The sequence below is a fragment of the Haliotis asinina genome, chromosome 8 (genome assembly GCF_037392515.1).
Source record: "Haliotis asinina isolate JCU_RB_2024 chromosome 8, JCU_Hal_asi_v2, whole genome shotgun sequence".
Taxonomy (NCBI): Eukaryota; Metazoa; Mollusca; class Gastropoda; order Lepetellida; family Haliotidae; genus Haliotis; species Haliotis asinina.
In genome coordinates, this window is record NC_090287.1 from 61,823,966 (window position 1) to 61,968,144 (window position 144,179).

General features: G+C 39.1%; 5 protein-coding genes across 10 annotated transcripts; 2 read left to right on the top strand and 3 right to left on the bottom strand.

The window, feature by feature from the left end:
• Positions 1–9,499: 9,499 nt before the first annotated feature.
• Positions 9,500–36,026, bottom strand: LOC137293783 (uncharacterized). Its single transcript, XM_067824518.1, has 13 exons — positions 35,899–36,026; positions 27,320–27,507; positions 26,921–27,011; positions 26,496–26,575; positions 26,200–26,279; positions 25,633–25,819; positions 24,885–25,109; positions 24,544–24,615; positions 23,532–23,709; positions 21,897–22,100; positions 15,049–15,150; positions 12,730–13,559; positions 9,500–11,575 (listed from the first exon to the last, which is right to left on the bottom strand). The coding sequence occupies exons 2-13, from the start codon at positions 27,413–27,415 to the stop codon at positions 10,931–10,933; spliced, it is 2,790 nt and encodes a 929-aa protein (XP_067680619.1). The 5' UTR covers positions 27,416–27,507; positions 35,899–36,026; the 3' UTR covers positions 9,500–10,930.
• A 308-nt stretch (positions 36,027–36,334) lies between these two features.
• On the top strand, positions 36,335–75,563 carry LOC137294681 (tRNA (32-2'-O)-methyltransferase regulator THADA-like). The gene is made up of 34 exons (XM_067825752.1): positions 36,335–36,383; positions 37,240–37,293; positions 38,045–38,207; positions 38,711–38,810; positions 40,338–40,489; positions 40,906–41,043; positions 41,619–42,359; positions 42,795–42,901; positions 43,451–43,537; positions 44,300–44,501; positions 50,633–50,723; positions 51,056–51,226; positions 52,715–52,882; positions 53,454–53,563; positions 58,183–58,364; positions 60,943–61,121; positions 61,327–61,476; positions 61,689–61,819; positions 62,680–62,814; positions 62,937–63,041; positions 63,946–64,056; positions 64,594–64,837; positions 65,434–65,665; positions 66,303–66,744; positions 67,210–67,407; positions 67,964–68,211; positions 69,888–70,052; positions 71,292–71,397; positions 71,799–71,831; positions 72,258–72,382; positions 72,751–72,835; positions 73,107–73,221; positions 73,659–73,801; positions 74,950–75,563. Exons 2-34 carry the CDS (start codon positions 37,241–37,243, stop codon positions 75,013–75,015), a joined length of 5,478 nt encoding a protein of 1,825 aa, XP_067681853.1. The 5' UTR covers positions 36,335–36,383; position 37,240; the 3' UTR covers positions 75,016–75,563.
• A 9,678-nt stretch (positions 75,564–85,241) lies between these two features.
• LOC137294331 (uncharacterized) lies at positions 85,242–87,450 on the bottom strand. The gene has a single exon (XM_067825330.1). The coding sequence runs from the start codon at positions 87,356–87,358 to the stop codon at positions 85,304–85,306; it is 2,055 nt and encodes a 684-aa protein (XP_067681431.1). The 5' UTR covers positions 87,359–87,450; the 3' UTR covers positions 85,242–85,303.
• A 97-nt stretch (positions 87,451–87,547) lies between these two features.
• On the top strand, positions 87,548–101,235 carry LOC137293657 (mitochondrial ribonuclease P catalytic subunit-like). The gene is made up of 7 exons (XM_067824338.1): positions 87,548–87,645; positions 94,739–95,706; positions 96,613–96,660; positions 97,875–98,109; positions 98,786–98,925; positions 99,201–99,378; positions 99,890–101,235. The coding sequence occupies exons 1-7, from the start codon at positions 87,601–87,603 to the stop codon at positions 100,049–100,051; spliced, it is 1,776 nt and encodes a 591-aa protein (XP_067680439.1). The 5' UTR covers positions 87,548–87,600; the 3' UTR covers positions 100,052–101,235.
• A 2,777-nt stretch (positions 101,236–104,012) lies between these two features.
• LOC137293658 (adenosine 3'-phospho 5'-phosphosulfate transporter 1-like) lies at positions 104,013–136,447 on the bottom strand. 6 transcript variants are annotated; one of them, XM_067824341.1, is made up of 4 exons: positions 136,403–136,447; positions 136,268–136,304; positions 109,329–109,558; positions 104,016–107,959 (listed from the first exon to the last, which is right to left on the bottom strand). In XM_067824341.1, exons 2-4 carry the CDS (start codon positions 136,300–136,302, stop codon positions 106,842–106,844), a joined length of 1,383 nt encoding a protein of 460 aa, XP_067680442.1. In that variant the 5' UTR covers positions 136,303–136,304; positions 136,403–136,447; the 3' UTR covers positions 104,016–106,841. The 6 variants fall into 6 exon arrangements, with proteins under 6 accessions (XP_067680440.1, XP_067680442.1, XP_067680443.1 ...); XM_067824342.1 differs by having other exon boundaries at positions 136,268–136,318; positions 136,403–136,428; XM_067824339.1 differs by lacking the exons at positions 136,268–136,304; positions 136,403–136,447 and adding an exon at positions 115,243–115,377 and having other exon boundaries at positions 104,013–107,959.
• Between the last annotated feature and the right edge of the window lie 7,732 nt (positions 136,448–144,179).

Consider the following 144,179-nt stretch of genomic DNA (forward strand, 5'->3'; position numbering starts at 1 on the left):
ATTCGCCCAAAATGCCAAAAGTTTTGCAGCAGGTGTCAAATTGCTACGTTTAGGCGACATGATTCAGTCTATAATTTACCTACAAACATGTTTCTTTAAAATTTGGGAAATTGTAACCTTTCGTACACTTTTTTGCCGCTCAGTTTATATACCAATGGCGTCTTCTTTTCGCAATGACGTCAACAGCTTCTGATTGTTTGAGCGTTTGTTTTCTTGTCCTCGGAATCGAGAATCTCTACCTCCCTGTCAAAGCTGTTCCACACAATACGTGAATCAGGTAAATTATCAGGTGTTGATAGGGAGGCATGCACATATTCCAGATACGGTTTTATTCCACTGGATGGTCACGGATAGACAGACATTCGAGAATGGTGTCATGCAGCTAAAGTGGAATGATGGAGACACCCTTCAACAGTTAGTAGACACTTAGAAGATACTCTTGCCGAATTCGATGGAAGTGATGATGATGATGATGATGAGATTTGATGACAACCCCTCCATAAAGAATACATGTGTAGCGAGGAGAGTGACAGATCCGATGACGAATGACTTTGACCATGTGAATTAAGGGAAGCATGTTTTAGGGACTGAGACTTTTGACATATACATTTGTCACATGCAATAGAAGCGAAACTTTTTACAGAATCATCAAACAACAGCCCTTTCGTTTTGTTACAACAACATCATAGTTCACTTCTTGGGGTGTTACCATGATAAAATTCCCCATGTGGCACCAGGATATTGACATAAAGGGGCATCAGTCAGATTTTGTGCAGCTGCTAAATTCTTGGACCTCTGGTGACCTACTAGTCTACCGGATTTGTGAAAATACTCTGTGAAAGAGAATGTAAATCAACATTCTGAGTGGTCGTTGGTTGCGGTGGATCTGCGGGGTAAGAAGATATTGCCACATTTGCCAGTCTTAGAATTTCCTCAGAAACATACATCGTAAATGTGCATGCTATTCTACCTGTAAGTAATCAACAGGGATCATCACGTACCCAGTCATCAAAGTAACTGTCACAATCCACTGTTGCAGAAACGACTTCCACAATAGATAGGACAGATTCGTCGAAAGACAAAGAGGGGGAAGTTTACTGGAAGATGATACTCTGATACCTATGGTCGCTGATTTCTCTTCCCACATGAGAAAATAGACTCGGAACTATTGAAGGCTACTGAAACGCGTCATTGAAGACATCTGAGTCCACTCACCTGTATCCTGAAAGATATCAAATCATACCAAATTCCCATGTTAAAATCACTTATCAATCGTCTTGTCAGCATTACTGAAACCCCCGTATGAACCTTTCCACAATGCAACACTACTAATGGTTTCTGGAAAGCACAGTTTTCCTCCCTTCTTTTGCAAAGGTGTTAGTGAACGCACCAGACTGGAGCACACTCTGTTTCCGGCTGTTGACGGAATTCTTTTCGCAAATGAGGCATCGACATTACGGTCATGGGACTGGAAACATTGGCTCGGGTAGAAGAAATATCACTAGGGCAGGCGTCTACGTCCCAGCACAGTTACGAAAAACAACAGAGCCATCCTCTGAGTTTGACATGACTTGCTACTCTGCTTGGATGGATCAAACGCCGGCGTTGCAGAGAGGTATCGCCGTGTGCAAATCTCAACACCAACGTGATGCTGAAGAACTCTTGATATCACCTGCAAACACTGGAAACAAACATGAAAGAGGTATTTAAGGCACGTGAGGTGTCTACACCACAGAAATAGACCTATATTTAACACCATCATTAACGAGCATGACATAATCTAAATCCATTATTTAATGGAGTTCAAGTTAATATCGAGCAGTGTGTCATGAACGGGAGGTCTAGAAAGTGCCAGTAAAAGGTATTCAAAGTGCCGGTACATTTCACATTGCTCTTTGGTGCAAAGACGAAGAGACATGCAGTCATCAGCTAATGATGTCGACGTATTCTAGGTGGTAGTTGAGGATATAAATGTGGAACACTGGTTGCACACAAACCTCTAAAATATTTTTGGCTTATATTACAAGGGGATAAGCGCGGTAGTTGGAACAGTGAAACAAATGCATGTGCGGCACGTGGTGATCGTTAACTTAGACCAAAACTTCTTGCTCACGGCGTTTCAGTTAACAGTAGTACAAGCCAAAAATAACGATTTGATTCAAATATCGTTTGTCAAACAACTTTTATTTTAAGTTCAATAAAATTCTGAGATTTACATGTTCAGTTGCCAAGATAAAATCATGAGGATTCGAATCAATCAATCAATTTATGCTGTGGTTTAAAGTGAAATTCATCGGTTCGTTTTCACTGCAAACATGGTATAGCTTGGCCCTTGCCTGACGGAATCTGCATCCTTCAGAATGTTTCCCCATGTTTGGTCGTAGTGGCGAGTAGCTCTTTGAACCTCGAGCAGGGAGGTGTTGTCCTGAATGGCCTCCAAATATTCTGGCTACTGCATGACCTTCAAGTGGATCCCGGGTAGGCGTTGTATTGAATGTTGGTATAGTCATAAATTGATGTCCACGAGGCAGTCAACGTTGATGAATTTTTCATGGATATAGGTTAACTTTAGGTCAGTTTGGCGAGGCCCCTCTCTGCCCTCCATCCCGTTGTATTACGGGCTGCTTGTTCTTGGGATTTGCAAAAATGTCTTCCTCATGACTGAGGAACGAAAGGAATCATGCCCCGATAAAAACGGAGCTTCTCTTAGGGGGATCTGGCAAACAGCGAGTGGATTCTCGATGACATGTTGATAGAAGACTCAGAGGAACTGTGGTGCATTGCACCCTTCAATCCAATTCACTTCACTTTAAGACCTATGCTCCTTAACAGTTCTGCCAGCAGACTCCTCTCCGGGAGAAAACCATTTATTGCACGAGTACTTAGTGTGTGAATACAATAGCAACATGAAGTTTCAGGATTGGGGATTGGGGATTCGAATCCCGAATCTGAATATATTTTGTTCAGAGTCGGGATTCCAATCCGGAATCTGAATTTTTTCTTCACATTGTGGACTCAAATCCTGAATTAGAATTTCTGTTCACATTCCAGATTTTTCTTTTCTAGATTCAGCATTGCATTCTGCCTGCCTGTCTCTATCCATCCCTCCCTCTCTCTCTCTCTCTCTCTGTGTGTGTGTGAGAGAGAGAGAGAGAGAGAGAGAGAGTGAGTGAGTGAATGGATGGATAGTACCTTAGAAGGGGTGAGATAATGTATATTGACACTGTTGGTCATAATTCCGAATCTGAACAAAATATTCAGATTCTGGATTCAAAAGCCGAAACCCGAATATGAAGAAAAGTCTAACTTGAGGCTGAAATATGGAAAAATGTAGGTTTTGGTGTTCATGTTTTACAACACCCAGGTTTACTAGCGGCCCCTAGTACCTTAGAAGAGATGAGATAATGTATATTGACACTGTTTGTCACAACTCCGACTCCATAACTTCGAATCCCGAATCTGAAAAAAATATTCAGATTCGGGATTCAAAAGCCGAAAGCCGAATATGAAGAAAAGTAAAACCTGAGGCTGAAATATGGAAAAATGTAGGTTTGGGTGTTCATGTTTTTAAGATTAGAATCCCGAAACTGAAAAAAAATATTCATTGATACATAGAGACATACATAGATACTAGTACACAGATACAATTATACAATCATACATACATACATACATACATACATACATACGTACGTACGATTAAGATTCGGGATTGGAATCCCCAATCCGTTTCTAACTTCATGTTCCCGAATACAATCTGGAGCATGCCATTTTGATCTGGCTCTCTACAGGTAGACTGGTTAATCGGTGGGATAATGTGTTCCTCGACTTGGGATGTACGTAATTAAGGTTCACGTGTACAACGTATACTGTTTACATCTGGACATAAAGGAAAGTCGTGGTTTGTTAAGCTTTTTCCATTCTGTTCCCCCTACCCAAAACCCACCATCAAAGAAATACAAAATGCAGCTTTATAACGAAATATAACTCTTTATTACAAATTCATATATCTATATATAATGATAAATGGACAATTTCAATATGGAATATCATAAACAATATTTGATATCTGGCTATTTCAGTAACCAATGTTGTCTGCAGAGCCACACAGAGAATGCTAACACACAAACATCCCGGCTGGCTAGTCCTGTATCATTGGCAGCGGCAGGGCTGGCACTGTCTCCAGCTACACTCACTGACTGACTTACTGACGCTTTGAGCCACATATGCGGAATGAGTATAATGTACATACAAATGGCGGCCGTTGCTGTCAGCATCAACAGAGTAGAAACTACATGTGGCAACAATAGTAGGAAAGGTAACATCGTTGGCCTTACAGGTAAAGACATTTTCTTATAAGATCCTTGGAAGGCATGTTGGTCACAACATTTAGCTTATGGATGTCAACACCATGTGGTACAGTGCAACCGATGTAACGAGTTGGGTTGGAACTGAAACATTGTGCTGTATACATTTGGAGGTCTATACCTATACAAACTGTGTAACTATTAGTTGAAAAAAATGTTTCCAGAAAATGTAGAATTTCAAACAAAAGTTGTTGTACAGCTAACAGAAACTGCTCTGCTATAAGAAGCTACAGTCTGCTTGAGAGACCATGAGTTCATTTAATTAGAGATGGCGGAGTGAATGAGAAAAACTTAGAATTTTCTAAATGAATTTATGACAGTGACCATATCCACATTACTATTTGTATGGAGCAGAGAAGTCTTAAGTGAGTAGACATAAACAAATAGAAGAACAGCAGTCTGATATGTTAAATATACAACTGCAGGGAAGAGGCTACTGCAAGGCAACACACTTCACGGAAAACACCAACATATTTCTTCAACACTTGTTTCCTTTACCAGTTTGATTTCTGTAGCAGTTTATTCAGTAAATCTGTCATCATAATATAAGTCAGATGAATGGGCCACTTTGTAAGCATTCCCTTTGAGGGCCATCCAATTCCATTTAAGTCCTCTTTGAGAATATACGTCTCCTCAATAAGGGATCACATACATATCACCCATGCCCTTACTGAGGATAGATCTTCTGTAACACAGCAAACATCCACAGTTTGGGATGAACTAAAGGCATGTTAGTTCTCATTGAGGATTCTTAATGAGGACCTAAACATTGAAGCCTGGTCCTGTGTTCAGCTACTGTCAGCATCAGTATGACACTTGCATTTTTGCATCACAACCTTTATGGGTTACATAACTAGGACTATCAAAACATTCCAAGGGGAAATAACTCTCAGTCTCAACCCCACCTGTGGAAGCTCCAATGCTTGACAAAGGTGTGATCTAGGTGAGTACACAAATAATAAATGCAAATTTATATGATTTATATCCAATTGTCAGTCAGGAGCCCACTCAACTAATTTTCTTGGAAAACATTAAAAATGATTATGCCTGGAAAAACTTATCTGAAAATCTCTCACAAAATACTTGAACATATCTTACGAAGTGAATGCACAAGCTTTCAGAAAATGTGAACATCATAGAGAGGCAACACTTCCATTCAGACAGTAACCACTGACATACACAGTAAGTGTGACCCCTACAGTCCAGCTGTATTGAGTAAAGTGAAACCTTCTTAATCCAGACAATACTGTTATCTTTGAAATGATTCAGACGAATACATTTCTGGATATACAAGTTACATGTATGGACTAACATCATCTGTACATATGAAGATGTTCTCAAATGCTTAATGAGTCTAGATTAACAGGGTTTGATGTTCCTAGTTCAGCTATGGTTCCTCTGGCAATAAAGGTGGGAATAAAACAAGCATGACTTCTTTACTACTTCTTGGGTTATCCTAAACGACTGAGAATCGTGACGACAAAAGAAGTGGTGGAAGTACTGAAATGCCATGTTTCCATATCAACATTGATGAACACAAAGACGACACAAAGTGATACAGCTCGACTTCAGATCTACATTATATAAAAGTAACAAGGACTGTAGAAATATAACACTGAATATGAATGAGCACTTTCCATGTTCACTAAAGGCTAACATTTGTAAGTAAATAGGGCATTTAAGTGTCAAGTTACAGCTGTTGAATGTCAAAACCATTAACATAATGACACCTAAATGGTCGACAACAGTAACGAGAATGGAAGTACCTGGAAATTTAAAAAAGTAGTATTATTTTAGACATGAAACACATTTACAATTGAATTTTTTATACCATGTATGTACTCTAAAATACATACAATATCCTTTACAAGTCTGGCCAAAGTTTCATATCCATATCAAGCACTTCACGGTCTTGTATATAATTTGGTAAGGTATTGATAGTCTGTACGCACAAATACATATGTATTAACTACATATTACACATGTCGAAAATGTAAACACGATATAAACTGTAAGTTTTCCATGGTCTAAAATTCATATTAGTAACATAAATACAAATATGCAACAATTTATCAGAAAATTTGTCAAGTTTACAGTTAGTCAGTGCTACTGGGCTAAAAGAGCTGATTGGATCCTGTTATCCTTTCTGTTTTGGGGGTGAATTTTCTTTTAACTTGATGACAACATAGTCATTTCTTTTTTAAAGTTGATGCTAACAAGGTCAGTGTTGGAGAAATACCACTGTGATGCAAGACTTGCTTCAAATGTCTCTGCAATACAAAATGTTGGTAGTAAAAAACAATATCCAGAAGCAAGTAATTCTTTTTTTGTTGCTCTGAGATGAGTACAGATAGTATTTGTGTGTAAAGGTACAGTTGTTCTGGAATACAATTCCTTTAGATTCAATAATATTATGAAAAAACATACAAACATGACATGAGCATAACAAATGTATAAGATGGGCCATACAGCTGGGAGAATATCAAGGAGAATGTGTATATATAGCATTTACAAATGTAAGTGTAAACTTGAATTAGTAATTAAACCTGCATATCCCAAAATCTCAGTAAATAAAAGTAGTATCACAAGTTTTGATTTTTTGTACATAGCATCTCATGATGCCCCTACAAGCTACTGGCCTTGCTACCTAGGCTGCAAGTAACTAAAAGCTCAGATGTGGTTAATTTCAACATCATTAGACACCATCATCTACAAAAGTACGAGTAATTCTTTGATTATTAAAATACTTACATTTACATATATTACTGGTCTTGGTTTACAACTGCATATTTGTAAAATAAATATTGTGCAGCTATTAAGCAACATATCAGCATTATCAGAAGTCGTTGGAAGACTTGTATTCAAACATTGGGAACAGTCTCAATGGACACTGAAACACTCACTGAATGCTGGCATTGAGATAAATCTCACACTATACTGAAAACTTGTTACAAATCTGTAGGCTTTAATAAACAAGTGAGCTAGTACAGTTCTATTCAGCTTATAGCGATGTTCCTGCAATATCATGACAGGGAAGAAGAAAAGAGTCTTCACATATCATACCCATCTTTGGAGATTTGAACCCAGGTCTTTGGCATGCCAAGTAAACGTTTTACCCACCATGCTAACCTCATGTCACGTTCATAAGGATGGATGACTTGAACATCATAACCACAGCAGCAAGCACATGTATAAAGAAGTGAAGATCCTTACATTTAAAACTAAAATCTACGTGCAGTGTTACATGAAATTATGAAGTGAGCCTCACACATTGTGCCCATGTGGGGAAATCCATCCAGGGTCTTCAGCGTGATGAGCCGTCACATTAACCATTAGCCTACACCCCCATCCCACATGCCCATGTTATTAGAAGCATTAGAAACACCTGCCTGAGCAACCAATTTTCAACACGGACTGCCAGATTCACAAATCTACCTTCCCAAAGGTCAGTTAAAATTTTGCCATGTATATGAAGATATTCATATTTCTGGACAATAAACCATTATTAATTCAGTCGTGATAACTAATGTGAATATACAAATTAGAATTTTTTGTGGGAAAGTAAGTTTTGGTCAGGGCTGAGAAGTTTTCTAACTTACCCTGGGGTTTGGCTGAAGTTCTTTTGTTAGTTCTCAAACATTCATCATCCAAAATCAGAGTTTTCTATCAGTAATGTACATGTCCCCACTTGCATATTGATTGCTTTTATACTGCACATGAAAGATTGGAACCGCTTACCGTAGAACATTTCATCCCAATATCCTCTTTGAAAACTTTAATCAGACCATTTATCTTTCAATAACTTCCATTATCTAGCGCCTATAGCTTCTATTCTGCAACAAATAATAATAATAAATACAGACTCCAACCTGAGAAAATCTCATGAAATGCAAATATCAATTAGTTCGAAGTTCCGTTGTCAAAGCTTAAGGATATACATATTGCACTAGACTAAACATTCTACACATAAAACATATTAGATATGTAAGGGCAACAGGCACATGCATAGTTAGGATATTACAGTATACATTAGCAAGTTCACATCGGCACACATTATTATTATTATGGTACACAGACATAAATAAACTACTGGGATAACATCTTGCATAATCACTACATCATCAGAACAAACTATACACATCTAGTACAATTATTCTGTGCTTATAATATGCTTTAGATATTGAAAGAAAGTCAACTCCTGACAAAGAAATAACAGCAGAACTTGCCATCAGACTATCAATAAAATGATCCCAGTACAAAACTGAATAACCAATGACGACCTCAAGGCTCAAATCTATGAAACTATCACAATGTTTCGCTTCTGAATGAACTCTGAAGGCAAGTTCACTTGAAACTAATATTAACAACAGGAATTATTATGAACTATTCATCACAATGCATATGCATTATATCAGACTATGCATCAGTCCCTTTGAGGGGAAATTAAGAATTTACTTAAAAACAATAAACTAGTCCTGCTTTTCTAGAACTTTTCAAACTCAGAATCACAAGGCACTCAACAGAGAATATCGTACAATCATTTACTCAACCTAATCTCATTTCGAACGAAGAACTTGTGTAATAAATAGTCTTCACTATAAAACAAAAATATCACATGATAAGATTATAAAGCCTTCAGTTGCTGAATACCTTCCTTCACAAATACAGATAATACAGTGTTTCCCCAACACTGTGTAATCTTTAATTGATAATAATGTGCTGTTTTAATTCACTGCCAATGACTATTGTAGTCACTTCACCAGAAAAACTGCATGTAAAGATACGACTGGCACTTCCCTCTGGTAGGCAAGGGAACAAAAGGAGGTAATTTTAGCAGCCAACAGCCAGAGATATGTACACAGCTTTATAGATGGACTGCTCAAACTTTAAAACACCCTCATTTTTCTGCTGGGCAGACAACTTGAACAAGATTCCTGTTTGTCTTTCACTACATATAATTTCGGGTAACAAACTATTATGTTATATTCCAACTCCTTTCCCATAAAGGGTACCATTTATTGTCGAGAATCGGACACCAAATCCACTATCGATTATTGGAGGATTTGCGGTGAATGATTAACATTTATAATAGAAATATATACATTTTTAATGTCCAATTATAAGGATTTTTTGATAGAATTTTTCTAACTAATGTTTCTTATAACTAATCCTGTCATACAATGAAATGCATGCATGCAAGAAAGACACTGGAATTGTTATTAAGCAATGAAAGTGTTTAAAAGTTTACACTGCGCATAGCATTAGGCTGTTGAGAGCGTGTTGTTTGTGAATATTCATCAAATTTAGTTTACATCATTCAAGTGTTCAAGAAAAATTTGAAAATATGCTTACTACAATTGGGAATTATTTTAAATCCTCCTTTTGACTGACCTTTGATTATTTTCTATCATCGGAACACCATGTAACCCATACATAGGTTCAAACAAAACAGTCATACCAGGTCTCTGTTTCCAGGACTGCAGCAACAGGCAATGACTGAGACAGGAAATCAGAAGGAAGTGCTATTAGCATCAAAACTGCAATCATATATTGCACATTCAGCATATTTCATGTTGAAAAGATTTTCTCTGCACTGTGCCAGTAAGGTTAATGCCTTCGGCTGTTATGTCTCAGTGATCTGTATCAGTTTGAGAAAACTTAATGTGACATCACACCACAGGTGTGTTGCATTTATAAAATATACTGAAAGGCCACAAACTGCCCTCAAACACATTCATTTTCACGTCAGTATTACTGCTGAGAGAAAATCTCTTTAACAGTCCATGAACTGCATATACCCTGTATTACTAGGCTGCAACCATAACATCAAATGACTTCCTGGTCACACTGCAACCTTATAAGAGCAGTTTGATCAAACGGCTTGTGAATATGATATACTCAACAACTACAATGGTGAATGTGGAGACAAAGGAATGAGGACTGAATATGACAGCTATCAAGATGACGGGGATGTTTCTTACACTGTTGACGAGAGAATATAGAAAATTGTTGTTATATGAAATAGTTTTAACAGAAATCGTTTTATGTTAAGGACCAAAAAAGTCATCTGTAGTTAAATGTGTGGCCCTTGCAAATGTTGAACAGTATGTGTAACTTCTTCAACTACTTAAACAAATAGTTCCTCCACTCTTGTCATATGTGGAAATGCATATTATGAAAAAAAAAATAATAAATAAAAAAAAAAACTTCGAAATTCGGCTGATAAAATGATTCCTTAAAACATTATGACAATAGACAATTGCCCAACAGAAAAAAATAACACAGGGAAGTATATAGATTTCCCCGATGTTCACAGAAATATGCAAGGTTACTTCATATGCATGCATATTAATTAAAATACTGCAAATCTGAAATATTGCTATAAAATGGAATGAATATCTACAATGATCCTGAATATGAATAAACAACAATGACAACGCTGACCTTCTTGCGAACAACACAATGACTGACTTCTGTTATAAGGGGAGATAACTGGTGACAATGCTGCTAGCTCACAATACTTGAGATTGAAATCTCCACTTCTTAGTTTTGAAATAAAATGGCTATGCAATACCAATGTTTTCCTTTAATGCTTTGTGACTCAAGTTGCCATCAGTCTTACTATGGCCCCCGCTAGACAACCGAGGGGGTATCATGTGATTTTGAGCAATCAGCTCTGGTGAGTAACGATCAAGCGAGCCTGCATACGGCATATTGTATGCTATGGCATGAGTCCACGATGAGGTAGGGTTACTGGGAGAGCACAGGTCTTGAGGCACACTACGGTGATTGTCCAATAGGGGTTGGTGCTGGAAAGCAGGGCCATGGGTGAGACTGAGCTGAGTGTCTAGATCGAAATGTTCACTATGCCAGCTATATGGCCGACCGCCTGTTGGCACAGATATCATAGTAGAAGCTGCGCTGGGGTAGCTGGTTGACCAGCGCCGCGAATCGGTGTCGTGGGATATCCTGGAGTGGCGCGAATCAGTGGACCTCAGCGTTGATGTGTCATATGACCCACAGGAACCACTGCCGCTGTTGGTGTGCATGAGGGTCTGGTCGTTACATAATGCTGTGATCAGAGGAAGGGACAGGGCGTGGGACTGGCCGCAGATTTCCGCCAATTCCGGATGAAGGGTTTCACGATGGTTCTTTACAGATATCTGTATGTTGTTCTTTGGTTTCGTTGGATCCTCATCCCCTGAGTCCTAAAAAGTATTACATTTCAGTATTATTTCAAAAGATCACATTCATTAACAAAACCTAAGTAAAATCCAAGATGACCTGTTTAGTCTGATACTCATATACAATATATGCCTCAAAATAGAACACATGATCTCAAGAAACAATTCCCTAATTTACTGAATGAGAAGTAATTTTGGTAAAATCTAAGTATTTTAAATATTTACATGCTTACCTCTTATCATCATTATATGCATACTTGCTCTTCAAACACAGTCGAGATTGAAAGTTTGCTAACCTAACCTTTGATAAGGTGGTTCAATTGAAGACATCCAGGTGACCGGAAAAGTCACTGTAGTCTTGCACTTGACCACGTGGAAAGGTCATTTCTTTCTTCTTTGTAAGACAATTATGCATATAATAATAAGAGGTAAGCAAAAAATATTAATTGTTCCAGCAAAGGTCTTATTTCAAAATCTGATATTAAACAACAAAATGTTCATACTCCAGTTTAGGGATATCTCAGATTCTACTATACATTCTACATGTAAGTTTCTCAGTTACAGCAGTCACAAGGCGTGTTAGATTTCATGTGTTGTGCATTTTTGCCAAAATTCAAAGGAGTAGGTTGGGAGGAAACAACGCATACATTGTCATGATTATACTTTCCAAAACAAATTACATTTCAATTACCACGACGTCAGCAATTGGACCAGGTGGTCAGGTTCTGTCAATGTGTGTCTTCATATCCCAACAACCTGTATCCATTAGCACAAGATCAATGACTGGATTGTCTAGTCCAGACTCCATTACTTACAGTGTGTGAGCGAGTTTAATTTTATGCCACACTTAGCAGCATTCCAGCTATATGGCAACAGCTTACTTTTAGACTGACTGCATAAAGCTGTAATATCACTAGAAAGTGAGTAAGTGAGTTAAGTTTATTGCCGCTTTTGGCAATATTCAAGCAATATCACAGCGGGGGAACACCATAAATGGGCTTCAAACATTGAACCCATGTGGGGAATGGAACCCAGATTTTCAGCTAGACAAGCAAATGCTACAACCCCAAGGCCAGGAATACTACTGAGTACAGTATTACACAAAGCTTGACAACAGCATGAAAACTTTAATATCAGATACTGATATGTTCACAAGAAGGAAGGAACCATTCACTCACCTGTCCGCCTGTAGCTGTTTCTCCTCCTGCAGCTTCAGCAGTGACAACCACAGCTTCTGCCATACCTGTTGTCACGGTGCTGTATCCAGGCCCTGCCACCACAGAACTGGACACTGTGTCTCCCAGCACTTTCATGCTCTGTAAAGAGTCTACTGGCAGTTCACTGATAGCACCACCTTCCACAAATGATTGAGGAGGCACATACTCTTCCTGAGCCTCCCTCAGTTCCAGGTCAGGACACTCAGTCATCATGAGGGTGGTGAGGCCTGCACTACTGCTAGGCGAAGGGGTCTTGTCAGTCAACATTGGGGGGGTCACTGAGGCTTGGGGGAAGGGGGCTGGGGGTGGTGCATACTGGGAATTGTTCAAACTTGCTTGTATGTTTGCATAGGCTGAAGATTCTAAAGGACTTATTTTGAGTTCATGAGAGTTCTGGCAACTATGTTCAGCACTTGCACATATCTTTCCTTCCTCAGATGGACTCACATTATCTGGATGAACCTGAAGCTGGGTTTGCATTGCCTTGAAACTATCTCCATGACTCGTGCTTCGACTCACAGGCTGGGAAGTCTTGTCCTCTGCTGAGGAGGAGGACAAATGACGAGGATATCCTGGCACACGCGAAGGGAACAATGTCTGCTGCTGTTGCTGTAGCTTGGCTCTGTAACTGCCATTGCTGCTGACAGGAGAGAGTTCTGGCACGGCTATGCTGCCTCCAGTTGGGCTGTGGCCACTGCTGGTCCTGGAGGCTGGAGGCTTGTACAGTTCTAGAGAGTGCGGCGGCAACACTGGGCTGCGATTCACAGACGTCATTCCTGACTGTTTGTAGCCTGTGAAAAAAGAAACTTAATGTACTTTTATAATAATACCTACAAATAGGCAAAATGTGTTCAATCTTTTCAACTTAAAAATTCCACAAATTCAGACTAGAAACTTACTGTAGATAGCTCTTCACTCTAAGGATACTTCTTCCGTGTGTATTACCCTAATCGTAAATAATGTATAAGAATGAAGATTTTTATGGATATCAACTTCTTTATGAGAGAACACAACGTTTCGGAGTTAATGCTTACTCCTTCATCAGGTGATTGAGAAAGGGATACAGAGGTGTATTTATATGTACAGGTAAAACAATAACAAAGTAACAAGTGGAATGAGTTAACGAAAGCTAGTATAAACAAGCACTGATAGGAAGCCGATAGTTAAGATAACAATGATGGAAGCCAATGGTAATGCATTACAGTTGATTGGATATGTTTACATAACATGATTGGGGATAAGGATGGAAGCCAATGGTGATACATTACGCATGATAGGATGATGTACATAACACACGACAGGGGGTGAGCATGTTTACATGAGGGTTGGTGATGTACAAACACAAGTATGTACTCGGGTAGATAGGCTATACATGAATTACATAGATAGAATGTACACAGGTAGATGAGATTAATTTATCAATAAGTCCCAGGCACTTGGTAGGTACACTCCTTGGTCGCGGTTGATGGCTGGTTTCTGTCTCCGGATCTCGATGGCCTCTTGCAGTTTCCTTTGGCGCCAGTTGTTGTTGTTGGTAGATAGTATCCTAGTGTCCTCCCATCGAATTGAGTGTTCAGGGTTCTTGAGAATGTGTTCAGAGATGGCCGATTTCTGGTCGAGTTTCCTGACTGAGGTCTGATGTTCCTTCATTCTGGTGTTGATTGGTCTCAGCGTTTCTCCAATGTATAGGTCGCCACAGTTGCAAGGGATCTGGTAGATGCATCCTCTCGGGTTAGGGTGTTCACAGCTGGGTCCTTTACCGTTGGCTTTTAGGTAGGTCTTGATGGTCTTGCCACTGGAGAAGGTGACATCGATGCTGGCTTTGGTCTTGATGAGGCGTGATATTTGATGACTGATGGGGCCAAGGTAGGGTATGGTTACTCTGATGGGTGATGGAGAAGGTTTGGGGCGGGGTTCTCGGTCCTTAAGGGTCTTGTTGATGGTGGCTGTGACGAGCTGGGGAGGGTAACCGTTGAGTGTGGTGAATGTCTTTCTGAGGTGGTCCAGTTCATTGTTTAGGGCATCGGGGTGGCAGAGGGCTTTGGCACGTCTGGTAAGGGTGGCGATGATAGCTTGCTTGATCTGAGGGTGGTGGCAGGAGTTGTAGTGGATATCAGCGTTTCTCCAATGTATAGGTCGCCACAGTTGCAAGGGATCTGGTAGATGCATCCTCTCGGGTTAGGGTGTAGCTATGTTCTGGAAAGAGGTTTCTAACATGCACCACATCCTTCATGGGAATAATAAGTTAAAAGTTAAAAGCAGCATTAAATAATAACTCACTGGGGAATCCACCAGCAGTCAGCTGTCCGAACTTTGACCGTCCCTGCCCAGGGGTGCCATGTATTCGAGGTGGGCAGTCAATCATGATCTCTTTACCATGGTCTGTAACAGGCATCAGGCATTCAGACAAATATTGCTCACTAGAGCACATGAATACCAACAAACACATATACAGTGAAACCTGCCAACACTATCGCCTGTCTAATCCAGAACAAATCGGCATGAAATTTTGGTCCACCATTTAACAACTACATTATGATCACTAAAACACTGAGTAATCCAGCACCTAGTACCTGTCTAGTCTGTATTCCGGCATAACTTTCTCATCGCAACAAATAATTTTACCTGTAGGTAATTAACTTGTGTCTAAACAGGCCTGGGTACGAGCCATCCGATCAAAAACCTATTATTCAATACACTAACTAATGCTCTTGGCATGCTTGATATTCAGGGAGTAGTGATTGCGTGTTGAATCAAGGTCCCTTAATCTAATACACCCCTCTCACTTTTCTAGTTAATGCGTAGGTGGTGATTGTGCTGTGAATCAAATGCTCATAGTATCACCGCAGTTAAGCTTTATAAACACTGGAGGATTACATTAATTGTTTTAAAGTGAGTAACAGGATAATTACAGCTGTGTTGGAAAATGATCATTATAGTTTAATCTGGCACCCTGTCTAAACCTGGCATTTTATTTCAGGCCTGTGGGGTGCCAGTTCATTCATAACTATTTGTGTCATTCCAGGAAGCTGGATGGCGTCTTGTACCCCTCTTGTTGCCATGTTTCGACTGGGTCCTGTCTAACCGCAATGGGCATGGAGATAAAAAGTCTAGTACTATTATCAAGGAAAGATAACTCTGAATTTCCAAACATGGCTCGAAGAATACCCTATATCCCGTGGGCAAAACATCAATACGGTCATTCCCTTTGCAAACATGTTTCAGTGTTGAATGTTGTTCATCCTTTATATCAAAGTTCATGTTAAATTGTGCTTTGCATACTTTAGCAAAGTTTCAAAGTTCCTCAATTCCACCATTTTCATGTTTTGAAATGCGTTCTACTACACGCGATTTGATAGGTTTGCCACAATACTTGGCAATAATTGTGTACTAAAGGTGTACAAGTCTTCATGTAGGTCATGGAAAAAGACGAGTAGTTACGAATGGGTGCCAGTTTAGACAGGTTTCACTGTATTATTATGTCCTTGTCACAACCAAGCTTAATAGAAATCAGAGTTTAGGCGCTAATGAGCAAACGGGTGTGTATGAGCATGGACTTGTGAGCGGGAAAGGTGTGCAGCATGTGCGCAGGTCGTACATAAGTTGACACGACAATGATTTGGGTGCACAGCGAGTTCAGAAAGCAGTGGTAGGGGACGTTTGCTGTGTGTTTTCTGATTGCATTTGGTCATTTGGACGTGAGTATTGATATTTTATTATTGTCAGAATTAATATTGCTGTTGATTATATACTGGTGAAATAGTATGGCCACGTGGGCGCAATATTAGCAGTAGTGGTATCATGGTTTTCACAGGTGGTTAGAGTGTTTGTGTCATTCTGTTGCAGTGAATATGAGTCTGATATTTGTGAACGTTTTTATGCGGATGTAGAATATACCTGGTGGAGACAATCAATTTGATTATTAATGGAAACTGTTTGGATGTGCATTGAGACGCAATTTTAAGGGCAGAGTTATATAATCCTTTGTGTTATAAGTTATTTTTTTTATGTTTTGCGAAATTGGTTGTAATCAACAAGTAGGTAATTCAACCATATATATGTCAAAGGCACACATGTATATGTATTGGTACGTTTGGGAGCGTTAACACTATGATGTTTTAAGGTGGTGAAAGGTAGTGCAGTATATTTATTGTTCACTCCTAATGTTACAGCAAAAAGCCTTGTGACGGGCATGTTTGCGAGACGCTGGGATGAGTGTCAGTAGCTAGCTGATATAGCCAATGATGGGTGTGTGACGGTGACTTGGGAAGAAGGATTCAGGACGGCGTGGAGACAGGAGTCCATGGGAATTTTTACCGTGGCCAGGTCATGTGTGGGTATAGTTAACCTTGGACTGCTCGAGGATGTTGCCGCCCAAGTTGTGTACCCAGATTTACATGGTACAAGGGTGTATCAGAACTGGAAAGTATCCAGGAGCCAGAGCCTAAATGATGACGCATCTTACTCGGGTGTGACTGTCATGTGTACGACATGACTGGACAATGTTAATACCACCGGAAACTGAGTATTGTAATCAGTTAGCTGTTCATTTAGCGACACAGATAAATACAAACTTGGGGGCAGCCATGTTTGTTTACAAACTCGCCCACGCAATGGAAAACCCTCGAAAACTCCCGACGACGTCATCATTCAACGTCTACGTTGTTGGATTCCCATGACTTTGTATGGAGTTTTGTAAATTAAAAAGTAATTCTTGTTTTTTACCGAATTTGCACATTTATCAGATTTGGATACAAAGTTTATAAGATGGGTTTATTCCATCGATAACACTCCATTATATGATAAAGCAGTTTATGTTAATTGTTTAGTTTAGTATACAAGATAACCAGTTAGTTCAGTGTGAAAGAAAGTTGGTTAGTTGGGCATAAAAAGTGCATGGTGTTGATAGTTAAAGGTCACATGCAACGTAAAACACAACTTTGCAGATTCTGGTACCTTTCGGTGTGCACTTACCGAAACAAATCATAAAAAATGCCAATTCAACCTATAAAGTTGAAAAAAAACGCGATGAAAAAAAAGCCCGCGAAATCGGAGATCAAACGTTTCACTAAATTCCCCCCAGCGCTGGGGGGAAAACTGGTTTCAACAGCTGTGCTGCGCTGCGTCCATAACACAATGCGCAGTGAATAGTTTCGCGGAGCTTGGAACAGTATGCATGCCCAGGGTCTATCGTCGTGAGCAGTAGTCTAATCTTGGTTGTGTACACAAACAAGTAAATAATCTACTCGTTACGCAAAACAGCTTGTTGATTGTGGTAAGCAGTCTCTGTCACAGAGAAAGCTCAGTGTCTGGTTTATTTACACCTATATGTCTATCTGCCTGTCTGCTAAAGACAACATGCAATACACAGCTTCAATCATTGACCACGTGCAATTTGAACTTAACACCTATCAGACTATACGACATAAAGAAAATGAGTTGATTTATGACTTGTGCACCCGAGTCCCGTGTCTGCCACATTATGTAATTAGGCACGTGTGATACACATGACAGGTTTTTATGTCTGTGGGTTGCAAACAAACTACATGTACATTCATTTTTTTTGGATGACTGGATCTGACGGAAACTGGTGCAAACTCTTGTCAGTTTCAAGTCCTGCTTTGTACTTGACGAATGACAGATTCCAGCCATGCAGTAGTTTACCATTTCTACTGACATGTTTTTTTATTGGATCGAGCGCAAATTCAGAGAACATGTATTTTCCAAACCCAACATCTCTATATACATTCTTCATGGATAACGACTTCTTTTCGTGTATGTGATTTTGTTTGACAACTGTATATGAATCCATACTGAAACGACACATCAAGTACACAAAAAGAAGTTGTTATCTGCAAAGGTTCTTACTTTCTTGTGACTGGCTATACTTCTAAAATGCCCATCAAACAGATCATCTTTCTGTACACACAATGAACCCTCAGCATATCAGCAAATGAACCAGCCAATCGGAAGCCGTCGTTACACTTGAGTGCATATCCACCCGCTATGACTGGGTTCGGTCTCCCGAGGGCTTCGTTTCGGGGGAAGTAAGCCCAAGTACAAAATATTGCACTTTTGAATCGCGATTGTACGCTTATAATTTTGTTTATTTGTTTTTTTAAAAGCAGCAATGTATATTATATGTCATAAATAAGTGATAATTGTGTTTTAATTATGTTTGATTTTTTGGTTGCATGTGACCTTTAACAAGTGGGATTAAGCAAAGTAGTTAGTATGCGGGATGAATGATGGGAGAGTACGTTTATATGAGTCGGGGGAATGTGTGAGTGAGTTGGGTTCATTGTAGGAAGCTTGCAGAGAGTGTACAGTGAGTGTGATGAGGAATGTTTTCATGTTTATAGGGATGTGTATGGTTATTGAATATTGTTTGAATAAAAGTATTTGGTGCAATGTCATAGAAGGTGTGGTGTTGTTGGTGATGACACTTTGGAGTTTTTCCATGACAGTCCTATAATACTATTTTTCTCCAATATTTGTGATATATAACATATCTGGATCGAATGAACCTGAGTATGTGTAACTGTATACAGATATTCCCAATGGTTATGACAAGGGCAGCTTCAGACTGTACTGCTGTCTTGTGATCTGTACTGAGAAATGCAGTTTCACAATTCGTTATCATATCCTTGGCAAGTATTGGCAAAGAGTACTTGAAAAAGCAAGTTCTCTATTATACATACAAAATGAAAGGGCAAGAAATAATCCTTAAATATGTATGCAAAATAGACAGTGTTCATATTCCTTATCATGGATACATTACACCAATAAATGCCCATACAGATTCGCCTATCTTTGTCTCAGAATGGCAGTGAACACAGTGTCTTCACTAAAAAACGTATCTAAAGTATGTAATTTTCTGAATAAAATTGATATTTTACACTTATCCTGACTCATGGTTACTTGCATATCTTGTTCGTCTTATGTAAAGAGAGTGGAACCCTTGAAATCCCTTGAAGTTCCCTTATTTTGAAGCAGACATTCAGTCACATGATTCACGTACAGGAAGCATCCCTGTTTCCTGCCACATCGGTCATATGACCAGCCCTGTTCGTCATTCTCTCCATAATACCATAAGCCCAACATGAGAATTGCAGAGAATCCAACGTGTTTGAGTAGGGCTTGACATCAAGAGTCAGGATAAGCGTAAAATACCAAAAATTACACATTTTCCCTTATTCTGACTCTTGCTTATTTGATGGAATCGGTGGTGGGTCAGCTCACAATGGATTCTGTTGGCTGCCATATAAATACGCCCAGTACTCCCCCCGCAACCCTCTTCAGGAGCTGTAACAGCGGTAGTTCAGTCCCGACCTTCCAATATTCATTTGTCAAACGAGGATTATCACATTCAGTCGAATTTCTCCTCTTGTATGTCAAGATTCCTATCAAGACGAGCTGCGATCCTTCACTTGCACAAGTATCTTCATTACAAGTTCTGGGGGAATTACATCCAGTCGAACTTCTGTTCTCGTGAAGCAATTGCTGACTGGAGCGTGAGGATATACAGATCAGATAGCATCCTGCTAGTGTCTAATGCAACTGTATGCCAAGATTACTATCAAGGCAAGTTGTGACCCTTCACATGTACAAGTATCTTCATTATGAGTACCAGGTCATAATTACTCTGGATAGTCTGTTCAAGACATGTGCAAGGACTCTCAACCATTAAACTCTGCAGAGTGTCTTGGTCTCAACAAGTCACGAAATAAAGAGTGAGAGTTTAGATATACTAGTTTCTTCCTCCAAAAAGCTATCTATAGCAACTCTTTCTTCATGATGAGTTGAGACCCTTCTTCATGTACAAGTAACTCCTTTACATTACAAGTACAGGGTCATCATCACTATTGAAAAAAGGGGGTGAGTGAAACTCAGCGCCTTTGTGAAAACTTTAATTTGTTGTGTTACAACAAGTGGCCCAAACTGGTGAATGCCAGTGACATCCTCAGTGGTGATGTCTCATAGGTAGATCTATGGATGATCTCCAAAAGCAGCCCTCCATTATTGTTGTAAGTGAGCTATTTCCATGTACAGCGGGTGCCGAAACTCTTAAGACATGTGGATTGGAGGCTCACAGAGGTTCAAGGCCTGCTGCTTTGTCTGCCCTAAGTATAATGGGTCTCACTCATACTGAGATAGTGTTGCGGGATACTTCCGTAGGTGTTTCAGTTGAGAGAGGGATGCATAGGCACTTGAACTTAAGTCTCCTTGACTAAGTTCACTGAAGATGTATTTGCAATGCTCTGACAGGGCATAATGATAAATCCTGTGTATCATGTAGACCAAGGACTGTCAATAATGCCTGGATATGGAATTGTCGTACCAGTTTTCCAGGCACTTGATTTTGGGCAATAAAATCCCATTGCAGACCTTGGTGCGCACTCTCACTATGATCTGTGTCGGATTGTGTATGATTGAGGTCCTGACCATGTATTTCTGACATCTGTGCTATGGCAAGTAGAAACAGCATTGTCTGTGTCAACAGTTCAAAGGAAGTTCCATCTAGAGGCTCTGGTGTCACTGGTGAGATGATGAAGTGCAACATTCAAGTTCCCAGACCCCAGATCTGGTGATTAAGAGCTAAATGGTGCTATGTAGATTGATAGACTAGAACCTTTAAGTCCACTAGTATGCCAAAATATATAAGGATATTATACACCACATAGGGACTCAAGTTGACTCCAACTGTCTTGTCTGGCGATGGAGGAGAGAGTGACAAACAGGGCTGGTCATGTGACTGATGTGGGGGAAACGAAGAGGCGTCCTGTGAGAGAATGTGATTGTAAGTCTGTTTAAAAAAAAGGGAACTTCAAGGGATTTCAAGTGTACCACTATCTTCGCATAGAAGGAGGAGATAAGCAAATAAGCTTGAGTCAGGATAAGGAAAAATAATAATTGAGTAAGGTTTTATGCCGCTTTTAGCAATATTCCATCAACATCAAGGCGGTGGAAACCAGAAACGGCCTTCACACATTGTACCCCTGTGACTGTGAGCAATCAGACCCGGATCTTCAGAGTTGTGAGTGGACGATTTTATCATTATGACAATGAAATGAGAATAATGATTTAATGACAATAAAAAAGACTGATCAATTTGTTGAATGACATACCATCACTATCATCAAAACTGATGGTCATCTTGTCGCTGACAATGCCTGACGTGGTGGCTGAACTGGCATCACTGATGACGGAATATCTCTGATTTCCACCAGACTTTTTAGGCGACATACTGGCACGATACTGGACTATACCTCCGTTAGTGACCATGTCACGGGGATCAGAATAGATGTAGGACTCTCTGTAACGCCTCTGATCTGTCAACATATATCACAAAATTTTTCATCTGGTTAAGAAAATACTAAGGCCTCACATATAGTACTAAAACCTTAAGTAAGTAAAAACAACATTACAGTTCAAAACAAGCGTTTGCAACTAACATGGCAATGTCCCCGCTGCTAAAGAAGACTGTAATATTTATAACATATTCACTACTTTTCACCTTTAGGTCACACACAAGATGCGAGAAATAACTGGTATCAGCATAAAAATGTAGACAGTTGACAAAATTGAAAACATTGCAATGTTTTATGAGATATTGTGTTAACATAAGTTTGAGTGAGTGAGTGAGTGAGTTTAGTTTTACGCCGCACTCAGCAATATTACAGCTATATGGCGGCGGTCTGTAAATAATCGAGTCTGGACCAGACAATCCAGTGATCAACAACATGAGCATCGATCTGCGCAATTGGGAACCGATGACATGTGTCAACCAAGTCAGCGAGCCTGACCACCCGATCCCGTTAGTTGCCTCTTACGACAAGCTGAGTCGCCGTTTATGGCAAGCATGGGTTGCTGAAGGCCTATTATACCCCGGGACCTTCACGGGTCCATATGTTTGAAAAGTGTTGTGGTCACATTAAAGATATGATCAAGGTCACCAAATTCAACAGATGTCTGTGTAAGCCCCCATTGTTGGCTGTTGTAAAATTTGAAGACATTGGGAACAACAATGCATGGGATACCTGGCTAACATGAGCTTGAAAAGTGGTCAAAGAGTTGGGCTGACCTTGAAGATAAGGTCAAGATCACCCAAACTGATTGGTGTTTACCTAATGCCCCAGTGTAGGCTGTCACCAAATTTGAAGACATTGAGGACAACAATTTATGAGACACAGCATTAACAAGGGTCAAAATAAGGTCAGTCACCCAAATAAACTGCTGTTTGCATAATCCCCCACTGCAGGCTGTCACCAAATTTGAAGACATTGGGTACAACAATGCATGAGCATAGTCGTGGTGACCTTGAAAATTAGGTCAAGGACGATTGAATCGACTGGTGTAATCCCCAAATGTAGTCTGTCACCACAATTGGTACTACAGTTCATGAGATATCACGTCAACAAGAATCGGGACCTATGGACGGACAGATGCTGCTGAATACATAGTCCCGTGTTCTACGTTGCAGTGGGAGACAAACAATTTGAGTTGACCTGCCTGAAAATGGCTCTTAAAATACATTTTGGTATTATTGAAGCAAACTAGATCAATCTGAATGTTACTAGACTCAGACTCCACACTGGTGTGAAGAAGTGGCAGACTGTCATAATACGATTTCACATAAATCTTAGCTTCTTTTCTCAACTGCTCAAATCTTCTTACATGACAAAGTGATCAACTGCACTTTCTCTGATGGTGACCATGCTACAAAGCAGTATTCTGCATACCTAGATGTAACTGATACATACCCTCAGCATCGAGGTGTCGGATCTCCATGAGTTTGGGCTGGATCGCCAGCTGGAACATATGTGTGGTCCGGCAGATGCTAAGCAAGTATTTGGACTTTCCATCAACCTCTGTGTAGTAGGTGAACTTACGACTTGTGTTCTCATTTCCCCCTGTTGTTCGAATCTCAAACTTCTTTTTCTGTAATCAAGTACACAAAACAATATGTTGAAGAAGACCTTTCAATCCATGCCAACTGCACTTCAAGAGTCAAGTTCTTATTCTAAGCAGTTTGATTGAATTTGCCATTTTGTTGTAGAGAAAGTGAATTTAGATTTTCTTTTAGAGACACATGCAAACATCACCAGAGAAATGTTTGGGGTGTTTCCATGGTAACTTTAATAAAACCCTGCTGCTAAAAAAGAATGAAATATTTATCATGTTTACTGCCTTATGTTGCACAGAAGATGCCTGAAATGACTGGTGTCAGCATATCACCCAAACTGTCAAAGTGATGACATTGGGTACAATGTTTTACGAGGTAAGTGCGTGTGGGGGCAAAGTGTTGCGGTGACCTTGAAAATAAGGTCAAGGTCACCTAAATAGACCGATTTGTCTGCATAATGCTCCAATGTAGGCTGTCACCAAATTTGAAGGCACTGGGTACAACAGTGCATGAGATATCACCTTCACAAGAGTTTGAAAAGAGGTCAGTGTATCATGGTGACCTTGAAAATAAGGTAAAGGTCACCTAAATCAAACAGTGCCTGCATAATGCCCCAATTGCCGGCTGTCACTAAAATTTGATGAAATTTGGTACAGCAGTTCATGAGATATCGCGTAAACATGAACCAGAACGTACTGTCGGACTTACATGCGTACATACAGACACAGCTATATACATAGTCCTGAATTCTGCATTGCGGCATGGGATAACAATGAAACTTATACCTGATATGTGGTATTCAAAATGTATGGGCACATATGAGAATAAAGCAAATTAAAGGTCAAAATTCAATAAACACATGTACTTACATCAAAGTACAATTTCCCTATATCGGGCCAGAGAAATGTTGAAATCCAATTCTTAAATCCCCCTTCCAGTTCCTGTAACACAACACAAACAAAGTAAATACAACACCTCTTGACTGAAAATTAAACTGACATTCATTTTTCCCTACATTTTTGACTGTTTGATGGCTGCTTTTAGCAACACTCCACCAATAATGCAGTATTGCTGCAAACATGAAACAGGCTATACACCGAACCCTTGTGGGGACTACACCACGATTCTATGACAAATTGACACTGTATAAAACATGATTATCAACCAGTCTTCAGGAAATGTGATTAGATATAAACAATTCTTCACACACCTCATAGACCTCAACTCCTTTGGCACAGACTGCCAACCATGTATTCCACACTTTGTCCGTTTTCTTCTTCTTTGCCTTATAGAAATGGACATTGTGAGCAGCCGGAGCTATGGATGTCTCTCGGATAAAGCGCAGCTCTGCATCACTCTTGGTCGTGTGTCGGATGTCCTTGTGTACTGATGGTGCATGCTTTGTCAGGTAAGCTATACCCAGCTTCTCAACAATCTGAAACAACAGGAATCAGTTTAGTACAAACAAGCAATAGAAACCAACATCTTCATAATACAAGTGTTAGTGTACTACGTTCAACCTGACAAACAAAACTTATCAGGTTTTGTTGGATTTGGGTCACTGTGACCTGTGCAAGATGCTGAAGAATGTTTGTAATCTCGGTCAAGAATGTCAAAGTTTTGTGACGCTGCATTATTCAAGAAATCTCAAAATGATTTACACAGAAATGTAACATTTCATCAATGTACACTTTTGATGCAGTGTTTAGAGTTAAGAATTTGAAAAGTCAATCATCTGATTATTTAGTTGTCTTTATCAAGTTTGTACATGATAAAATATTGTTTAGCACAACTCTTAAAATTTTAAGTTCAAAATTGATGACCCCCACCCCCATCCAGTAAGTACATATGCAAAAACATTATGAACCCCTTTCCCCCGAATAAAATGGGTGGGACAGTCGTGATGTCTACACTTGCCATGACACATACATGTTAGCAAAGTGAAACAAAGTGCCTACCCATGCAGGGAAGTACTTCCTTGGGTTAAAATAGCCATCTTGATGTTTGTCGGGTATATAGTTGCCATAGTCAGCTTGCAGCGCATAGCCAACCAGCTCAAAACACTTCTCTTCACTGAACAGATGGACATACTTGAGAAAGTTCTCCTTCAGCTGCAGGAAGTACAAGTGACGTGTCACCTTCTCTCTGTGACAACAAACACATTACATTAGTTTGACAAATCTGCACCAATATCCAATATCTTTTGAGTCTACTTACCCAAACTTAATTTTTTTCAATAGTTTTATTTTTACATTCTAGTGCTGTCACATGGTGAGTGAGTATAGTTCTATACCACCTTTAGCAGTATTCCAGCAAGATCACATTAACATGATTAAGGGATACCTTCTGTCAAGAAATTGCTGAAAAACAGTTCTACCTGGCCTCTTCATGTGGGGGAAAACGTACAGTACAATGGCATTCAATTTGATTCAAAGACAAACCAACATGACATACCTGCGAGGTGTATGAACAGATTACACCACACAAGTTTCAGGTACGGCACTGACGATATAATATTGACTAACCGTAACAGAACAACTTGATCCACGTAAAATTGCACTCTGAACCAGACAGTGAGCATGGGCTTGCCATGGGAATCATAACCCTGGAAAAAGGACAAAAGTGTAAGACATACATGAACAGTTCTACAATATTGCAAAAACAATTCAACTACATGCGTATAGCTATTACTGAACAAGGCCATACAGCAATGTTGACATTTTTTTAAATATCATCAAATAACATATGTGTCCATTCATCAAAACATTACTAAGCAGAAAGGAAAATCCTGAGGCATGAAGAAATGGAGGGGATGAGTTACCTCCCCTGGTGCAGTCTTCCAGCGTTTGCCAGCTTGTTTGTGAATCTTTTCTTCCAGGACCAGGAAGTTGTACTCATCATCTGTAACAAGATGGAGACAGTTAACAGACCAGGTTCAGTCTGTGCCTTGGTGGACCTGGTGTAAACTGACGAGCTCGTTCAATGTTTTCACTTGTGATTGCAAGCTTACCTTTTCCTTTGACATAAAATGAACATGAGAGTGAAAAGTTGTGCAAGCTTTGCACTTTATGAAAATACACAACATTACAAGCACTGATGTTTGGAAAATGGATGCAAACATAATACCAAGTTTTGGAGCTGACAAATTTCAAGTTCAGAACTAATGAACCATTAACATTGAGTCTTTAGCAAAGTCAAAAAGAATATTATGGTAATCTGTCCAGGATTGAAAACGCTTCACTTTACCTTTCTTGAAAGCCAGGCCAAAGTACTCGGTCTCTCGTAAGCTGAGGTGGGATGCTACTTGATTGAAGACTTCTTGAAATTTTGACTTGACCTAAATGGATGAGTTCCAAAATAAGACCAATAACAAAATACATGTATCTAAATCAAGCTAATGTTTAGCAGAAATCATATTCTTCAGTTTCATATATAATTTTATTATGGTCATTGTTCAGTCTATTATTTTCAAACATTTTTTTTCAGCTCAGTAGAAATACTGTGAACAAGAGAAATTGACTGAAAATACTGAAGCTACCAAAGTATATAGAATCATACTGGAAACAAGGATACATGCAATTTCAAAGCGTTTTGAAGGATTTCTTTAGCTATGTTAAGTTACCAGATTTCATACCATCTACTTACATCGACAGTGACAACGTATTCCTCTCCACTGAGAAGGACAACATTGACGACCTTGCGTTTCTTGCCTGAGGAGTGTGATGCAGTGGCTGCAGACATGTTCCCCTGCCCGGGGCCCTGGCCTAGCTCACCGGCAACAGGGGCTACTTGCCACCATCCACCTCCTCCCTACCTCACAGCTACTGGTGCTGCTGTAAGGTAACAGTGACATTCAGTCATGTTTCTGGCTGTTTTGGGACAATGATCATAAGAGTTTGTTAGGTGTTTGGGAAGAGTGAGTGAGTTCAGTTCAAAGCCACAGTCAGCAACATTCCAGTTATATCATATATGGTGGCGGTCTGTAAATAATCAAGTTTGGACAGGACGATCCAGTGATAAACAGCATAAATATCTATCTACGCACTTGAGATACAAAAACATGTGAGCCATTCAGTGATCCTGACAACCTGATCCACTTACTCGCTTCTTACAAACAAGCCTGGGTTACTGAAGATCAATTCTAACCCAGATCTTCATGGGTCTGCTGGCTAAGGAAAGACCACTTTACACCATGAATGACACTGAAGTAGAGTGAGAGAGAGTAGGTTAAGATAAACCTTGCTTTAAGCAGTATTTTGGTTATGTCACTGTGTACTTTTGTTGAAAGAAGACTGGAATAATGCAGGACCCAACCCACAACACATATAATGCCTACAAATATAGAAAGAACGATCAGGACTAGTTTGGATTCAAACCTAAAATCATAAGTTACAGTTTGCATTAGGGACACAATCCTGCAGTGCAAATTGTAGCCCATAAAATGACTTAGCCACCTGCACAGCAGACAAACATATCTGAGTGACTTAAACATATCTGAAAGGACTGATCAGATTATTTGATTATCGCATGTACCATGTTATATTTGGGATTAGATTTTCTTAGTAACGTACAAATTCTTGTACTTTTTATTAAGTTGATTTTCATCCCGGATTTGAACCCACACCCTCAGAGTCAGGAACCTAATCGCCAGCACACAAAGTCAGCTGCAACTTCCACAAAAAACGGAAGTCAGACAACTGGTAGACTAGAGACTAGACTGCAGAGTTTGTGTACCCCTCTGATAAGTGTTGATTAGCACAACTCCCACAGCCGAAAGCTATGATTACATTTTTGTTGAAGTCATGGTGGCTGAGCAGGTTAAGCGTCTGTGTGCTGGCGGTAAGGTGCCTGATGCTGAGGGTCTGGGTTAGAATCCCAGATTGGACTGAACTCAACTAAAGTCCTAGAAATTGTACATTGCTAAGAAAGAACAATCCCAAATATTACTTATGTTACATAATACATTTGCACATTTTCTAAAATGGCATTGTGTAATCATGATTATCACATATATCATGTAGGTCCAGTTTGATTTATCAAGGGCATAAAAAATGCATCTAAACATGTGATTCACTGACATAGGTCATGTTGTCCTATTGGCTGTTAGAAAAGTTGACTCTATAATATGATAATATATCCAAATATATACAAGCAAACATAAACTAATCACAATCCAGAGAAACTTTACATCAACCCTGACCTCAAATGATTACTTTAAAGATCCAACTTTATGGCCATGTCCCAAATTTCAGACACCTATTTCGAAAATACATGAATACACTCTTGACACTGTTGGTCTTGACTATGTTGACAGTGAAAGCTGTCATCTTTATATACTATAAGTAAGTCAATCAATTCAGATAAGTCATAAAGTAATAAAGATCCAAAGGCTCACATGACTAATGCACCAAAATGACATGTTACGCATTGAAAGTAGGTCACAGTAGCCTGGTAACCTACTAATAGATCAATTATGCCATAATCACTGAACTATGACTTTAAAAAAATGAATAAAATCATAGAGGCTCTACTAGTAGAGACATTACGAGTAGCCAACATCCCAGACCTGACACTGAATTTCCATAATAATTTTGAATTAATATTTGAATTGGGAATTGGTAAAATTTTATGAGTTATGAATTTAAAATCATAAACATATAATCTTTAGTTACTTTAGCCTTTAAACCAAGCCAGTTGAAGCTATAGCTGAGCTAAAAATGTCCACAAAATCACCCCAGAGTCTACAGTAAATGATGCTCAGAGCCAAAAATTGAGGCATTAACAGTTTATGAAATAAGCAAAAATCCCAGACAGACATCAGGGCTGGTAACATTTTGAAGTTACCAGCTCCAGATGGATTTAACCATGTATGGCATGTCATGTCTAAAATTTTAGCAGACCTTTGGGTTAACTAGCTGTAAATTTAGACCATCCATCAGAATCTAGCCCATCACAAGTTGGCGAACTAGCCTTATTTCATACACTCACAATATAGTCTCAAAATTATTTGGTACAAGACTGAAGGATGTGCTGGCTGATTAAAAAGAGTGAAAATTATGAAAGCATATGAATGTTTCAAAACTTATTTTGTGCTGTACGAAACAATCAGACAATTATGTCATCATATGATCCACGAGAAGGGCATAAATCCTTCAGGCATAATAATCATCATTTCTTATCATATTTGCAGCAGTTGTGTAAGTTGCACAGCCTAAATGGATGGTACACCTTTAAGAAGTTGTATAGCTAGCTATATGAGTGTGTGTGTACCCAATGCTAGAGTCAGGCCATCAATGTAAACACCACGACCAAGTGTAGCTATGCGGTATGTTGATGAGGTTAGCATATGGAGCTCCACAGGATCAGGTGTCCGATGCTATGCCGTACACTAAGGTTGAGTAGAATGGTTGGTACATACACTTACTCCAACTTGAAAATAGTGACAAAGAATCAACTGTCAAACCATTCCCACCAACTTACTTAACATATATGTAAAAAATAACATACCTTAATCCCAAAACAGAGATATTTCAGTTGTGAAGTACTTGTTTAGCAAATGATAGTGTTGTCAATACACAGAATTAGACAATTACTCTTTCATACTTTATGCATCATGTATAATAAAAGAAATTTAAAAGAATACTTGATTCTTTCATCTCACCACATCTAACTTGTCACAAGTGTCACTCTTTCAGAGCAACATGAAAGAATATGGTGTCCTTTAACTTCTGTTGAGTAGTATATATTGACACATGACCTCATTCTCTCTTCCATATCAGGGCAAGATATTTGAACTATTTCACCTGATACTAGTTCCTGGTTTCGTTGTCATATAGCAGTCTGCCATTTTGGATGTCACTGTGCACCATGATATTGATGTATTCTTAAATTGTTTATTTTGATACTAGGTTGATACAAATTCAAAAATAAAGTTTTAAAAAAACTCACTCTCAACGAAATGTACATATTTGTAAGATTACCATGGTTACGATACAATGATAAGGCAGAAAATTCAGTTGTAAACAGTTACAACATCAGTTCACATTAAACATTAAGTCAGTGATTGGGAAAGGTAGAAGCCATGTGCCGTTTTGCATATTTTGAGTAAAAAAATGACCCTTTTAAATTTTTTTTGAAGTCTACCACTGATACAAGGGCAGCAGCCCATTCTTAATTCAGAAAATGGCTACAAATCTTAAAAACGGCCCATTGTCAAATTTCTCTATCAATGATTATCAATCCAAATATATTGACATACTTGAGTCAATATACTGATAAAAAAATTCCCGGTCAATGAATTCTGTTTTGCTATTTAACTTGTTTAATATGCTAACATAATAATAACATTCAGGGAAACAGTCTTGACAAAAGTTCAAACAAACCTACCACTTATAATTATCAGTAAGTGCGCGAGTTTAATTTTACACCACACTCAGCAATATTCCAGCTATAAGGCGACAGTCTCCTAATACCCAAGTCTGGACTAGAAAATTGAGTGATCAACAGCATGAGCATCAATCTGCACAATTGGGAACCAATGACAAGTGGCAACCAAGTCAGCGAGACTGACCACCCGATCCCATTAGTAACCTCTTACGACAAGCATAGTCACCTGTTATGGCAAGCATGGGTTGCTGTATTCTACCCCAGATCTTCAAGGATCTAATTTAGTAATTATCAGCTAGTTTAATAACGAAACAACAAAAAGTACTCTAAACTTGATATCATGGCTACTTTCAAAAGCAACAAAATTAAAACAAGAAATATCATCATTTACCACAATGTTCAAGCCGTGTTCTTGAAAAGTCTTCCATTCATCTAAACCCACATAAGATATGTATACTTTTCAAGCTTATGGTTTAAACACTTAACAAACTTAATCACAAATCTGAAAGCTTCAAAATTCTGTTACCTGGCTGATTAACTGCAGTACATATTCCCACGACCTCTTCTGGTAATTAGATCAGTGGCCCTAAAAATATCCCAACAGTGTTCCAAATATTGTCTTTATGCAAGATGCTTTTGCTTACAGATGTGTGTGGGTGTAAGTAGATGTAAGGAGATGCTCCTAGCAGCACTCCTATCCCTCTCCTCCTATCTGTCTGAGTACAGTTCCACCAGCAGACAGCAGGTGCCAGCTGACAGCACCACCACTGCGGAGAGCTCAGCTACATCACACATCCTCCTACACACATACCTGTCTCATACCGTCACCTCCTTTACAGTGCTATCAACAAATCACCACATATCCTCCTCTGCTTCCTTGTATTACTTCCATAGCAGTTTGCTTGTTTAGAGGTACATGCACTTCCCCCTGTATCACCTTTCATCAACAACTTGACCTTGGATATTTTTCTAACCAAGTAACTTTTAGTCCTAATCGCATCTCATGCTGTTGATGCTTCCTATCTTTATCCGCAAACACAACATTCTTGTTTGTTCTTAGTGATCAATTTATGATACACAAGCTAGTGTTCTGGCCAGGCAAGCTGTAGAAAATCATGACATTTTCACAGTCCCTTTTTTCATAAATTTATGCACATTATCATGAATGAAGCATTAAATCCATTTTTTTTTGTTTATTTGTCAATCTAGCAATGGAGATACAACACATTCAAAGCTTAATATTATATGATAAATAAAATAAACATAATATGAAAACATGTCAATAATTATCATGGTACACCTGGGATCCAAACCTATAATCACAGGATGTGCGCATAGTAAAGGGCCACAACTCTGCACAGTAAATAGTGTTTATGTTGACGCAGGAACCTGCATTTTGCACACAGGAACCTGCATTTTGCACACACAAAAATTAATAAAACCACACCAAAAGTATTTTGCGTGCATGTTTTGGATGCATAAATTCTGATCTACGTAATTTTAAAAAGTACCTTCAAACTGCAACATAAAGTAACTCCTGGGTTAATAAACTTTTCCCAATAAATCTTTCACCTGGTCTAATAACCATGATAACAATGCACACATATGTAAAACATGAACTGTGAATGAATAATAATACAGATCTAAAACTTTTATGATCAATAAAACTTCAGTCAGCAGATATATCATATTTCTTTACAATTTTTAAACTGGAATATGTTAAACTAAAGTAAAAAAAATATTTGCCAACAGTAAAGACTGTCCATATTCCTATCTTTGCAACATCCCAATACCCTAACCAGTGTTTAATGTCATTCATTTGACAATATAGGATGTCGCCATTAACTCAAACTATCCTTTGATCTCATCTAGCAGTCACAAGACTTGAGGTTCAAGAACACAGGAAATCATTACTATATTTAAATGTCCTCTACCTCATTGCAACTTCCTCATGGCTGACCCAGCCATACTGCAACCAGTCCATTTCATCATGAAACTATCATAGGAAATTACAACAAATAACAATATCATGCACTGACCATCAGATAGTGATACTGTTCTAAAATATCAAAAATAGGAATTCAACTTGACCCTCATATCACGAATATAGTCAACAAATAAGGAGGTCTTCACTGAATGTCTTTCCCTATGACACAAATATGAAACCTACACTACAGGATGTAAAGATAAATAAGTGTCAAAATACGAGTAACTCGTTCCAACTACCAGTACCAAGATTACCACATCATACCAACTGGCATAATATAATGTGTGCATTTCCTATTAGTGAAGATGTTACTTGCGACAAAAACTCACAGTTAGCATTGGTTAGTGAGCAGCGCTGAAACAGTATACTGTGGAATCTTGTTTTAGTTTGGTACTCTGAAATTCAATTTGAAAATATGGTAGTTTCACTTTTCCCACCAAAAATATCATCTTACTCATCTAAAGATACATATCGGACCATGGCATGGCGTTCCACTGCACTCTACTTGTGAGTTATTTTACCCATGTGTAGTATCAAACCCAGACCTTCAACAAACTCCTTAACCACAAAGTTATCCCACTGCTCCTTAACTACAATATAACCTCAAGATGAGACTGTGTAATGTTACACAAAACAGAATATATAAAACATACTTTCAAAACAAGCTTTGAGATTCCCGTTTCATGTTCATCTTCCGTCATTATTCATGCTTGTCTTGTGTACAATAAATTGATATACTTCAGGATAAGCTACTTTCACACAATTGGTTCTAAATAACACATGATATTTTGTCCCTCCTGTTTCATTAATATTTGGAAACTGAATAAAAGACGAAGAGAATATGGTTGTTAAAAAAAAGTCTTATTACTAGTGCAAATGTCATTAACTGGTACACAATGGAGTGTCAGACTCCCTACACCTCAAAATTAGAATAATCAAGCATTAACCATGGGATATGAAAATCTTCACCTATCAAGCCTCTATGACATCTATTTTGGGGATTCACCCTGACTCTCAAAACTAGCTTTAAAAGTCGAAGTCAGATGTCTGGGCGTCATGTTACGTTGCTTTAAACATTTCAAATTGTTAATCCGTTTAACTGCATACATAAAACCTGATTGTTTAAATATTGTCATATGCAGCTATTTAATTGCAAATTCAAGAAATTTGAATAGAGGCTGAACAATAATAAGACTCTCAGAACATGTCTGAAGTTTCACTAGCCTTGACATTGCCTTTCGAATGTTCATGTGTGGTTAACAGGGATAGTAATTTGAGCACTTCCTCATCTTGGGCTTGAATTAGTAATTCAAGAATTAGTAAAAATGGTACTCGTCATGCCCATCAACATGTATGAAGACCCTGAAGCAAATATACACAAGAAACCCCACACAAGTCAAGAATATGTGGCAAGTCTAGATTTTCACAGCTGCATGGCTGAAAATGAGGAAGTCTCATGTCACCTATTCATATTATTTTTTTTTTTTAATATGGACTTTTTTTTAGCAAAATATGTTCATTTAAAAGACAAGTTGTTGGTCCAGCGTGTAGCCATGCACTGCATAAAGTACAACAGCCTTCACATCTAATTAACTTTAGTCACTGATGTCATCGTCAGCATTATCACGATTGTTTAAATTCATTGACATCATAATTTTTCTTAAATCTTTTTGTGACTGGAAACAGTTCCCACCCTGACTGTTTACTGTTTCCAGAGACATCATCACAAGTGTGCCCTAAGTAGATTATGAATGTTTATTTAATTTCACGGACCTTCTTGTAGCAATTGGCTGATTGGCCACACTATCTGAATTATGATGTCTTTATCTATATTCAGCCAGAATGGAATTCCCTAATCAATAATAACAAACTTTACCTTACACAATGTTTAATTACAATAACTACAAAACGATTTGTCAAACGAACGATTTTAACACCTGAACAGTCGATAAGTATATATATTTCTGAAATCTGAGCAATTACTTGCATCATCTATGCTGTAGGATTAGCATGTCAGTCTGAACTTTAGGATATTAATATCACATTTATTGTAACCACCGATTTGAAATAACTACAAAACAAATAAATAACAGACAAATAATGCTATCATAAAATATCAGACATTTCATGACAACCAAATGGTTAGGGATTTTCCCATTGGTAGCAACCTCCTGATTAAACCTAATGGCTAAAGTAGTGGATTTACATATAGGGCTTAAATATGCCTGGATGCTAATGTCATGTGTTATGTACAATAATCCAAATCTCCTACGAGTCCGTTTTGCTTGTTGTGACAGTTGATACCAGAATATGATTCCATTTGCAGTAACATACAAAATTACTGACATTAATCTCTTTCAAACAGTAGTTTACATTTATAAAAACACATCAATAAACAATAAATCATTTTGACAATAACAACATTCTAAACATTTAAAGACATACAGAGCTGTGTTCTGGGTGTTTTACTACATAGCTTATCCAGGTTATTTGTTTTCAATACCTACAATGTGGAGAGATAGGAAGATGCAGGCCTAAACATTGTCCACCTGAATTCGGCATACTTGGGAGAACTTTTGTACAATGGTATTCAATAGCGTATTTTGACATGTTTTACCATCTTTAACAATAACATGACACCATATGTATTTGCTTCGTGTGAAAGTGAAAAGTAATATGACATAAGCGTACACTACAACACTTGCAAAACGTTAATATGTCAAGATTTAGCAGAACTTGTACGCTCTGACGCGCATCAAAGATTTCATTACTGCCCTTCCCATCCCAGAGACGCGAACCTCCAAGCAAAACTGCTGTCGAAAGAAGAAACAATGCGAAACTCGTCACTTACCTATTATACATTTCATCATGAGTGCTTTATCTTCCATACTGTACTCTCCATTTTTAAAAACAAACCTTGGTTTAGCGAATATAAGGGCGAATACCTTACATTCCAAAGTTCTTTTGTAGATTTCTTGCTTTCATGAACCAAAGTAATACCCTCGCACCTAGATTGTTTTCAAACTTGATTGACAGTTGTTATATATCTATTTGCATCATGCATAGTCGTATATTTGTGTGTTTTCTATTTTCAGTAGTTCAGAATTTAAAGAAGGCGTAATTCAAACTTACATTATTTTATTTTAACGGGTAACATTTCGGTTTTGAGAGTATCCTATAGAGGGCGCTGTGTTCGTGACCCGGTTGAGGTCAACATGTGCGTGTCATAGAAAGTTGTTGTGTGCACGTTATTATTCTGCGTTGAAAACATGCGCTAAGGGTGGTTTCAAGACGCTAACAACCGATGTGAGCAAAAGCCAGCTATTTGTGGACATCGTAAGATAATGTCTGCTGTCAGTTGATGTCACATTAATTTCTGACATAAGGCACGAGGGTGTGAAATAAGTCCCATCTTCATGATCTTGCATCTTGTCTGAGTGTGTTTACCCCAATGAAAACAAATATTTTCATTACTATTGAAAACCGATCAGGCTGCAGGCGAAGCAGCCATTGCGGCTCGATGCCTCCGAAAAATAAGTGACTTCTGGTCAATCAATATGCAATAACCGGTATCGGTCAGTCAGGAAGACAAATACATGCACATAGATATGATAGAAAATGCAGAGTGATTCAGACAACTATAATTACCGAATACATTTCGTTGAAATTATATTCAAAATACAGTCCTTTGGGTCATTGGAAAATGTAAAGTTCCCAAACAATGTCCTGTGTAACATGACTGTTTCATGTATAAAGCCTCAGCACTGTGTCTGTAACAGTCTAAGTAAACTTAAGTCTCGGTGTATTCCCTTGCACTCCACCACTGAGTCAAACCACAGGCAAACTGTAGCGCAAGTGGAGTTGCACAGCGTAGAGAAAATGACCAGTCTTCATATATGCGAGCAAAGGGAGCAAAGGTTGGCAACACACTTGTTGTAAACCTTCACTCACTCACTCACTCACTCACTCACTCACTCACTCACTCATGCCAAGAATTTATGTAGAAGTTTGTTACCTGGATTATTAGCTCATGACACAATGTTAAACAGCAAGAAAAATAACAGGAGTTGCTGTACCTGTATTTTAACCTATTGATCCATTTTCACATCTGGATTGAGTTTTTTTAAGCCACTAAAGCTAGAAGATGTCTTCATACACAAAAGGCCTAGACAATTTTTAATTCACTTTTCAGAATGTTCAATGACAAGATGCACGGATCTCTGCTTAAGGACTTGTGTTTTTTTAGGTAAGTTCAACATGAACTGTTTTATTAACACATACCATGTTTATATATGAACATATATGTGGTGACAATATTTAATAATCATTGTTTATTTAACTAATACACAATACTACATGTGTTATTTAACTGAAAGTACTAACAGAATGTTTCGTCATTGACCCCAGCCAGAGATAAGAGGCAACAGATCATGAAATCAGACAAGCTGACTTTATTGGCGCTTGTCATTGAAGCCCTTTACTTGAGCTCTGTGTTCATGAAACCAGTCACTGGATTGTCTGGTTCAGGCATATTTACAGTTCAAAATCATTATGCTGGAACTTAGTATTTATTTTCTGCCCACTGGAAATTCATTATTTACAAACTCAGGAAAACGATATAATCAGATAACTCTGGAAAACGATATAGTCAGATAGTGTATTAGTCAAGTTTTGTTCATTGGTTAACTCCGAAATCAACAATTAACGGCATTATGACAACAGTCTATAAACAATAGGGGGGTGACGAGATAATCCAGTTACTGACATCATGAGCACTGTGCTGTGGTCATGTGATACAATGACATGCATCAACCAAGACAACAAGCCGAACTGTCAAATCCCTTTAGTCACCTCTTACGATAAGCAGTCATGGGTTACTCAAGGAACAGTAATGGTATTGCTTTTGTAAATGTTAAAACTGATCCTAAGCATTACATCTTTGTTTTGAGAAGTATAACTTGGTTTGATAATGTGACTGCAACATTCTGTCTGTACAGTGAACATGGGCATGGCCATCTCCCTACACTGGTGTCCAGGTTGGAGGACCTGGGAGCCAGCCTGCACCAGCCTGGTTCTGATGGGGATAAACTGGTCACAGATCTTGTGGACACCTTCTTCAAATGTCTGGGATGCTCCAAAATGTCTAGACAGATTGAAAAGGCATGACTTATCAGTTATTTCCTATATGTCACATTTATCTTTTACATATTTATACTGTTGAACTTGGAGTTTGATTGCATTTCCATTTTGTCAGAAAATGTGGATATTATGTCATCTTGTATTATTGCTAGTCCTGAAGTAATTTAGAAAACAGAATTATTTGTTTAAGTTGTTTATTGGATGAGTTATTGTTGACTGCCCAATTATGTTGACATCAACAAGTAGAACGCACAAGTTGATAGTGTTGGAACATTTTCCAGAGTTATTTCCCTTTATAGTGATGATCAACTGATGGTTGAATTTGACTTCGACATGGCTGATAATGATCCCCATTTTGTCAACAAAGTGCCAGAGCTTACAGTAGATGCTTTCAATCTGGTTCAGTGTAATTTCTGCCAGCACTAAGCCGAGCCAGTCATACACTGGTAATGTAGTAAGGGTAGACCAACTCCCTTACCCATGAGACAGCAGTTAGAACAGTGGTATGTTTTTGTTCACAACAGGTCCTGGTCAGTGTTCCGTCTTCAATGGCACAAATTGTCGAATCACAGATGACTGTCAAAGTTCAGGAATTGCTCACAGGCAGGGATTTACTACACAAAGGTATGCTTCTTTTTATTGTATATTATTTTGTTGCTTTAATTATTCCAAATTGGGTTGGATATGCCATTATACCATGGACAAGGATGCTGTCAACATGTTAGGCGTCTGAGATAAAGAGGTGCTTTTTCACCTGCACAACCTGTTTTTTGTAACAGATATAATGATGAGAGCTTTCATCAGTTGAAACTGTACCTATTCTAACTTAGAATACTCTCACTATCATAATAACCAACTGATAAGGATTAGACAAACTAGTCAGATGCCACAGATTGTTGTTAATGCTATCAACAACACCTGAAACAATAACAATGTCACAAAACATTCAACAGTCAAATATCAATGACTGCAGTCCTCAAGATTTAAGTTACCTTCTGGCAAATCAGTGTTTTCCTTCTGTCTTTGAATTCTACAAACTTATCATGATGACTTTGTGATGTTAACTTAATCATGACATTCTCAGTTTTCTTGATGACTCCAGTGATTTTCCTCAGAGAGGATGTGCTAGTTGAGTTCTTCTTTCACTCTGCGGAGTTGTGTCCCTTTGTACACTAGAAACTGAATATTGGTTAAAGTTTCACATTTGGCCAGATATTGTATCAAGGTTTGTTAGTACCATTCTTCTGCTAGTATTGATGATGGTTACATTAATCTTTAAATCCCTGCCCTTATCTGACCTCAAGGGTGATTCCAAGGGATACTTTCTCGTTATACATAATACAGGTATGGCTGCTTACAGGATTATTACACAGCTGGCTGACCGTGTGACTCTCATGTGTATTTGTGTGATGTAACACCCCCTCAGTGGAGAGAGATTTACACAACTTTCTGTCACCAACTTTTCTGCTTAATACACAAACATACTTTGCTTACAGACATTGTTGACAACTGAACATGTTTATTGAATGTAAACACTACACACTGTCTTTGTTGAAGTGTTCATAAAGACACTATTAATTGTAGTAATGTTTCGGTCAGGGCAGCTATGCTTTTGTTTTGAAAAAGAGCTGACAGAATGGGGATTAGGATGTTTTTAGCAACAGGAATGATTTTTCTGTGCTGCAGTTTCAGCCAAGGGATCAGATGAGAATTGGTTGTCCAGTACATAAATTTTCTCTCGTGTTGTAATCTCCCCTGTGTCCTTGACATAAAATGGCAGTAACTGGCCTTGTAATATAATGTAAATTTCAGCATGTAGCTGATAGTGGGACAGCAGAGGTAGCCTTGTGGTGAAAGCATTCGCTCATTACACTGAAGACCCTGGTTTGATTCTCTAATTTGGGTACAATGTGTGAAGCCCATTTCTGAAGTCAAAGCCATGACAGTGCTGGAATGCCGCTAAAACTATACTCACCCACAATGCAGCAAATAAGATCTGCATGAACAATCTGTGTCAGTCATTATAGTATTTCAGTATAATTGCAACAGAATATCTGTGCAACTGCTCAGCCCTAATACATAGTGTTGTAATATTTTAATCAATTAAGAAATAAACATGGTTTTGATTTTCCATAATGCTGCCTGTTTCAGTTAGCTGTGTTATGGAGCAGAGTAAGATGGCAAGGGAGATAATTCACAGACATCTCCCTGACTTGTGCTGTTGCTTGCATACATCCATAGACCATATTCTCCATGAAGAGTCTCAGCCACAAGGAGATGCTACAGTGTACACTGTTGTCAAGGTAACTGTGGATGGGCATTATATTATACAGTGAAGTAATTTTGGTAGAAGGCTTATAGCAGGGGATCCCCTTACTTGTGGGGTCGCACTATACATTGTGGTATATGGTATACACACGTAGATGTGTTAACATTAAGCCACAACCCAACTGTGATCCAGCAGATAGAAAAATAATCAGGTCAGGTCCAACGATGGTCAGGATTTCAATCCCAGGCTTAGAGTCGTTGTCCTCTTGGAGTTGGATACTTATGTTAAACTTTGACATGGTGTTTGAGAACACACTATAAAATCAACATCTGTCCAGACTATTGTAAGCAGATGTACACAAACATGTACATACAGTTTGTTACTATCTCCCACCACCCCAAGTCCCCACCTGTTTGTACAAAAGGACACACCTGTTTTCTGTTGATACAGATCAGCCTGCAGGTGTTACAACACTACACTGAGGATCTGCGCCGTGCCGTATGGCTGGATCATGACGTCACTGCAGAACATCTCACTGAACATGTCTCACTCCTTTTTCAGGACCTCGTAACAGTTCTGACTTGCAGTGTAAGTTTGTCTGGCTAAGAAGCCATTATTACTGTGTGATCTAATATATTACTGAAATTGCCACTAAGGAACATTAATAATTGAAGGCTAGGTGGGTTGGTGGTTTTTATGTACAATGAAAATGCCTCATCAGCCCGTGCATGTCATGTACAAAATCAATGCCCCCCTACTTCCGCTTCCCATTATTTCTAAGCATGTATTATTCCGTATCCTGACTCCTGCTTATTATGCTAATCTCCTCCCACGATGTGAAGATAGTGGAACTCTTGAAATCCCATGAAGTTGCCTTCTAACTGAAGATGACATACAATACACTCATTCACCGGAAGCCTCCCTTTTCCACCAATACGATCACATGACCAGCCTTGCTTGCCACTCTCTCTATTGCCAGATGAAGTTGGTTGGAGCCCTGATACGGCGATAAGATTTTGCTTAAATTTCAGTCCAACAATCTAAATTGTTCTGTATTCGGTTTTTGGATTGTAATTATTATCGTCATCATATGAGATTATTGTTGAAATTTGCAAATTTTCATGTGTTTTGGACACATTTTCTTCAACTTAAACTTGTTGCAGGGCTTTACCCCAGACATCTATCTGTTTGCTGGGACAACTGTGGCCATGTTGTTGAACCAGGCACCAGATCCACATGCCAGTGTTGAAAGCCTGAGGCAGCTGTTCCAGGTCATCACTGAAGGTTGTGGATACTGTCACCTTGGTCACCTCAAGATGAATATTCTGAAAAGGGATGGAGAGGATTGCAACAGATTTTCTGAGTTGGCACTCATCAAAGCTGTTATCACGTGTTGTCGTCCAGAAGTCCTGACACTCAGTTCAAACATCCTTCCTGGTTTGCTTGACAGGGGAGATAGCTCAAGTGAAGTACCACTCAGGGACAAGCAACTCTTGTTGACACTGTTTCCAAGAGTATTGAGTTTTTGTGGTGATCAGACTTCCAGCCAGTATCATGCCTTTCAAATTCTGTCCGTCTGGTTCAAGAGCTTGCACAAGTGCCTGCCAACAATACACTCAGACTATGAAACAGGAAGTATTACATCCAGAGATTCATTCTATCTTGAAGAAACACTGAAGCTTATCTTTCTTAACTGGGACAGTCCTGTAGATGGTGTGGCAACCTTTGTGTGTGAGATATTCCAGGTGGTGTTGTCTGTGTGGAGCTGGGAGCGGACGAACAGACATACAGACAATGAGATACTGAGTGAGGAGCTGCTGTCTCGGCTTCTGGACATCCCATGGTATGCGAAGGGGAAGTACAAGCTTCTGGGGCTGATCTTGCCCTATACAGACATTAACAAGGTAATCACTGACGTGTCTATCTGTTTGGGCTATTTTGATTCATTTGGCAGATTCTTTTCATTCTAAGTGCTGGTGGGGGCAGTGGGGTAGCCTTGTGGATTAACCATTTAATCATCACCTGAAGACCCGGGTTCAATTTACCTCATGGGCACAATGTGTAAAGCACATTTTGCACCAACATGATATTGCTGGAATGTTTCTTAAAGCATTGTACAACCAAACTCACTTAAGTGCTGGGGTATAATGACTGCAAGCTGTTACATCCTTTCCATTACTTCATTGAAACAAACTGAATGTTAACTTTACCTAGTGTCATTATTTTATTCCGCTTTTGGTTTATTAAGATTTATAAACTTTGCCAACATGTGACTCACTAATGGTGTGAAATGTTGGGTATTAGCTGTAGTCTCTCTGATGATCTGTTTCACCATCCAGCTGTTCGCCAATGTCTGCCTGAAAGGACATCTCCTTCAGTGTATGTCAACCAATGACCTTTCACCCCCTGCTTCGGATGTTTACAAGAGCAGTTTGCAGCAAATAAGGTACTTCTGAAAAAAGTGGATTGGTTTTCAGACTTGTACAGACTAGTTTACTTCTGTGTCTTCTCAGAAGGTCCCACATTTAATTGATAGAAAATATGGGCTAAGAATCAAGTTGAAAATATTATGGATTTTAAGAATATCTTATAACTCAAGTTATTAGCAAATGAATGAATATTACATAATTGGAACAGATGTGGCATAAGTAAATACCTGTACACAAAACCTTACCTGAGGAAATGTTCAAATTGGAATTGATCATTGTACCATACTATTGTGTCATGGATTCTGCCCCCTTTGAACCAAGACTGATTGGGGGAAATGGCCCAGTTACAGCAGTCCTGATGAATATCAAGCAGACGCTTAGCATGTTCACATGATAGACCGATGACCTATTTCATTTGATGTCAAATAAGGCAAAGGCAGTACAACTGCTTCTAACATCAACACAGCAATATAAGAATTGACAGACTAATAATTTGCCATGTTTTACTGTCTCTAAGAGAGGACAGTCATTCATTCATCATGTTTACATTCGTCTGATGGTTACAGGAATGTCTGTAAGGAGGAGAATCAGTTGATGGTGTGGCGGGAAGCATGGCTGGAGGTTCTAATGGCGGGACTCTTCAGTGATGAACCGTAAGTCTCCTTGGTATGATTTACATGATAAAAATTCATACTATGGACATGTAATAAGGATGCTTACTGCAACATGGAGTATCCTGTTTATCCTGGTCACTGCTAGTCTCAATACAGTATATATCAGTCCTTTGTTCTGATAGCGTGCATCTTGGTGTGACAATAGGACACCTCTATAGCTTTGTGGCGAAACTTTCCGAGTCAGGTGGCACTGAAATGAAAGTTGAACTGGTGCAGAGAATGTGTTTACAGGAAGTATGTGGTGCATGGCAATGAGCAAACCCATGTGGTATGTGAATGGTAGAGCAGATGGAAGCTAGTGCATGTACAGTGCATGATGATGAAACTGATTCTGAGCATAGCTGCAGACTCCTTGCTCATAAGACTCTTGCATGGTCAGTGTAACACTTGACCGCGGATAACCTGGGGCCCTTTCACTCACAATGGCAAGCAAAAGTGGGCGGCAGTCATACATGCTAATATGGGTTAACTGTTAGGTCGCTGCTCAACTTATCCTTGTTTGCCAGTAAGAACCCATGTGGTTTAGTTTTGGTGGTTATATTTTCTGCCAGAAAATAGAAAAATTGATTTTATGACAGCTTCATAATACAATTTTCAATTTTATACAACACTGTTCTGACGAAGACAAATGGAGTTCTCTAACACTTCAGATGCATTCATTCCATTTTATTTGTTGCCTATATACTTGTTGCCTATATATATTTCCTATATATATGTCCTTTTTTTTAAATTTTCACTCAGACTGCTGTTCAGGAAGATGTGTGACTATTGGCTTCCGCTGACGCTAAAATTACTGCCGGTGTCTGCAGCATTCCTGCTGCACCATCTGTGTGAGCTGCGACGTGAGAGTCTGTGTGAGGCTCGCAGGAGGCGGGCCCTGTATGTCTGGCTGGTCCTTCTTCGTAGTATCAGGAACAATGTAGGACTCCAGGAACAGGATTTTGTGAGTTCTGAATCTCTACAGTTTACAACATTTACACGAATGTCAGAATGTGTTACCTAGAACCTGATGCCGGTCACAAAGGCTAGATGGTATCATGATAGGTGTGATTTAACTGATTGTGATTCCCACTGACCAGTGTTCATGAAACCATCTCTCATTAGTTTGCATAACCAGAGGGCGGTGGGGTAGCCTAGTGGTTAAAGTGGTTGCTGACCACTTAGAAGAGCCTGATTTGATTCCTAAATGGACAGACAGACAGACAGACAGACAGAGAGAGAGACAGGCAGACAGACAGACAGACAGACAGAGACACAGACACACACACACACACACACAGTCTCATTTTTTTATATATGAAAGTGGAGTTCATTTACTTTTATGTGAAAGGACTAATTTTTAACTTACCTTACCATAGGTCTTGTTCATATTACCTCAAGCTTCGTTAGAAGAGATCACAGTCGTTCATTCGCCATTCCCTAGATGGCTGCCTCATGTAATCCATGAATGTAGTCACGGAAGTGACGTGATCTCCCCAATCACGCAAGTGCAAACAAACCAAAAAATCACTTTAACTTCTAGCGGTTCGCTTAAGTTTACCTACTTTGTGGTTCAATAAAGTTGTTTCATGACGGGTAGGTATGGTTTGTATCCCTTAGGTGTCTGTGTCAAGTTAAAGTATTATTTAACTGCACTTACCTTGCTAAGTTGTCTTTTTCTCTCACTTCGGGGTGGGTTCGCCCGTGTTGTGTGTGAGTGTGGCATGATGTCAGTGAGGGCATTATAACTTGCTGGTTTTTTCTTCCTCCATGTGCGTTTCCATGTCATTTGGTGTTTTTGGCCATGCTTCACTGTTTTTATGGTGTTTTTGTGCAACATTGCGATGTAGCGCAGACGGCCATTTTGGTTGTTTGCCCTTTGCTGTCACAAGCTCATGGGCGTGCCTACTTTATAGTGGTTATGCGTTTGTGCTGCATTTCTGGTATAGGGGTGTTTTTTCTCCTCCTAGCATTGTTTTCATCGTTTATTATGTGGATGTTTTGTCAGTTGCAGTTAACTGTGTATGACTCGCCAGTTTTGCACTGCAAGGGGCAGAAGTCAGCCAAAGATCCTCACACGTGGTGTCCGGATTGTGCATCGAAAGCCTGCTCCATTGACGATTGTTGCCGGTATTGTGAAGTCTTATCAGTGGCAGACTTTAAGACTTTCTGGCTGTTAGGATGAAGCGTTTTACTCAACGGAGAAGAAGAATGTCATCTCCAGCCTCGTCTTTAGGTTCATTACCAGGCGACCCTGAAATGCCACCGCTTTCAGCGCCTGTACAGACGCTGGGATTGGGGCGCTCATCCGTGACTCCCGCTCGTTCATCCCCTGAAGTACAGTGCTCGGACTCCTTCGTGGACTTGTCCCACGCTGACACCTTGTCCCATCCGGAGGTTCAGAGACTCTTGCGCTCTCACTTGACGCCCTGCGCTGCTTCAAGATCAGCGCCTACCCCGTCATCTACACCAGCGCCTTTACCTATGACAGCGCCTATCCTGACGCTTGGACTTCTGTCTACACCAGCGCCGATGCCTGTACCAGCGCCGATGTCTACGCCAGCGCTCATACCTACGCCAGCCCTGTTGCCTACGCTAGCGCCTATCCCGACACCAGCGCCAATCCTGATACCAGCGCCTATTCCGACGCCTGTTCCTATCCCGACACCGGACCCTGGACCAGCGCAGGCACCTTATCGTATCCCTAGAGTATCTCACACTTTATCCAGAGAGATCTTACAGCGTCTGTTAGATGAGGAGCGCGCACAGCGCCGGGAGGCTGAACGGTTGCGGCGCAGGTCACGTTCTAGATCACCTAGGAATCGGCGCTCCAGTACTCTGCACTGTAGTCAGCATCGGCATTCTCGCTCGATTTCACGACACCTTTTGGAGGAGGATTCTCGTTCTGATAATAGGGGTAGGCGTCGACGACGTTTTCGGTCCAGATCACCTCGGCGCTCATCTAGCACTCGGCACTCGCGGTCGCCTGAGCCATCTCGGGTCTCATCTAAGGAGTCGGTTGCTCGTCTACTCAGCGGCTTGAGTCAACGTCTGTGTCCTGGGAAGACTTAGAAGAGCGGTTCTTTTGCCCAGATTATGAGGAGGAGGTAGGGGATGCTGGCGATGAGGTTGGGACTTATTTACCCTTATCAGCAGTCTTTGAGTGGATCACTGACAGGCTACCAGACTGCCCCTCTCCTTCGGCAGACTCTAGCAACCCAGCGACTAGTCACTTGTCCCCAGTGCTGCTCATCCCACTGCATCCTATGGTGGCGGACGCCGTGGCCCTTTTAGATGAGGATTTTTCTAAGCGATCCTTAAACCTGACTCTTAAGGCATCTAAATCCAGGAGGTCTGATTATAAAATTCACAGCTTGGATTTCGCAGACAGTGGGGCTATCCAGGATGAATCCCCTAAACATTTATCGGGCTCCTCCCAGTCTTCCTAGGACAAGACTCCAAGTTGGTCGCCATCGATACTGAACTTAAGCGCATACTTAAGCCAATTCCTCGCTCTGGCTTCTGCGACATTGGCGGCGGCAATGGACTTATCCAAGGATATCGCCTCAAGGATTGACCACCTGACTACGATCTTTGCTTGGCAGGGTAAGGTGCTCCATGATCTTCCGGGACATCTGCGGGCGGCTTTGGCCAGGACAGCGTCGGAGTTCAAGCTGCAGTTACTTCATGCGCCTTTCACCTCTAAGTTCCTATTTGATGACAGAATCCCCGCAGTATATAAACAACATGCCTCTGTTAACTAACACAGAGGTGGCCTTATCAACTTTTGAGGCTTTGGGATCAGCCTTTCGTGGCAGAGCCAGAGGCAGTGGAAAGAAGAGGTACATCCCAAGGGGGGAGTCCATTCATTCCTTCTTTGGAAGGGAGCGCGATCGTGTCAAGGATGCTGACACCCAGCGCAAGCCCCAGGTACACGGCCGAGATACTTCCGCAGCACCCGGACAAGGTAGGGGCAAGCGCCCATACTCTGGACGTTGAAATCAGGGACTTCTATGACTGGGATCCCCATTTCCATTCATACCGATCCATCCGACTCAAGTAGGTGGGAGACTAGGCGTCTTCTGGGCCAACTGGTCATTCCTGGGGGACCCATACATGAGCAAGATCCTAAAGTCCGGGTACAAACTGCCATTGGTCGGGACTCCACCGCTGACTTCCCCTCCCCAGTCGCGTGTGTATTTGCAAGATCAACAAGCTCTCCTAGCATCGAACATCGACATTCTGTTGACGAAGAGAGCCATAGAGACAATGCTGGAACCTCATCTCTCCGCGGGGTTCTACTCACCCATCTTCCTAGTACCAACAAAAGATTCCAACAAATGGCTTTTCACTCGGATCACACTGTCTGTTACCCGCTTTCTCCATCTCGGGAGTAGATTTCAGACGACTGTCTTCTCAACCAGTACAATCCTCAGTTGCTATGCAAACAATTGGACAATTGGACAACTGGGGTGGATTGTCAACAATGAGAAGTCGCATCTGGAGCCAACGCAAGAACTGACATTCATCGGAGGGCTGTTTCTGACCCGGGTCAATCTTGTCAGAGTTCCTCCTGATCGGTAGCACTTTCCCGATTCGAGGCCTATCTCAACCCCTAACCCTCAGAGAGAGGCAGTCTCTGTTTGGTCTCTTGACGTCGGTGCAAGATCTAACTGTCAGAGGACGTCTTATGGTATGGCCATTGCAGAGTTTCCTGGTGCCGTTTATCCAGGAGAACGACCTCAAGTCAGCGTTCCTTCTGCCTCCACACCTGCATCGGTACGTCTAGTGGTGAATGGTAGAGTCGAATGTCCAAACTCCTGGTAGCGTCAGACAACTCCACAGCCATTTGGGTAATACGGAACCAGGGCACGACCAGATCCAAACAACTGCTGGACCAGATGTTCCAGTTAGTGGATCTTTTAGACAGCAATAGAATTGCAGTTGCGGTTCAGCACATCCCCGGCTGCAAGAACATTCTAGCAGACGCTCTGTCACGCCCCGGAAGACCGTCCCCGATAGAGTGGATGCTCCATCCAGACGTGTTTCGCCAGCTCTGCCTGCATCAGGGGAGACCCCTGGTGGACCTCTTCGCTACCAGCTTCAACCACCAGTTGCCGACGTATGTGTCTCCCGTACTAGACCCGCAGGCATGCGCGATCGACGCTATGTCCCTGTTGTGGGAAGGCCTGGATGCTTACGCGTTCGCACCTCCAGTCCTTCACTCAGAAGTGGTCGCCAAAATCAAGCAGACGCAGAGCCAGGCCTTGGTTTCACAACCTACGATGACTTAGAGCCGTTCCAGCTCCCAGACAGACCACATCTGCTCCGACATCCACATAGCCGGCAGCTTCATCCAGACCCACTGAGGTTTCATCTGCATGGCTGGGTCATTTGCACAAGGCTCTAAGAGCTAAGGGCTACTCCTCGCGCGAGGCAAGCGTCATAGCTCGTGCGCGAGTATCCACCAGGTCCTTCCACGACCTGGCGTTCTTTTGAGAGGTTTTGTGCTCAAAGATCTCAAGACCCTATGTTTGTTTGCGAACCACAGTTTGTGGCGAACTTCCTCCTGTTCCTTCGCAACTCAAAGCATCTTAGAGGCAGTACCTTGGGGATGTATCTGTCGGCTCTGAACTCCGTCTTGGTGATTAAAGCGGATAAACAGATTTCCAAGGTACCAGAGCTTATTGCACTACTCAAGGCCTTCAAGTTGGAGGACCAGAAAGTCAAGTTCCGTCCTCCAGCTTGGGACCTCAACATTGTCCTGCAACATCTCAGAAGACCTCCGTATGAGCCTTTAGAGGAAGCAATTTTCGAACTTTTATCTAAAAGGACTGTCTTCCTACTAGCCATTTTCTACTGCGGCTAGAGTTAGTGAAATTCATGCCCTGGACGTCACGCAGGTTCGGTTTGAGCAGTCAAGGCATGGATGAGCCCACTTGGGTCTTCTGTGGGATTTTGTGGCCAAGAACCAACTCCCGGGACAGCCAGGCAGGTTCCATCATCTTCAATCTTGGAACATTATGACTTGGAGGAGGAGCTGTTGCGTTAGAGTCCTCAGATGTTACATCAGGAAGTCGGCTTCTAAGAGACGTTCCCATAAAAGACTGTTCATTCCATTTTCCTCTGCAAAGGGTAAGTGAACAGGAATACAGTCGCCATATGGCTCCGTTCCACGATCCTGGCGGCTTATGATGTCAAGCATCTACCTCACTCGGTGGTGAAAAACCCACGTGAGAATAGAGCGTTGGCATCTACCATGGCCCTCCATAGGAATTGTACAGTGCCGCCGATTATGGAGGGCTGCTATGGAAGTCGTCGACCGTCTTCGCTTCCCACTACCTGAGGGACTTGTCAGTTGAGAACATGGAGAGGCTACAGTCTTTCAGTCCGTTGGTGGTTGCCCAGCAACTTACCCGGCGTCCGCCCATTAGGTAATTATGCTTTTTGCTTACCGTTGGTCTTAAGATTAACCTCACCCTCAGGGTGTGTCGGGTTTTCTTTGGAGTTCCCTTGGGTTACTCTTTGTCCTATTTCCAGGTTTGTCCAGTGACTGTTGGAATTGTTTTCCCAGGTCTCCTGTGCATGTGCTCTGGTTGCTGAAGGATGGTCCACACCACCATCCATCTGTCGAAGCCATATGCATAAGACCTATGGTAAGGTAAGTTAAAAATTTATCAAAATTAAATATTTTAGATATTTAAATACTTACCTTACCATAGGGCGGTGACTCCCTCCCAACGCTGCATGCTCCTCCCCACTCTGGACTGTTCGGACCTTTCTGTTCCCAGTAAAAGTGATTTATGGATTGTTCGCGCTTACGCGAGTGGGGAGATCAGGTCACTTCTGTGACTACATTCGTGGACTACATAAGGTAGCCATCTAGGGAATGGCGAATCAACGACTGTCTGATCTCTTCTAGCAAAGCTTGAGGTAATATGCATAAGACCTATGGTAAGGTAAGGATTTAAATATCTAACATATTTAGATTTTAATAATTTTGTTTTTGACATAGACAGTGGATAGTTAAGATCAAGACTATAGTGCTATGAAAGGATCAATTCAAAGGTATGAAGCTGGTGTTTGTATTTCCAGAATGTTCAGCTACTGACTGAGGCTTTGTACTCGAGAGAGGAAGAAGTCAGAGGGGAGGCAGTAGCTTTTCTTTGTGTGACAAAAAAATCAGGTACACTTGTTGACACTCAGACATGGCAGTGTGTATCATGTCCTGTGAAGTTTAGTTTCAGTTCTAATACACTTTGATTGCATCAAAATACCGCGGCCCCTTCAACCCAGAGATTTCAGAAAGTTCAGGACCAAAATGTGTTTTGTCAGTTCTGCTTCTCAGAAGCCCAGATGACATGCAGTGGGTTGTCAAGTATGTGACTGGCTGATTGGATGGCTTTGTTAGCCAATGACAGGAATATGTGATATAGCACACTTCTAAAATTACACCTGATAACTATTTGATGCATGGTTTTGATGTAGATGGAACTAGCAACTGTTATATACCTGCAGAACTGCTCACAGAGAGAGAGGTAGATCTCCTACAGAGTGGTCTTCCATTGTGTCTGCGGGTAGATTCTGCTCCTTTCCGACAAAACCTTGCCTCCAGCTTGAAGAAACTGATGATGCGACTGCGCGATGGTTGTCTGGCTGGGATCAAGAAGAAACGGGAGAAGGATCTGGGTATGTCGACGCTGTTGATGCTATTGATGCTGTTGATGTCATTGATGCTGTTGATGTCATTGATGCTGTTGATGTCATTGATGCTGTTGATGTCATTCATGCTGTTGAGGTCATTGATGCTGTTGATGCTATTGATGCTGTTGATGTCATTGATGCTGTTGATGTCATTGATGCTGTTGATGTCATTGATGCTAATGATGGCGCTGATTGCTTTTTGATGCTGACCAATGCAGTTCGTTCTACCTAACATTTCAATTACAGTGAAAGCTGTCAAAAACGACAGCTGTCAAGTTCGGCAAGTTGTCAACACCGGCATAAAATTTCATTCCTATCAGTGGCTAGTACATTTATCATCAAAAGCTCTGCAATCCAGCAGCTGTCATTTCCGCATCTCGGCATGAAATGAGCTGCCTGAATATGTGTTTACACAGTAATCAGTTGACCCTTGAAGGTCTGGGGTAGAGTAGGCCTTCAGCAACCCATGCTTTCCATAAAAGGCAACTATGCTTGTTGTAAGAGGCGACTAACGGGATCGGGTGGTCAGACTCACTCGCTTGGTTGACACATGTCATCGGTTCCCAGTTGCGCATATCAATGTTCATGCTGTTGATCACTGGATTGTCTGGTCCAGACTCCCCATATAGCTGGAATATTGCTCAGTGTGATGTAAAACTAAACTAACTCACTCACTCACTTGGGTGACAACAATGTATATGGGAGAAACAAAACTGGTTCAGTTCTAGATGGAGGTAGTTGTATTATATCTTCAGTTTGGCACATGTCTAAACTGGTGTGTGTAGATCATGCTAGAGTGAGGTTAACCCTTTGTCTTTCTTCCGAACCTGTTTATCCCCCAGCAGGATTAGGCTCCATCCGTCTGTACGTATGTATGTACGTATTGGAATGTCTTAAGAACCGTTGACTAGATTCTTTTCATATTTGGTATCTAGGTTTATCACAGTAAAATGAAGGTCTCGGTCAGGTTTGGTGACCTTGACATTCATCTCAAGGTCACAAGGAGTCTTTAGTGTTTTACTTTGTGAGCGAGATATCTCAAGAACTGTTCACTAGATTGTCTTCATATTCAGCACCAAGCTTTATCTAGGGAAGGTGCAGGGCCCAGTCGATATTGGTGACTTTCAACTAATTTTCAAAGTCACTGTGACTGTTTTTTAGGAGTTTCATACACTGGGCAAGGTCTAAGTGACTCTTCAAAATATTTTTTGTATTATATTACAACCAACAACTTCAGTGTGAGATATCAAGAGATTTTGAGAGTAATGTTTTTGTTCACACTTTACTTCATCTTAAACTAAGATCTTCACTTTCACTTTTTATCCCCCCGGCATGTAATTCATGGAAATAATTTAAAGTTAGACTAAAAGAAACAGTGAGTTAACTGCGAGATGATTTGTCCTTTCAATCATGTGGGGACCGGGGGGATATGTCATCTTCTGATGACTCTTGTTTGTGATGATCTGTTGACAGTCAGGTCACTGGAGTTCCTTGACTGGCTGCATGGGACACTGATTGACGGCTTGTTGCCAGGCACCAGCTTCCAGCGCCGGAAGACCTGTCTGGAGATCCTCAGTGTCATCTACAACACTCTGTTGTACGTGCCTGGATCGGGGACACAGCCGAGGGGACAGGCTCAAGGTAGATGAATAAACATTTGAAATACTGCATGACATGGGCAGCTTTGTTTTATAACAGATTTGGATCACATCTGTGTTTCTGTAAATAGAGAGCAAAAGATTGGTTGGTTGGTTGGTTGGTTGGTTGGTTGGTTGGTTGGTTGGTTGGTTGGTTGGTTCCCAGATTGTACATTATCAGAGGATATTTAAAGATGGCATTTGATTTACTCTGCTTTCTGTTTAGAGTAAGGGGATATGACAAGGTATGGTTGGCTCTTTGCGCAGTGTCTGAGTGGGGCATTTATTTTAAAACTGCAGCTTCTGTGGAGTTTGAATATTGACCATCATTAGTCCAACGATTGGTCATGCTCGCACATACACTTTGCTGCATCAGTACAGTATTCTTGAACGTGCAATTACACCCTATTTTACAACATGACTTGTTCCGAAGATCAGTTGTTGCAGTATTTCTGCATTGTAAATGTTTTCCTTTGCCGATCATCTTTCAGTACTCACTAACTGAAGACAGTAAGACAATCCTACAACCATTCGAAAAACGAATCTTGATTGTGACACTTGATGACTTGTTTCAGAGAAGTGTGTACAGATTGTTGAGTACGCTCACCACTTGGGTCTGTGTGATTTCCTCAGCTGGAGATCGATGGTGGCAGTGTGCACCTGTGTGACAGACGGTGCTGATGAGGTGAGGTCACACTTTCAGTATACTGACTGAAATTTGTGATTCTGTACTTTATATTCAAAGTAAAAAATGGACTGAATGAATGAATGAATGAATGACAACAGTATACAAATCAACCTTCATCTTTCTTCAGCGATGTGTGTGTGTGTGTGAGAGAGAGAGAGAGAGAGAGAGAGAGAGAGAGGTTAGAAGGCATGTTTAGAGATGATAGTGAGCACAAAAACTTGATTACAAGTTGAAAACTGTTTCAAACAAACTTTACGCACCAAAAATGAACCAAAACATATCTTTGAACATACGGTGGCATCTGTCTATTATGGACTTGGGTATTCCAGACTCATTTGTCCAGATTTTAAAGAGTCCACTTTGGACAAATAGTTCCGTTACCATAGACTCTGCCTCCCTTTGTTACGGACAACCAATAAGTTGAATAGTTCTCTTTTGTGTTTTATTTATGCTCAATATATTTATACTCAATACTTTCACTGGAGAAAGTCTGTTAACATGGTTTGCTTCTTGTTCTGTATATTTCCAGATATAATAATACAATATTTTCAGTCATGTCTTCCAAATTGAGAACATGAGGGAGGATATTGGAGCAACTCTTCTCTGCATAATTTTCAAAACTTTAACATTATTCAACTTAGATGCTGTCTGTTCATCTTCAAGTGAATGTGGAACAGCAAGTAATTGGTCCTTATTAATACTGCATACTGACACAGAGTTACCTGACATGAATTTAATGTGTGTTTTTAGAATTGAAATTAACCCATGTGAATAGAAGTAACAGAGATGTTTGTTCAACTGGCTGTTATAGTCAGCTATTTCTGAGGTTACAAAGGGTTGTTCTCATAGCAGTTTGATTATCGGGACTGTTGTTTTAGTCAATTACATCTGTATATCTGGATTTCAAAGCAAAATTCTCATGGCAGTTTGATTGTCCAGACTGTCAGTTTAGTCCTTAATCCATAATTGAGAGAGTCCAGGTTATATAACTAGCTTTAATGATAACTAAAAAACAGTTTTTCTGGGACTCAGAGCGTAGTCCCAACTGTGGAGGAAACAGCATTGCACAGAGTCTGGATTTGACAGATTCCACTGTACTTAATGATCTTAATCATTTCAATTTTTCCATATTCTGACTCATGCTTAGTTGGTTATCTCCTCCCTCTGAGCAAAGATAGCGGAACACTTGAAATCCCTTGAAGTTCTCTACTTTTGAAGTGGATGTGCAATAACACTCACCCACCAGAAGTCTCTTCGTTTTCTGCCACATCGGCAAATTGATTCTTATTGCGTCTGGTAGCCATGTGCTAACTACTGTTGATATTCAGGTTTGTAGTGAATGGCCAGGTGCATGCCAGGGGTTCCATCGGGATAATATGGAGACTAGGTCCTAGTCCCAGGAGAGGTCATCATCAGTATTGATGTCATCGCAGCCAAAGAGTTGAAGTCATCTACATCCACCAGGACTAGTCTTACTAGATTCTATTGATCATTGCTGAAAGAATGGATCAGCTCTTCTACGTAGTCCTTCAGCGATGATATTGTCCCTCCCGACAAACGAGACATCAACAATGAATCTCGACTCATACTACCTGAGGTACAGGGTTTCAGGGAATCAGCGCAACATGCAGCATCTACTAGACCTTCATCTGCTGCATCTAGATTGATGCTACAACCTTCAGTGAGTCTGCTTCAATGGAGACATCAACAATGTCCACACTCAATATGTTGGATGCTTCTGCAAATCTACACCCACTGCAGTATTTGGACATTGTCAGTCTTCAACATCTATTACAGTCACCTTACATGACATTTCAACAGCTGCAACAGGTCCATCGGATGAAGAAGATCTTCGCCATCAGCTGTATCATCTCAGTGCACTTTAGGATGTCAGGAAGTAGTCTAAAGAAGTAGTTGTAAAGAACCCTTTCAACGTTGGAAAGACTTCATTTACAACTCAAATACCAGTCTACAGCAGCGTTTGATTGTCTTCAAAGGCAAAGAGGTCTTCTTACAGCAGATTCAAAGTTGTTTATCTGGAGGCGTGCTGCAACATATGACAGCCAGTCAGCTATAAATAGACTTCACATGGAAGACAGCTTGCTTGCAACTTACACTATGAACGATCTGAAGGTGAAATGATTCTAGTACCAACATCTTCATTACAGATGAAGTGTGTACCCCTTCGTACTTCATCACCAACTGTCTTCATAAATATTCACAACAAGAGTGGTTATATCAGGAGGCGTTTCGACTCATCAGTCAGACAATTGGATCACAACAAACAGACCTGTTTGCCACCAGGTTCAACAGTATCAACATTCGTATCTCCAGTACCAGATCCGTTTGCATTGGCAACAGTTGCAATCAGCATCTAATGAGAAGGAATGAACGCTTACACATTCCCACCTCCAGTCGTACTACCGAAAGTCATCGGTAAGTTAAAATAGACGATGCTGTAACTGATTTTCATCATGCCTGCTGGCCAGCGAGAGAATGTTTTCCAGTACTCATACTCATGGAGGCTCCCAGAATGGAAGAAGCTACTTATCCATCTGCACACAAACAAGAGCTCGGACATCATTCTAACTACACGTATGGATCGTATTGAAGCCTGCTTGGTACATTGAAGATATTCTGCTATAGCGGTGAAGGCTCTATATAGATCTACCCTATCTACTCACTCCGATAAATGCTATTTGAGACATACACTAAGCAGAAAGGTGTCACTGCAACAAAATCCTCACATCCTCATCTACAGCATACTAGAGGACTTAAAGGTTCTACACTATCAGGAGTGGCATTCAACTCAGTTATCACGAGGAGATCTGGGATCAAGCTGAAAAAAGTGCTGGTTTTACTCGCCCTACAACACTCGTTCAAGCTGGAAGACAAACAATGCAGTTATAAGCCTCTAGATCGGACATCCTTTGAACTGTTGACACAGACTACTCACCATAGCTACGGCAGCACATATGTCAGAAATATCAATCATGAGATTGCTTGCCAAGGACTGCGATGGGATTTTATCAGCAAAAATGAGCTGCATGTACAACTGGTATGACATCCAGGCATTATTGACAGCCCTTGGTCTACATGATACACAGGATTTATCATTATGCCCAGTCAGAGCTTTGGAAATACATCTTCAGTGAACTAAGTCAAGGAGACAAAGTTCAAGCACCTATGCATCCCATTCTCTACTGAGACACCTACGGAAGTAACCCACAACACTATCTCAGTATAAATGAAAACTGTTATACTGAGGGTCTACAAAGAAGCAGGACTTGAACCTCCACAAGCCTCCAATCCACATGAAGTAAGGGCCTTGGCGTCGACATCCACTGTACGTGGAAATAGCTGGCTTACAGTGATTATGGAGGGCTGCTTTTGGAGATCATCGACAGTGTTTGATAACCACTACCGACAAGACACCACCACTGAGGACGTCACTGGCATTCACCAGTTTGAGCTACTCATTGTACCACAACAATGAACGGTTCCACTAAGCCATGGCGTTTCATTCACCCCTTTTTATCAAGAGAGATGATGACCCTGTACTTGTAAAGGAGTTACTTGTACTTGATGAAGGGTCTCAACTCTATGATGAGGACATCATGAAGAAAGAGTTGATTAGGATAAAATCTCACTCTTCATCACATGACTTGTTGAGACCAAGACACTCTGCAGAGTAGAATGGTTCAGAGTCCATGCGCACGTCTCGAACAGACTAGCATGTGTGATTATGACCCGGTACTCATAATGAAGATACTTGTACATGTGAAGGGTCACAACTTGCCTTCATAGTGATCTTGGCATACAGTTGCATTAGACACTAGCAGGATGTTAACTCATCTGTATATCATCACGTTCTAGTCAGCAATTGCTTCACGAGAACAGAAGTTCGACTGGATGTAATTCCCCCAGAACTTGTAATGAAGATACTTGTACAAGTGAAGGGTCGCAGCTTGCCTTGATAGGAATCTTGATATACAGTTGCATTAGGCACTAGCAGGATGCTAGCTGATCTATATATTATCAAGGTCCAGTCAGCGATCGCTTCACAAGAAGAAAAGTTTGACTGGATGCGATCCCCCTGTTTCACAGATGAATTATGGAGGATTCCCTCCTATCCAAAAGGGGGTAAGTACTGGATGTACTTATATGGCAGCCAACAGAATCCATTGTGGTTTGACCCACCACTGATTCCATTGGATTCTGTAACCAAATAAGCATGAATCAGGATAAGGTAAGATATGTAATTTTCTGAATTGAATTTAACTGATATTTTATACTTATTCATCAAGCCCTCCCTACCGCCCCACTCAGACACATTGGATTCTCTGCAATTCTCGTATCGGGTATGTGGAATTATGAAGAGAGTCACAAACAGGGCTTGTCATGTGATGGGAAACAGGTAGGCTTCCTGTGAGTGTCGGTGATTGTACATCCACTTCAAGGGATTTCGAGAGTTCTACTATCATTGCATAGAGGGAGGAGATGAGCAAATAAGCATGAGTCAAGATAAGTATGAAATATGAATTATATTCAGAAAATTACTTTTATCAATAAAGAAGTAACAGTATTAAGAAAACGCGGTATTGTCTTGAAATCAGGTGCAGGAGTTGAGTGCGGGGCTCCTGATGCGGTTTTTCCCATGGTCCACTCCTCGACAACTAGGGTACCACCCAGAGCATATGGCTTGTCACCTTCTCTGTAGTGCGCTCCATCTCTGCAGCAGCCCACGGCCGTATGAGACACAAAGTGGTGCCCTCATCTGCAACATTGTCTTCGTCAAGTGAGTTTCCAGGATATACTGCGATAGTGTGTGGAGTCTGTACATTCATTGTCACTTAACTACTGTTAACGACTGTTACTTCTATTACTATTAAATCTTAGTCCTTGAATAGTCCATTTTACAATCCCTGAACTGCATTACTTTCCCTTCAATCTAGATTTCCTCCCATGTCACTGGAAATCCTTTTCAGTTTAAATGGAATTATTTGTTACTTTCCCAAAACTGCATGTTTTCTTTAAGGCATGGCTATTATTAGTCGACGCCTCGTGTGTCTGTCTGTCCGTCCATCCGTCCACCCGTCCATAATCATTTTGTTTCCGGAGCATAACTAAAAAAACGTTCAATATTTTTCTGCAAAACTTGGTAGATATATCATTCAGAACTGAAAGTGGTGCCTTTTGCAGTGTACAGGTTTTTGTGATTTATCATTTTCTGGGTTTCCATGGAAACGTGTCTCAAAAGTGAGAGGTGTGTTTTGTTTCCAAAGAAACATCTCAAAAACTTTGTAATATCTGTCATCAAAAGTTGGTAGACATGTGTGGCAGACTCCAAAGTGGTGCCTTTTGCTATTTACAGGTTTTTTTATTTATTATTTTCTCGGTTTCCATGGCAACATTTCAAACTTAGTCTCAAAATGGAAGGATGGGCTTCGTTTCCAAGCAGAACTCAAGATCTGTTCTTTATTTTTCTGCAAAACGTGGTCAATATACCAATCAGAAGCTTAATGGGTGCCTTTTGCTATTAACAGGTTTTTGTGATTTATAAATTTCTGGGTTTCCATGGAAACGTTTCGGAATTAGTCTCAAAATGGGATGGGCTTCATTTCCGGAGCAGAACTCAAAAACCGTTCCATATTTTTCTGTGATTTCTTAGTTTCTCGGTTTCCATGGAAACGATTCGGACATTGTCTCAAAAGTGAGAGGTGTGTTTCGTTTCCGGAGCACATCTCAAAAAGTTACTAATATCTGTCAGTAAACCTTTGTAGATATATGTGGCATACCCCAACGTGATGTCTTTTGCTATTTACAGGTTTTTGTGATTTATAATTTTGTGGGTTTCCATGGAAACGTTTCGGACTCAAAGTGGAGGGATGGACTTCGTTTCCAGAGCAGAACTCAAAAACTTCTAAATCTCTTTTTGCAAATCTTGGCAGATATGTAGATGAGACCCTAAAGTGATGCCCTTGGCTATTTACAGATGTTTGTGATCTATCATTTTCCCAGTTTCCATGGAAACGATTCTGACATAGGCTCAAAATGGAAGGATGGTCTTCGGAGCACAACTTGAAAACTATTCAATATCTTACAGAAAAACATGGCAGATATTTGAGGCAGACCACAAAGTGGTGCCTTTTGCTATTTACAATGTTTTAGCATTTCTATTTTTCCTAGATTCCATAGGCTTTGTTTACGGAGCACAACTTGAAAACCATTTCATATCTTTCAACAGATCTTGGCAGATATATGAGACAGACGTATGGTGCCTTTTGCTGTTTACAGATATATGGCATTTATATTTTTCACGACTTCCCTGGAAACGATTCAAACTCAATCTAAGAAAATATCAAGTAACTGTCAGATGATTTGTCCTTTCAAGTATGTGGGGGCCAGGTGGATATGACTCTTCTTTCAATGTGTGGTATGACCTGGTTAAGGAAGGTCCATGTAAGAACATGTGTCACAACTTTGTTTGTCTTTTAGTGGAATGAACACATGGTGCTTGATCTCAGTACTCTCTCTTCTTGTAGGCTTTACAGGTTGTCTGTCAGCTTACAGAAGAGGTTGTAAGTTTGAACCAGCTGTCAAAAGTGGCCTGATTTTCATGAATATGTGTGTTGAATGGGCCTTGAGGTAGCCTAGTGATTAGAGCATCCACTTGTCATGCTGAAGGCTGGGGTTTGATTCTCCACATGAGTACAATGTATGAAGCCCACTTCTGGTGTTCCTTTCTGCGAAGTTGCTGGAATATTGCTAAAAGTGGTGTAAAAACATACTAACTTCTCTCTATATGTGTTGAGACCCATGAAGGTCCCATGTAGAATAGGCCTTCAGCAACCCATGCTTGCCATAAAAGGCGACTGTGCTTGTCGTAAGAGGCAACTAACGGGATCGGGTGGTCAGACTCACTGACTTTGTTGACACATCATCGGTTCCCATTTGCGCAGATCGATGCTCATGTTGTTGATCACTGGATTGTTTGGTCCAGACTTGATTATTTACAGACCGCCACCATATAGCTGGAATATTGCTGAGTGCGGCGTAAAACTTAACTCACTCACTCAATCGATATGTGTTGAAGTGGTTGGTCTATGGTTATGTACTAACCCAGTGTAGTTGTGGCATTTTGATGTCACACATACAGCAAATTAGTTGTCCATACATTTGGAATGTTTGACTGACGATTTGTTGAGAAGTAACCAAATCCGTGGTCTCTTACCACTTGAGGGCTTCATAAAAGTTCCATAAGGTCCCGTAATCACTTTTTACATACTCAACACCAAGGAGGTATGCCATACTGTAACTGACACTGTGTAAGGCAGGATGAATATGATGAAGACACTTGGTGCCTCTGTTGCCAGGTATGCATGCGAGCAGGGAGCAGTGTTTAGCCGAGGAACAGAAGGCTTTACCTGCACACTCACAGATTCATCCAATGCTCATTCCCAGTTTCTGCAGTTCCTGCTGACTGAGACTCAGAAAGCTCTGGCGGTAGCCGAGACAAATCTGGTCCTAGCATCCAGAGAAAGTCCCATACATGGTAAATACACAAAGATGATGTAAACTTTTGTTCAGATGTGCACAGAGGGAGAGGTTGCAGCTAATATCCAGCTTTTATCTCAAATTTAGTGTTAAGAGATTTATTTTAAATAAAATCGACACTGTCCAAGTAATACGCAGATAAATGCTTCATGATACATGTCATTGTTATTACAGACTACAGCTTCATATATTTCTTGTCACAGGTTTGATTCAGGGAATTACATTATGTCTGCAGTCTCTTCAATCTCAAAGTGACCTTGACCTTCCTGTTAGTCTGCTTCTGGATCTGCTGAAGGTCAATGTGAAGGTGATCCAGATGACCTTGTCAGTGACCTCAGGTGGCAGTGGCAAAGGTGTGTGATAAATGTTGTCCCAGACTGGCTAATGTGCAATGATAAATGTTTTCTTTTTCACAGAAAAATAAAGTTATTTCATATCTTTAAGAGTTGCTTTCTGTTGATTAACATTACAGCTCAAAGCTATGAAACATTTCTTGCAAACTTCCAAGATCTTTGCATCAGAATGGGTTAAGGCGATGATCTGTAGTCTCTCTCTTTGTGAACAGAGAGCTGCCCATCATTTGCTGAGCTGGGAGTTGCCCTTGATAGCCTTGTGTCGGGGGAGCGGGAGGGAGAATCGCTGTCGTTGACTCCAGAGTTCCAGTTCATGTTGTCCTGGTGCTGGGTCAACCTCAAGGTAAGGGAAGGGTAGAGGGGGAGCTCTTTGGATATGACAGGTTGTTGAGATTTGAAGATAGATGCTGTTGATTGTGTGAGAATTGTGAGATCTTGAGAAGAGACTAAAGCAATATCATGTATAGATCATGGAGTGGTGAGAAAATAGTATTTTTTGATGACTTGTATTTTTAAGATTCTTGAAACTTTACTCCATTGAACTGCCATTTTTCCGTATGCCTGCACGATGGCATTTTTCTATCCAGAACAATATTTACTGAAATATACTGAGGGTGAAAAATATGGGATCACATGAGAGTAAAAGTGTTGCTAGTATTTTTTTCAAGGTTTCTTCACAAGTTGTGTATCGCATACATTGTGAAGAAACCTAGGAACAAATAAGGAAACATTTGTGCTCTCTTGTGATCCTGTATTTTTTCCCTCAGTATACATCATCTAATAATTATGTTACTGCCAAGTGCCAAAGTGGTACTGTGTGTTATAATTTGAATGGTGTTTTTATTATGCTGTTGTACCAAAGTGGTACTGTGTGTTATAATTTGAATGGTGTTTTTATTATGCTGTTGTACCAAAGTGGTACTGTGTGTTATAATTTGAATGGTGTTTTTATTATGCTGTTGTACCAAAGTGGTACTGTGTGTTATAATTTGAATGGTGTTTTTATTATGCTGTTGTGCCAAAGTGGTACTGTGTGTTATAATTTGAATGGTGTTTTTATTATGCTGTGGTGCCAAAGTGGTACTGTGTGTTATAATTTGAATGGTGTTTTTATTATGCTGTTGTACCAAAGTGGTACTGTGTGGTTCAGTTTGAATGGCGTTTTTATTATGCTGTTGTTTCTGCCTCCGGTCCCTCTCGCAGGAGAGCTGTACCTGCCTGGGTGAGGTCACAGCCTGTCTATTGACATCCAGGACTGGGGACAGAGCAACATGGATGCCGGAGCTAGAGAGTGTGGGCCAGGTGTATGTCCAAGTCCTCACCAGCTGTCGGATCAGGGTAGGCAGTTCCTATGAAAACAAATAAAGTAAACAAACAGACCTGTTTAATTCAAATATTCTGAGTATGGCATATATATGATGTAGTGACATTGTACAAGTTGCTCTAGCATGTTATTTTAGGGTGCCATAGAAGGATGCCGCCAAGGGTTTCTACAGTACTGCACATTTCTGATGTCCTGTGATGACCGAGCTCTAGCAGACATACCAGCAGAGATTCTACACCAGGTACAGTTCAGTATACATGTATGCATTACGCTGGCTATTACCTGATATGTTCTTTGTGTGAATGGTGCCTTTTAGGAGCTGATATGGATTGATATATAGGGCAAATGTTTGAAATCCTGTGACGTAATTGTAAGGATGGTTCGACATCTTGTGGGGAATGTATCATATATCTTTTATGTTATGCTGATACATCTGATATTCTTTGAGTAGTTAATCTATATTCAAATGCTTGATATATATCTTATATCATTGTTGCATAGATGTTGGATATATCTCAGATATACACTACCCATTGCCCTGTGTGCGATTGTTCAAAACAACCTTATCGCTTAAGGTCAACCTTATCTGTAAGATTACAACTTTAGACCTTTACTCATGTTAGCCTCCCATTGCGCAAAACAACCTTAACTAAGGTTTACCTTAAGTTGAGGTTGATAACTAAGGTTGGTCCGACTCATATTAGCATCTCTAAGGTTGGGAAGGGAATTTGGCGGCTGCTTTTATTTTATACAGTGAGATTGAGAGAAGTTTGAGGAAGCAAAGCGTGTATAGAACAAGTCAACTAAACGCGCTGAATTCACATGGAAAGTAGGAACGTTGTCATTACTCCTGTGCCGAAGAGTTCAGCCTTAGTTAAGGTTATGGTGTCCGAGGTAAGGTTGCCCAAAGGTTGTTTTGAGTAATGGGGCTATCTTTTACTTAAGGTGATCATAACTCTCACCTTAGTGTTTAAGGTTGATCTTAGCTAAGGTTATTTTGAACAACGGGACAGTGATCTGTTATGTAGGGGATACTGATCTTCCCAAAACTTATGATACAGAAGATACCCTATTGGGGAACATGTAGAAAAGCTAGGCGTGGTGATGTTCGAGTTCTGTGGTCATCGCAGACATGTCTTCTGTAGGTTATGAAGAGCCTGGAGAGCAACTTGATGTCGGCGTCTGTGACCCGCCGGTCTGCTGGGTTGCCGATTATAGTGCAGGTCATTGCACAGGCTGAACAGAGGAGGAAACAGGTTTGTCGGATCAGACCACATTGTAGGTGGCCATCCAAGCTGAATGATGTCTTCAGGTGTGGAATTGTGTAGTGGCCAATGAGATGGTATTCATATTCACTAAATACCAAAGAGATTGTAAATTGTATTGTATGAGTCTATGGTTTGATATATTAAAAGTAGTTCCATAAGATGACCTCATTTAAAGTTATCAGGTGAGGTTGCCAAGGTTATCACACTGGTTTATTACTTTCATTATAATGTACATTACAGCAAGGAATTGATGTGTTTGTTGGCATGTACTGCTGCTGTTGAGAGCAATGATAAATGCATTCCAGGGCGTGATAGGTCTCTTTTCAAGATAGGAAACAGGGCAGTCCTAATTGTTCTTTAATGCGCCCTGGAGGTATTCAGTGTGTCAGACCATGTTATATAGAGTTAGATGTTATAGAATAGAGAGTCATCTTCCAATCATTCAATCATGCTAGACTGAGGATGAGTGAGAAATGTGGCTGCTGCTTCAGTGTAATGTGTTCAGTGGTTGAAATGTATCCACAGCACCAGCTCCTGACGCAGTCAGTGGTCACTCTGTTCCGACTGGCATCTGCTCCCTTCACACCCCAGTCTGACCAGACACAGGACGTCTGCCAAGTCCATGCCCTCAACATCCTCAAGGCCCTGTTTGGTGATGCTGCACTGGTGCTGAGTCTCATGCCTCGATACACAGAGGTCCTCCTCCTCATCTTTGATGGGTTCGAGTCCCCTAGCTGGGCCATAAGGAATGCTGCTACACAACTCTTCGGTAATACTTTACTACTGAACACCCAGTGATATCCTCAGAGCAGAAGATATTGTGTTCTGGAAGACCAGCTGACCAATGACTTCATGTGCTGTATTCTATGATTTTTCATTTGTAGAGGGATTAAAGTGTGGTGATAAATGTATACAGAAGCGAGTTTAGTATTGAGTTTATTACTCTCCAACACCATTTAATAGTAACTGCGGCTACACTGCCTACAGTGGGAGGACTGTCAGCTTTCCATGAGTCAAGCAAGGTCTAGTACCATTGCCACATTAGCATTGTGATGTCAAAACTGTGAAGCTTTATGACATCTTATGCCTGGTGGTATTACACTAGTGTAATATTGCTGTAAATATATTACACTGCAGTATCTTCCACGATAGAGTAATGAAATAACATATTCATCTGCTATTCACTCTCTCACCTTCTCACACATTAACTCACCTCATGCACTCACTCACTCAGTCACATGCAGTCACGACTTTAGTGACAGTTTCAGTCTCACTGATCAAAATATCAACCTATGTGTCTCACTCCTTCTCATTTATCAGCTTATGTCGACCTGAGACAACCAAAGTGCATGATGTTTCTTTCAGGGATAATGGTGAGTCGCATGTTTGGTCCTCGGGGAAAGGCAGGCACAAGTCAGAAGATGATGACTTTCCAAGAGTTATCTGTCCACTACCCAGACCTACCATCAGCCATGTTGTCAAGACTGCAGACAACATGTACCAACATCGGCAGTATCGACAGTCTGCAGCCATCTTTGTTCCTAGTGCTCACCTTGTTGGCCAGCCTCGGTCCCGCCGAGTCTCATTCAACTGACCAGTGAGTAACTGTTACCATTGTCAGATGACCACTTCTCTGGTCAAGTAAAGAGTCTATATCTGACTGAAAGGCTTGTGGTCTGATCCAGGACTTACACCATACCAAAAGTCTTTAGCTGATTGTACAGGCTGTTGCCCTCGTGACTCTAGGCATGAAGGGGAAAATACAAGAGGGGTTGGCTTGGAGTGTGTTTGAGTGGTGTATGTTTGGGAATGGGGAGCATGGTACCTCATGGGCAAGTACTTTAAAACTGGCATTAGTTTGAGCTAGTACAAGCCTGTTCCCTCCATTGAACTTGGTAGGATTGGCTGGTCATGCTTTGCTTGTTAGGACCATTCCCCTGCTTTTGTTTTGAACATCAGCAGATGTAGCTCCTTGTGGCTTGCATCTCTCACCATTAGGCTCATTTACATGATGGTGATCATGATAGTTTTATTCTCATGTTCTTGCCATAAGCATTATGATCAAATGGTAACTTTGTTTTTCTTGTCTGTATGTTCTGGGTAAATACCTGTTCTATATACTCCCTAGGGAGCTGAGAATGAAAATTGTGGGCCTTCTGATATACTGAGTGATTTAAAACTTCAATTTGACTTTTAAGATGTACACATATTATTATTCTGAATTTTCTTCACAGAATTGAGAGAGCATTCAGAGAGAAGATATCCTTGTCTTTAGACAGTCCGGTATATACCCTGCGTGAGTTGTCTGCCCGAGCTGCAGTCACTTTCATACCTCTGGACAGTGGACAGCAGGAGGGCTTGAAGCTTGTGAATGGATTGCCACCATCTTGTGACAAGATTCACAGACATAATGTACTACATGGAACTTTATTATGTGTGGAAAAGTTGATTATCAGTCGAGAGTTTAGTAAGACATTTAAACACAGATTATTAACTGTAATCCTGGAGAAATCCTGGATTCTCACTAAGTTGAGGCACTGCCCTCTAATTTCTGCGAAATATGTCCAGATAATAAAACATTTAATACAAGACTGTGATTGTGATGACAGCTTAAGAATGTCCATTGTTAGTTTATTAAAATCTGTGATGGAGGGAGAACATTCCAGCATATTACAGGTGAGAACTGCACTGATGTGACAATATTATATGTGTTCAGTTTCTTCACAGTGGTACAGTGTCTGAACCTTCCCCCCCCACCCCCCCCCAGCAGAATCTGCACTCACTCATTCACAAACCAACATATATGTCTTGTTCTTGAATCTACCTTAAATTAGGCACAAGTAGAGTTAGCAAGCGATTTTAGAACTTTGAAATGACATAATATTTATTAGCAGCAAGCATGACCAATGTTTGAATTAACATCCTTCTGGTGTCCATCTTTTGATTGAATTATTAGTAATTGCTGCTCAGCCATGATGTCAACTTATTATATTTCTTGGCCAGAATGTTTTTAGAGGTGTCACATTCAACCAAGATATAGCTGTAGTGTTGCTGACCAAGGTGTGACTCGACATTTAATCTAATTCTCCACTGAATATAGCCAGTTGAATACTTTAAGGGAAATAATACTTCATATTGCAGATCGGGACTGGACTGAAAGTAAAGGATTCAATGCTTTGTATTACACATCTGCTTCACAATATACCAGACATTTTAACAAGACAGTGCTGTGATTGGCTGCAGTCAGATGACCGTGACGTCTGCTCAGTCTGTCTTGACATATTGCTTAAAATGGTGATGAAAAACAGACACAGCAGTGTGGACTGGTCAGAGATTCAGGTATGCACACTCATCAGATGTTCTCAGTGTTCACACTCATCAGATGTTCTCAGTGTTTCATGTTGAGTCAGTGGCTGCTTGGATCTAGTGCTAGTGGATCTTGTTGCAGTAAAGGTTAGGTTTGTATGTGTATGGGTAAAATCTTTCACCCCCATTTTTTGTCATTCCCATTTTAAGCCCCTTTGGTGATTTCTCCCCCTCACCCTAATCTGCCTGAAGTTATTCGAAAATGTATAGTTATTCTTAAGTTAGTGAATGATTTGAGAACCTTGACATTGGCTGAATATTTATACCCATTTATACTCAATAATCATTGCTATTGTGAAAGCTAGCCCAGAACCCTCACTCACTCCAGACTACACCACAATGTCTAATGTAGGTGATCATGTGTCATTATAATGATTATGTGTCAATGTGTCTTTGTACTCAGACAACCTTTATCCATGCTCATGCTATCAACCACTGGTGTTCCTGGGCCAGATTCTGAGATTGCTGGAATATGACAGTCACACACACTGTCACTCTCAGGCTGTTTCTTCACATCGTCTCTCAACAGTTCCAGATATGGATGTTACTACAGAGAGATGTGGGGATCTCCACACTGACGGCTGCTATGTCCCTCCTGGCAGAGATACAACTCCATCAGCTGACTCAGATACACTCCGACAACTTCACCATGGACAATCTGCACCAGGTTGAGTCTCAGAGTGGAAGCACATCCAGTCTTCACGCTGCTAGTATCCAGGTGGCAGCCATCTTGCTGAAGAACACTCTGAAACTTCAACTTCCTCTTACAGGTTCCTTGTGAGTCAGAAAGCAAAAAACACCAAAGTTGCAGGGGATGTAGAAATGAGTTCCATCCATATGTCTGTCTGCATATATATCAGTCCGTCTGTTCGTCCATGCATCAGCTATACCTTGTCTGAAGCATATCTCCTAGAGTATTTGTGATAGCTCAATCAAACTATGTACACACGTCAAACGTAATCTCTAGATGTGCCTTTTTGGGGTTAGACCCAAATATAAATTTTATTTTATGTTTCCATGGAAACATGACTTAAGCTGTGACTATGAGGATGTCATCTTGTCCGGAGCAGATATTCCAAATTGTAAACCAAAAGTCACTGTGTTCAGTAATCTGATTGTTTGAAAAACATGTCAAGTGGTATTTGATTCCCAGAAACTGCAAGACTATTCACTGCGTATTGACACGTGGAAACCATGCAAACAATTGTTTTGTTGTGTCATCAACAGTGGTGACGTCATTCAAATCATATTGTGACGTAAAGTTGGAATGACGTCACAAATGAGCAACTCCAGATGCTACCATGGGATCCAGCTGAAACGGCCAGCTGATGACACTTCACTGCTGTACCCGTACTCGATGTAAACGAGTGCAGAGAGTAAAACCCTTTGGTTTACTTCTGCGTTTACAATGTCGATAAACATCATGTGTTGGCCAATTTCAGGGTGTTATTGAGTATTTGATATTGGCTGGCTGACGCCGTCGGTTCCAAATGCATTCCCCTGCTTCAAATACTCAATAACACCCGGAAATTGGCCAACACATGATGTTTATCTCCTAATTTTAACTTTATGAAATTTTGTACACATGTTCGCTATGTTCACCATGATCCCAGGATGTGCCTTTGAGGGGATACATCAGTGTGTGATTTTTATGTTTTGTGGTTTCATTGACAACAAGTTTGACTTCAACTGAAATTAGTGTTCACGCATTTTTCTGGAGCAGAACTTCAATAGATAGGTCTGGTGGTATAGTGGTACCTTTTGGAACATTTGGATTTCTGACTAAAATATTGTTTTGCATTCCCATGGCAACAATTTCCACCTCAACTGAATTCGGTGGTAGTTTTTTCTTTTACTGTAACATCTTACAATACTCACTTTCCACAATGCCAAAACATTGACTCCTGTAATCATAATTAGTAGACATATACATAAAGAGTATTTTGCTGTTGAAGGGGATGTTAATGACTTTCTCTTCTTGTTTTAATTTTAGTTAAGTGAAAAAAAAACCCAAAATTTTTCTTTGGAAAATTCTTCAGTGATAAACCATCACATTTACTAGCCCATATTTGATAGCACAGTGCTCTTTTTTTGATGGAAGAAGTGAAACATTTATTTCCTCTCTCATTCATTAAGGGTCATGTGCTCTTGTCTGAAGCTCTGCAGTTGACTGCACAGAGTTGTGTCCCCTGGGCACACCAGAACCTTGTGAATTAGCCTGTTTATGGATTTGCCCAGATTCTGTTTCTAGGTTTGTTGGCAACATATTTTTCAAAGTGGTAACATCTGAAATGTATATCCCTGATTGATTTCCTGCCTTTAATCATTAAACTGACAAGCTGTGATACAACAGCATTCAACCCAACTCAACCTGCACACCCTCCTTCCTGCCAAGTTTTGAACTATAACTCTTTGTTTTTGTCTTAAATGCATTACCTGCTTGATTATTCCAGCAAGTCATCAGTTCAGAGATGGTGTCAGCAAGTTCACACTATGAGTGATCCCCGGCAGACAGACACTTTCAGGTCGGCTGCTGTCAAGTCCCTGCTTATAGCGGGGGAGACAATCCTCACAGTCTGTGTAAACAACACCTCATTGCCTGAGTCTGTGCTCAGCTGGTAAGGAAACTCAGTCTTGCAGTGACATGTAGGATGTCTTATAACAATAGTATTCCATGTGTAATTGAGATCTAGTGGACTGGTGCTTACATGCATGATAGATTTTGAATTTTTATCCCCTGGCATGTAATGCGGGGGGGATATAGTCGACAGCATACCAATCAGAAGCCAAAATGGTGCCTTTTGCTATGTACAGGTTTTTGTGATTTATTATTTTCTCGGTTTCCATGGAAACGTTTCGGACTTAGTCTCAAAATGGAGGGATGAGCTTCATTTCCGGAGCAGAACTCAAAAACCATTCAATATTTTTCTGCAAAACTTGGTAGATATATCAGTCAGAACCTATAGTGGTGCCTTTTGCTATGTACAGGATCTTGTGATTTATAGTTTTCTGGATTTCCATGGAAATGTTTCGGACTTTGTCTCAAAAGTGAGAGATGAGTTTAGTTTCCAGAACACATCTCAAAAAGTTCTCAATATCTGTCAGCAAAACTTGGTAGATATATGTGGCAGACCCCAATGTGGTGCCTGTTGCCATTTACAGGATTTTGTGTGTTATAATTTTGACAGTTTCCATGGAAACGTTTCAGACTTAGTCTCAAGATGGAGGGATGGGCTTCGTTTCTGGAGCAGAACTCAAAAACTGTTCAACATTTTTCTGCAAAACTTGGCAGATATTTGAGGCAGACTCCAAAGTCATGCCTTTTGCTGTTTATAAGTTTTGGCATATTTATTTTTCATGGTTTCCATGGAAACAATTCGAACTTTGTCTCAAAATGGACGGATGGGCTTCATTTCTAGAAAGACATTATGTAACTGTCAGATGATTTGTCCTTTCAATTATGTCGGGGCTGGGGGGATATGTCATTTTCTGATGACTCTTGTCTGTTTAGTCAGCACACTGTGAAATTATGTTTCTTGTATTCAAGTAGCAAATAAGTCAACAAACCCATTTCACATTAGTCCTCAAATGCCTTTTGTTTATATTCCAATATTGGTTCCAGTAATAATGTGTTCTGAGGCTTATTCCAGTTGCCATCCTTGTCGTTAAGGCAAGTCAGTACATGATCTGACTCTGTTAGCTAGTTCATTGTATGTACTTGTACCTTGGATTGTTTCTCACTCTATCGATCACTTACAGTCTGACCCTGGCTTGATTAACCTATGAGTTGTCATTGCTGGAATATTCCTGGAAGTAGTGTCAAAGAACAAATAACTATAGAAGCTCATGTGTTCCAGTTTAATGGGATCGGTGTTCAATCTGCTGGAGGATGGGGATGCAGACGTGAGGGACAAGGCTGCTGAGTTCGTCACCTCTCTACATTGGGAGCAGAGACACATACAAGTAGGTGCTTACTCATTAAACACTGATGCTGAGGAAGTTGTCGATGCATTGGCAGTTCTGGGGATCAAAATAAGGAAACTGCAAAAAATATTCTGATTTTTGTTTTTCAAGAAATATATATGTTGTCTTTGTGGGCGGTGGGGTAGTCTAGTGGTTAAAGCGTTCGCTCATCACGCCGAAGACCCGGGTTCGATTCCCCACATGGGTACAATGTGTGAAGCCCATTTTCTGGTGTCCCCTGCCGTGATATTGCTGGAATATTGCTAAAAGCGGTGTAAAACTAAACTCACTCACTCACTCACTCACTTTGTCAGGTTATGAAGGATACATTGCTGTAATTTGTTTTGTTGTATATCCAATTTGGTTTTATCTCACTTCACATTACAACTGTCTCCTTCCAGTTTTCTGATGTTGACTGTAGCACCTGCCAGAAGGTATAGTTGTTTACTCATGCATCGGCATACTCATACAATAAATGTCAGTTTTCTTGAGTTTTAATACATGATTGAATAGAATGCTTTATACAGCACCATCGATAGGGGTGTGTCAGGCTGACTCACTTGGTTGACTCATCATCAGTTCCCAGTTGTGCAGACTGATGCTTATGCTGTTGATCACTGGATTGTCTGGTCCAGACTTGATTATTTATGGACTGCTGCCATACAGCTGGAATATAGCAGAGTGCGGCGTAAAACTAAAGTCACTCATGTGATTCAAAGTTTGTTTTACTCAAGCTGTGTGACAATAAATAGACAGAATGTTTCAGAGACATGCTAACTAAACTCAACAAACGTTTAGAAAAAAAATTATCAAACATCAGAGTACCTGAACCCTTTTAAGCATGTTTTTCTTTCTGTCAGATGTTTTGCCAGTACATCAGTGCCATCTCAACCTGGCCTTCTGCTGTGCCCATGTACCTCCTGGAGAAGACCTACAGCTCAGGGGAGGTAATCCAGGCATGCCGTAGTAACAGGCTGAACAGCAGGTGTGTTGAGAAGCGTATTTGACATTCTGCATTTGTGAATTCTATTTTTGATTTTGAAGAAGATATCACTTTTGAGACCTTCTAAATGAAACGACTTGAAAATTTCTGACACTGGTATCCCCCTGCATTTAATCAGCATTAACTAATGTTACTCGCTCACTTGTGAACAGATTCACAAAGTTGATGACTTAATTCAGTTATCTGTACTTCTTAATCTGACAGTGATGTAACAAATAATGTAAAAATACCTGAAGTTTGATAATGCTGCCGCTAATTTTTCATGGTAGGACAGATTAACAATTGTGATGTGATGGAACTGGGATGTCCTTAACTTCTGTTGAGCAATATAAATAGAAATCTGTTCTCAGATCAGAGGTGCTGTTTGAGCAGGAGGACAGCAGCATTCTGTCTGAGAGGCCATTGCAACAAGAAATGTATCACTCAACTGTCAAGGTGAGTCTAAAATAGGAAATAATAGACCATATGAAAAACTTTTTATCTTCCAGACAGAAACAACAAATCCCTTTCCCCACCCCTTGAAAATCAAATCAGCTTTTGAGAGAGGAATTCTAGAATGTATCAAATCATCAGCCTTCATACCTCTAAAGTACCCAGATCTATCAAACTTGATTTCAGACTTGAATGTATCAGATTAATGGAGTTAATTAAGGATTAATAGTCATTAAACTAAGATGGCAATATGTTCAATGTTTCTAAACTTCAGGCACTTCTCCATGGCAACACTACCATGTTACCAGCCGACTATGTGTCACAGAAAACTGGTGAAATATTGACAGACCTCACTGCTTCCATACCAGTCTTACAGAAGAACTTGCAAAGTAAGGATCTGAGGGAGTCTTGACACCATATTGTCAGGTGATGATGGCCAGTAATTGAAGGCTGATATCCCACAGTTCTTCTTGTCACGCTGAAGACCCGGGTTTCATTCCCCACATGGGTACAATGTGTGAAGCCCATTTCTGGCGTCCCCTGCCATGATATTGCTTGAATAATGCTAAAAACAATATGAGACTAAATTCAATCACTCTTTCCATGAAATGCTGCAAGATTGAGCCCTTCTATTTTTCCATTATTGCAGTGTTGCTTAAAGATGCCGTGATATGTTGTGTGTGGAAGCATGAACATGTCTCCATATTAAGATATAATGTAGGATCGTGCTTGTTTCAGATGCTCCTATTGTAAGGTATAACATAATATCTTGCTTGTTTCAGATGCTCCTATTTTAAGATATAACGTAGGATCATGCTCGTTTCAGATGCTCCTATTTGGAACATCAGCAGTGATAGCACTGTCTACTCATCGATTGCTGGTCTCATCCTTGTAGCTGATGTTGTTGTGACAGTAGCTGATGCAGCAGTAGTTGGCGACATACAGTCGAGGCTAGCTAAACTTGGTCAGGTAAAGCAGTTGACTTGTTAAAAGTTAACAGTTAAAAGTATTTGACCATTTCTGTTTCCTTGTTCTTTAGTTTATAGGCAAACAAGGAAAATTTGAGATCCAGGCTAGAATTGGTCTTTAGTTTGTCGTAAGAGGCAACTAATGGGATGAGTGATCAGGCTTGCTGAGTTGGTTGACTTGTCATTGTATCGATGCTCATACTGTTGATCACTGTATTATCTGGTCGAGACCACCGCCATATGGCTAGAATATTGCTGGGTGTGGCATTAAACAACAACCAAACAACCAACCAGTGTGTTTCCTGGGTTGTACACCCATGACCTTTGTATGGACCCAACAAGAAGGGATCACAAAGTTTTGTCTGGCTGGTACATTGTCATTGTAACTTGACAAGTCAACCCATGCTACCAGATCCTGCATGACAGAGTCCACAATCCCTGGGATTTCATGTTGCAGACCCATATGACCTCTGCTGGTCATAAGAGGTGATGTTCAACAGTGTGTTCTAGAGGGGAATGTTGGTCACACTATCACTCACTGGATTATTTCATCCTGAGGGCTTTTCTAAAGACTACCATGGTTTAGCTGGAATATAGTTGATTGTTGCCAGTGACTTGCATGCACACACAAACATGCTCTCACAAACATGGTCTCACACGTGGTCACAGACACAGGCACACATACATATACACATGCATACATGTGTAGTCAGATACAATATAGTTATCACATCCTGTGTCGGGAAATACAGGGTTTTATCAGTCCCTCTTAAGGTTGTATTCCCCGAGCCATGTATCTAGCTGAATGTTTTCACTAAATCAAAACAAAACAACACACATCGAATCGACTTGCTGCCATGTTGACACCAGCTGATCGTTTGACCTCAGTGCACCGCACGTTACTAAAGGCTTGTTGATGCACGTTTTTCTCACTTCGCGTCGTCACCGAGGTGTAGCGGGATGATATTACTTTCGCAGCGGGAGTATACGACTTTTATGTCGTAATGGATGTACAGGGTGTTTTATCAGAGTCACGTGGACAAATCAAAACTCGACATTCTTACATGAGGTTCAGAAGTGTTCAAGTACTCTAGGTTTGACACGGTCTACAAAGACATTAGAGTAATACTTAAATGTTTATGTTGACAGATGAAAGATCTCCATCCTCGGCTGCAGGCCATGTTGAACAAGCTCCTCTCCAACCAGTCCATGTAATGTGTTTGGGTTCCCACACATTTGTTTGTTTTACATCAGGCCAACTGTTTTATTGTTAATCCTACTATTATAAAGGGTCACCTTTTTGCCCTGATCAGGACATGTTAACTATTACATAATTTTAGCAAATGTGTGATTGAGTGAGGTTTTACGCTACTGATCAGGACATGTTAACTATTACATAATTTTAGCAAATGTGTGATTGAGTGAGGTTTTACGCTACTTTTTGCAATATTCCGGCAATATCATGGCTGGGGATGCCAAAATGGGCTTCACACATTGTTCCCATGTGGGGAATCAAACTCGAGAACGGGACATGATGAGCGAAAACTTTAAACACTAGGCTACTCCACTGCTCCAATGAATGTGAGATCCGTGATATTAAAAGTATTTTAATCTTATACGGATTTCATTGTCTGCCTATGGTGTATTCCAATTCTTTGAAGAGAATCGTCCTTGGGGTACATACATGCATTTTCTGCTGCCAGAAAAAGTCGCGTGACAGTTGTATCAATGTTTTAATAAAATATTGTACAATTAACAAAAAATCTTTTTTGTTCATTATATGGCCCCTCACCACGTGGAGTCACCCCTCTGCCACGCATGCACAGACAACCAAGTAAGCATCCAAGCCGGTATCATCATTCCTTCTGCTGAATAATGCAGTGAACAGAATTGCGGGGAGGTGGGTGGCCCTACCCCAAGGATGATTCTCTTCAAAGAATTGGAAACCTCTACAGCTTTGTCTAACTCTTTTTCATAGCGATTGTCCTTGGAGTACATATATGCATAAACTCAGACTCCCAAAGACCGGAGGCTAGGGAGGAGGGAATTCTGGCACAGTACGTAATAATAGTGATTGTAATTATGAAAATTAACTTATGCAGTAATGCTCACCAGTGGCCTGACCCGAAGCTTCCGCAAGAGGCATTATGGGAGAGAACTGACAGGGAGCAACTTAACCAGGGTGGCAGCACACTGTCCATTGGAGAGAACAGTACGGCCAAGTGATAATGCTTAATAAACATGCAAAGCCTGCTCCAAATAGCAGCAGAGCAAATACCTTCAGTGGGCAGCACTGATGCAAATGCTTTGAAAGCGGCGACTGCCCTGTCTGGGTGAGACTTCAAACCCTTAGGGAGAGTCTTGCCCTTCCCTTAGCCTGGTAAGCAGCACAAATGACTGAAACTAGCCAGCAGGATAGGGTCTGTTTACTAGCCGGCAACCCAGCCTTCCCACCACCGTTGCAGCAGAACAGATGGGTACCCATACAGATCCCTTGTGTTCGTTTGATGAGATGCTGGGTGAGAGTAGGCAGTTCAACTGGAGCTGTCACATGGAAAGCATGATGGATCTTCGGACTGTAAGAATCCGGGAGGTGAATACTGACATGGTCTGGATGGAACACAGTCAGTGCCTGGTCTGCTGACATGGCATGTAAATTGCCAACCCTTCTCCCAGATGTTACAGCCACCAGAAATATGGCCTTCCATGTTAACAGCTGAATGGAGATAGACGATAGACGTGAGAAAGTAGGACCGGGCAGCCACTCAAGCACGATTGACAAATCCCAAGGTGGGCTGATACACCTGACAACAGGTCAAACCCAATCCACGCCAACTAAAAAGCGCTGCACAAGAGGGTGCTGCCCCAGTAGAGCACCATCGATAGGGGTGTGAAAGGTGGAAATAGCAGTGGAGTAGCCATGAATGGTCAAAGCCGCCAAACCTTCTTCCAAACAAGCTTGCAGAAACTCCAATACTCGGGCTAAATCTGCAGAAAAGGGATCTGCAATCCCCCTATCTGAACACCAGCATGCATAGCGGGACCACCTATCCTCATATTGAACATTTGACGAAGACCTAGAGGTTTACTGCTGGACTTATCCTTATCCATAGACTTATCGTGCTTAGTCTTTTTAGCTTTAGACACAGGAAGCTCCTGGGTCAGCTTCCCTCCCGCCTCACGCAACTCTTTATAAAAGAGAAAGTCTGGTCCAGGGGCAGAAGCCCAAACAAAGCTCACAAACATCGGGCACATGACAAGCCTTTTTGAGACAGCTCAAGCACTTGTGTTTAACTTGGGAGGGGAGGGGGGGAATAATCGTCCCTTAAGCCGGACATGCCGTAAAAGCTTGAAAGCCAACATACAAGCATAAGCTAACTGCACTACACAGCAGCACATAATGTACAAAACATTGAACATTACATGGACACCTGCAACAGGAACTAATTGGTAATTAAGTGCAATATTTCAACATGTGGGACGCTGACTTCCCGCCATGGGAATACAACACATGTGTAACCCATGGGAAAACCAGCACAAAATACAATTTGTCACAGACTATACCACTCAGCTGACAGGTTTAATAAAATGTTCTGTCCCTATTAAATGCATTAATAAACCATACATACAGTAGAGGAAGACTTGGACATCTTCATTCAAGCATGAGGGTTAAACTCAAATTTTTCCAGCACACACGTCCATACAGCACGAGTGACAGCAGAAGGAATGATGTTTACGTGGTTGTCGCGCGCAACAGAGGGATGACTCCACATGGTGAGGGGCCGTATAATGAACAAATAGACATTTTGTTTATGGTACAATATTTTATTAAAACATTAATGCAACTGTCACATGACATTTTCCGGCAGCAAAAAATGCATATGTGTACGCCAAGGACGATCTCTATGTAAAAGAATTCGTTGTACTGCAGTGTCTTTAAATATGATGCAAGATGTCACTGAACAACTGACAGTGTATTTGGTAAGAGAAATGTTAAGCCTTTAACATCCTTTATAATGTCTAGTCTTTCACTTGCTGTATGCATGAACCTGTGTAATTTTCATGATGTGCAGAATATACTGACACTGAAACGACATTGTGTTTGTAATATGTTATCAGAAAGCTTTGTGGTCCAGAGCTCCAGATTAGGCGCGTATTTCCGTATTTTACTCAATAAAAATCACATTTACTCCATTAATTACAAATCTGGGAGTACAAAAAACACGTAAGAATCACTTAAAACCCAACTGGTCTATAATACCTTGCGCACTTTACTCAAATGACTAAATTGGCTTCCGTATGATTCGTCATGGCGCACAAACTCTAAAACAGCATTAGCTGGTGGTATGCGATGCTTATATAAACCTATGATATTATTATCGCCAAAGCCACTCTCCGGGTCTACTTGAATAGTCACATGACTTCCTTGTGGAGTATTTAAAAATGGCTGCCAAATGTTTGGCAATATGACAATTACTGTAAACTTAAGATTAAGTCCATTAATATGTATTTATATCTACATATTTGGAAGAGTTAAGTACCCAGTTTACAAATTTAGAAGAGTTCAGTAGCCAATAAGGATAAGAAACTGTGTGTAAAAGTACTCAATTCTTTTTAATAGTGGGAGTATACAAAATGATAGTTACTCCTCAAAAAATGCAATTACTCATACACAGAGTAAATACCCAATTGCTTGAAAAATTATCTAGAGCTCTGTGGTCTCTCTGAATACTTGTGGACCTTTCTACAAGGACAATCCTTTTCACCAGAGCTGCATTCATGACCATGAAACTCAAACTTAGGTTAGGACCATGTCTGGTATTGGGCCAGAGATAATGTGGTTCCACAACATAAGGCCCAGTTCAGTGCTGAACACACACACACCAACGTACCACAAAATGAGTCAAACACTGTAAACACAGCACAACACTGCACCTTAAGATAGGACCAAGTGTGATTTGTGTAACCACAGCAGATTGATATGTTCGTGCTGCACATTCTGGATGAAGAGAAGCCATTCACAAAGTGTGGCATAGTCTCAACCATGGGAACCCAGTATGCCGCGAGAACACATGATCCCATGCAAAGACTTGAGATCACGAATAGGCCTTTATGTAAGGAAGAAGGGAAAACTGGGGTTTTTTTTGTTAAAAACAAAATTTTTCTATCACAAAAAAGTTTTATTGACTGATATCAAGTAGATAAATATATATGCACAAAACATTCTTGTATTTTAAGTTGTAACAAAAACTCAACCAAAGCGTACAGTAAAGATAAACACGTAGAAAATGTATAAATAGAACTTGTCATGTTTGACAACTCACTCAAATATTGCTGGAAGGGGCTCATTAACAGAGTACAACAAAACGTAACAAAAAATTGTGTGCTTGCTCCACCCAATCCGAATCAAGGGATGCAGGTCATATTTTCTTCTTTTGATTCTAGTGAGTATAGGTACGGTGCTTACAAACCAAGAATCACAAGGCTGAGTCTGGGTTTCCAATCCATGGTCATTGGAACATGTCTTGACAAAGGGGCACAACCCTGCAGAGCACATTGTGAAGACTCAGTCAGATTACTACTTCAAAGAGTAAGGGAGAAGGGTTAACAGCATGTCGGTTTTCACGACACTTTACTTTGGAAGGAAAACCCAAGGTTACGGCGTTGAACAAGGTCGTAAGCATTTTACATAAAACCCATGACCATGTGATAGGGTTCTAACAAACACAAACATCTTTGGAGCTAACTTGGAATCATACATTTCTGGAGTGATCAAGGGAGACAACTCATTTATCAACACGATCACTCCTGTCCCACTACGATGACACTGTACTGTTTTACATGCTAGATCTGATATGAAGTACTTCCATGACTTTTGTTTGATATGAATTTCAAGTGAGATTAAGTCATGTCAAGCTTGCTTACAAACATTTTTCAAAAAGTGGTAAAATTTGTCCATTTCAACAGACTTGACTGAATGAAAATGATGTATTACATCATACATATTATGAAACATGCAAGTTAACGAGAACAAGATAAGTAATATGATATGGAATATTATGCTGCTTGATAATATTGTCTACATAGGAGGATACTAGTCCTTGCATCACACCTGTATTTAATTTTAAAACTTGATCCATTCATCTAAAAAGCTAACCCCTTTGCAATCATGAAAGTGTACATAGGAGGATACTAGTCCTTGCATCACACCTGTATTTAATTTTAAAACTTGATCCATTCATCTAAAAAACAAACCCCTTTGCAATCATGAAAGTACATAGGAGGATACTAGTCCTTGCATCACACCTGTATTTAATTTTAAAACTTGATCCATTCATCTAAAAAACAAACCCCTTTGCAATCATGAAAGTACATAGGAGGATACTAGTCCTTGCATCACACCTGTATTTCATTTTAAAACTTGATCCATTCATCTAAAAAACTAACCCCTTTGCAATCATGAAAGGCAAAAGTAATCATTGATCTGAGTTTGGATCCAAAGAAAGAGATTCCTCTTGAAAACAAGTAACATGCTAAACAGCATGAATGACCAGGAACGAAGGGAAAAGCTTCGTTTTGTACAATTCTGTACCTGGATGTTGTGGTATATGAGATTGCACAACTGAAAACAAAGTTTGCACAGACTGATCCATGATTTGGAATTAGCAGATGCAAGTAATACACAAGCAACAGTAATTTGGGAGATGGTGGTTTTAACATGCAAGATGTCTGAAAATATGGGCATGTGCTCATCCTGCAACCCTGTCTGTGGTTCAACAGGTTTTTGGTTTGATGTAAGTACTGGTCAAGGCCTAAGCTGCCTCAGTTATCTCCCTTTGTAAAGCTATTTTGATGAGTTGCTCAGTGGATTATTTGATCATATGAATAATACAATAGTAGAAAATATTTGAGTACAATGTTGAATGATATGTATGAAATCAGTGTTCAAACTTCAGGTGGTACGGGATATCGATAGTGCTCAGGTGTATCCCTGTGCTCTCGCAAGATGATGCTAATAGGTTCACACGCCGACTTGTATGGAATTAAGCTCGACCCACCAAAGTGAAGGTATAAAATGATGCTGCCCAAAGTGTAACAGCTGTAATGTAGCAGTGACGTGTAGTGACCAGTGGTGACATTTATAAGTGACAATACTGAAGTATATGGCCATGCTAAATGACTAGTGTCTAAGTGATAACAATTTTCAAAATGATCAGTGAGTACATTTCATTGGGTTTCACAATAATAGAATCAACAGAGTTTTTCTTCATCTTCAAAAGCTTTAAGAAAACACTAGCTATGTTAATATGATAAGCATTTTCAAATACATATAGTATGCAGTTAATAGTTCATCCCAAATAAGTAACCATGGTAACAGCGTATTATAGATATTATTTTAAGATGAACAAAATGCAGTTAGTCATATTTACACTTAGGTAAAAAATAAAAGTTACTCACTGTACAGGTCAGTTTAATCCTGGAAAATTTCATGGTAGACTAACAACTGAAATGAACATATTTTACAGAAAAAAAGTTCATTTCTTCATTTTCAGAAACTGTTGTAATCTAGACTTGCCACATATTCTAGACTTGCACGGGCTTTCTTGGATGTATTTGTTTCAAAGTCTGTATGACAGACTAGGTTCTTGACACTGACTTAAGATATTAGTGAGTTAGCTTTTCTTAGCTGGGTGACCACCCTGACAAACCATGTTCAAAACTTAATTGTGTGAAAGATCATAAAAAGGATTTAACTAATTTTCTAAATGGATACCTACTATTATTTCATCATCTCTAGTTGTCTTCCTTTGTTTTGCTACACAAAAATGTTGCTAAAAAGAAGGCAAGAAATACAGTCTGAACATAATGCCATTTTGGAATTGATGAGAAACAAGTTTTGATTTCCATTTCTACACCAAGCTAGCACTTGTGTTTAAATAGAAAGTCAGTTTCCTTAATTCAAACACCTATTTACAATCACCACGAGCCAATTTGCTTTAATCAAACTCCTATTAAAGGTGTAGAATAGATATCACATGGGCAGCACTCTGAAATACTGACAGTTCTGTATACACAGTATACACATTGTGTATTATGACAACATCAGCAGAGACCTACAGTTGTCGCTCTGCACATTGCTGTCATTCGACAAGATAGCAACCACAGTACCTTTTCAACTGAAAACGTCTTGTGTTCCATTTTCAACGGAAAGGAAAATAACAAACAAATCAGATTTGCTAAACATGAATCAAACCATGGCTAGCACGGACTATTTAAAATGTGTTTCGAAAGCCGTTTTCATACCAAACATATGCTTAAACAGAATGCATTATTTGTTCATAACATCAAGATACAATACTTGAGTAATGAAATGCAACAGATTCTACATGATCAAAGTGGGGTAGGTCAGTGAGATTTAGTGGGACAGAGTGGTATGAGAAATGGCAGTGGAAGTGGAAGGGTTGCCAGAATTTCACCAGAACTATTGGACTGGGCCCTGTTCCTCTATGCAATTGTAGCGCTACGACAGTCGTAAGTCTACGTTAAAGTATGGGCGTTATGGTCAACTTAACGCTACGACAGTCGTAAGTCTACGTTAAAGTATGGGCGTTATGGTCAACTTAGCGCTACGACAGTCGTAAGTCTACGTTAAAGTATGGGCGTTATGGTCAACTTAGCGCTACGACAGTCGTAAGTCTACGTTAAAGTATGGGTGTTATGGTCAACTTAGCACTACGACAGTCGTAAGTCTACGTTAAAGTATGGGCGTTATGGTCAACTTAGCGCTACGACAGTCGTAAGTCTACATTAAAGTATGGGCGTTATGGTCAACTTAGCGCTACGACAGTCGTAAGTCTAAGTTAAAGTATGGGCGTTATGGTCAACTTAGCGCTACGACAGTCGTAAGTCTATGTTAAAGTATGGGCATTATGGTCAACTTAGCGCTACGACAGTTGTAAGTCTATGTTAAAGTATGGGCATTATGATCAACTTAGCGCTACGATTGCGTTGAGGAATGAGGTCCTGCTCATGTGATGCCATAAATAGATGACCACACAAGATGGGAGTTGCCAAGTTTTGTCACAACTTGTGGGGATAGAAAAATGTTCTGCAAAATACTGACACACTGATTAGACAAATCCCACCAACATATCAACATATCCTACATTTTGTAAATGACCACTTTCAAAAGTAGAAAACAAACCTCAGTTACAAATCATAAAGTACATGTCACATGACATCCAGTAACCACAGCAACACCAACATGGAAAACAACATACAGCATATATTGTAGCATCTTCATCAAGCAGTCAGCAATAGCAAGATCTTGTACACAACATATAACTTGATGTATTGTTCCATCAGCTATAAGACAAATGGCTACACTGTTACATTAAGCTACTTCAGTATTCTCAACCAATCCTCTTAGCCAGAAACAGCAGGTACCTTAAAAAGCACAAGAGCATATCCCTTAGGCCAGATATTCTTAAACTATTTTACTAATAATCTGACTCAAAACCACTGACACACAAAATTAATCAAGCGTGCAATGGTACTTTTGTTGCTTATTTTTAGCCAAACAAACAGAAATAAGTTAAACATTATTTTTTCTTAAACACTCTTACCCCAGGGTTTGTAGAATGAACATTTACCACTACCTACTTAGTATATATAAAATATATTATTTCAACCAACTACCCTGAATTTTGGGTCCAAACCCTGTAATCCCACAATATGCCCACTTATAAAAATGAAAATCTGAGAAATGTGGCCATAAATTGAGAAATTCATCTTGCTTTGACTCAACAGCAACACTGTAAGCTACACAAACAAGTATTATGCAAAAGACAATGATGAGATTCACACTGAAACATTCATGATTTATAGGAACAATCCAATGTTTTCTAATATATAAAAACAAGGAGACAATCATGTAAAACATCCTCACAATCATAAACCAATCATTAACTATCACAGTATGAACAAATAAATTATTTATTACAACACAGTGTCTATAGCAGCTCTAACTGATTTGACATCTCTCTGTGAACAGTATGTAACAAATGATGAGGTTCACAGTTTCATGGAAGATAATGCTGCCAATATATTACTAGGCCAGTATAAATTAATAACAGATTGTCATCATTGTTTGCCTAATTTTATAGCACCTCGATGCTTATTTCCAATTCCTGTTTCCAGCAATTCCTGTCTTTCTACATTTTAGGTCTATTCTCCAGTAAGAGTTATCTTTCCTTTACTGCAGTGACACATGACGTTTGAAATAGCTGCCTGTCTGTTTGCCAAATAGCATTGACATTCAAGCTGTGCCAGTCAGGCCAAAATAAACATAAAATATGACCACCACAACACATAAATGTTGCAGCCATTATGTAGGGCTACTCAAATATGCTGAGTGCATACAATTTTGTTAACATTTTAGCTGTCCTGGCCACTTCACATTGGCAACTAATTCTTACACTTCACAGTAAACTATACATTACAGTTTGCTTGTGCATGGAATCATGGAATGTGCCATCAATACTTACCTTCAGGGAATTAAATATTCACATGATCTGATTGTCATATTCCATTTACTGCACAAAAAACAAGATTATGTACACATAAAAAGAAAACAAATGTCATTGTACCAATTGGAATTAATAAGAACCATACATTTTAGATGCAATACTGAGGAGTATTTATACAAAATATAACCCAGCGCACATTTCATCACTGCAGTATCTGAGTGTTTTCAGTAGTTTTTGCCCAAACTTGTTTCGGTGTAAACAGGCCAGACAACCAAGTTCTAGCATCATGTCTGTTTGAAAGAAGAGTTAAATGCTTCCTCATTTTCTAACAAAAATGGACAACAGATCTTTAATTTATACTGGCCTCGATAGTTCTGAATATAACCAATGCCCTGACTGACTCCCATAGGTCATATACATGTCAGATCTTATTTCAATCTTAACAATGAATTTACAACTGACACAGCAAGAAGAGATTTCCTAATCTGGATCCTTAATCCAGTAAAACTAACCAGTATCTCTCATTCAGAATGTACAACTGTAGTAAGTTTAATCTGTTCAGCAAATATATTATACAATGTTCAAAATATGTCTAAAAAATGGACTATTGTACAGCTGATCACAGACAACTCCAAACAAGAGAATCTGTGCATTGTATACATGGTAAACAATCAATTAATACTACTGGTAGTCTGCTACTGTAGAGTTTCATAAACAAATGGAGCCTGACTTATTGACATATATGGCAGTAAACAAATTTAGGATTCTCAAATTATTCTTTCATCAAAACAAATGAAAGTATATTTGACATGGAAAACTGTTTTGATATTTCTAATCCATGAAAATGTTCATCCTTGAGTCACATTTTGAAAGCTTGACTGAAGTTTTTTTCATTGTGTAAGTCGTCTGAGGATCATGGTGTTCTTCTACACTTAAAGCTTTTCTGAAAACGCCTCTGAATGAAGTAAGGCATCTTAAAAGTCCAAACCAATTTCAACATCATAATCATAGTCATAAATATCTTCATCATATTCATAATCATTTTCCGAGTCCTGTTCTTCATAGTTAGAGGCAGCGCTGTCGTCAGAGTCGCCATCGGAATACTGCATGGCCACGTGCAGGGCACTGGAATAGGCATCGTCATAGCGATTACACTTGTCAAGTGACTGCATCATCGTGCTGGGTACAGATCCAACTGTTACCACGGAGATGTGGTCAATGGGAGGAGGAATGTGAGCCATGGAACACGGGAACTTCTCCGACACCTCATGTAGAGATGTTGTGTAGGGACACTCATTGTTCAAGATGAAGACACTTTCACTTGTGGGGACAAGAAGCTGAAACCCATATGCCTGAGTATCGACTGAGAAGTCTGGATGGGGGGTAGAGATTCTCCTAATAGATGTAACCCACTTGGATCGGACTTCATCCAGAACTAAAGCGGGTTGCCCTGGATGGTATATGAACACTGTATCCTCCCTAACACACATAACATATGGCTTTGAAAAGTCATCATATGAAATGTCTGGAGGAGGCAATTCCCATGAGCTGAAAATTTTAGTTCTTGTGTCAAACACTGCAAAACCTATTGACTTTTTGATACAGAACTCTTCAGATGGTCCAGTGCGGTGGCGGAACCACATGTAAATATGACGGTCATCTTTGACTGTTGCTCTGCCTAAACTGATGAAACGTGAGCCTGGTATTTGAAAGCATGTGTACTGGTGGGTGGCAAGATTGCACATAAACAGGTGCCCAGTACCCTCCTTGTTGCCAAGCACAAAGAGTTGGTTATTGCAAGAAACCATCACAGGTGGCGCTGTTCTAATGTTTGTCAAAGTAGTCCGGTAACATGGGTTGTAAAAGTCCACTGTCCGGAATGAGAAAAGTGTTGGTTGACCAGTGACCAGATCTGTCACAAGAATGTTGATCTTCATCATATCAGTTGGGTATGGAAAGCTTGAGCAGAGGTACATAAAAAGTTTGTTGTCATTTAAAACCATATTGCATACAGTTTGGCGAACCGGCATGTAATGCAACATTTTTTCGCCAGAAACAGGGAACTGGTACCACTTTTGGTCTTGTAAACTATAAATTAGAATCTTCATGAATTTCAGGCCTTGGTTACACACCACAGCCAACAACACTTGGCTACCCGAGTCTGATGGACTCTCACTGTCTCGATTGTCTGTGAAATCTGTATCTGCATCTGATGGTCCAGCACTGGCAGAGGCTGTAGTTAAAGATCCCTCCATGGATCTCCGGAGAATATCACTGGTGGACATCTCTCGTCCGAGGTAAGATGCTTCATTTGCATAGTCAGATATCCAAGACTTCACACAAGTCATGAGGTCAGATTGGTATTGCTGCCGATAAGATCGGTCAAAATCAATCCAGCGTTGTACAACTCTCTTGAGTTCATTGTAGCTGGTGTGTTGAACAACTCGCGAATCTTCCAGCAGTCTGAAGATGCATGATGGGAGCAAGTCCAGCATTTCATCATGATAGATAACATAATCATGAAAACGAGATTCAATCATTTTCTGTGCAAATTTTGCTACCTCTGGCATATTATGATCTTCTGCAAGAAATTTAAGCCGTATACAGTTTGTTAGATCCAAATTTCCCAGATCTAAATAAAACTGCCTGCAGTACTCTTTCACATCATCAATAAGTAGGAAATCTGATATTTTGACAATATCCTCAACATTTTCTATAGTCAGTGTTATACAACCAGTATACATGTAGTCTAAGACCGTTCCAAACACATCATCTCGTTCTAAAATTAACGATTCTGACAGATCAAGTTCCCTTGTCAGTCGTTCCCTCATGTCACAAGTGAACATGGACAGAAAATATGGGCTCCATAGTGCCAGAACGGCTTTGTGTGCATTGAAGCACCGTCCATTCAGCTTGATTGTCAAGTCACAGAGCTCTCCAGTTTCCCTCTGGCGAAGGAGAGGCCGTATAATAAACTCTTGAGCATTTCTTGAAAAAGATTTTTTTGAAGCTTTCATATAATGTGACATTTTAGACGAGTACTGACGACGACTGAGTCATTGCGTACGAGATAACACTGAACTGCATTATAAATTATAATATAATGTTGTGCCGTCGTGAAATCAATAACAACCTTCTAGTGATAGAGTGATGTCCCCTTACTTCATATAGGAGTCGCACTGAAAACGGAAGTCAGTTACTGCTCCATGACACCGCATGCTATCGCTCACGATACGCTGATAATGAATGTCCGATGTAAGGAGTTGTGTACATGTGCTCAAAGTTAAAGTTACTCGAAGAAATCTTGTTTACATTTGTAAGTACTTTGTATCATTAATGACAACCTATTTTATTTGAATGTTAAGCGTTATGGTCCAATCGACGTTACAAAGTGTAACAGGTCTTTCAAAACTTTGCTTCTAGTACGACTGGGATTGTGGGAATGAATTTAATTCACTGTCAGGTTATTTTTATAAGCACGGGATGCTGCCAAATGCGGCTACATGACACCCCATTCAAAGCGAATTCAGATTATTTTGTATGAGTTATTCCAAACAGAATCAGTGTCGGAAGTTGAGAAACATGGTGCGATATTGTAAAATGTGTCCACCACCAAATAAACATTTATACACCTAAGGAAATAGATCTCAAGAACATTTTGTTTGTGTCGCCTTACTGATCTCTCCTGCCTCCTGGATCTTTAGGGGGATTGTTCTGCAAATTCGAGGACATCTATTTTCGCGCACCTATCACTTCCAGATTTATGCTGTCGCTGCACATAAAAGTGTGACCTAAGATTTCGTGCTTGTAAACAAAAAGTCTTCTTCTTATTCCTGCAATCACGATTCGGAAATCACAACTTCAAAGTAGAGTTTCTTATTCTAAAAGGTCATGACCCCAGAAGGTGGAGTGTTGCCCGGGGAAAAATAACCTCGGAAACTAATGTCAGACACAGTCCTTATAACTTTACAACAAATTTTCATGAAAAGTTACTAAGTAAGAGCAGTTAATATGAGTTTTTATAATCAAATGAAATGATTCTACTCAATGAATAACGAATTAATGCTTGTCTTTATTCAGTAAATGTCTCCAAAGGCATGCAGAATATTATTTACATTTTCATTCAAGATTACGTGGACGTTTACATGTTTAAATGAATCTTTTTGATGAAAAAAGACAAAAGTAGACAAATTCTGAACATTAAAGGGGCACTGATGCGGAGCGAATAATGTTTCTCGCCAACGGTCGAATTACGAAACCAAACCGCAAATTGGTCAGCGCCTGCTCCTTCGACCGTGACGGACAAAGGAACTGGGCTCCTGTCCATATTAGCAGAATTTCTTCACCTAAACAGTCAGGAGGCCGGATGCCCATCATATGCCATTTGTTCAAAAATATCCATGGTATTCCTTGTCTGATCGTAACCAAATATCCCAGCAGTGTAGTTCTTTTCGGATGCTTGGATGGTATAGTTACTGATCCAATTTGATCCTATTTCTGTGTTTTGAACCTCGATGTTTAATCATGTTACATGAAAATATGATGTCTACAGGCACGTAGCAAGCCATTTGTTTCAGTACGGAAGATTGCAAAGCTTTGTATATATAGGTAGTTTTGAGTGTTGGTTCAGCTGTGATAGCAAATATCATATGTAAATTTTGGTAGCTATGGTAGCTACAATGGCTTATTATTTATGATAATAAAAACACACAGTTGATTTATTTGAATTCGTAAACAAAAAACGATGACTTTGCCTTTGGTACAGAAATCTGAAAATTTTCTTACGTCAAAAAACCCCTTATTTCACCTATTTACCCAAGTACACAGCAAATGCCTGTGTGTATTCCTTATGTAACGAAATTCCGTTGGTATCCTCAAAACAGTTTCGGCCCATAAGTGTTTTCAGGCTGCATGCGACACAGAGATTACATCCTCCTTGCTGTAACTCGCGTTTGATGGTGTAAACCTACACGTGTTATTTGTCATCATACTCTGGATGGTCAATTAGTGAATTTATAACAGGTATAATTAGTAGTAGCACCACTTCGGTTACTCAACAAAGGTTCCCATTTGGCATTTCTCCTGTCTGGAGTAAATACTCAACATTATAAATTAAGGTCTGTAATGGCAAATGTATTGTATGTTATGTAATATGTGCATGTAAGTGATGCAAGAGGGTTTATCAGCTGAGTTACAAAAACAAACATCGATCAAAGGATTAACCGATAACACACTGATTGATTAATTACTTTTATCTTCTAGAGGATTTGTCAAAAGGCAGTGTGTGTAGATGACTACACCCTGTCGTAAAGAGTGAGTGCAAAAACAACATCCTCCCTTCAAAGAATTAACCACCCTTGCATTGATTGATTGATTGCTCATTATTGGTTAACTAAATTACTTAGAATAGTGGACATCATACAATTAGTTGCCAGGTGTGCTTTCTTGGGAGACCAATGAGAGGTTTATCTGGTTTTCACCAACGAAAGACGTGAAACGATGTGTTACTTTTTCGCAAATGAGACAGTTGTAATATTTACCAGCTGCAGATGAATGGAATACGATTTCTTTTACGTGGATATTGATGGATACATTCCTGAACAAGGTAGTAGCCTGACATTGTTGCTATAAAATTAGTCTGTTTTACATTCATTATTTGCATTTTGTTTTAATTTATTTGTTGTAGCATTCAGCAGAATCTGTATGACAGAAAACACACACTAGATCGCGTATGTGTGTGAAATAGGATCCACATTGGCAATCTATACAATGTATAAATGTTGCTGTTATGTTAGAAATTTACTATGAGTATAAGCAGATCGCGTGTTCTTTTATTAATTTTCAGAATCATACAAATATGACAATAAACCAATTAGGGTTATGAGACAAAATATAGAGACGTACATTGGCTTCGTTATTTTTCCGTCCTAATAGTCTTTTACCATTTCTACCACTGGCAGATGATTAACCTTCTAAGTGTTTCATTTGTTTTCATAATACATTTGTTATGAAGTAAAAATGACTTCACCTAAGTTGTTCTGTCTATAATTAAACTATCAATTGCGCTTACGGAATGCGCAGCAGAGGTCACGAACCAGTCACGAATTCTGGGATATCATCTGGGTACGCACGGGAGAAAAACAATAACAAAAGTTTACACCAGTCCACGGAAATTGCTCCGCATCAGTGCCCCTTTAACTAAAAGTAAAACCTTCCTATCAGCATTGTGAGACATGAACTTCAATACGACAACAGTATCAGCTTTTGGCGTAAACTATTCACCATACTGTTTGTCCGGATTTTAGTTATCACGAATATTGATGTCCTTGCGCGCAATCGACTTTGATACTGTCGTGTTGATGATGGCTTCGTCCTGCTACGCTAGAGATGTGTCAAATGCTGAAATGTGTGTTTTTATAAACATTTTATATTGATGACAGTTTGTATAATTGTTGATTTTCATGTGCCTTGTTAATTCCTCATACCGTGCATAAACGTGTTAGGTGCGCAAATATTGATTAAGCAAGGCTGCATCTCCATTTGCCAACATTCTTGAAACAACACTTCATGGTCTATTGACCACAGATTGTGCAATGATAAACGAGCGTCACCACTATGACCTGAAAATGGATTCTTCTATTTGAAAGAAGAAAATTAGGTATACAGAGGTATAAAATGACTTTATTTATTGATACTGAAAGATATTTGTCTTAATGCGAAAAATATTAGGAAGACGATTAGATGTACACAGTGTTACAATAAATTGTATTATTAATTAACTAATAATTATTATTGGGTCACAACGTTTAGTGTTTTGAATAATAATTATTATAGGTCATATTCCGTATGATAAATGTTCTGTGGTATTAGTGTTTTATCGGCGGGCCTTTAAGGTAGATCTATAGAGTTACTTCCTCTTGATGTTTTGAAATAAATACGAGACTTCAAGAAGATTCCACGTTAGTGGCAAACTTTCAGGAAGCGTTTGACTATACATATATGTATGGGCTAGTTGAAATACACACAGACTATTGGAGTATATATCTGCCTCTCCGTCAGCGCTTGATCTACATAACCGCTGCCTGATTGCTCGTTGTGTTACATTCTGCATAACTGTTTCTCACCCTCACATGAAGACTTTAGTGAGCTGATATTATATTTGTGACCCACTACTGTAGAACTGACTCAGTTGTATTGTATATAAAACCTTAATTGTGAATCTCTGTATCTAGCTTTCTGTTAATACAAAATTATTGAAAATATCAAACTTCTCAGTGTTGTATTCTGCTAATTCTGAGGGGATTTCTCACACCTTTTGTCATGGCAATTTTTAACCGTCACAACAGAGTGTAAATTTGAAATATTTCCAACACAAGATTACTCAGAATACTTAACAACTAATGTTTATTTACATAAGATTGGAATGAAGGAATCACCATTATGCACATTTTGTAAACAGGCTTGAGAGTTTGTTTGGCATCTACTGTTTGAGTGTACTTTTGTAAAGAGAGTGTGGACCGAATTGTCATCATGGCTTGGGATATCAGGTGAAGGACAAATTGAATTAACATTAGAAAATGTATTGCTTGGTTTTAAGGGGAAAAATAACAGCCCTCTAAGCATTATCTGCCTAATAGGAAAGATGAATATTCTATATGAGCAGAAAAGAAGTTAAAACCTTCATCAGATCCAAAGTGAGATAAAAAAAAACAAATGCTACAAATCATGTAAATTTACTTTGCACACAGCCAGCAAGATGACATGTATCTCTTGGAAATAAAAATTTGAAAAAAAGTTGCCTATACTATATGTATTTTGACATTTTAGGCCATTTATAAAAATAATCAGTACTGAAAGAAGATCATTCATTCGCCAATGCTATACATCTAAATAAATAAACAACAGTCAGTCAAAATCACTACAGCCCTTGTCAGGGGGTTTCATTATAGGAGGAGGGGTGCATTTTGTCACCCTAATTAGTCAACTTTGTTTTTGTTGGCAACTGGGGACGTAGACGATTAGAGATGTAGAGGATTAGAGACTAAACCCTTTACGGGGTTAGACTTTTGCCCGCAATCCACACATGAAAAGTTAGGTCCTGACACCTTAATCTTTTTAGAAATCATATTATTGAACAAAACCTTTAAACCCTCTTTGCTTAAAAAAAATAAACAAATAAGCGCCCTCTTTTTGTGATAAAACATCATCAATTCATAGGCATAAAATGGTAAAGCAGGGGCTACAATGGTGGAAATCTTTTCTATTAAGGAACATATTCTCTAGCAGCTCCTTTTTATGGTCATAAGTCCTAGTATCGTGTTTTTGGTCACTTTATAACTTCAGATGTTATTTTAAGTCATCACTTAAAAAAATGTGAGATTTGTTTATCTGATAGAAAATATCATAGTGTTAATTTGTTAGTGTACTATATTTGCGTAATTGTATGTGAAAACTGGCAGAAATATGGTTTGTAAAATGCAAATGACACTGATTCATGAAAAGAAAACTGAAAAGCTGTTACATTAAGTGTAGTCTTGCTATTTATGTATGGTGTTATGATACAGGTCTAGGGTCCAAGTGAGGGTACCAGTGAAACCCCTTATCTAACTGGCGTGCTGGTCTGCTTTGGAGAATCAACTCAGCAAAGAGTCCGAAGTCACAAGACGCTAATTACAACTTTATTAACAAGAGATAGAATAATAAGGGTGGCCACAGAGAGTCGTTACAACCCTCTGGGCTGAGGGCTGGAGTTGACCTGTGTTGGGTGTCTAAACCCTCCTGATGGACAAATGGCGTTGGAGACTATTTAACAAATATTGAAACAATACAAAGATTCTGATTTGCTGACTGATGCAAAAATGGGTGTAACCAATGAAATGCAGGATAAACAAAATGGGGTGTGTCCTGCCAGAACAACTTCAATGACCAGACACGGGGAGTACTTAATATTTTAATCCTATTCTAAGTGGCATTAATCTTGTCACATTTACTGGATGCTTGATTGCTTACTCTGGGCTGAATCTTTAACGACCCTTAACTGGTGTTTGCATAACGTTATTATCCCCCTGGCATGTAATGCGTGGGGATATAATCGATGCCTCGTCTGTCCGTCCGTCCATCCGTAATCATTTTGTTTCAGGAGCAAAACTCAAAATCCGTTCAATATTTTTCTGCAGAACTTGGTGGATATACCAATCAGAAGCTGCAATGGTGCCTTTTGCTAGTTACAGGTTAATTTCTCGGATTCCATGGAAACGATTCAGACTTCTTCTCAAAAGTGAGAGGTGTGTTTCGTTTCCGGAGCAGAACTCAAAAACTTCTTAATATCTGTCAGTGTAACTTGGTAGATATGTGTGGCAGACTCCAAAGTGGTGCCTTTTCCTATTTACAGGTTTTTGTGATGTATTATTTTCTCGGTTTCATTAATATGTTGCTGACTACGTGTCCGGAGCACAACTCGAAAACCATTTCATGTCTTTCAAAAGATCTTGGCAGATATACAAGACAGATCTTGAAATGGTAACTTTTTCTGATTACAGATATATAGGCATTTATATTTTTCATGAATTCCATGGAAACAATTCAGACTTGGTCTGAAAACAAAATAAGTAACTGTAGGATGATTTGCCCTTTCAAAGATGTGGGGGCCGGGGGGATATGTCATCTTCTGATGACTCTTGTTTTAATGTAGGTGATGGCATGTTTACCTCATCAAAGCAGTTTATATATATTAACCTGTCTAGACATAACCCTTGTCTTGGTGAATGGTTTGTCTTACAGTGGAGCTCTGATTACCTCAGGGTAGGATTTTAACTCTGTGAAATTGTGTGGTCATAACTTAATATTTCTATAATATTTCAATGCTAATGTATTGCTTGTCTTACAGTGGAGCTCTGATTACCTCTGATTTTAACTCTGTGAAATTGTGTGGTCATAACTTAATAATTTTATAATATTTCAATGCTAATGTATTGCTTGCACTGGTTACAATTAATAATGAATTTTGGTATGAATTATTTCATTCATTTCATTTCATGATATATGGAATAAAAAAAGCAAAAATAGAACAATGGTTAAGAAAATCATGCCTGGTTTCCAAAAGACATTACAATAACAATGTGTGTTGAAACAATGTAATTGTAATACTTAACTCACATTAACTTCAAATAGGATAATAAGCCAATTAGTAGTATATTGTGTTGATCATCACAACATCTTGTCACCAAATTATTAAACAGTGCAGTTTTTTCATGTCAGTCCTGTACGTGTGGTTTCAAAATGTGATGTGCACACCCCTGATAGCACTAATTTGTTTATGTTCATTGTTTCAGATTAGGAGACTTGTCTATCAAAGTTACTTGATTTATGATAAGTTCTGTTTAAAGTATCACATGCTCTTCTTTTTTCAGACTTCAGATAGAATTACTGCAATGAACATTAACATCTTAGTCTTCAGCCTATCAAGACGACCTTGGATGGTGTCTCTGACAAAGATTTCCAAACATATATGCAAAATGCATTCATATATACATTGTAGAGAACCCAAAATTTTTATAGGAAAATGTCAATGGCAAATTCAATGCACACAGAAACATATATCCCTCCACTTCCTCGGCCTTTACCCCACGCAATGCAAATCAGTGTGCTTCACCTCATGCTCAAGATGGGCAGATCATTCTCAAGGAAAGATGACCACCGTTGCCTTGGACAACTTCCAGCAAAGAACTTCAGATCCCTCATACCAGACAAGTTTCAGTGACTGGGAGGAGTTGGAAAACAAATTCCTTGAAGAGAATCCATCCATGAGAAAAACCTTTGAGACACTGTGCATGAGTCATGTTTTGAAGTCTGGCAATATGGAACATGCAAAGAGTTACCTCAGTTATATACACAGGAAGAGAAGCAGGGCCAACCTGACTACACTGGGACTGTTTATCAGTGTGTGTGGGCAGGCGTGTGGTAGGAGCGAGCAGGATCTGCTGTACAGACTGTATGAGGAGATGCTGGAGATATCGCCTCTTAGTACCACTGTCATGTTGAGTGATCTGGTCCATGGCTTCTCCCATACAGATCGGTGGAAAGATTGTGTAGCTTGGATTGAAAATGCTAAAGAATTAAATAACCCCAAAACTTTCTTGTACAATGATGTGATTATGGCAGCGTTGAGAAATGGGGATATAGATAAAGTGCAAGAATTGCTGGATGTTCTTGGGCAGGAAGGAGAAGCACCATCTGATATTTTATTTAAGACCTTTTTCAAGTTTTGTGAAAAGACTCATCCTGGCTTCAGTGTCTTCAAACTGCTTGAATATATGAGGAAGCATCGTTGGCAACTTAGTGAAGATATTGCGGATGAGATGATGCAGCATTTCCATAGGTAATCATCTTTTTATCATAGCATGGAGTTGAGTCATCTGATGGAATCTCTACAATCTGTTGTCAATGTCAATAGCATAAATATTTCTGTCCAGTTTGCCCATGAAGATCGGGTTAGAATTGATCTTAAGTAACCCATACTTGTTGTGACAGGTTTGTGTGGTCAGGCTTGGTTGGTTGACTTGGTTGACACGTGTCATCGTATACCACTTACTCTGGTACAGACTTGATTACTTACAGACCCCAGCCATATAGCTGGAGTATTGCTGTGTGACATGTTAACATCTCATATCAAAACCAAATCCTGTCCACTGAAAGGATCTGAACCACTAAACAACTGGCCCCGATATCTTGAAACAAACTTAAGTCTGAGTTTTGACTTAAGTAAGTTTTTGCTCAAATTTGAGAAAATGCAAGAACATGCATTTTCCAGAATGAAAGGAAATTGGTATCCAGCTCAAACATAGTAGACAATCTGAATTTGGTGGACAGATTTCTGTAGTTGTTTGGACTTTTTAGAGTCTAAAAAATGCAATTGAGAGATAAAAATTCAGCTGTTTCAAATTGTCAAACTCAGTTTGAGATTTGAGTTAAAACTTAAGTTTGTTTCGAGAAATCAGGCCCTGGGCTTAGATTTCCAAAGCTCTCTTAGCATTAAGATAGTTATAAATACCATACTTTAACATTAACTCATGACTATCTTAGTGCTAAGAAGGCTTCGAAAGTCTAGGCCAAGATCTGAGGCTGGATGCCTTACCCTCATGACCAAAGAAGTTAACCCTGCAGCATGCTGACAAGGTAATGGTGTCATCTGTGATGATTGCATGTCTTGCAACAGTATTGATACAATACTTTGACAACTGTTACATTAACTGCAGGGCTTACAGTGGTACAGCTCATGTTTCAGGTGTTATGGTGGCAAGTTCAAGTGCAAAAAGACAAGTGTATCTCCCAGGTAAGTAGTATGAAACTGAGAGGGGCAGAGATTTTAAGGATATACTAGTAGTCATAAGTGCATATTTCTGTTTATTGTCATGTATATAAAGATGATGTCTTTTGGTCATACCATGGTGGGAATGACTGGGTTCTTAAAGTTTTGAGAGCTAAGTTCAAATCTTTCATCACGTTTCCAGTTCAAGAATCTTTTTATGCCTATGAATGAGTTTAAATTTCAGCTGAAATTTGGTTTATGTGCAGTCAGCCATTGGGCCGAACATTTTTCAAAATGTTCCTAATTTTTTCCTTGATTTGATTTTTGATGAGTCAATCAAAATTTTGAAACATGCATTTTTCCACTTATGATGTTGTGTGGCATTGATACGCCTAATTTCAACAGATTTTATGCATTTTTGGCAGTTTGTGTTTAGAATGTAATGAAACTTTTTCTTTTTCATAAAAGTAATTGTTAAACAAGCTTATTAGCTTTTTTGGCTCTTGAAACTTTTCCTCTAAAATTGCTGGATTAAGGGAGCTGATCAGAGACATGTGTGTCTACTTATAATAACAAACTTTGATAAAGTCATTCCATTTCTGTGTGACTCGTGAAGGTCCCGGGGTAGAATAGGCTTTCAGCAACACATGCTTGCCATGAAAGACGACTATGCTTGTCGTAAGACGTGACTAACGGGATCGAGTGGTCAGGCTTGTTGACTTGGTTGACACATGTCAACGGTTCCCAATTGCACAGATCGATCCTCATGATGTTGATCTCTGGATTGTGTGATCCAGACTGGATTATTTACAGACCGCTGCTATATGGCTGGAAAATTACTGAGTGCGGCGTAAAACTAAACTCACTCACTCACTCCATTTCTGTGCAAATCATTTCTTCATCAAGAAATATGTGCAGAAAATATTTGAATATTCAAGCAGATTTTTTATTGACTGTATTTCTTAACATTTTGAACTGTGGACTACATGTAGAGCTTAGCTGTAGTGAAGTGTCATGCTTTCTAATGATTGAACCGATCTGGGTAATCAGTGATAACCATTTAATGAGGTTTTACTGAGATTTTGCTCTAATTTAATACAGCGATGTATAAGACCTTTTTCAATCCAAAGTAACTGTGGATGACTGGACACTGTCGAAAGATTTTTGGTTTATTTGTCCTCAAAAGTGTTCACTGCACAACAATGCGGACATTATGAAAATACCTTGCTCTGTTCCAGTGGACGTTGCAACTCCTGTGGCCTTGTGTTGGAAAAGCTTGAACTGCCCGATGATAAGTTTGCGTTGCTGCAGAGTGCCATCTTGGAAAAGACTCTGCTTCTGGACAATGCTTACCTAAGATCATCACCTGAAGAAATCTCAAACTTCCAGCAGTTTCTAAAGGAGCATCCTCCTTTTGATGTGGTCATCGATACCCTGAGTGTCATGCACTCAGATGGTCGTTTTAAAGTACAGGTGAGATACAGCATACATTGGAACATACAATCTGAAGGGGATGAAAGGGGGATGGGTCAGCTGCGTAGTTAACATGGTTGAACCCATGTCATTTTGTGGTCATGTTTGGAATATTGGTCTTTCATAGCCCTCTGTATTCTTATTTCATTTGTTTTGTAATGTTTTTATGCATGTTGATGTTTGAACCAAGATGACGTAGTTGGTATCAGTGGTTATTATGGGTATGAGATGATTATGGGGGCGGTGGGGTAGCCCAGTGGTTAAACGTTTGCTTGTCATGCTGAAGACCGAGTTTGATTCCCATTATGGGTACAGTGTGTCAAACCCATTTCTGGTGTCCTCCACCATGAAATTTGCTGGAATATTGCCAAAAGTGCCTTAAAACTAAACAGACACATTCGCTGAAGAGGATGAAGGGGTCATGTAATGGTTCATGCTTTTGCTTTAGACTTAATGCCATGGAAGCGATTATTGCTATATCAACCAATACACCTGAGTAAGAACTGTTGCAGACTTTTACTATGCTGCTGAAAGACATTATTGCTTTGTGGTTGACCCTTAGACAAGCGTGGGTTTGATTCAAACATTCTGCCATGGTAATGCTGGAATATAGCTAAAAGCGGTGTAATTCCACTCCCTGTGAAAACTGATCCAGACATGCCATTTCGTTTTTCAGTACCTGAAAGATGTTGTTGACTACTTTGCTGTCAAGCGAAGGGCAAAGGTTCTTCTGATATGTCGAAGAAGTCATGGAAAGTTGAAGTCTCTCATACCATACTTACAAGCACATGCACAAATATTCTTTACAGAAAGAACGTAAGTTAAAATCCTGTCTCTTCTCTGTCTTTTTTATCTACTACCAGAGGATGATGTCAGATATGCCTAGTGTTAAGTAATTTCCTGTTCACTAAAATAATCTGATAAATGTTGGATGGCTTTGAGAATTCTTTGTCTTTGCATATCCCGTTTTCAAATTTCCCTGAAAGTGGTAATTTGGTCTTGGCAAAAAAAATACCAGATATCACCTATAATGTCATTGCGTGTCCCTAAACAGCAGGAACTGTCTGTAACTTTTCCCTTTTCTCTGCCAGCTCCAAGGACGACCCTTTCGTGTTGTATGCAGCAGCACACAGCGGCAAGGCCTGCCACTACGTATCTCGCGACTTCATGCGGGACCACAAGTGTCTGCTTGGACCTGAGCTGAAGGAGACGTTTGAAAAGTGGCAGTGGTCACGTCAGATAACCTGGACCAATGAGAAGGAGTTTCTGGTAGGTGTTGATCATGTTCATTATCTTTAGACTTGGTCGTGGACCAGGTGTATGAGATGAATTTCCCATGCACATTAGTTAGTTTTTACATTCACATTTTGGACTAAGGAATTATTTTGTGAGCTTGTAACTTTCAGCCATTGCTAACCCGAGATGCTAGCAAAATTAGGACACTATTTTGCACACTGCTTGGATTGGTGTTTCGTGACGTCACACACTGACGATATGGATATGTATAAAATGGCTGGTTTGTCTGGTCCAGAATAGATTTTGAGCTGTACCCCACCATGAAGTACGGAAAATGTTCAAATATCAGAAAGCTGTTGGCTATTAGTAAGCGATAAATGTGCACTATCTGTATTTATGTGGCAATTTGTACAATGATAGAACATTGGTTTGTTTCTGACTCAAACGGACTGTCGCTGGAACACTGCAGCAGTGGTACAAAGCAACATTCCCTTGCTCACACTGTGAATCCTCACAATCTTGTTCATTTCATTTCCTACTTCAGTTCCCACACATCAACGAAACCATTGTACAACAGAGTGAGAATGGCTGGCATATTCCATTTGTCAGCTCAACGGAGAAGAAGATTCTAGATCAGTCCAACTCCTGGGTGTGTGTCAGACACAGTAGAGCTCAAGAAAGAAAACAATCACGCAGAAAAATATAACACGTCATGTTTCAAACATGTGATTCCGAAGAACCCGCAAAATATGGATGAAGATGAAGTTGACTTAAGGATTTCAACTTCTTTACATCTTGAATGAGGGCAGTGGGGTTACCTAATGAGAGCTTGCTCATCATGCAGAAAAATCAGGTTTGAGTCCCCACATGGGTGCAATGTGTGAAAGCCCCCATTTCTGGTGTACCCGGCTGTGATATTGCCCAAATATTGCTTAAAGCAGTGTTAAACCACTCACTCACTTCTTAAATGTGACACATCTGTAGAGGCAATATGCAAATTTGTTCCTTAAATCAAAGAATATTCACTGACAGCAGTGATGTGGACTTGTCATTATAGTGTTTGCAGAAGGTCCAGGTTCGATCCTCACATTGGTACAATGTGTAAAGCCCATTTTTGTGTGTGGACTGTTGTGATATTGCTGAAAATTAAATGTAAAACTAATATAACTCCTTGGTACCACACTGTCTAAACGTCTCTTGAAGATACTCCCAGACACCAGGTCTCAGTTGCAACCTCGCTAGATCCATCCTATTGATGGTCATACATGGCAGAGTCTAGTCAGATATACAGAATCACTGCTAACCGTGGTGTTGTTTCAGGTGTGGATAAAATGGTAGAGCAGAATAACGAGTTCAGACAGGGTTGGTGGGTGGATGTTTAACACCACACTCAGCAGTATTCCAGCAATATGGCAGCAGTCTGTAAGTAATCAGGTAAGGAGTTTCAGATCAGGTGTTTGGTGGTTCAGATGCCAGGACAGGATTTGGTTTTGGTTGTTTTGTTGTTTCTTTGCAATATTCTAGCAGTGTTATGTAAATAATCAAGTCTGGACCAGACAGCCATTGGAATAGGACATGTGTCAGTGTCAGTGTCAGTGAATCTGACCATCCCAATCTCGTTAGTCACTTCTTACAACAAGCATGGGTTGCTGAAGGCTAATTCTACCACGGATCTTCATGGGACAGTACGAGCAGGGAGATGCACACCTGGGCCTAGATTTTCAAAAATCTCTTAGCGCTAAGAGAGCTTCGAAAATCTAGGCCCTGTTAATGTCCAACCAGCCTCTATTTATGATTCTCCCTTTAGAGGAATATGCCAAAGATATTCAGACTGCATTAAAAAGACTAAATGTTTCTGTGGCACAAATTGAATAAAACATAAAACAAACACTTTGGTATTACCATAATTTGTTTTATTTACACAGACATACATAAGACTTGTGGATTATAAGCTACATGACTTGTATCCACATATACATCCATGTTTAGATGCATCATATGTGATCATATACAAATTTCTCTGAAAACAAAATCCAGTAGGTCATAAAAATATCTTGTCATGGCTTTCAACTTAAACTGTTAATGAGGACACAGATATATATTTAATCTCAAAGTTATGCATTTTATGTAAACCTTTCCTGTGTTTTCTCATTTCACCAGTGTGTAATATTTCAAAATTAATTTAGGTAGTTTATTGATTACACATTCAGTTTTGAGATCTATTATGGATTTCATACCCATGTATCTTCCTCCTGCTGGTATAATGACTATCATATACAGATATTAACGAGTTGTAACTAGGTTCCTAACTGACTGTACAGATAAAGATACGATATTGCTCAATAGACCATTGCTGTGGTAATGGTGTATTGATACTGGTCATCCTGACATCATGTGTGGTCAGTTGACATATACTGAGCAGCAAAAGAAACACAAGTTTCAAACAAATATAATCTCATAAAAGTCAGTGTTTAGGCCTTCTATTTAAAAAGTTGACAAAAAAAAGAGTTGGGTTTCTTTTGCTGTTCAGTATATGCATTGTGCCAATATGTCATATGTTTTGACAGTCTAAGTAAACTTATCCCCAGTGTTATTTGTTATACTCCTACACTGGATCTAACAAAAGCTAGTAGGAGGTTGCATCAGGTAACCTTTGAGCGACGTATTACCGTTCAGTGAAATGCAAGACGGCTAAACGGATTAGACCACTATTAGACCTGTTTAGGGTTTGGTGGGACTTACAAAATACTCCAGACACTGACACTGATCTCTCGACGAACGAAAATCCTCATCTAACACTGACATTTGACCTGCAGTATATACGCTTTTAAGATTCTGGTGACATGTTTACCATTGGCTAATATTTCCACATGCTGACATCCTCGAATATTGACAGCGACTGTCTATTCTCTGTTGTGTTCCATGAGCATCGCCCAGAAGCGATCATAAGGAAAATTGTTCGGGTACAAACCTTTGTGTGGGTAAAAATTTAAAAGGTATGTGCGAATGTCCAATTTCGTGATTTGGTAAGCTGTGCTCTGATTGGTCAGTCTCAAAGGTTACCTGACACGACCTCCATCTAGGATTTGTTAGACCCAGTGTAGGAGTTCACGCATGACACTGGGGCCAAGTTTACTTAGGCTGTATGTTTTGAATTCCCAAAAAAGTTTACTTTCCTTACACTCCCACATCTGTACTGAACAAGAAAGATAATGGCAGAGTTTTTTTTATGGAATTGTGCCTTCAGTCATCACATTCCATGATTCTAGTTTTTATTGTTCAGTACATAATATATGACCTGTACGACAGGTATTATAACAACATTACCATGGCTTTGAGAGATATACATCGTAACTGTGACTGCTTCTATGATTGCCCATTGAAAATAAAAAGTATCTATTGAGTATGCGAGAGGAGTAGTAGCCAGGCACATCGAGATTCTCACGTTTTCACAGTGAACCCGTTCACAACAATGCATGTACTCAAATCACCTGCACTGGTTCTAGCCTTCACATTGAGTATAGTTTTATGTCACTTTAAGCAGTATTCCGGCAATATAACGACAGGGGAACACCAGAAATGGGCTTCACATATTGTACCCATCACACCTCTCCCCTTCATACGGATGATGATGCTCCATGGAAGCACAATGAACATTCAGCCAAGGTTGACTGCAGCAGTGTTATTTATGGATGTGTCTGTATACCTGGGTATTTTCAGCTGGACACACAAACTAGAGTCAGAGCTGAAAACAAAATTTAGCAATCAAAAACACTTCCATGTTGCTATGAACAGAATAAATGTGTACTAAGTTGTCATACTTTACAATATGTGAAACATTCATTGCATAAATACCCAGTGTTGTCATATGTGTCTGTGTCAGTACACCTTGTATCTAAACACAGTGCAGTATAAATATGGGCTGTGTACACAAGCGATATAGACTGGCTGCCATCTTATATGTGTGTATATGTAGATACCTGTGTTTATCAAACCTTAGGCTGAGGAACCCCACTTTTGTACATTATTTTTCTATGGCCATATTCTGCCAGTATTGGAAGGCATCAGGTAGTATAGAATACATAGAATATTCATATAATAATCTCCACAATATGTTAACAGTTTACACAAACTGCACCAGGAAGCCCCGGAATTATGACACCCTATTAGAGCCACAGCTCTTTGTAATTCCTATATATACTGCCTATATTTGGCCCCAATATGCAGCAGAGTATCCGTAAACTGTCCCAAATGAGAAATAAAATGATAATTCATGTTAATATATGTATATAGTATACTAAAATGATAACATGGTCAAGGTGAAATGTATTTCCCACGACCATTGAACAGAGACATTAAAGCTAAATGTTACATTATTGCACTTAATTTGGGAATTTTGTAACTTTGAATTAAGTAGAATAAAAACATCTGAACAAATCCCAATTTTGCACAATCTGACAAAATCCCAATTTGCATGCCAAAGACCTAGATAATAAGTTTTCATTTAACTGGAATATATGGCAAGGTGATGGCTCCTTGTGCCGTCCGATATTGTACATGGCAGTGAGAATACTGTTAACTTCTCACTGTATCAGTATGATTAGTATGTGGAAGTATCTCTTCAAAACACGGCTTACAAAACAATATAACAAATATTGGTCAGAAAATGAAAATGCTAAAACAATTTATTTGATTTAAATGCATGACTGGTCCCAGAATGAAAGAAATTAAAAAGTTGACCAGAGTCATCTATGACATTTTTCTTCACTGAGATTTATAACCAGAATCACCTGAAATAATTATTTTTCAGTGTCTGGGAATTTTCTCCTGACACTCTATAACAGGTGCAAAGTGTCATCAGGCCCCAATTTCGTGAAACAAAATTAAGTTTTTACTCAAATTTTGAATGAGTTTGACAATTTTAAACTGCTAATTTTTTTCACAACTGCATTTCTGCAATAAAAAAGACCAAACAACTTCAGTGATCTATCCACCAAACTCAAATTGTCCACAAACTTTCAGTTTAATATCTATTTCAGTTCATTCTGCGAAATGCAGTTAACTGTAAGTTTGGGTTTTTTTCTTTCAAATTTTGAGTAAAACATCTAACTTAATTTAAAACTGGAGTAAAGTTTGTTTCCAGAAGTTAGGGCCAGACTCTCATTCCTTTCTTTGAAAAAGACGACACATCAGCAATGATGAACATGATACAGACATTCATTCCTCTGAGTACCTAGTAATTAGTAACTGGAACAAAGTGAGGACAAGTTAGAGGAAAACTGTAAATACTGTTATCCAAATGGCTCAACAAACAACATGCAACTGCTAACTCGGCAACAACTTCTGCATCCAACACGTAAATAATGATAAATACTGCACCTAAATATACATCACGCAGAACTACTGTCCTGCTACTAGATAGGTGACAACTAATCTTCTTGAATTGAATACTTTTAACAGTTCCAGTTGGATACTGTTTGTACACCACTACTTCCATGCAACCAATCACACAATTCAGACCCCACACTTGAATATCCTTCACTAAGATTGAGTAGTAGTCTATCATTAAGTGTTCACTCCTCCCATCTCCTATACCAAGTATTGGCTGCTTGTATGGCTCACAACTATTGTTCAATACACATATTTAACAACATTAACAACTGCAACCCAAACAAATTGTTATTCTGTACAAAGTATACACGTGTACATGTATACGTGTATCTCAATATCTCAATAGTATTTATGACACATGGAACATGAACATATTGTGCCAGTCTCAACAGAATCTACAGCAGATATCAACTTGACAGTGTATATGCAGCCCATGTTCTCAAGGCAAGGCAGATAACTGAATTTACAAAATTAAGTGTTCAGCATTAGCATCGCTTACCTCCCTTGCCTCAGCAAGATGGCTTCTAAATAATATGATCAACAAAACTATCAAGTGATGGTAATCCTTCCATTCTTCAACACAGCCCATTTCAGCAAGTTTGTAAAAATTTAGAACTAAGCAATTTTTTCGATTTGTTTCCTTGAACCAAATACAAAAAGCAGACATGACTACTCACGAACTTGTTTTCTGATCAAAATAATAAAATGGGGACTGCTTGAGCTACACAATTGCACTTCTCCGCATCACTGACTTTGTGCTGATAACAGTTACCTGAACACGATTAGTTACTATGGATAGGAACTGCATGAACTGCAAAAACACTGCAGTTAAATGTTAGATTTTTTTTCACCCCACAATGCAAACTAAAAGTAACGATTAACATGTCACTATTCAACATGTAAATGGATTGGAAAATGTGAATGCACTTTACCAGTTTACCATTTTGTTCAAGCAAAGTCATGTTCTAATTGTATTTAATATCAAAATGATAATGATCAAGGTGAAACTGCTTACTACTCAAACCATGCTAACAGAATTGAAAAATACATTTTTCTGAACATACCAAACATGCCATACACCCCAAGAAACATGAAACTAGTGGATTTTCACACTATTTCTCTAGCTGATGATGTTGACACCAGATGCACAATGTCTAGATCATTGAAAATAACAAGATTTGGTGTAAATATAACAGACACATAACAAATACAGATATGACACCTTATCCCTTGCTCAGTTAATGTTTGATCAAAGCTCAACTGAAGGAAATTCACTAATACTGTATCTTATTGTTGTGTCTGTCTTCTGGGACATTGAGTACTATTAGGACCAGCACCTTGTGGAGGAAGGCTGAGATCATTCATGGCACTGCTGATGAACACATGACAAGCTGGTCGACACATGATACAGCCAGCCAATACATGACAGCTGGTTACCACGATGCAGCTGATGAGCATGTGACACAGCTGATCAACATATGACTGCTGACCAGAACATGACACAGTCAACCAACACGACACAGCTGATGAATACATCACATGATGGCACTACAGATAATGTATCATTAAGTCTCTTCTACATCCCTTAATTGTGACTGTGCTCTGGCCAAACCTTGATAGTATTATGTTTCACTATTTCTGGATTTCTGGCTTCCAAACACAAAGAAAATCACTACTCAGTCAGATCTCTGATTACACAATGCCGTTTATAACATATGTTACAATCAGATCTCATTGAAAGATTCCAAACCCCCCATTTTTTATGACTAGCGCAGCAGTTAATATGGTTGTCAGAAGAGACTGATCATGTAGATATGCTTAACTTGAGTGCTCATGCTATAAGCACCACCACCTCATCCCCTGAGTATTCTTGTCCATACGGTTAAAGGAAATAAATTAAGCTTTGATCCTCAACAAAATAGGCAAAGTATTGTACAGGGTTTCAACAAAGATTATACTCCAATACAGATTCCCACATGATATTCTGACCTCCCAGATACATGCACCTTGCCCAGTGTATAACTTTGGGCATACACACATCCCAACATTGTCCTGACACAGGCTTCAGTAATACAGGATTCCTACTATCACAGTCCTGATCTTCATCATACTTTTGTGACAGCTGCTGACTGTTGTGATTGAGAAGCCTGTGCTTTCTTCATATCTCGCTTTCTCTTGTTTGCATATATACGTAGAAAGAGAGCCACGAAAACTGTACCAATACCAAATGCTCCTAAAATTGTGACAGGGTGGCCATAGATAATGCAAGAGAGTAGGATAGCCAAGCCTTGACGCACTGTCATGATAATCACAAATGTCACAGCACCAAAGCTAGCGATGGTGTAGAAGATGAATAGCTGTCCACAAGCTGAGCAGATGCTGAGGAGAACTGAGTGGAATATAAAGTCAGGATGGCGGATCATGAAGCTGGAGGACTCCAGGAACCCACCTTGTTCAATCAGAGCCACAGTTGTCAGGAGACAGGAGAACATATTCACACCAGCCATCATCTGTATAGAGGACATCTTGTGTTGGGTGAACAGCGCCCCCTGCCAGTTGGAGGTGAAACTATCAAACAGCATATAACCAATCAAAAGGATAACACCTGAGAAGGTTGTTACTGTTCCCTTGTCTCGTGTGGCATCTCCACTAGTCAGAAGGAACATGCTGACACCCACTGAGATCAAACCCGCTGTGAAGTATTCGTGATACTCAAATGTTTTCTTCTGTACAACTTTCCCCATCAGCATGACTGGTATGACCTTGGATGCCTTTGCTAAGACCTGTGTCGGGAAGCTGACATACTTGAGAGCCTCATACTGGAACCAGCTGCTCATGATGTTGGAGAAGGAACTGTAGGAGTATTTGTACAGAGGGGCTGTATGAGGAGGCTGCTTCTTTAAGAAGATGACCAGAATTGCAATCATGAAGGCTAAAATTCTGTTCACAAAGACGAGAAATGTGGAATTCTTGAAGTACTCTCCTTCCACTGTTTCAGTCTTGCCATATTGGAAGGTCATGATGCGCTCCTGCAGTAAGCCCCATGTGAGGTAGGAAAACTGGAGTCCAGCAAAGCAAAACAGAAGCTTCAGACCCTGAGCAGCCGGTGATGAGCTTGCAGAGTCAGACTTGTCCTGAGATGGTGGACCTTCCTCCAAACTTGCCTTCTCATGCTCTTTCCCAAAGACACATAGTACAGCGAAGTTGGACAAGCAGCCAGGCCCTGCAGGATACAATGTGTAGGATTAATTGCAATAAATCCTCAGTCTGAAAAATATGTTCAACCTGACAAAGAAAATGAAAACAATTTTTGCATCTACAGCAGCAAATGATCCGCTTCAGTATTGGACATTAAGGACCATTCATAATTTATGGATAGGGTGATAGGGTGATGATGACTTTTGAGACGGGGGTGGGTTGTCACCCATTTTGTTTTGGGGAGGGGGGGGGGGGCATCAATTTTGTAAGCTGGAGTATTAAAGAATTATGCTTAAAATCTGGGGGTATTGGGAGGGGGTCATTGATTTTGAACATGGTATGGGGGGGAAGAGAAAGACAGGAGGGAACGTCACTTACTTTGTACATAAATTTTAAATAGCGTGGGGTGGTGGGTTGGATGGGTGTAGGTAGATGTATCATTCACACTGTACATGCGTCTGCATAAAAATCTTCATCAGCCCCTTGCTATACATTATGAACAGTCCCTTTGACTTTGATTATTTTATCAGTTGCCTGCTAGTCGTTTTTGGTACTACAAGAAGTCATCAATATCTCTCCCACAGTGGCAAAATATCCTTCAAGAATATGTCTAAAAGTTATGATTATGCAAAATGTATTGGTGTGTATATAGAAAAGTGGAAGGAGAGTAATGAAAGGTTTTTAAAGTTCTGCTACTGAAAGGAGCACAACAACCAATTTCGGTTTAAGTCAAGCTTGTGGTACCAAAATATTTTAATCAGAATTCAAAAATTACCAAAAGGTGCCAGTACACCACTAGAACAAGCTATATGCCAAGTTTGATGAAGAAATAGTGAACAGTTTTGCTCCTGGCCACTACCACCAATTTCAGCCTAAGTCAAACTTGTTGTCATAGAAACACAAAAAATATTTTATTCAGAATAACCAAACTACCAAAAGGCCCCAGTACACCACTAGACTAATCTATATGTCAAGTTTGTTGGAGAAATACTGAATGGTTTTAACATTTTGCAGAAAAGAACATTTCTACCGATTTCAGTCTAAGTCAAACTTGTTGTCATAGAAACACAAAAAATATTTTATTCACAATAACCAAACTACCAAAAGGCACCAGCACACCACCAGATCTACCTATGTGCCAGGTTTGTTGAAGAAATACTGAATGTGAGTTCTGCTCACAAAAAGATAAATGACAGACTGACAGATCGATGGAGCGTATTTTAAGCATTGTGGAGGACAACTACCAATATCTTACTCTTGCTATGCTAAGAAGCATAAAAAGCAAAGTGAATTTAGAGTTGAGCTGCCATATGTCTGGTCAGTGCAACTTGTTGAACCCATGGGACTTGTATACTAAGGTAAACATTGAAAACAAAGTATCTATCGTTGCATACCTGCTGTTTCATTGTACTTGCTCTTCCGCAAATAGTTGATAAGAAGAGCTCCTGGAACAAAGATTGTTCCATATCCTAGGACATTGACCCCAAGGCGAAATAGCCAGAAGTCTGTCCACTGACTGACTTGATGGGTGGCGGCGTGTTCATCTGCAACACCACTGGCTTGACTGTAGACAAGGTAGGGTGTAATCACCAGAAACAAAAACCCTAATCCCAAGTAAGCCATGCTGAAACGAGAAGACACCATGCTCAGCATTCATAAGAATAGTGATGTCTGTGTCATGTCAACATGTCAGGTGTATTCCTAACAGCTATACTTAGTAATGGTCAAAGATAAAAACATGAAGTTATTTTTTCAATAATATCCTCATGAATATCAGATGATTAACTTGATACTTAGGAACAGTTTGCCTAGAGCAAAGTCCACATAACATTTCTCAGTTGTCTTTACTGCTGAAACTTTGGTATGTTACAGATACAATGAAGACCTTAACTATGTTAGATATGCCTAAAGACAATAAGAACAACTGAACATCTGAAAATTATTTCATAACAAGAGCCACCTGTAGCATATAATATAAATGAAAAATAATTACAATGTTTGTATTGCTTAGACATTATGCATTTGATACCGATTCATTTACATACATATAATGATATCGTGATTGGCTGGACAAATAAACAGCTGTCTTTATAAAGTATACAGTAACTATGGCAACATTCTGTATCAAATTTCTCCATGTAAACATTTAGCACTAATATATTCATTGAAATATGCTAATGTATAAGATGCAAACAGCAAGTATACATAAATATTGAGGTTGGTCAGCAGTGAGGAGGTTAAAAAGTTAGGAATGAATTGAGTTTCATCACTTTAATACAGCAGGAAACAAAATCAACATCAAGAACCAGTCTAAGTAAACTTATACTCCACCTATGAGTCTAACAAACCCAAGTAGAAGGTCGCATCAGGTAACCTTTGAGCGACCTATGACCGTCCAATCAATAGAAAGACAGTTAAATAGATTTAACCAACCAGACAACGGCTACTACATAGGGATCAGAGAGACTTACAAAATATTCAGGTCACTGACACAGATCTCTCCACAAACAAAAATCTGCATATAACAGAGTTATTTGACCTGCAGTACATACGTTTTCGGGTTTCTGTTGACATGGTTACCATTAGCTAATATTTCCGCAAGCTGACATCCTTGAATATTGCCACAGACACTATTTTAAGCGACTGTTTACTAACTGTTGTCATGGTTGTAACGTGCGTCATTGGTATCACCCTGAAACGAATGTACGCTAAATAGCATTCAGAGTCATTCAGCTACGAATCTTTTCTGAATAACAAGTCCAAAAGTGCGAATATCCACTTTCGCAATCTGTGTTCTGATTGGTCAATCCCAAAGGTCACCTAACGCGGCCTACATGAAGGTTTTTTCAGACTTAGTAGTGGAGTGTAACAAAAAGTACTGAGGCTAAGTTTACTTTGGGCTGAATCAAGAACATTTCAGTTTTACATACTCAGCAGCAAAGCTAATCCTCAAACTAGCAGCCAAAAGCACTGTCAAAAGCACAAACTGTTTTGTAATATTTATTATGAACACCAAGGTATGTAACTTCATGTGGAATGTCTGAGATGGATGATATTACAGCAAATGCAACTCTCCACATTAATATAGTTTGCTTTAATCATTGTGTTAGAGTGGAACATTATGCTATAATACATGTAACTGTCAATGAAAGGATTTAACTTGCATCTGTTTATGCTCAACAGCTTCTGAAGACAAGGCCTCATGTGAGCAAACTTTTCATGAGCCAGGAAACAATGCAATCGAGTGACTGAGTCAGTTTTATGCTGCTTTAAGCGATATTCCAGCAACATCACACTGGGGACACCAGAAATGGGCTTCACAAAATGTACCCATGTGGTGGATCAAACCAGGTCTTCAGGGTGAAGGGCGAACTCTTTAACCACGAGACTACCCCGTGATGCAGCAGTTCTAATGTTGGTATGGACTGTTTCTAATACAAATAGGAAGTACATTGAGGCTTCTACACTGTAATCTGTGTACAGAGCAATCTTTGACAGCTGTAAAACCATCTGTAACATATGTTATAAGTGGGTATACATATTCTTAATAAAGTGCAGATCCTCATACTTTTGGGGGTTGAATCCTATGTTGGATTTGACTCCAAGCTGTCTGAGGCTGGCACCTAATCACCAGCACATAAAGTCAATGAGCTCACCAACTTCCACAGCTTCCACAAACAGTGGAAGTTTGACAACTGTTAGTCCAGATGACATAGTTTGTGTACCCCTCTGTCAAGTGTTATAAAACCTTCCACTTCATTTCAAGAAGATCCCCCGACTCTTCAATCCTGACCCAGAGCAAGCGAAATGTATGTTTGCATGAAGAGCTTAAAATGATGAAAAATTTGACCATCATCTTGATGATGATAAATTAGATCAGTTCATCAATGCCATTAAAGAGAGAAGGATAATACACATCTCAGAGGATTAGGTTGAAGATGTAAAAATGAAAGAAAGAAAATAACAGAGAAGTGTTTCCAAACCAATTTGTCCACTGTACCAATACAGGAAATACCAGAAAGAATGAAATACAAGGAAAACCTTACAATGAAGCAATAACATAGTCAGGGTATAAAACAAATTTAATGATAGCTAGAGGGGAAAAGACCAATGGCAGCATGTTGACCACTGTAGGTGGCTCAGTGTTAAATCAACATCCTCAATATCTCCAGGATGTACATTCTGATAAATGTCCACTATGCCCTTATCATGCTCAACATGACACGAGAGACTGGATGTTGAATTCATGTTAAGGAACTGTCATATGAACAAAATTGTACTTTTAATGAAACATCAACATTGGATAAACATTAAAAGTCTGGCTATAAAATTCATCTGTAAAACCCTAGGTGATACATTTCAAACCCGAGTCCCGTTAACAGGCCTTACAATTTTAATGCAAACATCTCCGCAGGTCTGTCTTCAGACATAAAAATAAGAACTCACCCTTCTGACCTGACCAGTTTTGTTAAAGATCAAGGTGTCCTAAGGACTAATACAATTTCAAACCTTTGAAAAGTATTGCGATATGTTACTTTCAGTATATGTGTTTCTTGGTTAATTATACCTATATAACTGAAAGTAGTACCCATAGGTGGTTCCAGATGTGGGATGCAGGGTTGCCAACCTGCCCTGTTTTCCAGAAATTTTGTTATATGACCATCAAAACATGAAAAAGAACTGTGCACCCCTCCTTTCCTCAACAGTGTGCATCCCCGCTTTATCCAAAAGCAGTATCTGCCCCTGGTACCTCTAATACACATACCACAAAATAACCAATAAAATAGAAAATTGGCAGACGGTTCATTAATACATTATGACTGAAAATGTTAAACACTTGTGCTAAAACATGCTCAAACAAGAAGTGTTCCAACCTTGTAACCTGCTGCAGGTGGGTGCTGAAGTACAGTTACTGTCTGTCAAGCAGGTACCCCATGTACACTGCCAGCTGGTCACTGATCCAGTGTAAGCCTCAGGCATTGTCCAATCAAATCCACACACAACACTCCAGCACATAGATGCACCACACAATTCAGACTTCAGTGTTTCAGAGAACTAAATAGGGTTTAGTATCAGATACAGCCTTCTACATAATGTGTCACTGGTACCAACGTGTTAGCACAGATGACTTCATTAAACTATGACAGAAACCTTTCGTGATTGTGTTATATAAGCATACCCTTGTAGATTAATTCATAGGCATTACCTATATTACTTACTAGCTTTCACTCATAAGCCTTTGCTGTAAGTATTAGAAGCCAGGTGACTAAACCACCACATTGAAGGGCATGACTTTTGACTTTCAGTGTGTCTTGTGATCTTGTTTATTACAGTTATTAGACGAGAACACTGTTATTACCATGCTTATAACATACCCTGATTATTTTTGCATTAAAAAGTAACAACTTTGTTTGACTGGTATTAAGAAGGATATGTTTAAGAAGGAATCTTTAAATCCTCAGTTCATTTTATTGCTGCTTTACATCTGAGGTCTTTGAATGGCATTTATAATAAACATGAGGATGTCAACGTCTTTATTATGAGGAACACACTCTTTTGGAGAATGTACTTTCTCTATCAGGTGAATGCTTGCTTTACACCTTCCTCTTGGTATATTGAGCCATGTTATGTCAGATAACATGGAGTATATTAGATAACAACCTTAATTGATCCTATCTATTGAATAAGCCAACATTGGATGTGATCTGACACTTGTTAAAGAGATTCATGCCTTATACAGTCATCCCTCGCAATAATGCGCTTCGCGATACCGTAAAAAAAGTTGTTGGTATGGTGTCAGAAACCACATTTTATTTGATTAAATTCAATCCCAATTTTATTCATTAAAAGTGTTGACAGAAACAACAGAAACACCATGAGAGAAGGGCATTACCTTATTCCATACGTGTACAACTTCCACTTACCACATTCGAGGGTCCCTCTTTCGCGCCTACCGCGATAGCACCAATTTCACATTATTCTTAGAAATCGCAAACAGATTACAGTCTCATTATCCATGGACTCCGAGACCCGCATCATTTACTTATTGAAAGCATTTTCAACAATTAAATGGCCAAAATTTTGTTTCTTTACAATTAGAGCTGCAAGTACCACGGGAAGTAGGGGGCATGGTGGGCGAGTTGGCTAAGGCGCCAGGCTAGTGATCCAGCGAGGTTGCGGTTTTGGGATCGAGCCCACCTGTGACCGGGTGTAAAAACCTTGAAGTTAACTATGTGTGCAGACTCTTTCGGTGTTGTCACAACCCCTAGTGTACATTACACAACCCTGTGCAAATAAAAGAACCCACGAAATCCGTTGGTGTATGACCAGATAGTGGCCACATGAACACGTGCATACACCTAGTTGCGGGTACAGCAACGTGCAGTAAACTTGGACAAAGTGCTGTGACTATATGTCCCAGTCCACCCATATCCTCAAACCAAACCTATCACTGACCATGGTTACCATATCATAGAATTTGTGAAAATAAAAAATGAATATAGCTTTAATGTAAAGGTATGCTTCTTTTCAAATATTTTATTGACTAAAAATGATGAGAAAGCTATTCACCAAGTAGAAAATTAGTCAGGACAAGTTACTTTCTGAAATGGCAAGTAGTTTCTAAAAATAATTTTGAGCCCCTAGAATCATAGAAAAAGCCTTGTGCCCTCACACAGCTGATGTCGGATGGTTTTCTAGTTTTCTAGCCAAGCACTGTTCCTAGCTATTGTGGCAACTTCAGTGTTAAAATAATCCCCTTACGATGGAGATGTGAATCAGGAAAATTTGGAATGATTTCAATAAATAAATACATACTCCTGGAATACAAATACATACACCTGGAATACAAATACATACTCCTGGAATACAAATACATCCTTCTGGAATATGCCAAAATATAATGGTTCATCACAACTTTTAAAGAAAAGGAAAAGCAAAGATTGAAACCTTCAACATTCCACCACCTGCCATTGAACATTTAGAATATGTAAACTTTGAGAAATATCATAACACAAAGCCCACTTGAAAGAAAAGACAAAATATATTAATCAGAAACTTACAGCAGCCACTTTTGTCACATATGTTCAAAATTACCAGAATAACCATTAACCATATCAACCACTCATGACAAATACATGCTGAAACCTGAATTGTCAACATGTGTAAAATGATCAGACATCACAAATTGAATTAAACAAAAATACAAAAAGAGAAATAAGACCAATATTCCAAACCTGACCACCAAATGACAAGGTCCCTGACCACATGCCACGAAGTGAAATCCGGGATGTTAATCTCATCTCCTACCTGCTCCAACACCTTGAGTCTGAGTCATATGCTACACCCGCACGTCCATCTCGATCAAACACCGGCAAGCGATACAAGTGGCTTTTTCTGCAGTGTGGCATATGATGAAAGCAGGTCAAAATGTCATACAACAGATGCACTATGATTTGACTCAGTTTCCTTATGGAATGAAGTATTCTCTTCATAATGGTCACACCAAAGAGGATGTCCTGTTGAAACCATTACATCACATGTTAGAAAGCAGGAGCAACAGCTTCTGTAGTTTGAAGTCCTGAATATGCATGGAGGTACCCCATGGTTTTAGATCCTTTCTGCCTATAATGTTTGTCAAGATATACAACCGTCCCAACCCACATATGCATGTAATGATGTTGTGAAGTGATGAGTTGATTTTAGCCTGAGGCATTAGTTAAAAATATAGTTCAAAATATTGCTTCAAGCAAGATCCTGCTGCTTTGCGATGTCACTTCATTCATTAACCTCCCAAACAGCATATATGACATAAGTGCTGGGTCTTCTAAACCGTTTGAAATACATGCTGGTCCAGCGAACCGAGACTACTTAATTCTGCTAATAAGTCAATTTCAAAGATGGCTGTCCACATTGACAAGCATGGGCCTATCATTCTGAACCACTTCCAGATGCATACCTCAGCTTCAAATTGGAACTAAATAAAACTGACAATATTTCTAACATTCAAGGAGGACTGGTAGCAAACTCTGAGTGTGTGTGAAATAATGTGTCTTGTCTACATTGTAATTCAATTTTATATGTAACATGAGTTCTGATTTCTCAATGCTATAATTTTCCAACCGTAAAATCAGCATATATGGTCACAATCTCGAAAAAAACGATTCTCTGAAACCTTTGAATGTATCCCTACACTATTGGGGTAGTGCTATTTTTCAGGGCATTGCAATTTGTAAAAGCCCTAGCTTGGTCAATTAACTCCCCAATTCCACTAAACTGGATGGACTTTGCATTAAATAAGACTAAAACGTATTATACATTTCATTGTGATGATCTGTTTAGTCAGCAGTGTTAGATCATGAAACAAGATTTATGATATCATCATGGAGCGTGACGTCACCTGCTGTGACTTCATTTGGCAAAAGAACTGATAATGACTCTTTGTTGAGGAATCAGTGGGCCATAACATTTGTAGCAGCCCACTCATTTCTGACAAGAGGATGGTTTCATGATAATTCCATCCATTTTAGCTATGACACTATGGTTTATTCATCACTGTCAGATTTAGTCACTGTGCACATAACAAACATGTTGAAATTTGAAAAGGGAACTACATTTTCTGGTTATGGTGCAAGTTCAACTAATATTTGACCTATGAACTTTGACCTGGTTTTAATGTTTTAGCAATGAAGGTCTTTCATGAAAACACAGCATAAAACGATTTGAATTAGAATGGGGATAACTGTACTGTTTTTGATGACTTGGGGACATATAATGGTGGTTATATAGCCGCAAATTCAGCATTATATCTGCACGGATATCTCCAATATAACTAAATTTGCAGCTATATTACCACCAGTATACATCCCCAATTCGTCAAAAACAGTACAGTTATCACCTAAATTTAAAACATTAGGATATGAAACATACTGTTAAGTTGCTATCAGTTGAAAAAACCCACACACTCATATTAAATAATCATCTGTGCAAATGATATGGTAAATGAATGAGGATATTATCCAGCATATACCCATATTATCCTTTGTCACAGATATATTTGTTTCCTTTGCATTACACTAGCACTCATCAATATTTAGACTGGAAGTCTACACTGGATGAACCTGTCATCTATATCATACAGAAAGACAGGGAAAGATGCTAAAAACGAAACAGCAGATACCTCTCATATACGCATTTACTACCTGATTGTCCAATGTACTTAAGATTATTACAAATACATCTTGTCCTGCTAGCCTCAGATCATAGTACATGGGAAATGCCCTTACCTCAGATCATAGTACATGGGAAATGCCCCAACCTAAGATCATAGTACATAGAAAATGCCCTTACCTCAGATCATAGTACATGGGAAATACCTCAACCTCAGATCATAGTACATGGGAAATGTCCCAACCTCAGATCATAGTACATGGGAAATGCCCTTACCTCAGATCATAGTACATGGGAAATGCCCTTACCTCAGATCATAGTACATGGGAAATGCCCTTACCTCAGATCATAGTACATGGGAAATGCCCCAACCTCAGATCATAGTACATGGGAAATGCCCCAACCTCAGATCATAGTACATGGGAAATGCCCTAACCTCAGATCATAGTACATGGGAAATGCCCTTACCTCAGATCATAGTACATGGGAAATGCCCTAACCTCAGATCATAGTACATGGGAAATGCCCCAACCTCAGATCATAGTACATGGGAAATGCCCCAACCTCAGATCATAGTACATGGGAAATGCCCCAACCTCAGATCATAGTACATGGGAAATGCCCTTACCTCAGATCATAGTACATGGGAAATGCCCTAACCTCAGATCATAGTACATGGGAAATGCCCTTACCTCAGATCATAGTACATGGGAAATGCCCCAACCTCAGATCATAGTACATGGGAAATGCCCTAACCTCAGATCATAGTACATGGGAAATGCCCTAACCTCAGATCATAGTACATGGGAAATGCCCTTACCTCAGATCATAGTACATGGGAAATGCCCTTACCTCAGATCATAGTACATGGGAAATGCCCTAACAACAGATCACAGTACATAGGAAATGCCCTAACAACAGATCACAGTACATAGGAAATGCCCAAACAACCACATATAGAAAAAGCATACTATATTCAACCTCAGACCACCATACATGCACCACTTGGAAACATCATATAATGTCCTGCTAACCTCAGATCATAGTACAATGTACATAGGATTTTAATGCCCTTAGAATATAATAAAGAAAAAGAATACTATATTCAACATCAGATCATCATACATACACCACTCGGAAACAAAATACAATAATTTTATTATCAGACAGAAAATGTCCTGCTAACTTAAGTTTACGCAAGACGCAAGCATGTACTTTCTTGCAATCAACAACCTTCAAACCTCATGAAGGAATAACACAGTACATAAAGACAATATATCTAAACTGGAACTATGATTTTTAAGACCAAATGCTTTAACACAATCCACAAACAGACACTCAAAAGCAAACATCACAGAGCTTGACACTGAAGGAAATGAGGGCTACTTGCAGCTGGTACAACCTTTCGGAGATGACCTTGTATCAGCTGATAAACACCAGTTGCACCTGCACCTTAATTTATATTATGTACATAAAGCTTAAGTTTTGTTATTGATGATTTAGAACATTCATTATAACCAAATTATTCTTGGACTGATAAGAACTTATTTCGTAAAGTTTCATGATATGAACAGTAATAGCTATTCGATCACTGTTTGTGTCGTCATCCATCACTGCTCCAAGCCAGTTTGTCATTATTCTGTTTTCCAGCTGAAGTCTGTGTTCTTTCAACAACAAAATATGTACCTGCACTGGAACGAGGTGATATTAATATGTGGCTGCATTTTGCAATTTCAGGTTGCACCAGAGCAGTTTCGAAATGCTTTAGGTGAGCCTTGTATCAAAATGCACACATGACACAAGCTCATTGTAGGGTCAGACTGTATGACCCATGGTAGCATTATCATCACGACTATGTTGTGTTGAAAGGTATAGTTCAACAAGAAGCCTCAGAAGCAAATGTTGCAAATTATGTTTCCCTTGATCATATCAGAGGTCGGAAGCAACAACAGGCTAAAATAGAGTCCTTCAAAGGCTGGTCGCACTCATGATACCATCACCAACAATATAAACTGATGTGAATCTATGGCTTTCTGCACTCATGATACCATCACGAACAATATAAACTGATGTGAATCTACGGCTTTCTGCACTCATGATACCATCACGAACAATATAAACTGATGTGAATCTACGGCTTTCTGAGTGAATGGTATCTTGTCCGATAAACTTGTTCATGTTCAATAGACAGCAATATGCTTCTACTTGCTCTACAACTGAGGTGGCCTGGTGGTGATGGATCTATCAAAGATTGCTCATTCCTGTGGCCAGAGACAGACATGTTTCACCCAGCACCTCAATCGAACAACTGAACTAACCGGTTATCAGGGTGCCCAACCACAAACCCTAGACAATATGGTGGATCATGATGTCATTACACACGCCATCACATTCATAATTAATAAAAACAAGTCAGCAAAGGTACATTTCATGATGGGATGTTGCAACTTTCAATTTGCTACCATGTTGGATATACAAGGCATTCAAGAACTTGAAGCACATTGAACACCGAGTTTTTTCTGAGTAACACATCTTCTTTTTATTCTGGAATACAACATTTCATGGCTTGTTCTAGCCACATCATAAGGTAGAACTGTTCACTTACTGCTCTAGCCCCATCATCAAATAGAACAGTTCACTTACTGTTCAGTTCTACCTGATCATGAGGCTAGAACAATCCCTGTAACAATTTCAGAATGAAAAGATGATGTAACCCACAAAAAATGTCATGAAATTGTATCTTCTACAATGAAAATCAAGCACTTGAGCATACTGTCAAGTACAAGTCAATGATGCTCATTTATGCATTCCACAACCCCATCTGTCTTCAAAAAGAATAGATAACTAAAACACATACTACAACATAAATAACTTGATTTGAAAGTCAGGTATAAATGATAATGAACACAACTGCCCTATTTCATGACTGACAATATCTGAAAGCCTGGTATGACCACTCATACATGTATCATACTGTTCTTAGATACTGAATGTCTTCTACAGTTTAACTATACAAGAACACGAAATGTCTATTTAGGAACATTGCCAAACATTCAATAAGCTAATCAATGTAAATAAAATTTTAATAGTTTTGTAGGACAGTGTATGCTTTTTTAAGCATGTTTGGAGAATTTGTTTGATCACCTTCCAGTGTCACCATTCCCGAAGCAAAGCAGTCTTTCCTGTACATTCATATTAACATATGACAGGTGCCCACACACATTTTGGCATAACAGGCAATGGAGGCTGTTTTTCATCTTAAATATTTCAACACTCCTAAAGGTACTTTCTGATTTAGAAAACTGTTTGAATCCTAATCATTCACCACATTAGAACTGTTCCTACTTCTGGTATCCCCCATGTATCACATTCAGAGTTCATAGACAGACATTTGACATGAACATGGTGAAAGAAGATACCTTTGGAAGTTGATTGACAATGTACAGATATGTGGGTCCCCTAACAGTTAACATAAGACAACAGAGAATTGAGACCACTTTCAGAAAAACACTCTTAACATTTGTGACCTAAATCTACATTCAGTTGGGACAGTATGTCAAGTGAGGATACACAGTTTTTGGCATTGTCCATGGAACAAAATGCCCATGACATCAGAAAGGGGTTTCAGCAACTTTTACACAGTCTACCTATATCATGCAAGTTGAATCAACCCAAGTCTTTCAGCGTGTTGAGGCAGTGTCTTAACCAACAGACTACACCACCATCTTAGACATGTTAAAGTCGTTAGTGACATTTTCTTTTGGACTACAACATACTTACTTTCAAGTAGTGGGCAACGATAAAGAGATTATTCTTTGGACCTGAATTAATTACTTTCTAAATCAGTGGATGGAAACATCAACATGCGAATGTTACATTTTTCCATACTTACAGTGAGAGTTGCGATAGCTTCCAAGTTGGCGTGATGTGGTGATGTGTCAGACATGGACATCCGCCAGCAGATGCACCAGCTGTCTCCCCACTACAGCCATGTACGTAGGACCTAGATCATCTCTATCTCCATGCACATCTCTTATTTATTGATTACCAAGCACCAGAAGGAGATATGCCTAACACGTTGTATAAAATTTTATACTTCCTATATGACTGATCAATAATTCATGGCAACCTGTTGTCACAAAACAAGCAACTGATGTTCACCCCTGTCCACTGTCTAACTGTGGAAAGGATTAAGTTTAATTGGATCTTTGCAGAAAGAGAGACATTTCTGAAGGAAATGAACAATGAATAGGAGCTAGTTCATTTGGAGTAGGGAGCTTTTATTAACATAAATTTCAAACTAAGCAACTCATGAATTTTGAGAGAAATTACTTCATAAGTTCATGATGACATATTCTCAGAAACTGCTGACAAGAGTACCTTCTGTTCTGCTGCTGTAGTGGTATAAACAAGGGACCCTAAACCTCTAGGTTGTAACACAGAGGTTGTGACAAGGATTCTTTAGCTTTCATGCTAAATGTTGAACAATGTCATACTGAAAGGTGATACTGATGTGGGGAGGTGTGGTAGCCCAATGCATAAAGTGTCTGCTTGTCAGTTCGATTCCCAATTGGGTACAATGTATGAAGCCAATTTCTGGTGTCAGTCATGATATTTTTAGAACATTGCTGAAAGCAACATAAAAACACTCACTCACACCTTTATTCAATCACTCAATCACTTCTTCACTCACTCCTTCAATCATACTGAAGCACAGCTGGATCCAAGTCAGGTGATTCCAATCAGACAAGACGATATGGCAATAATGATCCAGTGGTTTAAAGAATGACCATAAAATTATTTGCATGGTATTCACATCTGGTGTCTGTTGTTTTTGTCACTGAGATATTAATACTAAAATGAATATGGCATGTAACATGATAACAGACTTGCAAATGTCTTTCAGGTAATCAATAGTTTAAATGGTAATTTCTGAAAACATATATATATGACAGACTGGTGTCCTAAGTTCTCTTGTCTAGACTTGCTTGTTTAAGGGACAACATTATTCTATTACACAGAACTACAATGCACTAGATAAATACATTGCGCAACGTTTTAACTATTTAACCAGATGGTCTGAACTGAAACACTTCCTGATTAAGATATCATTAATACATAAGTAATGTTCCATTGATTTCACTTGGAGGTCCTGAAACAGGAACATCCTGGAACGCACGGTGAGTAAGTTTAGTTTATGCAACATTCCCTTCTGCAGTATTCAAGCTATATGGCAGCAGTCTGCAACCAGACAATCTAGCAATCAACAGCATGAGCATCAATATTTGCATCTTGGACAAAAAGTCATGTGTCAACAAAGGTAAGCAAGTGTGACCACCTAATTCCATTATTTGCCTCTGATGACAAGCATGGGTTATGGAAGACCAGTTCTAAGTCAGATCTTCATGGGTTGCAATAACAGAGTCCAGACAAATATATCATCATGTGTGATGATCTGTACGTTGTTATGGCCAAAACATGAATCCTTACCCCAAAGAATAAATGGAATGAAATGTGATATGACTTTGATCAATTTAAATCTAACAAAATTAAATAAGGAGATGTTTACTATACTATGGTTTAGTCACGGATTGTGATTTTATCTACTTTGGTGCACAAGAGACACAAGATGTTTCGCTGTCCTGAATGCTCTAAAGACCTGGCACTATTGCACTAGTTATCAAAGCTGAAGAAATGTTACATGATGTTTTTCACAAATTGTACTACTAGCGAGTCTGACCACCCCATCCCGTTAGTCGCCTCTTATGACAAGCATAGTCATCTTTTATGGCAAGCATGGGTTGCTGAAGGCCTATTCTACCCCAGACCTGCATGGGTCTTCTTATAACAAGCTAATAACACTAAACAGAATACATATGTGTCACAATCTCATAACAAGTAAATCTTCTGGCTAATCATGCTCAATTTACTTCTGTATTCTTATCAAGTATTTATCAGCAAAGTTTGTTGTGTTTATGGAAAATGGACAGCCAACTAGATGAAGTACATGACATTAGTTTGATTATCCCATCGACATTGTTGTCAAATCAGAACTGATGAAATGTATGTCCATGTATAGCACTTACTGAATATACATACGTAAATGTGTAAATACAAAAATGCACCCATCCATACCAGACAAATTATCTCTGTGTATCATTTATAACACTACTGTATGGCACTGTATCCATGTAATGATGCATTGAAATTACTGTATATCAATGCATTAATGTAAAACATTTACCATACATTAATATAACAATGATTAACACTTCCCATATATCAACAGATACAATGTTCATTCAAGCGTTTCTTGTCCCCAGCCCCAGTCATGTGGATCATATAGACATTATTGTGTGTCATGTCAAATGTCTAGGAATTTTTAGCCATTCATTACTTGTATGCGTTCACTTCCTTTTTAAAACTTTCAATCTTAGTAACATCAACAAGAGAGACCAAAGAGTCTGAGATTTGCTTGAGTTGCCAAGCAAAACAAAATCGTGATACTTTTCAGATTTACATTTATGGAAACGCTGACATGACCCGCCCATACCTGTGCGGTGTGCCCTGTTAAATATTACAGCATGAATGGCACGAGGGTGTGGCCTAGAATGAACACTGTATATGAAAGTATAACAGTTTTTCAGTACTATGATTACTGTATATCAATATATAACACTTTATATCAATATATAATTGTATCATATTTCTATAATCTACTAGCGCCTTGATCATGTACTAGTTGTGTGAATATGTGAGCTAAATTTATAAATAGCTTACAACAATACAAAAATGTAAAATAATATATCAATTGATGAATATTTAACAACAGATTTTCAGTACTGTCAGTGATTACGGTATATCAGCATATCGATACATAACTCTTACCATGCTTGCTGTATATCAATATATTGACATATCACACTTTCTATATTCAGTATATCAATGTATGAATACATAACAACAGATTTTCAGTACCATGATTACTGTATATCAATGTATCAATATAGAACACTGTATATCAACCTATCAATGTATGAAACTTAATGTATATCAATGTTTGAAATTACACAGCACGGCACATGAAGAACAAATACTGAGCATTAACTAAACTGCCTGAACTAAATAAGTAATCAAGAATCCTACTACAACGGCTGGGCGAACATGATTAAATACTGAAACATACAAGGAAATTGTTTTGTTTAGTTTTTTTTTTATTTCTTCAGTTTATATTTCCAACAGATAGCGTTACATACAATAGGCACTGTATTGAGTACACACATGCATACTATATACAAACTGGCTTTCAAGAAATCTGCTGTCATTACTGAACAAAATAAGTCCTTAAATATGTTTAAAAAGTGAAAAGCACAAAATTTGGAATGTAATTTTAATCTATGAATGAGCATGTGTCAACTTGGCAAGATATATGTTTCACACAGGACAGCACCTAGACTAATACACCGCACATGGACAAAAAGTTAAAAGAATGTTTGGATAAACTGCATGTCAAACAAGTCAACAGTCTCCATTTTCAGTTGCATCCCCAGTAGACAGATTCACACAGCACCTGTGTGTTGGGTTGTTTTGTTCTTTATGATCAGCAGGAGTAATGACAAGGCAGATTGAAAAGCCAGGAGACAATATGGAAACCAACTCCCATTCTTCTGGCTTAAAGTGTCAATCAGTGACATATGTTCCTACCTAGACGTTGCTTGATAATTAAATATTTTATAACTTACAACCTGTTAAGATTGACTAGATACTAATCTGACATTATCTATGACACTGAATTAACAAACATTCCACCTTTAAAGATAAACAGTCGACCCTAGATCAACAAAACTGCTTGAGGCAGTGTGTATCTTGTAGGAGTACATACTTCACAATGGTTAACGGGAACACATTGTAAATAATGATATAACTTCGGGGCATAAATAAGATAATATCTGTGTACCTGTTAGGTATATCTGGCCCACAGACATACCCACTGTAAACATGGTGAGAGTATCTCTAACTTTCATGATGTCCTTATCTACAAAAACTGTCAGCTCAGCACAAAAGGGAATGGACAAATTGAAAGTTGTAGCTTAAATTAAGTCATCTACCCGCTAAACATACATCATTCTATTAAAGGTCACATGCAACATAAAACACAACTTTGCAGAATCTGATACCTTTCGCCATGCACTTACTGAAACATATCATAAAAAATGCCAATTCAACCTATAAAGTTTGAAAAAAAAATGCGACACAAAAAGCATACGAAATCAGAGTTCAAACGATTCACTAATTTTCCCCAATGGAAAAACTGGTTTCAACAGCTATGCTGCGCTGCGCTCATAACGTATGCGCAGTGAATTAATTCGCAGAGCTCAAAACATTATGCCTGTCCAGAGTATGAGGTCATGAGCAGTAGTCTCATCTTGGTTAAGTACACAAACAAGTATATAATCGACTCATTACAAGAAGAAAAAAGACATGTTGATTGTGATAAGCAGACACTGTCACAGAAAAGTCAATGTCTGGCTTATTCACACTGTCTGCTTCGTTTCGAGGGAGGTAGACCCAAGCACAAAATATTGCACATTTGATTTGCGCTAATACGTTTATAAGTTTGTTAATTTGTTCTTTCACAATTACCAATGCATTTTATATGTCATGAACAAGTGATAACTGTGGTTTAATTATGTTTGATTTTTTGGTTGCATGTGACCTTTAATTATTTTTTCCCTTTACATGTTTTCAAAAACAGACATTGTACACTACACATGGTAGAGCTTTACTAAAGAGAACATTTCACATCAGTATCAATAAATACTACTACACAAAAAGCTGCTTCCATTACATAACAAACAATTGTTTCCAAGTTAAATGAATATTTATTTCTACTTTTGTTGCCCGAAATGTATTTCAAGTTTTATATTTTCATTTGAACAGCTGTAAAACATTTGTCACCAACCGAATACAACCTTATCTCAAACACAAGTCATCATCCGAGTATTTGCATTGTGTGTATGATACAACCAGCCTTGCTATTTCGCAAGTAAACATCCGAACATATGTGACATAAAAAGACCTACGATCCAGCAGTATTAGAAAAAGAAGACATCTGCCAATCGAGCCTTAATTGAACATTTAATGATATCTGTTCAGGTTGACAAAATATTATCAATTAACTGTTATCTGTGATACAAGAGACCATTAAGTAAGTTTATGAGGACACTGAAGATAAGCAACTATTCAGGTTTTACAGAACAGTGAGCACAACAGACAGGTTGACAGGTCTCCCTTGTATATCTTGTAGGTGTATGTACGCTGAAATGAATAACAAGATCGTAGAATAGATAGGTAGTCATATAACCCAGAGCAGGGCTCCAGATAAGCATGGTATTGGCGTATGTACAAAATATGCATGCTATGTTAGGAAATAGCAGATACACACCACAGCAAGGGTGTATGATCTTAGAATCATTTACAGACATATTTATCTGAAAGAGTATTGTTTTATTGTTTACTGACCTGTTTACACATGAGTAGCAATGTTGTGGTGCATATATGAAAGAAAACACAAGATTCCTGCTACTATATGAAATTCCATTCAGTCATCTAAATGTACTAAACGTATTTCCAGTACTTCCGGATATTCTGTAGTTTGAGTATGTACTCCTGATGTTGGAAAAATATCTGGAGTCCTGTCAGACACCTTGGATGTCAGCATCAACATGTTGAATCAACAGTATCATATCATAATTAGGAGATAAACATCATGTGTTGGCCAATTTCCGGGAATGCATTTGGAACCTACGGCGTCAGCCGGAGGTTTCAAATGAAATATTCCTGTGCTTCAAATACTCAATAACACCCGGAAATTGGCCAACACATGATGTTTATCGACATTGTAAACACAAAAGTAAACCAAAGGGGTTTTAGTGTCTGCACTCGTTTACATCAAATACGGACACAGCAGTGAAGTGTCATCAGCTGGCCGTTTCAGCTGGTTCTCATGGTAGTATCTGGAGTTGCTCATTTGTGACGTCATTCTAACTTTACGTCACAATAAGATTTGAATGACGTCACCACTGTTGATGACACAACAAAACAATTGTTTACGTGTCAATACGCGCTGAACAGTCTTTCAGTTTAAGGGAATCTAATACCATTTAATCATGTTTTTCAACCAATCAGATTACAGAACACAGAAACTTTTGGATTACAATTCATATTACTATCTGGATTCATATTTTGTGTATGTGCAGACATAAAGATTACCTATCCACTTTCAGTTAATCAACTTTATGCTAATAAACATGATAAATACAAGACTCACCCATTATATGGATAAAATATAATTTTCTGCCTGGCCGTCTGACATTACTGTTACTTTAAGATATGTAAGATTCTGTGTCAGTGAATTATTCATTTTGTATCAAGTTTCACAAATTTGGACATTAAAAATTTACTAATACATCAATATCTCAATATAAAACATTCCTCAGAATATACATGATAAAGTCATCCTGTATTGATTAATTTTACATGAGCTTACTTGTGGTAACTGTTTCGTCTTGACTCAGGCTTTGACTGCAATGGTATAACGTTTTTTTCACCGATGGTTCGAAGCCAGTCTAAACGCTAGTAGACTTCAGCATGTAATAAATACATCAACACCTGTCTCATGTTCATATAAACATGATATATACATGACATATTATATATTCAAGGGTTCACATGGACACACTTTCATAACCATTGATGAATAAAACATCTAATCATCATTTTCACCATCAAAAATGACTAATTTCACATTATTGGACATTTAACCTTATGTCGACAATGTCCTAGAGCATATGCATACTGAAATTTGATATTCTGTGTTGATAGGCTCCATGGCCCCTTTTCATTTAGCTCACATAGCACTATGACCATAAGTCAATGTTACTGCGTAGGAGGTAGGATTGCTATGAGGACAGGTTCAATATCTTTGGCTTATGAGAGTTTTGTGAGTGAGTGAGTGAGTGAGTGAGTGAGTGAGTGAGTGAGTGAGTGAGTGAGTGAGTGAGTGAGTGAGTGAGTGAGTGAGTGAGTGAGTGAGTGAGTGAGTGAGTGAGTGAGTGAGTGAGTGAGTGAGTTTAGTTTAGTTTAGTTTAGTTTAGTTTAGTTTAATGCCGCACTCAGCAATATTACAGCTATATGGTAGCGGTCTGTAAATAATCGAGTCTGGACAAGACACTCCAGTGATCAACAACATGAGCATCGATCTGTGCAATTGGGAACCGATGACATGTGTCAACCAAGTCAGCAAGCCTGACTACCCGATCCCGTTACTCGCCTCTTACGACAAGCATAGTTGTCTTTAATGGCAAGCATGGGTTGCTGAAGGCCTATTCTACCCCGCAACCTTCTGTGAAACAGCCTAGATAACATCATTTCGTCCATTGTTGTATCTGACTAGGTAATTTCAGACACAAGTGACATGTTCTACAACTGACTACATAATGTTCTGCCCATTCTGTCAAAAAAGCATTTGACCAACTGTGAAAGTCAAACCATTACACCATTAACAAACATTTTATGCCATCGTTGTGTGATTGGCAATATCAATTTTTGCAGTATCACAAGGCATATGTGCAGTTTTTCATGCATGACTTTAGGTTTTCCACCATAAGCCAGAACCAGATACGACTGGTAAATTCTTCACAACGGGACATATAAAATCAACCATACCCTGAGTAATATAGCTACAACTTATACTATGCCCTGAGTGCTATGGCAGTAACATACACTATGCCCTGAGTGATATGGCTACAACTTAAAGTATGTCTTGAGTAATGTGGCTACAACTAATACAATGCCCTGAGAACGGCTACAACTTACTGCATATCTTGAGTAATTTGGCTACAGCTGGCTGCATTTCCTGAGTAATATAACTACAATTTACAGCATATCCTTAGTAATAAGGCTACAACTTACAGTATACTATGAGTAATACAGCTACAACTTATAGACAACTTATAGACCACCACGAGTGTTAGTGCTACAATAAATTTATCCCAGAACATCTGCCATTAGAAATCTGCAATTGTGACAGAATCAAACCTAAATATTGATAGAAAGCAGATGTTCTGTTGAGCTGAGTTTATTTGTGTTGCTTCAGACGACCTTCCTTGACACATAAAGATGAGTCAATCCATAGTGGTGCAAGAGGGAATTAGTCTCTTGTTCAGAGATGAGGGTTGAAGACACTTAAATAATATCATTAATATGGAATGATATCATATTGTAATGTTGTTGTAATTCAGCTATTGTTATTGTATTGTGTATCATGATAATCACATTGTTACAGTAATTAAATTGCAAATGATACCATAACCCAGCTAGTAGCAGACAGTCACTTGATCAAAATGTTTACAGAAAGTTTCTGGGCTTTTTCTTGTTTTATGTGTATGGGACACAGGAATTCACATCACCTAAATCCCTGAAAGGATAATTTCTATTAAGAGGAATGTATGTGATCAGTTTCACTAACATAAGAAAGACTACCCAACATGTTAAAAGTGTGTGTTCTTCACTTGTAGCCAAATCTTAACCTCTGCTCCCCAAGGTTAAGGTGTAACTTCCTTGCAAAACTTTACCTGTACTTTAGGCAACACCTGGGAAATATTTCCAAATTTTACACAGCTATGCATTTCCAATCAGTAGCTTGGTCTGGTAATAATTAATGTATTGCAAACACAAATCAGTCAGGCAACTTTAATTTTATTCAATTGCTTCAGTAAAATGAATGCAATAAATAGTCCATTGTACCTGTTCCTCATCTGATTACCTTATTTGTCATGGCTGGTGGTTATGGCTGCACAAAACTTTGTGTGTGTCCTGTAATTTGCTTGAGTCACGCTTGCATACATACAACATATATACAGTCGAACTCCGTTTATCCGGATGTTTTGGTTTCACTCGAAAATAGGAGACGTCCAGTTAACTGGATCAAACAAGCAAATCGTGAAAATTAAGTGATAGCAAAATATTTTCATGTACACATATCAATAAATCAACAGTGAATAGTAATAACAGTGAATCATCGTATCATATAAGTGTACCGATAACACATGGAAGGCGTAACGCAGGTTACCATTTGTCAGGTTGTCTTGGACATAATCATGTAGCATGTGGAGCTTCAGGTGGTAAGCTAGATGAAAAACATAAATCGATAACAAAAAGTCTCTATTTTCCCAATTGCATATTCCTTTTTTAATTCTAAATGCCCTAAACATATAGAATCACCTTGAACTTATGCTGTCTGCAGAAAGTAAACTTCCCGACAGGATCACATGACTAAGATCATTTTTAAGTTGCATTGCGACAGGATCAGGGGTCAATTTATATACAGTACAATTACAGTGTAGATTACCTTAATTCTACTTAACATGTGTTTTCGTTACTGATAAGATGTTGTCACACCCGCCAAATCCTAATGAACAACCCAAGTGACACGCATCCCTAGCGTTTTGATGGCTAATTAATCAGTTCATATCAAATGCCTTTCAATAGATTAAGAATGAAATCACATAGTCTAGCGGTAAACGGTATTGACGTGACACATACACATGCACGTTGCACAGATCTTTTGTCCGGATAACTGGATCATTTCTCAATGGAAATCTATGGGAATGATTTGAAAATTCACTATCTGGGTCCATAAGGGGTCCAGTTAAGCGAGTACAATTAATGAACATAAGTTTCGTTTCATATAAAAATCGTCCGAAAGGCGGGGTTTTCGGATATGTTGGGTCTGAGTAAGCAGGGTTCGACTGTATCTCAAGTTTTAGTTATATCACACAGTCAACCTGCACCTGTATGCACAAACATGCACACACTCTCAGGATATATATCTCAAGTTTTAGCTCTATCAAAAAGACCATCTGCTCCCTATATAACAATGCTGCCAACACATCCTGTATATCATGCATATGCATGGGCAACTCCTCAGCTTTCCTGCACTGTGATGTGCAAAAACAAATAGCCATGACTGTCATAACCCTTCCTGATACTGGAATTGTTCAAGCGATTGTATAAACACTTCATTTATCAAGTTCAAAAAGTATTACCATATTCAAATGCAATCATGTTATAAATTGATTAGATTAACCATCTCAAATGTTAATCCTGTTAATGACTTGCCATTTGACAGGATAAATGTCAGGCCCCCCTAAGTAATTGAAGGAATTACAGCAAATTTGAAGGAATTGCATCTCAAATGTAAACAAACGCAGCCCACTCGCGAAACAACTGCAGCGATATCGGTAATTTAGCGGTAATAACAGAAATACATCGGCCCTATCGGAAGCAATGTCGGTAATACTGGAAACACGATCGGCCATCTTCGGAGATTTTTCGGTCGCGAGCGGAAACTCACGCAGCAAAACATGGCGTCGTTGGAAGAAGCGCCCGTCTCGGTGAGATTTGTTTTTAGTTTCTACTATTACATTTTTATACTTATCCATCTTTGACCACCCGTGTTGAATGCGTTTAGGTATGAGGTGTTGTCGGGGCAATAGCTTATGTTTTTAGGAAAAGATAGTCACTCTAGGAGAGTGTCACAAGTCATGCCCCTGTAGTTTGTTTACATCTGAACATCGAAGTCGTGCCGATGATTACGAACGTGCCCCAGATATAACATCATTTTTTTGTAAAATGTGTTTAAATTTGTCAATTGCACTTCGTAGCAAGAATAATTATGGCTCATAAACTTCTTCATGGCGCACGTTCATGATGTTCGTAATCATCGGCACGACTTCGATGTTCAGATGTAAACAATCTCCAGGGGCATGACTTGTGACTCTGTTCTGCAGTGGCAATCTTTTCCTAAAAACATAAGCTATTGCCCCGACAACACCTCATACCTAAACGCATTCAACGCGGGTGGTCAAAGATGGATAAGTATGAAAATGTAATAGTAGGAACTAAAAACAAATCTCACCGAGACGGGTGCTTCTTCCAACGACGCCATGTTTTGCTGCGTGAGTTTCCGCTCGCGACCGAAAAATCTCCGAAGATGGCCGATCGTGTTTCCAGTATTACCGACATTGCTTCCGATAGGGCCGATGTGTTTCTGTTATTACCGCTAAACTACCGATATCGCTGCAATTGTTTCGCGAGTGGGCTGCGTTTGTTTACATTTGAGATGCAATTCCTTCAAATTTGCTGTAATTCCTTCAATTACTTAGGGGGGCCTGAATGTGGGTGAGTTTTGTGCCACTTTTACTAAGTCTTAGCAATACTTCAGCAATATCGTGATGGGGACACCAGAAATGAGATTCACACACTGTACCCATGTGGGTAATTGAACCCGGGTCTTCTGTGTGACAAATGCTTTCACCACTATGCTGCCCCACCCAGCACCCCTGGGATAACAAAGGGATACACATCTCTTGCTTTGTTTTAATAAGGTACCTTTTCATGGTCATACCCCATTTCACAGATAACCCAGTTGCTAGACAATGGAGTAGAGATGGCGTGTCAAAACATACTAAATTTACTTACCAAAGTGACAGACCAGCCCAAGCAGACTTATGTTAATCCGCAGTTTGTCACAACATACCATGTATATAAGCTTCTCACTATTTGGTTGTATTCACATTAAGCTTGAAAACGATGTAAGAATCTACATCGAAACATCGCTCAACGTAATAAACAAGAAGTTGTAATCCATAAAGCTGTATGTTTAATTTTTCTCTCACCAACTTCTAGAACGCCCATTAAACAAGTTGCAACAGATTAACTCCTCACAGCGAGAGCTGCACATGTGCACCAGCACAAAACACCTCTTATTCAGCGAGAGACGCATATGTGCGCCAACAGAAAGCACCTCTTAAAACTGTACTTTAACCAATTTCATAGTACTGAGCAAATATTAGCTTTTTTACAAGCGATGCTACCTTTAGTGGCAATCAGAAGAAGTATTAGAAGTGTTTTGATTGCAATTGCTACTCATTATGATTGGCTTATACAGCGTTTGGGAAATGAACAGGTCGGCGAGAAAGGGGATTACAAGATGTTTGTACAGAGGTAAGTGTCTTTCACTCTCCATTGGGAATGGGTACTATATATTCTTATGCACATTGATTGAATTAAATGTTTTGCTTTAGAGGCTACTGAAGATTACATTTGCTACAACTTCTCAATAAATAGGAAACAACATATGAAATTTCAAGGACACACGAAGAATTCAAATATGGTAGGATAGTTAAAATTTACTTTTTTGATATTATTCTTACACTGACATGTTTCACATAATGAAATATTTTGTACAAACACAAATAATTAATACATCGAAGCTCGAGTAGATTAGACTTAAATTAACCCACTAGTTTAAAGCTTACTGAATTGTAACAAATTATTTTCCATAATCTAAAGTTGATAATGTTACTTGATCGGATATAAAGTGATAAGTCGCCCGCCTGCATGAAATTTATATACATGTCACTGCAACAATGCAACACAGAGTGAGTTGGTAATTCAAAAAAATTCTTAGCCATAGACAGAAATAATATTATATGCTATTACAGGTAAACCACAAAATGGTATTTCAAGCAATTTTGTTCAAGCTGTTGAAAGTTTCAGGTTGATTTGCATTGTCACTTTACTATGCAATTTACATAAGCATTGTGTGAAGCATTTGTATTTGATCTCTGTAATTATCAAATCAACTGTAATTATCATGTGTATCAATGAACACAGCCTCTGTTGATCCCTCGTCAATAAAAGCTGGATAGTATATCATTTACAGTATCGATACACATGCATATAATCATCCAGTCAGATTGTGTGACGACTGTAAAATAAACAGATGCGCTAGTATAAATTGGCAGGGTTGGAAACAACCCATTGCCCAACGTCCCAGTCTAGTGTTTTTTTTCTGTTGGGCAAGCTAATTTGTGTATCACGCTGTACCAGTGTCCAGTTGACTTTCCATTGTTAATTATGTTGTTTATTTAAAAAATCAACAAGAGAATCGGCTGGTATAGTGGAAAAATTATCAGGGCGAGTGATTTTACAAGTGCCACTGTACCGGGGCACATAAGCAATTCAAGAATTATTTTCATCCCTGTATTGGGCTACTTGCTTTATGAAGTCACACCCCTCTCTGTAATGTATTTATGTAATGCCCATCTTATAAATATTATGAGAGATTCAACTGCAAGTTTATACAACACAATAAATAATTCAGTGACAAGTCATTTCAAGAATTCTGTAATACATGTATTCATTCGTATCAAGGTCAAGATTATATTTTCATGTACACCAAAACCATTATGTTTTATGTACTAGTTATGTGTGCGTAAATTGTAGATGAAAATACATACTACCTCCAATCAGTGGTAGGATTCAATTGCTCCATTTTACTGATCGAAAAAACACTAAATATATAAGTAAATTCTTCAATACAGTATGTTGTTGTCATAGATAGTTTGCAGAACTGAACCTTGAAAAATGTTACAAGAGAGAATTTGAATAAATAAAAAAAATATACACTGCACTAAGGTCTACATGAACCTTGCACAATGATACAAGAAAGAATTTGAATAAATAAAAAAAATATACACTGCACTAAAGGTCTACATGATAAACTTGCAATAAAATTACATAAAACATTGCAATGCATGCTACATATTCACACCTGCTTTCTTCCAACACATGTCTTTATGACACAATTAAACAATCAGGACTTGTTTGTACGACTAGATAGTTTTCTGTCATCCCCCAAATCTGCGAGGTAAATCAGGTGTGATTAGCGCTAATTGGTCTCGGCCCAGCGAGTCGAGTAATAAGCGAGGGGTTCCAGGTGTTGAGTAGTGGAGTGTCTCTCGGGCTTAATGAGTTCAACAAGGTGCCAATATGCTATTCACAGCATTAATGATTAGCTTTGCTGCATTACACTAACTGACTGCAGGTCAAAATAGCTAACTTATGCATGCATAAAAATACAGAATAATTAATTTCATTATTAAGAGACAATCATGTAGAATGTTACATAATTTCATGTTATAAGTTGATACAAAAATTCAACAATTTCAAGGTAATGACACTTCTAAATATGTATCACTAATATTAAACCTTCCCCATATAATAAATATAGAAAGGCTTTACCACCCAATACAATTCATATGCGTACATCATCATAACACTGATGATTCTTTTAACAAACAAAACCTTGCGACAAACCAGAAACAAAAATTACAAATAATCCTATGATCCTTAATAAAGTACCCAATATTGTAACAGAAGCAACCATCCAACAATGACACATCAAGCTAGTGCTGATTTAATTATTCCACATAATCACTTCATGACAACTAGTGCCAGATGAACGCACAAACTGGGCCTTGGAGCTGGAAAGGACAACACTGACATCTAGCAATATCACGTGGGTCCATGATTCCATCTTCACCTACCTGTTTGAACTGCATATACTTTTGAATATACAAAAGTAAATATAAACACATGTAACATGATTAACAGCATAAAAAGTACCAAACATAACTTTATCACGATGTTACTGCTAAATATTTGGTAGGAATACCATAATGGCTCACACTGTATTCAAAGTCAGTATTCAAACATCATCACAAATTAACATTAAAGCAGAAGTTCATGGATAGGACACTTTGCTCATCCATGTAAACATATCCTTGGACGTTGCACAAGATTAGTGACAATGAGTGAAACAAATTTGGCAAATAACACGAACATCAATTGTTAATTATATATTTCCAAGTTGTGAAGCGAGGCATTTGGTTAGAATACATGACAGTGCTACACTAGTCTAGGTCGACGTCAGTGTTGTCAGGATTAGATGTTCATGTGGGGTAGAACTGCGAAGGCGGGAATTATTGTGATATGGTTAGATTCTTATCAGAGGCATATTTGTACTTTGACGGTCCTCATAGTTGTCAGTACAAAACACTTATAATTTGTGATTGATACTGAAACCCCAATATACCATTATAAGCAGACGATTTCAAATGAGTTTGAATAGAAGAGACTCCATTAGCAGCATTCCAAACGATTCCTCATCTTTCAAAAACACATTACGTGATTAGGACCGGCAAAGCAGATGCACAGGCAGTTAAGATATCAACAAGATCAACGTAGTTTTACTTACCTTCGAACTGTATTTTTCTTACTGCTGAGAATCATTTCTAGAGAAACGAGACTGTCATTGTATGCTAAACTAATGCTATCGCGTCACTGAGAAATTCTGAACGAAAGAACAGAAATCTAAGACCGAAACACAAACCTGTCAGACTGTCGTCGTGTCAGTCAATATTCCAAACTTCCGGTACGTTACGCGGCTGAACAGCTTTACCTTCAGCGGGAGAATAAAAACTGAAACTATCAAAGATATGGCCGTGGGTTATTGCCCTGTCCTACAATTCTTTAGACACTGAGAGTTTGGTTAGCTATGTTTTCAGATTCACCACATCATAAATGCAATTCAAGCTGGCATTTATAATTATAATATGTAAAAATGTAAGGCATTAAAACATAATAAATCATAATTATAACGGTGTAACGTAATATATTATACACTGGCGGATCCAAGGGTGTGTGGGTGGAGGGTCAAGGGGGTTGGCAGAGCTGTATTTCAGCTTTGCTGCAACAGTTCTAAAAAGCGGCCTTAAAAAATACTCCATCACTCGAACTTCTTAAATTGCTGGCTTACATTACTGCATATACGGAGTTTTTAGTGAAGATTTATGAGAGTTTGTCATTTACAATACAACAGGTTTAATTTGAACTGTGACCGCTACAAGAGCCCTCTCACCAAGGACAGCACAGCTGCTCTCCCTGTATCATACACTCCGCCGGGTTGTTCATTCTGCAGTTTATTTTAACAACAAATCATTACTTGTCACATGAGTTTATAGATATGATAACATGTGGTATAGAGAGTAAACATGTATACATAGATTATAATATTTGGAACTAGTTTTAACATAAAGCGCGACTTCATGACAAAAGATAAAAGACAGGAATCCTAGCTTCAGTAGACCTTTAAGAGAGCATTTGACACGTGGCGACCTTTCATATATTCAATTCAAAGGAGGGGCGGTGAGCCTAGTGGTCAAAGTGTTCGCTCGTCACGCCGAAGACTTGAGTTCGATTCCCTACAATGTGTGAAGCCCATTTCTGATGCCCCCCGTCGTGATATTTCTTAGGCGTTGCTAAAAGCGACGAGAAACCAAACACACTTACTCTTTCAAAGGAGCAATGGCAGATAACTAATACTTTCAGCGATTAGGCCGCATAATGATAAAACATAACAACATCTCTAATAATGATAAAACATAACAACATCTCTAATAAAGGCAAATTTGACTCCTAACAATAGCGAATTTCTGCTTGTCCTTACGATACACTGATCAGAGACAGTTTGATAAGGACTGTGGCAGTTTATATTCTGGATGAATCCAAACAAATATGAATATTTTTTTGATGTATTAGACAAAGTAGGTCATGCACTCAGTGACAGCAGCTGCAGTTGTCAACTAAATTACGCTAATATTTACATCATCTTTCTCCCACATTCGGCATAGTTGAAGTTCTTATACGAAACAAACAAAACAAAACAAAACCCCAGTTCGTTATACCTGGCAGTTCGTCATAAGCATGTTCGAGATAAACGTGGTTTAGCGTACTATTGTCATGTTAACTCATTTGGCGATAGTTTACACTGTAACACAGACAGTCTGTTTTAGTCTCACCTCGATATGTAATAAACAAAAATACATTATACACACAAACCGATGACAATGCAATGAGTCGAGTGGCATGAAATGATTATATTACAGACATATGTACATGTATGAAATAAAAATGTCATAAAATGCTATATAATAAATAGTAGTAAATTAAACACTAAAAGGGAAACATACATATACACATGCATTTAAGTAAATGGACACACATAGACAAATCCTTCTCGCAACAAGAATAAACTGGCAGGTTTGGGCGGTTAAAAACATGACAAAGGGGGAGTCAAGATTAGATCTAGTTGGCTTGTATCACAGTGGTTATTAAAATCGGGTTAACACAACCGTTAACCAGACATCGTGCACTTAACAGTATATTTTCAGGATACAGGTGTTGACGAAACACTTGTTCGGCTTCGCCCTGTATTGTTTTCACGAAAAGTGGATCAGCTTAACACGTTTTGCACGGAATTTGGCTATTGCCCTGCAAAACCACGTTTAGGGAAAAAAGCGTTGAAATGGTGTGGCGCAACTGGCAATGGGCAGGGTTGAGTGATCGTGTGAGTTAGGCTCTCCAGGCAATGCTCTATTAGCTCTATTTTCCCTGTTACCATGTTAGGGTGAAACATTTTTATGTAATATCTCGCAATCCACAAGGGAGTTATTCATGGAGAAAAGTCCAGATCACTCAAACTAGTTGCCTCACCGATTGGTGAGGGAGGGGTCTTTAGCTCCTCCACACTTGAAGATTTGCAGCTGAGCAATTGGGAAGAGTTAGTTAAAATATTATTGGTCAGTGAGTCCAAGGATGAATAGTCCCACAGGGTGTAACAATTTAGGAAGAATGACCATTTACTGCACAATTACACTTTGCAGAAATAACATTTGGATTTAAAGTTGAATCGTCATAATAACTGGACGGAAAATTAAATAGAATAGAATAACCCTGTGTTTGATGTCATTTGTAAACGCTAACACACGAGCGGATTTTTTATCTATATTTTTTTAAAAGGTCCTGTATCAGGAATACAAAGGCGAAAATACCACCTTAGGGCTTTTCATAATGAAATCGTTGAGCGTAGTCTAGTGGTTAAAACTTTCACTCATCACACTGAAGACCCGGGTTCGATTTCCTACATGGGTACAATGGGTGAAGCCTATTTCTGGTGTCCCCCTCTGTGATATTGCTGGAATATTGCTAAAGGCACCGTAAAACAAAACTCACTCACAAAACTAAAGATTTAAGGAAATAGTATTATTATCCTGATTGTTGTTATTAACCTTTAAATACTGAAGTGAGTTTACGTCGCAAGTCAATATTGTGGGCTGATGTTTGTCCATCAAGTATTGATCTTGGTAACAGGTGGGGTGGGATATCGACATTGTACCACGTGGCGAGTGAATAGGTTTGATTCAATTGCCAATCAACCTCGGTTCTTTAATTAACACATTTAATCTTAATCCTTAAAGAAGAACGTCCTGTCAAATATACTCATGAGGTGTGCAATTACAGGTTGGTACATACCGGGTTTTATAACAGCGGCATCGAACACGAACTAAACACTGTACGCGATGATGTCGCGATCGAGTATAGAAAAGCGCCCCCTTTGTCCAGTCAAGGAATAGCATAGTCAAATATGGACAGGCTTTATGGATGAATAACCTCTTTACCCAGATGATGCGAGGTTTCGACACAGATTCTTGTATCGTTGTAAAGCTAGCATGGGTAAGGTGGAAAACAGGGAAATATATATACAGTACATTCTTAACTAAAACAACAAGGGCATTGACTGGGATGTACAATGACGATGTGATGACAGGGGGTTACATGCAGAGGCCTGTATCAAGGCAGTAACAAGAGATTACATGTTGAAGACATTATGAAGGCAGTAACAAGTAATTACGTGTAAAAGCCAGCAGGGAGTTACAGATATGCTCGTAAAGGCACGTTTCATCCCACTCAAAAAATAATTGGCCTACATTACAAATGCATGCATTCACGAGTAAGATGCGACGTAAGTGCTCAATTAAGCAGATAATCTATATATAGCTAAGCAAAATATCCCGTGTCTATGTGAGAACATGCGTGAATGGGGTAATGGGAAAGATGTCACAAAGACATCCTATATTAGATATCCCACATCACATGCTTGCATGTAAGATAAGACGCGAGAGTTTAATTTAGTAGATATTCGATATTAAATATATCATGTATGTCAGTTAGTTATCCCATATTACAGGCTTGTGTGTAAGATAAAACGCGCTGGTTCAGTTAAGTAGACATCCTATCACATGTATGTTAATTAGATATCCTATATTACATGCTTGTGTGTAAGATAAAACGCGAGGGTTCAATTAAGTAGACATCCTATCACATGTATGTTAATTAGATATCCTATATTACATGCTTGTGTGTAAGATAAAACGCGCTGGTTCAGTTAAGTAGACATCCTATCACATGTATGTCAATTAGATATCCCAAATCACATGTTTGTGTGTAAGATAAAACGCAATGGTTCAGTTAAGTAGACATCCTATCACATGTATGTCAATTAGATATCCCATATCACATGTTTGTGTGTAAGATAAAACGCGAGGGTTCAATTAAGTAGACATCCTATCACATGTATGTCAATTAGATATCCCATATCACATGTTTGTGTGTAAGATAAAACGCGCTGGTTCAGTTAAGTAGACATCCTATCACATGTATGTCAATTAGATATCCCATATCACATGTTTGTGTGTAAGATAAAACGTGAGGGTTCAGTTAAGTAGACATCCTATCACATGTATGTCAATTAGATATCCTATATCACATGTTTGTGTGTAAGATAAAACGCGAGGGTTCAATTAAGTAGACATCCTATCACATGTATGTCAATTAGATATCCTATATCACATGTTTGTGTGTAAGATAAAACGTGAGGGTTCAGTTAAGTAGACATCCTATCACATGTATGTCAATTAGACATCCTATATCACATGTTTGTGTGTAAGATAAAACATGAGGGTTCAGTTAAATAGACATTCTATCACATGTATGTCAATTAGATATCCTATATCACATGCTTGTGTGTAAGATAAAACGTGAGGGTTCAAATAAGTAGACATCCTATCACATGTATATCAAAAAGATATCCTATATTACATGCTTGTGTGTAAGAAAAAACGCGCTGGTTCAGTTAAGTAGACATTCTATCACATGTATGTCAATTAGATATCCTATATCACATGTTTGTGTGTAAGATAAAACGTGAGGGTTCAATTAAGTAGACATCCTATCACATGTATGTCAATTAGACATCCTATATCACATGTTTGTGTGTAAGATAAAACGTGAGGGTTCAGTTAAGTAGACATCCTATCACATGTATGTCAATTAGATATCCTATATTACATGCTTGTGTGTAAGATAAAACGCGAGGGTTCAATTAAGTAGACATCCTATCACATGTATGTCAATTAGATATCCTATATTACATGTTTGTGTGTAAGATAAAACGCGAGGGTTCAGTTAAGTAGACATCCTATCACATGTATGTCAATAAGATATCCTATATCACATGCTTGTGTGTAAGATAAAACGTGAGGGTTCAGTTAAGTAGATATCCTATCACATGTATGTCAATTAGATATCCTATATTACATGCTTGTGTGTAAGATAAAACGCGAGGGTTCAATTAAGTAGACATCCTATCACATGTATGTCAATTAGATATCCTATATTACATGTTTGTGTGTAAGATAAAACGTGAGGGTTCAGTTAAGTAGACATCCTATCACATGTATGTCAATTAGATATCCTATATTACATGCTTGTGTGTAAGATAAAACGTGAGGGTTCAGTTAAGTAGATATCCTATCACATGTATGTCAATTAGATATCCTATATCACATGTTTGTGTGTAAGATAAAACGTGAGGGTTCAATTAAGTAGACATCCTATCACATGTATGTCAATTAGATATCCCATATCACATGTTTGTGTGTAAGATAAAACGCGCTGGTTCAGATAAGTAGACATTCTATCACATGTATGTCAATTAGATATCCTATATCACACGTTTGTGTGTAAGATAAAACGCGAGGGTTCAAATAAGTAGACATCCTATCACATGTATGTCAATTAGATATCCTATATCACATGTTTGTGTGTAAGATAAAACGTGAGGGTTCAGTTAAGTAGATATCCTATCACATGTATGTCAATTAGATATCCCATATCACATGTTTGTGTGTAAGATAAAACGTGAGGGTTCAGTTAAGTAGACATCCTATCACATGTATGTCAATTAGATATCCTATATCACATGTTTGTGTGTAAGATAAAACGCGCTGGTTCAGTTAAGTAGACATCCTATCACATGTATGTCAATTAGATATCCTATATCACATGTTTGTGTGTAAGATAAAACGCGACGGTTCAATTAAGTAGACATCCTATCACATGTATGTCAATTAGATATCCTATATCACATGTTTGTGTGTAAGATAAAACGTGAGGGTTCAGTTAAGTAGACATCCTATCACATGTATGTCAATTAGTGATATCCCATATCACATGTTTGTGTGTAAGATAAAACGTGAGGGTTCAGTTAAGTAGACATCCTATCACATGTATGTCAATTAGATATCCTATATCACATGTTTGTGTGTAAGATAAAACGCGAGGGTTCAATTAAGTAGACATCCTATCACATGTATGTCAATTAGATATCCCATATCACATGTTTGTGTGTAAGATAAAACGCGCTGGTTCAGTTAAGTAGACATCCTATCACATGTATGTCAATTAGATATCCCATATCACATATTTGTGTGTAAGATAAAACGCTCTGGTTCAGTTAAGTAGACATCCTATCACATGTATGTCAATTAGATATCCTATATCACATGTTTGTGTGTAAGATAAAACGCGAGGGTTCAGTTAAGTAGACATCCTATCACATGTATGTCAATTAGATATCCTATTTCACATGTTTGTGTGTAAGATAAAACGTGAGGGTTCAGTTAAGTAGACATCCTATCACATGTATGTCAATTAGATATCCTATATCACATGTTTGTGTGTAAGATAAAACATGAGGGTTCAGTTAAGTAGACATCCTATCACATGTATGTCAATTAGATATCCTATATCACATGTTTGTGTGTAAGATAAAACGCGCTGGTTCAGTTAAGTAGACATCCTATCACATGTATGTCAATTAGATATCCCATATCACATGTTTGTGTGTAAGATAAAACGCGCTGGTTCAGTTAAGTAGACATCTTATCACATGTATGTCAATTAGATATCCTATATCACATGTTTGTGTGTAAGATAAAACGTGAGGGTTCAGTTAAGTAGACATCCTATCACATGTATGTCAATTAGATATCCTATATCACATGTTTGTGTGTAAGATAAAACGCGCTGGTTCAGTTAAGTAGACATCCTATCACATGTATGTCAATTAGATATCCTATATCACATGTTTGTGTGTAAGATAAAACGCGAGGGTTCAATTAAGTAGACATCCTATCACATGTATGTCAATTAGATATCCTATATCACATGTTTGTGTGTAAGATAAAACGTGAGGGTTCAGTTAAGTAGACATCCTATCACATGTATGTCAATTAGTGATATCCCATATCACATGTTTGTGTGTAAGATAAAACGTGAGGGTTCAGTTAAGTAGACATCCTATCACATGTATGTCAATTAGATATCCTATATCACATGTTTGTGTGTAAGATAAAACGCGAGGGTTCAATTAAGTAGACATCCTATCACATGTATGTCAATTAGATATCCCATATCACATGTTTGTGTGTAAGATAAAACGCGCTGGTTCAGTTAAGTAGACATCCTATCACATGTATGTCAATTAGAAATCCCATATCACATATTTGTGTGTAAGATAAAACGCGCTGGTTCAGTTAAGTAGACATCCTATCACATGTATGTCAATTAGATATCCTATATCACATGTTTGTGTGTAAGATAAAACGCGAGGGTTCAATTAAGTAGACATCCTATCACATGTATGTCAATTAGATATCCTATATCACATGTTTGTGTGTAAGATAAAACGTGAGGGTTCAGTTAAGTAGACATCCTATCACATGTATGTCAATTAGATATCCTATATCACATGTTTGTGTGTAAGATAAAACGCGAGGATTCAATTAAGTAGACATCCTATCACATGTATGTCAATTAGATATCCTATATCACATGTTTGTGTGTAAGATAAAACGTGAGGGTTCAGTTAAGTAGACATCCTATCACATGTATGTCAATTAGATATCCTATATCACATGTTTGTGTGT

Excerpts from the sequence above, each read along its gene's own strand:
- LOC137293783 (XM_067824518.1), bottom strand. The coding sequence starts at position 27,415 with ATGTCTGCAGCCACTGCATCACACTCCTCAGGCAAGAAACGCAAGGTC. Across the intron at positions 27,012-27,319 it reads AATACGTTGTCACTGTCGAT|GTCAAGTCAAAATTTCAAGA; the intron begins GTAAGTAGATGG and ends TCATCCATTTAG. Across the intron at positions 25,820-26,199 it reads GATCAAGTTGTTCTGTTACG|AGAGAAGGTGACACGTCACT; the intron begins GTTAGTCAATAT and ends TTGTTGTCACAG.
- LOC137293658 (XM_067824339.1), bottom strand. The coding sequence starts at position 115,343 with ATGCCACACTGCAGAAAAAGCCACTTGTATCGCTTGCCGGTGTTTGAT. Across the intron at positions 109,559-115,242 it reads GACTCAAGGTGTTGGAGCAG|CATGGCTTACTTGGGATTAG; the intron begins GTAGGAGATGAG and ends TTCTCGTTTCAG. Across the intron at positions 107,960-109,328 it reads CAAGTACAATGAAACAGCAG|GGCCTGGCTGCTTGTCCAAC; the intron begins GTATGCAACGAT and ends TGTATCCTGCAG.
- LOC137294331 (XM_067825330.1), bottom strand. The coding sequence starts at position 87,358 with ATGTCACATTATATGAAAGCTTCAAAAAAATCTTTTTCAAGAAATGCT.
- LOC137294681 (XM_067825752.1), top strand. The coding sequence starts at position 37,241 with ATGTTCAATGACAAGATGCACGGATCTCTGCTTAAGGACTTGTGTTTT. Across the intron at positions 38,811-40,337 it reads CAGGGATTTACTACACAAAG|TTAGCTGTGTTATGGAGCAG; the intron begins GTATGCTTCTTT and ends TGCCTGTTTCAG. Across the intron at positions 50,724-51,055 it reads TTGTGTGACAAAAAAATCAG|AACTGCTCACAGAGAGAGAG; the intron begins GTACACTTGTTG and ends ATATACCTGCAG.
- LOC137293657 (XM_067824338.1), top strand. The coding sequence starts at position 87,601 with ATGTGCTCAAAGTTAAAGTTACTCGAAGAAATCTTGTTTACATTT. Across the intron at positions 96,661-97,874 it reads AAGACAAGTGTATCTCCCAG|TGGACGTTGCAACTCCTGTG; the intron begins GTAAGTAGTATG and ends GCTCTGTTCCAG. Across the intron at positions 99,379-99,889 it reads CCAATGAGAAGGAGTTTCTG|TTCCCACACATCAACGAAAC; the intron begins GTAGGTGTTGAT and ends TTCCTACTTCAG.